Here is a 144,179-nt window from a genome sequence, read left to right as displayed (position 1 = left end):
ATCAAGATATTTAAAAGTCCTGAAGCTGCACCAACTTAATAGAGATACAGAAACACCGTGGCCCCTTTCTTTGAGATAACTCTGCACTAGTGCGAGCCGCAAATGCCACTTCCAGCTTAGCTGTGCAGAAGAAGAACAACAAGAAGAAGAAATATCTGGAAATATGTCCGTTAGGCCCCTTCCCTTGAGATAAATCTGCAAATATCTCGGAAACGAAGCGAGCTATGGCAAAATGTTAAGAGACCTTTTTTGTAGAGAATTATGTTTCCTACTTTTTATGTTCTATGATATTTTTTGATCAGACGCGTAGTTCTCGAGATATATCAAGATATTTAAAAGTTCCGAAGCCGCACCAACATAATAGAGATACAGAAACACCGTGGCCCCTTTCTTTGAGATATCTCTGCACTATTGCGAGCAGCAAATGCCACTTCCAGGTTAGCTGCGCAGAAGAAGAACAACAAGAAGAAGAAATATCTCGAAATATGTCCGTCAGGCCCGTTCCCTTGAGATAAATCTGCAAATATCTCGGAAACGAAGCGAGGTATGGCAAAATGTTAAGAGACCTTTTTTGTAGAGAATTATGTTTCCTACTTTTTATGTTCTATGATATTTTTTGATCAGACGCGTAGTTCTCGAGATATATCAAGATATTTAAAAGTTCCGAAGCCGCACCAACATAAAAGAGATACAGAAACACCGTGGCCCCTTTCTTTGAGATAACTCTGCACTAGTGCGAGCCGCAAATGCCACTTCCAGCTTAGCTGTGCAGAAGAAGAACAACAAGAAGAAGAAATATCTCGAAATATGTCCGTCAGGCCCCTTCCCTTGAGATAAATATGCAAATATCTCGGAAACGAAGCGAGCTATGGCAAAATGTTAAGAGACCTTTTTTGTAGAGAATTAAGTTTCCTACTTTTTATGTTCTATGATATTTTTTGATCAGATGCGTTGTTCTCGAGATATATCAAGATATTTAAAAGTTCCGAAGCCGCACCAACATAATAGAGATACAGAAACACCGTGGCCCCTTTCTTTGAGATAACTCTGCACTATTGCGAGCTGCAAATGCCACTCCCAGCTTAGCTGTGCAGAAGAAGAACAACAAGAAGAAGAAATATCTCGAAATATGTCCGTCAGGCCCCTTCCCTTGAGATATATCTGCAAATATCTCGGAAACGAAGCGAGCTATGGCAAAATGTTAACAGACCTTATTTGTAGAGAATTAAGTTTCCTACTTTTTATGTTCTATGATGTTTTTTGATCAGATGCGTAGTTCTCGAGATATATCAAGATATTTAAAAGTTCCGAAGCCGCACCAACATAATAGAGATACAGAAACACCGTGGCCCCTTTCTTTGAGATAACTCTGCACAATTGCGAGCTGCAAATGCCACTTCCAGCTTAGCTGTGCAGAAGAAGAACAACAAGAAGAAGAAATATCTCGAAATATGTCCGTCAGGCCCCTTCCCTTGAGATAAATCTGCAAATATCTCGGAAACGAAGCGAGCTATGGCAAAATGTTAAGAGACCTTTTCTGTAGAGAATTAAGTTTTCTACTTTTTATGTTCCATGATATTTTTTGATCAGATGCGTAGTTCTCGAGATATATCAAGATATTTAAAAGTCCTGAAGCTGCACCAACTTAATAGAGATACAGAAACACCGTGGCCCCTTTCTTTGAGATAACTCTGCACTAGTGCGAGCCGCAAATGCCACTTCCAGCTTAGCTGTGCAGAAGAAGAACAACAAGAAGAAGAAATATCTGGAAATATGTCCGTTAGGCCCCTTCCCTTGAGATAAATCTGCAAATATCTCGGAAACGAAGCGAGCTATGGCAAAATGTTAAGAGACCTTTTTTGTAGAGAATTATGTTTCCTACTTTTTATGTTCTATGATATTTTTTGATCAGACGCGTAGTTCTCGAGATATATCAAGATATTTAAAAGTTCCGAAGCCGCACCAACATAATAGAGATACAGAAACACCGTGGCCCCTTTCTTTGAGATATCTCTGCACTATTGCGAGCAGCAAATGCCACTTCCAGGTTAGCTGCGCAGAAGAAGAACAACAAGAAGAAGAAATATCTCGAAATATGTCCGTCAGGCCCGTTCCCTTGAGATAAATCTGCAAATATCTCGGAAACGAAGCGAGCTATGGCAAAATGTTAAGAGACCTTTTTTGTAGAGAATTATGTTTCCTACTTTTTATGTTCTATGATATTTTTTGATCAGACGCGTAGTTCTCGAGATATATCAAGATATTTAAAAGTTCCGAAGCCGCACCAACATAATAGAGATACAGAAACACCGTGGCCCCTTTCTTTGAGATATCTCTGCACTATTGCGAGCTGCAAATGCCACTTCCAGCTTAGCTGCGCAGAAGAAGAACAACAAGAAGAAGAAATATCTCGAAATATGTCCGTCAGGCCCCTTCCCTTGAGATAAATCTGCAAATATCTCGGAAACGAAGCGAGCTATGGCAAAATGTTAAGAGACCTTTTTTGTAGAGAATTATGTTTCCTACTTTTTATGTTCTATGATATTTTTTGATCCGACGCGTAGTTCTCGAGATATATCAAGATATTTAAAAGTTCCGAAGCCGCACCAACATAATAGAGATACAGAAACACCGTGGCCCCTTTCTTTGAGATAACTCTGCACTATTGCGAGCTGCCAATGCCACTTCCAGCTTAGCTGTGCAGAAGAAGGACAACAAGAAGAAGAAATATCTCGAAATATGTCCGTCAGGCCCCTTCCCTTGAGATAAATCTGCAAATATCTCGGAAACGAAGAGAGCTATGGCAAAATGTTAAGCGACCTTTTTTGTAGAGAATTAAGTTTCCTACTTTTTATGTTCTATGATATTTTTTGATCAGAGGCGTAGTTCTCGAGATATATCAAGATATTTAAAAGTTCCGAAGCCGCACCAACATAATAGAGATACAGAAACACCGTGGCCCCTTTCTTTGAGATAACTCTGCACTATTGCGAGCTGTAAATGCCACTTCCAGCTTAGCTGTGCAGAAGAAGAACAACAAGAAGAAGAAATATCTCGAAATATGTCCGTCAGGCCCCTTCCCTTGAGATATATCTGCAAATATCTCGGAAACGAAGCGAGCTATGGCAAAATGTTAAGAGACCTTTTTTGTAGAGAATTATGTTTCCTACAATTTATGTTCTATGATATTTTTTGATCAGAAGCGTAGTTTTCGAGATATATCGAGATATTTAAAAGTTCCGAAGCCGCACCAACATAATAGAGATACAGAAACACCGTGGCCCCTTTCTTTGAGATAACTCTGCACAATTGCGAGCTGCAAATGCCACTTCCAGCTTAGCTGTGCAGAAGAAGAACAACAAGAAGAAGAAATATCTCGAAATATGTCCGTCAGGCCCCTTCCCTTGAGATAAATCTGCAAATATCTCGGAAACGAAGCGAGCTATGGCAAAATGTTAAGAGACCTTTTCTGTAGAGAATTAAGTTTTCTACTTTTTATGTTCCATGATATTTTTTGATCAGATGCGTAGTTCTCGAGATATATCAAGATATTTAAAAGTCCTGAAGCTGCACCAACTTAATAGAGATACAGAAACACCGTGGCCCCTTTCTTTGAGATAACTCTGCACTAGTGCGAGCCGCAAATGCCACTTCCAGCTTAGCTGTGCAGAAGAAGAACAACAAGAAGAAGAAATATCTGGAAATATGTCCGTTAGGCCCCTTCCCTTGAGATAAATCTGCAAATATCTCGGAAACGAAGCGAGCTATGGCAAAATGTTAAGAGACCTTTTTTGTAGAGAATTATGTTTCCTACTTTTTATGTTCTATGATATTTTTTGATCCGACGCGTAGTTCTCGAGATATATCAAGATATTTAAAAGTTCCGAAGCCGCACCAACATAATAGAGATACAGAAACACCGTGGCCCCTTTCTTTGAGATATCTCTGCACTATTGCGAGCAGCAAATGCCACTTCCAGGTTAGCTGCGCAGAAGAAGAACAACAAGAAGAAGAAATATCTCGAAATATGTCCGTCAGGCCCGTTCCCTTGAGATAAATCTGCAAATATCTCGGAAACGAAGCGAGCTATGGCAAAATGTTAAGAGACCTTTTTTGTAGAGAATTATGTTTCCTACTTTTTATGTTCTATGATATTTTTTGATCAGACGCGTAGTTCTCGAGATATATCAAGATATTTAAAAGTTCCGAAGCCGCACCAACATAATAGAGATACAGAAACACCGTGGCCCCTTTCTTTGAGATATCTCTGCACTATTGCGAGCTGCAAATGCCACTTCCAGCTTAGCTGCGCAGAAGAAGAACAACAAGAAGAAGAAATATCTCGAAATATGTCCGTCAGGCCCCTTCCCTTGAGATAAATCTGCAAATATCTCGGAAACGAAGCGAGCTATGGCAAAATGTTAAGAGACCTTTTTTGTAGAGAATTATGTTTCCTACTTTTTATGTTCTATGATATTTTTTGATCCGACGCGTAGTTCTCGAGATATATCAAGATATTTAAAAGTTCCGAAGCCGCACCAACATAATAGAGATACAGAAACACCGTGGCCCCTTTCTTTGAGATAACTCTGCACTATTGCGAGCTGCCAATGCCACTTCCAGCTTAGCTGTGCAGAAGAAGGACAACAAGAAGAAGAAATATCTCGAAATATGTCCGTCAGGCCCCTTCCCTTGAGATAAATCTGCAAATATCTCGGAAACGAAGAGAGCTATGGCAAAATGTTAAGCGACCTTTTTTGTAGAGAATTAAGTTTCCTACTTTTTATGTTCTATGATATTTTTTGATCAGAGGCGTAGTTCTCGAGATATATCAAGATATTTAAAAGTTCCGAAGCCGCACCAACATAATAGAGATACAGAAACACCGTGGCCCCTTTCTTTGAGATAACTCTGCACTATTGCGAGCTGTAAATGCCACTTCCAGCTTAGCTGTGCAGAAGAAGAACAACAAGAAGAAGAAATATCTCGAAATATGTCCGTCAGGCCCCTTCCCTTGAGATAAATCTGCAAATATCTCGGAAACGAAGCGAGCTATGGCAAAATGTTAAGAGACCTTTTCTGTAGAGAATTAAGTTTTCTACTTTTTATGTTCCATGATATTTTTTGATCAGATGCGTAGTTCTCGAGATATATCAAGATATTTAAAAGTCCTGAAGCTGCACCAACTTAATAGAGATACAGAAACACCGTGGCCCCTTTCTTTGAGATAACTCTGCACTAGTGCGAGCCGCAAATGCCACTTCCAGCTTAGCTGTGCAGAAGAAGAACAACAAGAAGAAGAAATATCTGGAAATATGTCCGTTAGGCCCCTTCCCTTGAGATAAATCTGCAAATATCTCGGAAACGAAGCGAGCTACGGCAAAATGTTCAGAGACCTTTTTTGTAGAAAATTAGGTTTCCTACTTTTTATGTTCTATGATATTTTTTGATCAGATGCGTAGTTCTCGAGATATATCAAGATATTTAAAAGTTCCGAAGCCGCACCAACATAATAGAGATACAGAAACACCGTGGCCCCTTTCTTTGAGATAACTCTGCACTAGTGCGAGCCGCAAATGCCACTTCCAGCTTAGCTGTGCAGAAGAAGAACAACAAGAAGAAGAAATATCTGGAAATATGTCCGTTAGGCCCCTTCCCTTGAGATAAATCTGCAAATATCTCGGAAACGAAGCGAGCTATGGCAAAATGTTAAGAGACCTTTTTTGTAGAGAATTAAGTTTCCTACTTTTTATGTTCTATGATATTTTTTGATCAGATGCGTAGTTCTCGAGATATATCCAGATATTTAAAAGTTCCGAAGCGGCACCAACATAATAGAGATACAGAAACACCGTGGCCCCTTTCTTTGAGGTAACTCTGCACTATTGCGAGCTGCAAATGCCACTTCCAGCTTAGCTGTGCAGAAGAAGAACAACAAGAAGAAGAAATATCTCGAAATATGTCCGTCAGGCCCCTTCCCTTGAGATAAATCTGCAAATATCTCGGAAACCAAGCGAGCTATGGCAAAATGTTAAGAGACCTTATTTGTAGAGAATTAAGTTTCCTACTTTTTATGTTCTACGATATTTTTTGATCAGATGCGTAGTTCTCGAGATATATCAAGATATTTAAAAGTTCCGAAGCCGCACCAACATAATAGAGATACAGAAACACCGTGGCCCCTTTCTTTCAGATAACTCTGCACTATTGCGAACTGCAAATGCCACTTCCAGCTTAGCTGTGCAGAAGAAGAACAACAAGAAGAAGAAATATCTCGAAATATGTCCGTCAGGCCCCTTCCCTTGAGATAAATCTGCAAATATCTCGGAAACGAAGCGAGCTATGGCAAAATGTTAAGAGACCTTTTTTGTACAGAATTATCTTTCCTACAATTTACGTTCTCTGATATTTTTTGATCAGAAGCGTAGTTTTCGAGATATATCGAGATATTTAAAAGTTCCGAAGCCGCACCAACATAATAGAGATACAGAAACACCGTGGCCCCTTTCTTTGAGATAACTCTGCACTATTGCGACCTGCAAATGCCACTTCCAGCTTAGCTGTGCAGAAGAAGAACAACAAGAAGAAGAAATATCTCGAAATATGTCCGTCAGGCCCCTTCCCTTGAGATAAATCTGCAAATATCTCGGAAACGAAGAGAGCTATGGCAAAATGTTAAGCGACCTTTTTTGTAGAGAATTAAGTTTCCTACTTTTTATGTTCTATGATATTTTTTGATCAGATGCGTAGTTCTCGAGATATATCAAGATATTTAAAAGTTCCGAAGCCGCACCAACATAATAGAGATACAGAAACACCGTGGCCCCTTTCTTTGAGATAACTCTGCACTATTGCGAACTGCAAATGCCACTTCCAGCTTAGCTGGGCAGAAGAAGAACAACAAGAAGAAGAAATATCTCGAAATATGTCCGTCAGGCCCCTTCCCTTGAGATAAATCTGCAAATATCTCGGAAACGAAGCGAGCTATGGCAAAATGTTAAGAGACCTTTTTTGTACAGAATTATCTTTCCTACAATTTACGTTCTCTGATATTTTTTGATCAGAAGCGTAGTTTTCGAGATATATCGAGATATTTAAAAGTTCCGAAGCCGCACCAACATAATAGAGATACAGAAACACCGTGGCCCCTTTCTTTGAGATAACTCTGCACTATTGCGACCTGCAAATGCCACTTCCAGCTTAGCTGTGCAGAAGAAGAACAACAAGAAGAAGAAATATCTCGAAATATGTCCGTCAGGCCCCTTCCCTTGAGATAAATCTGCAAATATCTCGGAAACGAAGAGAGCTATGGCAAAATGTTAAGCGACCTTTTTTGTAGAGAATTAAGTTTCCTACTTTTTATGTTCTATGATATTTTTTGATCAGATGCGTAGTTCTCGAGATATATCAAGATATTTAAAAGTTCCGAAGCCGCACCAACATAATAGAGATACAGAAACACCGTGGCCCCTTTCTTTGAGATAACTCTGCACTATTGCGAGCTGGAAATGCCACTTCCAGTTTAGCTGTGCACAAGAAGAACAACAAGAAGAAGAAATATCTCGAAATATGTCCATCAGGACCCTTCCCTTGAGATAAATCTGCAAATATCTCGGAAACGAAGCGAGCTATGGCAAAATGTTAAGAGACCTTTTTTGTAGAGAATTATGTTTCCTACAATTTATGTTCTATGATATTTTTTGATCAGATGCGTAGTTCTCGAGATATATCAAGATATTTAAAAGCTCCGAAGCTGCACCAACATAATAGAGGTACAGAAACACCGTGGCCCCTTTCTTTGAGATAACTCTGCACTAGTGCGAGCCGCAAATGCCACTTCCAGCTTAGCTGTGCAGAAGAAGAACAACAAGAAGAAGAAATATCTCGAAATATGTCCGTCAGGCCCCTTCCCTTGAGATAAATCTGCAAATATCTCGGAAACGAAGCGAGCTACGGCAAAATGTTCAGAGACCTTTTTTGTAGAAAATTAGGTTTCCTACTTTTTATGTTCTATGATATTTTTTGATCAGATGCGTAGTTCTCGAGATATATCAAGATATTTAAAAGTTCCGAAGCCGCACCAACATAATAGAGATACAGAAACACCGTGGCCCCTTTCTTTGAGATAACTCTGCACTATTGCGAGCTGCAAATGCCACTTCCAGCTTAGCTGTGCAGAAGAAGGACAACAAGAAGAAGAAATATCTCGAAATATGTCCGTCAGGCCCCTTCCCTTGAGATAAATCTGCAAATATCTCGGAAACGAAGAGAGCTATGGCAAAATGTTAAGCGACCTTTTTTGTAGAGAATTAAGTTTCCTACTTTTTATGTTCTATGATATTTTTTGATCAGATGCGTAGTTCTCGAGATATATCAAGATATTTAAAAGTTCCGAAGCCGCACCAACATAATAGAGATACAGAAACACCGTGGCCCCTTTCTTTGAGATAACTCTGCACTATTGCGAGCTGGAAATGCCACTTCCAGTTTAGCTGTGCACAAGAAGAACAACAAGAAGAAGAAATATCTCGAAATATGTCCGTCAGGCCCCTTCCCTTGAGATAAATCTGCAAATATCTCGGAAACGAAGCGAGCTATGCCAAAATGTTAACAGACCTTATTTGTAGAGAATTAAGTTTCCTACTTTTTATGTTCTATGATATTTTTTGATCAGATGCGTAGTTCTCGAGATATATCAAGATATTTAAAAGTTCCGAAGCCGCACCAACATAATGGAGATACAGAAACACCGTGGCCCCTTTCTTTGAGATAACTCTGCACTATTGCGAACTGCAAATGCCACTTCCAGCTTAGCTGGGCAGAAGAAGAACAACAAGAAGAAGAAATATCTCGAAATATGTCCGTCAGGCCCCTTCCCTTGAGATAAATCTGCAAATATCTCGGAAACGAAGCGAGCTATGGCAAAATGTTAAGAGACCTTTTTTGTAGAGAATTATGTTTCCTACAATTTATGTTCTATGATATTTTTTGATCAGAAGCGTAGTTTTCGAGATATATCGAGATATTTAAAAGTTCCGAAGCCGCACCAACATAATAGAGATACAGAAACAGCGTGGCCCCTTTCTTTGGGATAACTCTGCACTATTGCGAGCTGGAAATGCCACTTCCAGTTTAGCTGTGCAGAAGAAGAACAACAAGAAGAAGAAATATCTCGAAATATGTCCGTCAGGCCCCTTCCCTTGAGATAAATCTGCAAATATCTCGGAAACGAAGCGAGCTACGGCAAAATGTTCAGAGACCTTTTTTGTAGAAAATTAGGTTTCCTACTTTTTATGTTCTATGATATTTTTTGATCAGATGCGTAGTTCTCGAGATATATCAAGATATTTAAAAGTTCCGAAGCCGCACCAACATAATAGAGATACAGAAACACCGTGGCCCCTTTCTTTGAGATAACTCTGCACTATTGCGAGCTGCAAATGCCACTTCCAGCTTAGCTGTGCAGAAGAAGGACAACAAGAAGAAGAAATATCTCGAAATATGTCCGTCAGGCCCCTTCCCTTGAGATAAATCTGCAAATATCTCGGAAACGAAGAGAGCTATGGCAAAATGTTAAGCGACCTTTTTTGTAGAGAATTAAGTTTCCTACTTTTTATGTTCTATGATATTTTTTGATCAGATGCGTAGTTCTCGAGATATATCAAGATATTTAAAAGTTCCGAAGCCGCACCAACATAATAGAGATACAGAAACACCGTGGCCCCTTTCTTTGAGATAACTCTGCACTATTGCGAGCTGGAAATGCCACTTCCAGTTTAGCTGTGCACAAGAAGAACAACAAGAAGAAGAAATATCTCGAAATATGTCCGTCAGGCCCCTTCCCTTGAGATAAATCTGCAAATATCTCGGAAACGAAGCGAGCTATGCCAAAATGTTAACAGACCTTATTTGTAGAGAATTAAGTTTCCTACTTTTTATGTTCTATGATATTTTTTGATCAGATGCGTAGTTCTCGAGATATATCAAGATATTTAAAAGTTCCGAAGCCGCACCAACATAATGGAGATACAGAAACACCGTGGCCCCTTTCTTTGAGATAACTCTGCACTATTGCGAACTGCAAATGCCACTTCCAGCTTAGCTGGGCAGAAGAAGAACAACAAGAAGAAGAAATATCTCGAAATATGTCCGTCAGGCCCCTTCCCTTGAGATAAATCTGCAAATATCTCGGAAACGAAGCGAGCTATGGCAAAATGTTAAGAGACCTTTTTTGTAGAGAATTATGTTTCCTACAATTTATGTTCTATGATATTTTTTGATCAGAAGCGTAGTTTTCGAGATATATCGAGATATTTAAAAGTTCCGAAGCCGCACCAACATAATAGAGATACAGAAACAGCGTGGCCCCTTTCTTTGGGATAACTCTGCACTATTGCGAGCTGGAAATGCCACTTCCAGTTTAGCTGTGCAGAAGAAGAACAACAAGAAGAAGAAATATCTCGAAATATGTCCATCAGGACCCTTCCCTTGAGATAAATCTGCAAATATCTCGGAAACGAAGCGAGCTATGGCAAAATGTTAAGAGACCTTTTTTGTAGAGAATTATGTTTCCTACAATTTATGTTCTATGATATTTTTTGATCAGAAGCGTAGTTTTCGAGATATATCGAGATATTTAAAAGTTCCGAAGCCGCACCAACATAATAGAGATACAGAAACAGCGTGGCCCCTTTCTTTGGGATAACTCTGCACTATTGCGAGCTGGAAATGCCACTTCCAGGTTAGCTGTGCAGAAGAAGAACAACAAGAAGAAGAAATATCTCGAAATATGTCCGTCAGGACCCCTCCCTTGAGATAAATCTGCAAATATCTCGGAAACGAAGCGAGCTATTGCAAAACGTTAAGAGACCTTTTTTGTAGAGAATTAGGTTTCCTACTTTTTATGTTCTATGATATTTTTTGATCAGATGCGTAGTTCTCGAGATATATCAAGATATTTAAAAGTTCCGAAGCCGCACCAACATAATAGAGATACAGAAACACCGTGGCCCCTTTCTTTGCGATAACTCTGCACTATTGCGAACTGCAAATGCCACTTCCAGCTTAGCTGTGCAGGAGAAGAACAACAAGAAGAAGAAATATCTCGAAATATGTCCGTCAGGCCCCTTCCCTTGAGATAAATCTGCAAATATCTCGGAAACGAAGCGAGCTATGCCAAAATGTTAACAGACCTTATTTGTAGAGAATTAAGTTTCCTACTTTTTATGTTCTATGATATTTTTTGATCAGATGCGTAGTTCTCGAGATATATCAAGATATTTAAAAGTTCCGAAGCCGCACCAACATAATAGAGATACAGAAACACCGTGGCCCCTTTCTTTGAGATAACTCTGCACTATTGCGAACTGCAAATGCCACTTCCAGCTTAGCTGGGCAGAAGAAGAACAACAAGAAGAAGAAATATCTCGAAATATGTCCGTCAGGCCCCTTCCCTTGAGATAAATCTGCAAATATCTCGGAAACGAAGCGAGCTATGGCAAAATGTTAAGAGACCTTTTTTGTACAGAATTATCTTTCCTACAATTTACGTTCTCTGATATTTTTTGATCAGAAGCGTAGTTTTCGAGATATATCGAGATATTTAAAAGTTCCGAAGCCGCACCAACATAATAGAGATACAGAAACACCGTGGCCCCTTTCTTTGAGATAACTCTGCACTATTGCGACCTGCAAATGCCACTTCCAGCTTAGCTGTGCAGAAGAAGAACAACAAGAAGAAGAAATATCTCGAAATATGTCCGTCAGGCCCCTTCCCTTGAGATAAATCTGCAAATATCTCGGAAACGAAGAGAGCTATGGCAAAATGTTAAGCGACCTTTTTTGTAGAGAATTAAGTTTCCTACTTTTTATGTTCTATGATATTTTTTGATCAGATGCGTAGTTCTCGAGATATATCAAGATATTTAAAAGTTCCGAAGCCGCACCAACATAATAGAGATACAGAAACACCGTGGCCCCTTTCTTTGAGATAACTCTGCACTATTGCGAGCTGGAAATGCCACTTCCAGTTTAGCTGTGCACAAGAAGAACAACAAGAAGAAGAAATATCTCGAAATATGTCCATCAGGACCCTTCCCTTGAGATAAATCTGCAAATATCTCGGAAACGAAGCGAGCTATGGCAAAATGTTAAGAGACCTTTTTTGTAGAGAATTATGTTTCCTACAATTTATGTTCTATGATATTTTTTGATCAGATGCGTAGTTCTCGAGATATATCAAGATATTTAAAAGCTCCGAAGCTGCACCAACATAATAGAGGTACAGAAACACCGTGGCCCCTTTCTTTGAGATAACTCTGCACTAGTGCGAGCCGCAAATGCCACTTCCAGCTTAGCTGTGCAGAAGAAGAACAACAAGAAGAAGAAATATCTCGAAATATGTCCGTCAGGCCCCTTCCCTTGAGATAAATCTGCAAATATCTCGGAAACGAAGCGAGCTACGGCAAAATGTTCAGAGACCTTTTTTGTAGAAAATTAGGTTTCCTACTTTTTATGTTCTATGATATTTTTTGATCAGATGCGTAGTTCTCGAGATATATCAAGATATTTAAAAGTTCCGAAGCCGCACCAACATAATAGAGATACAGAAACACCGTGGGCCCTTTCTTTGAGATAACTCTGCACTAGTGCGAGCCGCAAATGCCACTTCCAGCTTAGCTGTGCAGAAGAAGAACAACAAGAAGAAGAAATATCTGGAAATATGTCCGTTAGGCCCCTTCCCTTGAGATAAATCTGCAAATATCTCGGAAACGAAGCGAGCTATGGCAAAATGTTAAGAGACCTTTTTTGTAGAGAATTATGTTTCCTACTTTTTATGTTCTATGATATTTTTTGATCAGACGCGTAGTTCTCGAGATATATCAAGATATTTAAAAGTTCCGAAGCCGCACCAACATAATAGAGATACAGAAACACCGTGGCCCCTTTCTGTGAGATAACTCTGCACTATTGCGAGCTGGAAATGCCACTTCCAGTTTAGCTGTGCACAAGAAGAACAACAAGAAGAAGAAATATCTCGAAATATGTCCATCAGGACCCTTCCCTTGAGATAAATCTGCAAATATCTCGGAAACGAAGCGAGCTATGGCAAAATGTTAAGAGACCTTTTTTGTAGAGAATTATGTTTCCTACAATTTATGTTCTATGATATTTTTTGATCAGAAGCGTAGTTTTCGAGATATATCGAGATATTTAAAAGTTCCGAAGCCGCACCAACATAATAGAGATACAGAAACAGCGTGGCCCCTTTCTTTGGGATAACTCTGCACTATTGCGAGCTGGAAATGCCACTTCCAGTTTAGCTGTGCAAAAGAAGAACAACAAGAAGAAGAAATATCTCGAAATATGTCCATCAGGACCCTTCCCTTGAGATAAATCTGCAAATATCTCGGAAACGAAGCGAGCTATGGCAAAATGTTAAGAGACCTTTTTTGTAGAGAATTATGTTTCCTACAATTTATGTTCTATGATATTTTTTGATCAGAAGCGTAGTTTTCGAGATATATCGAGATATTTAAAAGTTCCGAAGCCGCACCAACATAATAGAGATACAGAAACAGCGTGGCCCCTTTCTTTGGGATAACTCTGCACTATTACGAGCCGCAAATGCCACTTCCAGTTTAGCTGTGCAGAAGAAGAACAACAAGAAGAAGAAATATCTCGAAATATGTCCGTCAGGACCCCTCCCTTGAGATAAATCTGCAAATATCTCGGAAACGAAGCGAGCTATTGCAAAACGTTAAGAGACCTTTTTTGTAGAGAATTAGGTTTCCTACTTTTTATGTTCTATGATATTTTTTGATCAGATGCGTAGTTCTCGAGATATATCAAGATATTTAAAAGTTCCGAAGCCGCACCAACATAATAGAGATACAGAAACACCGTGGCCCCTTTCTTTGCGATAACTCTGCACTATTGCGAACTGCAAATGCCACTTCCAGCTTAGCTGTGCAGGAGAAGAACAACAAGAAGAAGAAATATCTCGAAATATGTCCGTCAGGCCCCTTCCCTTGAGATAAATCTGCAAATATCTCGGAAACGAAGCGAGCTATGCCAAAATGTTAACAGACCTTATTTGTAGAGAATTAAGTTTCCTACTTTTTATGTTCTATGATATTTTTTGATCAGATGCGTAGTTCTCGAGATATATCGAGATATTTAAAAGTTCCGAAGCCGCACCAACATAATAGAGATACAGAAACACCGTGGCCCCTTTCTTTGAGATAACTCTGCACAATTGCGAGCTGCAAATGCCACTTCCAGCTTAGCTGTGCAGAAGAAGAACAACAAGAAGAAGAAATATCTCGAAATATGTCCGTCAGGCCCCTTCCCTTGAGATAAATCGGCAAGTATCTCGGAAACGAAGCGAGCTATGGCAAAATGTTAAGAGACCTTTTCTGTAGAGAATTAAGTTTTCTACTTTTTATGTTCCATGATATTTTTTGATCAGATGCGTAGTTCTCGAGATATATCAAGATATTTAAAAGTTCCGAAGCCGCACCAACATAATAGAGATACAGAAACACCGTGGCCCCTTTCTTTGAGATAACTCTGCACTATTGCGAGCTGCAAATGCCACTTCCAGTTTAGCTGTGCACAAGAAGAACAACAAGAAGAAGAAATATCTCGAAATATGTCCATCAGGACCCTTCCCTTGAGATAAATCTGCAAATATCTCGGAAACGAAGCGAGCTATGGCAAAATGTTAAGAGACCTTTTTTGTAGAGAATTATGTTTCCTACAATTTATGTTCTATGATATTTTTTGATCAGAAGCGTAGTTTTCGAGATATATCGAGATATTTAAAAGTTCCGAAGCCGCACCAACATAATAGAGATACAGAAACACCGTGGCCCCTTTCTTTGAGATAACTCTGCACTATTGCGACCTGCAAATGCCACTTCCAGCTTAGCTGTGCAGAAGAAGGACAACAAGAAGAAGAAATATCTCGAAATATGTCCGTCAGGCCCCTTCCCTTGAGATAAATCTGCAAATATCTCGGAAACGAAGAGAGCTATGGCAAAATGTTAAGCGACCTTTTTTGTAGAGAATTAAGTTTCCTACTTTTTATGTTCTATGATATTTTTTGATCAGATGCGTAGTTCTCGAGATATATCAAGATATTTAAAAGTTCCGAAGCCGCACCAACATAATAGAGATACAGAAACACCGTGGCCCCTTTCTTTGCGATAACTCTGCACTATTGCGAACTGCAAATGCCACTTCCAGCTTAGCTGTGCAGGAGAAGAACAACAAGAAGAAGAAATATCTCGAAATATGTCCGTCAGGCCCCTTCCCTTGAGATAAATCTGCAAATATCTCGGAAACGAAGCGAGCTATGCCAAAATGTTAACAGACCTTATTTGTAGAGAATTAAGTTTCCTACTTTTTATGTTCTATGATATTTTTTGATCAGATGCGTAGTTCTCGAGATATATCGAGATATTTAAAAGTTCCGAAGCCGCACCAACATAATAGAGATACAGAAACACCGTGGCCCCTTTCTTTGAGATAACTCTGCACAATTGCGAGCTGCAAATGCCACTTCCAGCTTAGCTGTGCAGAAGAAGAACAACAAGAAGAAGAAATATCTCGAAATATGTCCGTCAGGCCCCTTCCCTTGAGATAAATCGGCAAGTATCTCGGAAACGAAGCGAGCTATGGCAAAATGTTAAGAGACCTTTTCTGTAGAGAATTAAGTTTTCTACTTTTTATGTTCCATGATATTTTTTGATCAGATGCGTAGTTCTCGAGATATATCAAGATATTTAAAAGTTCCGAAGCCGCACCAACATAATAGAGATACAGAAACACCGTGGCCCCTTTCTTTGAGATAACTCTGCACTATTGCGAGCTGCAAATGCCACTTCCAGCTTAGCTGTGCAGAAGAAGAACAACAAGAAGAAGAAATATCTCGAAATATGTCCGTCAGGCCCCTTCCCTTGAGATAAATCTGCAAATATCTCGGAAACGAAGCGAGCTATGGCAAAATGTTAGGAGACCTTTTCTGTAGAGAATTAAGTTTTCTACTTTTTATGTTCCATGATATTTTTTGATCAGATGCGTAGTTCTCGAGATATATCAAGATATTTAAAAGTCCTGAAGCTGCACCAACTTAATAGAGATACAGAAACACCGTGGCCCCTTTCTTTGAGATAACTCTGCACTAGTGCGAGCCGCAAATGCCACTTCCAGCATAGCTGTGCAGAAGAAGAACAACAAGAAGAAGAAATATCTGGAAATATGTCCGTTAGGCCCCTTCCCTTGAGATAAATCTGCAAATATCTCGGAAACGAAGCGAGCTATGGCAAAATGTTAAGAGACCTTTTTTGTAGAGAATTATGTTTCCTACTTTTTATGTTCTATGATATTTTTTGATCAGACGCGTAGTTCTCGAGATATATCAAGATATTTAAAAGTTCCGAAGCCGCACCAACATAATAGAGATACAGAAACACCGTGGCCCCTTTCTTTGAGATATCTCTGCACTATTGCGAGCTGCAAATGCCACTTCCAGCTTAGCTGCGCAGAAGAAGAACAACAAGAAGAAGAAATATCTCGAAATATGTCCGTCAGGCCCCTTCCCTTGAGATAAATCTGCAAATATCTCGGAAACGAAGCGAGCTATGGCAAAATGTTAAGAGACCTTTTTTGTAGAGAATTATGTTTCCTACTTTTTATGTTCTATGATATTTTTTGATCCGACGCGTGGTTCTCGAGATATATCAAGATATTTAAAAGTTCCGAAGCCGCACCAACATAATAGAGATACAGAAACACCGTGGCCCCTTTCTTTGAGATAACTCTGCACTATTGCGAGCTGCAAATGCCACTTACAGCTTAGCTGTGCAGAAGAAGGACAACAAGAAGAAGAAATATCTCGAAATATGTCCGTCAGGCCCCTTCCCTTGAGATAAATCTGCAAATATCTCGGAAACGAAGAGAGCTATGGCAAAATGTTAAGCGACCTTTGTTGTAGAGAATTAAGTTTCCTACTTTTTATGTTCTATGATATTTTTTGATCAGATGCGTAGTTCTCGAGATATATCAAGATATTTAAAAGTTCCGAAGCCGCACCAACATAATAGAGATGCAGAAACACCGTGGCCCCTTTCTTTGAGATAACTCTGCACTATTGCGAGCTGGAAATGCCACTTCCAGTTTAGCTGTGCACAAGAAGAACAACAAGAAGAAGAAATATCTCGAAATATGTCCGTTAGGCCCCTTCCCTTGAGATAAATCTGCAAATATCTCGGAAACGAAGCGAGCTATGGCAAAATGTTAAGAGACGTTTTTTGTAGAGAATTATGTTTCCTACAATTTATGTTCTATGATATTTTTTGATCAGAAGCGTAGTTTTCGAGATATATCGAGATATTTAAAAGTTCCGAAGCCGCACCAACATAATAGAGATACAGAAACACCGTGGCCCCTTTCTTTGAGATAACTCTGCACTAGTGCGAGCCGCAAATGCCACTTCCAGCTTAGCTGTGCAGAAGAAGAACAACAAGAAGAAGAAATATCTCGAAATATGTCCGTCAGGCCCCTTCCCTTGAGATAAATCTGCACATATCTCGGAAACGAAGCGAGCTATGGCAAAATGTTAAGAGACGTTTTTTGTAGAGAATTATGTTTCCTACAATCTATGTTCTATGATATTTTTTGATCAGAAGCGTAGTTTTCGAGATATATCGAGATATTTAAAAGTTCCGAAGCCGCACCAACATAATAGAGATACAGAAACACCGTGGCCCCTTTCTTTGAGATAACTCTGCACTAGTGCGAGCCGCAAATGCCACTTCCAGCTTAGCTGTGCAGAAGAAGAACAACAAGAAGAAGAAATATCTCGAAATATGTCCGTCAGGCCCCTTCCCTTGAAATATATCTGCAAATATCTCGGAAACGAAGCGAGCTATGGCAAAATGTTGAGAAACCGTTTTTGTAGAGAATTAAGTTTCCTACCTTTTATGTTCTATGATATTTTTTGATCGGACGCGTAGTTCTCGAGATATATCAAGATATTTAAAAGTTCCGAAGCCGCACCAACATAATAGAGATACAGAAACACCGTGGCCCCTTTCGTTGAGATAACTCTGCACTAGTGCGAGCCGCAAATGCCACTTCCAGCTTAACTGTGCAGAAGAAGAACAACAAGAAGAAGAAATATCTCGAAATATGTCCGTCAGGCCCCTTCCCTTGAGATAAATCTGCAAATATCTCGGAAACGAAGCGAGCTATGGCAAAATGTTAAGAGACCTTTTTTGTAGAGAATTAAGTTTCCTACTTTTTATGTTCTATGATATTTTTTGATCAGATGCGTAGTTCTCGAGATATATCAAGATATTTAAAAGTTCCGAAGCCGCACCAACATAATAGAGATACAGAAACACCGTGGCCCCTTTCTTTGAGATAACTCTGCACTATTGCGAGCTGCAAATGCCACTTCCAGCATAGCTGTGCAGAGGAAGAACAACAAGAAGAAGAAATATCTCGAAATATGTCCGTCAGGCCAGTTCCTTTGAGTTGAATCTGCAAATATCTCGGAAACGAAGCGAGCTATGGCAAAATGTTAAGAAACCGTTTTTGTAGAGAATTAAGTTTCCTACTTTTTATGTTCTATGATATTTTTTGATCGGACGCGTAGTTCTCGAGATATATCAAGATATTTAAAAGTTCCGAAGCCGCACCAACATAATAGAGATACAGAAACACCGTGGCCCCTTTCGTTGAGATAACTCTGCACTAGTGCGAGCCGCAAATGCCACTTCCAGCTTAACTGTGCAGAAGAAGAACAACAAGAAGAAGAAATATCTCGAAATATGTCCGTCAGGCCCCTTCCCTTGAGATAAATCTGCAAATATCTCGGAAACGAAGCGAGCTATGGCAAAATGTTAAGAGACGTTTTTTGTAGAGAATTATGTTTTCTACAATTTATGTTCTATGATATTTTTTGATCAGAAGCGTAGTTTTCGCGATATATCGAGATATTTAAAAGTTCCGAAGCCGCACCAACATAATAGAGATACAGAAACACCGTGGCCCCTTTCTTTGAGATAACTCTGCACTAGTGCGAGCCGCAGATGCCACTTCCAGCTTAGCTCTGCAGAAGAAGAACAACAAGAAGAAGAAATATCTCGAAATATGTCCGACAGGCCCCTTCCCTTGAGATAAATCTGCAAATATCTCGGAAACGAAGCGAGCTATGGCGAAATGTTAAGAGACCTTTTTTGTAGAGAATTAAGTTTCCTACTTTTTATCTTCTATGATATTTTGTGATCAGATGCGTAGTTCTCGAGATATATCAAGATATTTAAAAGTTCCGAAGCCGCACCAACATAATAGAGATACAGAAACACCGTGGCCCCTCTCTTTGAGATAACTCTGCACTATTGCGAGCTGCAAATGCCACTTCCAGCTTAGCTGTGCAGAAGAAGAACAACAAGAAGAAGAAATATCTCGAAATATGTCCATCAGGACCCTTCCCTTGAGATAAATCTGCAAATATCTCGGAAACGAAGCGAGCTATGGCAAAATGTTAAGAGACCTTTTTTGTACACAATTATGTTTCCTACAATTTATGTTCTATGATATTTTTTGATCAGAAGCGTAGTTTTCGAGATATATCGAGATATTTAAAAGTTCCGAAGCCGCACCAACATAATAGAGATACAGAAACACCGTGGCCCCTTTCTTTGGGATAACTCTGCACTATTGCGAGCTGCAAATGCCACTTCCAGCTTAGCTGTGCAGAAGAAGAACAACAAGAAGAAGAAACATCTCGAAATATGTCCGTCAGGCCCCTTCCCTTGAGATAAATCTGCAAATATCTCGGAAACGAAGCGAGCTATGGCAAAATCTTTAGAGACCTTTCTTGTAGAGAATTAAGTTTCCTACTTTTTATGTAGTATGATATTTTTTGATCAGATGCGTACTTCTCGAGATATATCAAGATATTTAAAAGTTCCGAAGCCGCACCAACATAATAGAGATACAGAAACACCGTGGCCCCTTTCTTTGAGATAACTCTGCACTATTGCGCGCTGCAAATGCCACTTCCAGCTTAGCTGTGCAGAAGAAGAACAACAAGAAGAAGAAATATCTCGAAATATGTCCGTCAGGCCCCTTCCCTTGAGATATATCTGCAAATATCTCGGAAACGAAGCGAGCTATGGCAAAATGTTAAGAGACCTTTTTTGTAGAGAATTAAGTTTCCCACTTTTTATGTTCTATGATATTTTTCGATCAGAGGCGTAGTTCTCGAGATATATCAAGATATTTAAAAGTTCCGAAGCCGCACCAACATAATAGAGATACAGAAACACCGTGGCCCCTTTCTTTGCGATAACTCTGCACTATTGCGAGCTGGAAATGCCACTTCCAGTTTAGCTGTGCAGAAGAAGAACAACAAGAAGAAGAAATATCTCGGAATATGTTCGTTAGGCCCCTTCCCTTGAGATAAATCTGCAAATATCTCGGAAACGAAGCGAGCTATGGCAAAATGTTAAGAGACCTTTTTTGTAGAGAATTATGTTTCCTACAATTTAGGTTCTATGATATTTTTTGATCAGAAGCGTAGTTTTCGAGATATATCGAGATATTTAAAAGTTCCGAAGCCGCACCAACATAATAGAGATACAGAAACACCGTGGCCCCTTTCTTTGAGATAACTCTGCACCATTGCGAGCTGCAAATGCCACTTCCAGCTTAGCTGTGCAGAGCAAGAACAAGAAGAAGAAGAAATATCTCGAAATATGTCCGTCAGGCCAGTTCCTTTGAGCTGAATCTGCAAATATCTCGGAAACGAAGCGAGCTATGGCAAAATGTTAAGAGACGTTTTTTGTAGAGAATTATGTTTCCTACAATTTATGTTCTATGATATTTTTTGATCAGAAGCGTAGTTTTCGAGATATATCGAGATATTTAAAAGTTCCGAAGACGCACCAACATAATAGAGATACAGAAACACCGTGGCCCCTTTCTTTGAGATAACTGTGCACTAGTGCGAGGGGCAAATGCCACTTCCAGCTTAGCTGTGCAGAAGAAGAACAACAAGAAGAAGAAATATCTCGAAATATGTCCGTCAGGCCCCTTCCCTTGAGATAAATCTGCAAATATCTCGGAAACGAAGCGAGCTATGGCAAAATGTTAAGAGACCTTTTTTGTAGAGAATTAAGTTTCCTACTTTTTATGTTCTATGATATTTTTTGATCAGATGCGTAGTTCTCGAGATATATCAAGATATTTAAAAGTTCCGAAGCCGCACCAACATAATAGAGATACAGAAACACCGTGGCCCCTTTCTTTGAGATAACTCTGCACTATGGCGAGCTGCAAATGCCACTTCCAGCTTAGCTGTGCAGAAGAAGAACAACAAGAAGCAGAAATATCTCGAAATATGTCCGTCAGGCCAGTTCCTTTGAGCTGAATCTGCAAATATCTCGGAAACGAAGCGAGCTATGGCAAAATGTTAAGAGACGTTTTTTGTAGAGAATTATGTTTCCTACAATTTATGTTCTATGATATTTTTTGATCAGAAGCGTAGTTTTCGAGATATATCGAGATATTTAAAAGTTCCGAAGCCGCACCAACATGATAGAGATACAGAAACACCGTGGCCCCTTTCTTTGAGATAACTCTGCACTAGTGCGAGCCGCAAATGCCACTTCCAGCTTAGCTGTGCAGAAGAAGAACAACAAGAAGAAGAAATATCTCGAAATATGTCCGTCAGGCCCCTTCCCTTGAGATAAATCTGCAAATATCTCGGAAACGAAGCGAGCTATGGCAAAATGTTAAGAGACGTTTTTTGTAGAGAATTATGTTTCCTACAATTTATGTTCTATGATATTTTTTGATCAGAAGCGTAGTTTTCGAGATATATCGAGATATTTAAAAGTTCCGAAGACGCACCAACATAATAGAGATACAGAAACACCGTGGCCCCTTTCTTTGAGATAACTGTGCACTATTGCGAGCCGCAAATGCCACTTCCAGCTTAGCTGTGCAGAAGAAGAACAACAAGAAGAAGAAATATCTCGAAATATGCCCGTCAGGCCCCTTCCCTTGAAATATATCTGCAAATATCTCGGATACGAAGCGAGCTATGGCAAAATGTTAAGAGACCGTTCTTGTAGAGAAGTAAGTTTCCTACTTTTTATGTTCTATGATATTTTTTGATCAGACGCGTAGTTCTCGAGATATATCAAGATATTTAAAAGTTCCGAAGCCGCACCAACATAATAGAGATACAGAAACACCGTGGCCCCTTTCTTTGAGATAACTGTGCACTATTGCGAGCCGCAAATGCCACTTCCAGCTTAGCTGTGCAGAAGAAGAACAACAAGAAGAAGAAATATCTCGAAATATGCCCGTCAGGCCCCTTCCCTTGAAATATATCTGCAAATATCTCGGATACGAAGCGAGCTATGGCAAAATGTTAAGAGACCGTTTTTGTAGAGAATTAAGTTTCCTACTTTTTATGTTCTATGATATTTTTTGATCAGACGCGTAGTTCTCGAGATATATCAAGATATTTAAAAGTTCCGAAGCCGCACCAACATAATAGAGATACAGAAACACCGTGGCCCCTTTCGTTGAGATAACTCTGCACTAGTGCGAGCCGCAAATGCCACTTCCAGCTTAGCTGTGCAGAAGAAGAACAACAAGAAGAAGAAATATCTCGAAATATGTCCGTCAGGCCCCTTCCCTTGAGATAAATCTGCAAATATCTCGGAAACGAAGAGAGCTATGGCAAAATGTTAAGAGACCTTTTTTGTAGAGAATTAAGTTTCCTACTTTTTATGTTCTATGATATTTTTTGATCAGATGCGTAGTTCTCGAGATATATCAAGATATTTAAAAGTTCCGAAGCCGCACCAACATAATAGAGATACAGAAACACCGTGGCCCCTTTCTTTGAGATAACTCTGCACTATTGCGAGCTGCAAATGCCACTTCCAGCTTAGCTGTGCAGAGGAAGAACAACAAGAAGAAGAAATATCTCGAAATATGTCCGTCAGGCCAGTTCCTTTGAGCTGAATCTGCAAATATCTCGGAAACGAAGCGAGCTATGGCAAAATGTTAAGAGACGTTTTTTGTAGAGAATTAAGTTTCCTACTTTTTATGTTCGATGATATTTTTTGATCAGATGCGTAGTTCTCGAGATATATCAAGATATTTAAAAGTTCCGAAGCTGCACCAACATAATAGAGGTACAGAAGCACCGTGGCCTCTTTCTTTGAGATAACTCTGCACTATTGCGAGCTGCAAATGCCACTTCGAGCTTAGCTGTGCAGAAGAAGAACAACAAGAAGAAGAAATATCTCGAAATATGTCCGTCAGACCCCTTCCCTTGAGATGAATCTGCAAATATCTCGAAAACGAAGCGAGCTATGGCAAAATGTTAAGAGACCTTTTTTGTAGAGAATAATGTTTCCTACAATTTACGTTCTATGATATTTTTTGATCAGAAGCGTAGTTTTCGAGATATATCGAGATATTTAAAAGTTCCGAAGACGCACCAACATAATAGAGATACAGAAACACCGTGGCCCCTTTCTTTGAGATAACTGTGCGCTAGTGCGAGCCGCAAATGCCACTTCCAGCTTAGCTGTGCAGAAGAAGAACAACAAGAAGAAGAAATATCTCGAAATATGTCCGTCAGGCCCCTTCCCTTGAGATATATCTGCAAATATCTCGGAAACGAAGTGAGCTATGGCAAAATGTTAAGAGACCGTTTTTGTAGAGAATTAAGTTTCCTACTTTTTATGTTCTATGACATTTTTTGATCAGACGCGTAGTTCTCGAGATATATCAAGATATTTAAAAGTTCCGAAGCCGCACCAACATAATAGAGATACAGAAACACCGTGGCCCCTTTCTTTGAGATAACTCTGCACTATTGCGAGCTGCAAATGCCACTTCCAGCTTAGCTGTGCAGAAGAACAACAAGAAGAAGAAATATCTCGAAATATGTCCGTCAGGCCAGTTCCTTTGAGCTGAATCTGCAAATATCTCGGAAACGAAGCGAGCTATGGCAAAATGTTAAGAGACGTTTTTTGTAGAGAATTATGTTTCCTACAATTTATGTTCTATGATATTTTTTGATCAGAAGCGTAGTTTTCGAGATATATCGAGATATTTAAAAGTTCCGAAGACGCACCAACATAATAGAGATACAGAAACACCGTGGCCCCTTTCTTTGAGATAACTGTGCACTAGTGCGAGGGGCAAATGCCACTTCCAGCTTAGCTGTGCAGAAGAAGAACAACAAGAAGAAGAAATATCTCGAAATATGTCCGTCAGGCCCCTTCCCTTGAGATAAATCTGCAAATATCTCGGAAACGAAGCGAGCTATGGCAAAATGTTAAGAGACCTTTTTTGTAGAGAATTAAGTTTCCTACTTTTTATGTTCTATGATATTTTTTGATCAGATGCGTAGTTCTCGAGATATATCAAGATATTTAAAAGTTCCGAAGCCGCACCAACATAATAGAGATACAGAAACACCGTGGCCCCTTTCTTTGAGATAACTCTGCACTATGGCGAGCTGCAAATGCCACTTCCAGCTTAGCTGTGCAGAAGAAGAACAACAAGAAGCAGAAATATCTCGAAATATGTCCGTCAGGCCAGTTCCTTTGAGCTGAATCTGCAAATATCTCGGAAACGAAGCGAGCTATGGCAAAATGTTAAGAGACGTTTTTTGTAGAGAATTATGTTTCCTACAATTTATGTTCTATGATATTTTTTGATCAGAAGCGTAGTTTTCGAGATATATCGAGATATTTAAAAGTTCCGAAGCCGCACCAACATGATAGAGATACAGAAACACCGTGGCCCCTTTCTTTGAGATAACTCTGCACTAGTGCGAGCCGCAAATGCCACTTCCAGCTTAGCTGTGCAGAAGAAGAACAACAAGAAGAAGAAATATCTCGAAATATGTCCGTCAGGCCCCTTCCCTTGAGATAAATCTGCAAATATCTCGGAAACGAAGCGAGCTATGGCAAAATGTTAAGAGACGTTTTTTGTAGAGAATTATGTTTCCTACAATTTATGTTCTATGATATTTTTTGATCAGAAGCGTAGTTTTCGAGATATATCGAGATATTTAAAAGTTCCGAAGACGCACCAACATAATAGAGATACAGAAACACCGTGGCCCCTTTCTTTGAGATAACTGTGCACTATTGCGAGCCGCAAATGCCACTTCCAGCTTAGCTGTGCAGAAGAAGAACAACAAGAAGAAGAAATATCTCGAAATATGCCCGTCAGGCCCCTTCCCTTGAAATATATCTGCAAATATCTCGGATACGAAGCGAGCTATGGCAAAATGTTAAGAGACCGTTTTTGTAGAGAATTAAGTTTCCTACTTTTTATGTTCTATGATATTTTTTGATCAGACGCGTAGTTCTCGAGATATATCAAGATATTTAAAAGTTCCGAAGCCGCACCAACATAATAGAGATACAGAAACACCGTGGCCCCTTTCTTTGAGATAACTGTGCACTATTGCGAGCCGCAAATGCCACTTCCAGCTTAGCTGTGCAGAAGAAGAACAACAAGAAGAAGAAATATCTCGAAATATGCCCGTCAGGCCCCTTCCCTTGAAATATATCTGCAAATATCTCGGATACGAAGCGAGCTATGGCAAAATGTTAAGAGACCGTTTTTGTAGAGAATTAAGTTTCCTACTTTTTATGTTCTATGATATTTTTTGATCAGACGCGTAGTTCTCGAGATATATCAAGATATTTAAAAGTTCCGAAGCCGCACCAACATAATAGAGATACAGAAACACCGTGGCCCCTTTCGTTGAGATAACTCTGCACTAGTGCGAGCCGCAAATGCCACTTCCAGCTTAGCTGTGCAGAAGAAGAACAACAAGAAGAAGAAATATCTCGAAATATGTCCGTCAGGCCCCTTCCCTTGAGATAAATCTGCAAATATCTCGGAAACGAAGAGAGCTATGGCAAAATGTTAAGAGACCTTTTTTGTAGAGAATTAAGTTTCCTACTTTTTATGTTCTATGATATTTTTTGATCAGATGCGTAGTTCTCGAGATATATCAAGATATTTAAAAGTTCCGAAGCCGCACCAACATAATAGAGATACAGAAACACCGTGGCCCCTTTCTTTGAGATAACTCTGCACTATTGCGAGCTGCAAATGCCACTTCCAGCTTAGCTGTGCAGAGGAAGAACAACAAGAAGAAGAAATATCTCGAAATATGTCCGTCAGGCCAGTTCCTTTGAGCTGAATCTGCAAATATCTCGGAAACGAAGCGAGCTATGGCAAAATGTTAAGAGACGTTTTTTGTAGAGAATTAAGTTTCCTACTTTTTATGTTCGATGATATTTTTTGATCAGATGCGTAGTTCTCGAGATATATCAAGATATTTAAAAGTTCCGAAGCTGCACCAACATAATAGAGGTACAGAAGCACCGTGGCCTCTTTCTTTGAGATAACTCTGCACTATTGCGAGCTGCAAATGCCACTTCGAGCTTAGCTGTGCAGAAGAAGAACAACAAGAAGAAGAAATATCTCGAAATATGTCCGTCAGACCCCTTCCCTTGAGATGAATCTGCAAATATCTCGAAAACGAAGCGAGCTATGGCAAAATGTTAAGAGACCGTTTTTGTAGAGAATTAAGTTTCCTACTTTTTATGTTCTATGACATTTTTTGATCAGACGCGTAGTTCTCGAGATATATCAAGATATTTAAAAGTTCCGAAGCCGCACCAACATAATAGAGATACAGAAACACCGTGGCCCCTTTCTTTGAGATAACTCTGCACTATTGCGAGCTGCAAATGCCACTTCCAGCTTAGCTGTGCAGAAGAACAACAAGAAGAAGAAATATCTCGAAATATGTCCGTCAGGCCAGTTCCTTTGAGCTGAATCTGCAAATATCTCGGAAACGAAGCGAGCTATGGCAAAATGTTAAGAGACGTTTTTTGTAGAGAATTATGTTTCCTACAATTTATGTTGTATGATATTTTTTGATCAGAAGCGTAGTTTTCGAGATATATCGAGATATTTAAAAGTTCCGAAGACGCACCAACATAATAGAGATACAGAAACACCGTGGCCCCTTTCTTTGAGATAACTGTGCACTAGTGCGAGCCGCAAATGCCACTTCCAGCTTAGCTGTGCAGAAGAAGAACAACAAGAAGAAGAAATATCTCGAAATATGCCCGTCAGGCCCCTTCCCTTGAAATATATCTGCAAATATCTCGGAAACGAAGCGAGCTATGGCAAAATGTTAAGAGACCGTTTTTGTAGAGAATTAAGTTTCCTACTTTTTATGTTCTATGATATTTTTTGATCAGACGCGTAGTTCTCGAGATATATCAAGATATTTAAAAGTTCCGAAGCCGCACCAACATAATAGAGATACAGAAACACCGTGGCCCCTTTCGTTGAGATAACTCTGCACTAGTGCGAGCCGCAAATGCCACTTCCAGCTTAGCTGTGCAGAAGAAGAACAACAAGAAGAAGAAATATCTCGAAATATGTCCGTCAGGCCCCTTCCCTTGAGATAAATCTGCAAATATCTCGGAAACGAAGAGAGCTATGGCAAAATGTTAAGAGACCTTTTTTGTAGAGAATTAAGTTTCCTACTTTTCATGTTCTATGATATTTTTTGATCAGATGCGTAGTTCTCGAGATATATCAAGATATTTGAAAGTTCCGAAGCCGCACCAACATAATAGAGATACAGAAACACCGTGGCCCCTTTCTTTGAGATAACTCTGCACTGTTGCGAGCTGTAAATGCCACTTCCAGCTTAGCTGAGCAGAAGAAGAACAACAAGAAGAAGAAATATCTCGAAATATGTCCGTCAGGCCCCTTCCCTTGAGATAAATCTGCAAATATCTCGGAAACGAAGCGAGCTATGGCAAAATGTTAAGAGACCTTTTTTGTAAAGAATTATGTTTCCTACAATTTATGTTCTATGATATTTTTTGATCAGAGGCGTAGTTTTCGAGATATATCGAGATATTTAAAAGTTCCGAAGCCGCACCAACATAATAGAGATACAGAAACACCGTGGCCCCTTTCTTTGGGATAACTCTGCACTATTGCGAGCTGCAAATGCCACTTCCAGCTTAGCTGTGCACAAGAAGAACAACAAGAAGAAGAAATATCTCGAAATATGTCCGTCAGGCCACTTCCCTTGAGATAAATCTGCAAATATCTCGGAAACGAAGCGAGCTATGGCAAAATGTTAAGAGACCTTTTTTGTAGAGAATTAAGTTTCCTACTTTTTATGTTCGATGATATTTTTTGATCAGATGCGTAGTTCTCGAGATATATCAAGATATTTAAAAGTTCCGAAGCTGCACCAACATAATAGAGGTACAAAAACACCGTGGCCTCTTTCTTTGAGATAACTCTGCACTATTGCGAGCTGCAAATGCCACTTCGAGCTTAGCTGTGCAGAAGAAGAACAACAAGAAGAAGAAATATCTCGAAATATGTCCGTCAGACCCCTTCCCCTGAGATGCATCTGCAAATATCTCGGAAACGAAGCGAGCTATGGCAAAATGTTAAGAGACCTTTTTTGTAGAGAATAATGTTTCCTACAATTTACGTTCTATGATATTTTTTGATCAGAAGCGTAGTTCTCGAGATATATCAAGATATTTAAAAGTTCCGAAGCCGCACCAACATAATAGAGATACAGAAACACCGTGGCCCCTTTCTTTGAGATAACTCTGCACTAGTGCGAGCCGCAAATGCCACTTCCAGCTTAGCTGTGCAGAAGAAGAACAACAAGAAGAAGAAATATCTCGAAATATGTCCGTCAGGCCCCTTCCCTTGAGATAAATATGCAAATATCTCGGAAACGAAGCGAGCTGTGGCAAAATGTTAAGAGACCGTTGTTGTAGAGAATTAAGTTTCCTACTTCTTATGTTCTATGATATTTTTTGATCAGACGCGTAGTTCTCGAGATATATCAAGATATTTAAAAGTTCCGAAGCCGCACCAACATAATAGAGATACAGAAACACCGTGGCCCCTTTCTTTGAGATAACTCTGCACTATTGCGAGCTGCAAATGCCACTTCCAGCTTAGCTGTGCAGAAGAAGAACAACAAGAAGAAGAAATATCTCGAAATATGTCCGTCAGACCCCTTCCCCTGAGATAAATCTGCAAATATCTCGGAAACGAAGAGAGCTATGGCGAAATGTTAAGAGACGTTTTTTGTAGAGAATTATGTTTCCTACAATTTATGTTCTATGATATTTTTTGATCAGAAGCGTAGTTTTCGAGATATATCGAGATATTTAAAAGTTCCGAAGACGCACCAACATAATAGAGATACAGAAACACCGTGGCCCCTTTCTTTGAGATAACTGTGCACTAGTGCGAGCCGCAAATGCCACTTCCAGCTTAGCTGTGCAGAAGAAGAACAACAAGAAGAAGAAATATCTCGAAATATGTCCGTCAGACCCCTTCCCTTGAGATGAATCTGCAAATATCTCGGAAACGAAGCGAGCTATGGCAAAATGTTAAGAGACCTTTTTTGTAGAGAATTAAGTTTCCTACTTTTTATGTTCTATGATATTTTTTGATCAGAAGCGTAGTTTTCGAGATATATCGAGATATTTAAAAGTTCCGAAGCCGCACCAACATAATAGAGATACGGAAACACCGTGGCCCCTTTCTTTGAGATAACTCTGCACTAGTGCGAGCCGCAAATGCCACTTCCAGCTTAGCTGTGCAGAAGAAGAACAACAAGAAGAAGAAATATCTAGAAATATGTCCGTCAGGCCCCTTCCCTTGAGATAAATATGCAAATATCTCGGAAACGAAGCGAGCTATGGCAAAATGTTAAGAGACCTTTTTTGTAGAGAATTAAGTTTCCTACCTTTTATGTTGTATGATATCTTTGATCAGATGCGTAGTTCTCGAGATATATCAAGATATTTAAAAGTTCCGAAGCCGCACCAACATAATAGAGATACAGAAACACCGTGGCCCCTTTCTTTGAGATAACTCTGCACTATTGCGAGCTGCAAATGCCACTACCAGCTTAGCTGTGCAGAAGAACAACAAGAAGAAGAAATATCTCGAAATATGTCCGTCAGGCCAGTTCCTTTGAGCTGAATCTGCAAATATCTCGGAAACGAAGCGAGCTATGGCAAAATGTTAAGAGACGTTTTTTGTAGAGAATTATGTTTCCTACAATTTATGTTCTATGATATTTTTTGATCAGAAGCGTAGTTTTCGAGATATATCGAGATATTTAAAAGTTCCGAAGACGCACCAACATAATAGAGATACAGAAACACCGTGGCCCCTTTCTTTGAGATAACTGTGCACTAGTGCGAGCCGCAAATGCCACTTCCAGCTTAGCTGTGCAGAAGAAGAACAACAAGAAGAAGAAATATCTCGAAATATGCCCGTCAGGCCCCTTCCCTTGAAATATATCTGCAAATATCTCGGAAACGAAGCGAGCTATGGCAAAATGTTAAGAGACCTTTTTTGTAGAGAATTAAGTTTCCTACTTTTTATGTTCGATGATATTTTTTGATCAGATGCGTAGTTCTCGAGATATATCAAGATATTTAAAAGTTCCGAAGCTGCACCAACATAATAGAGGTACAGAAACACCGTGGCCTCTTTCTTTGAGATAACTCTGCACTATTGCGAGCTGCAAATGCCACTTCGAGCTTAGCTGTGCAGAAGAAGAACAACAAGAAGAAGAAATATCTCGAAATATGTCCGTCAGACCCCTTCCCTTGAGATGAATCTGCAAATATCTCGGAAACGAAGCGAGCTATGGCAAAATGTTAAGAGACCTTTTTTGTAGAGAATTAAGTTTCCCACTTTTTATGTTCTATGATATTTTTTGATCAGAAGCGTAGTTTTCGAGATATATCGAGATATTTAAAAGTTCCGAAGCCGCACCAACATAATAGAGATACGGAAACACCGTGGCCCCTTTCTTTGAGATAACTCTGCACTAGTGCGAGCCGCAAATGCCACTTCCAGCTTAGCTGTGCAGAAGAAGAACAACAAGAAGAAGAAATATCTCGAAATATGTCCGTCAGGCCCCTTCCCTTGAGATAAATATGCAAATATCTCGGAAACGAAGCGAGCTATGGCAAAATGTTAAGAGACCTTTTTTGTAGAGAATTAGGTTTCCTACCTTTTATGTTGTATGATATCTTTGATCAGATGCGTAGTTCTCGAGATATATCAAGATATTTAAAAGTTCCGAAGCCGCACCAACATAATAGAGATACAGAAACACCGTGGCCCCTTTCTTTGAGATAACTCTGCACTATTGCGCGCTGCAAATGCCACTTCCAGCTTAGCTGTGCAGAACAAGAACAACAAAAAGAAGAAATATCTCGAAATATGTCCGTCAGGCCCCTTCCCTTGAGATAAATCTGCAAATATCTCGGAAACGAAGCGAGCTATGGCAAAATGTTAAGAGACCTTTTTTGTAGAGAATTAAGTTTCCTACTTTTTATGTTCTATGATATTTTTTGATCAGACGCGTAGTTCTCGAGATATATCAAGATATTTAAAAGTTCGGATGCCGCACCAACATAATAGAGATACAGAAACACCGTGGCCCCTTTCTTTGAGATAACTCTGCACTATTGCGAGCTGCAAATGCCACTTCCAGCTTAGCTGTGCAGAAGAAGAACAACAAGAAGAAGAAATATCTCGAAATATGTCCGTCAGGCCCCTTCCCTTGAGATAAATCTGCAAATATCTCGGAAACGAAGAGAGCTATGGCAAAATGTTAAGAGACCTTTTTTGTAGAGAATTAAGTTTCCTACTTTTTATGTTCTATGATATTTTTTGATCAGATGCGTAGTTCTCGAGATATATCAAGATATTTAAAAGTTCCGAAGCCGCACCAACATAATAGAGATACAGAAACACCGTGGCCCCTTTCTTTGAGATAACTGTGCACTAGTGCGAGCCGCAAATGCCACTTCCAGCTTAGCTGTGCAGAAGAAGAACAACAAGAAGAAGAAATATCTCGAAATATGCCCGTCAGGCCCCTTCCCTTGAAATATATCTGCAAATATCTCGGAAACGAAGCGAGCTATGGCAAAATGTTAAGAGACCGTTTTTGTAGAGAATTAAGTTTCCTACTTTTTATGTTCTATGATATTTTTTGATCAGACGCGTAGTTCTCGAGATATATCAAGATATTTAAAAGTTCCGAAGCCGCACCAACATAATAGAGATACAGAAACACCGTGGCCCCTTTCGTTGAGATAACTCTGCACTAGTGCGAGCCGCAAATGCCACTTCCAGCTTAGCTGTGCAGAAGAAGAACAACAAGAAGAAGAAATATCTCGAAATATGTCCGTCAGGCCCCTTCCCTTGAGATAAATCTGCAAATATCTCGGAAACGAAGAGAGCTATGGCAAAATGTTAAGAGACCTTTTTTGTAGAGAATTAAGTTTCCTACTTTTCATGTTCTATGATATTTTTTGATCAGATGCGTAGTTCTCGAGATATATCAAGATATTTGAAAGTTCCGAAGCCGCACCAACATAATAGAGATACAGAAACACCGTGGCCCCTTTCTTTGAGATAACTCTGCACTGTTGCGAGCTGTAAATGCCACTTCCAGCTTAGCTGAGCAGAAGAAGAACAACAAGAAGAAGAAATATCTCGAAATATGTCCGTCAGGCCCCTTCCCTTGAGATAAATCTGCAAATATCTCGGAAACGAAGCGAGCTATGGCAAAATGTTAAGAGACCTTTTTTGTAAAGAATTATGTTTCCTACAATTTATGTTCTATGATATTTTTTGATCAGAGGCGTAGTTTTCGAGATATATCGAGATATTTAAAAGTTCCGAAGCCGCACCAACATAATAGAGATACAGAAACACCGTGGCCCCTTTCTTTGGGATAACTCTGCACTATTGCGAGCTGCAAATGCCACTTCCAGCTTAGCTGTGCACAAGAAGAACAACAAGAAGAAGAAATATCTCGAAATATGTCCGTCAGGCCACTTCCCTTGAGATAAATCTGCAAATATCTCGGAAACGAAGCGAGCTATGGCAAAATGTTAAGAGACCTTTTTTGTAGAGAATTAAGTTTCCTACTTTTTATGTTCGATGATATTTTTTGATCAGATGCGTAGTTCTCGAGATATATCAAGATATTTAAAAGTTCCGAAGCTGCACCAACATAATAGAGGTACAAAAACACCGTGGCCTCTTTCTTTGAGATAACTCTGCACTATTGCGAGCTGCAAATGCCACTTCGAGCTTAGCTGTGCAGAAGAAGAACAACAAGAAGAAGAAATATCTCGAAATATGTCCGTCAGACCCCTTCCCCTGAGATGCATCTGCAAATATCTCGGAAACGAAGCGAGCTATGGCAAAATGTTAAGAGACCTTTTTTGTAGAGAATAATGTTTCCTACAATTTACGTTCTATGATATTTTTTGATCAGAAGCGTAGTTCTCGAGATATATCAAGATATTTAAAAGTTCCGAAGCCGCACCAACATAATAGAGATACAGAAACACCGTGGCCCCTTTCTTTGAGATAACTCTGCACTAGTGCGAGCCGCAAATGCCACTTCCAGCTTAGCTGTGCAGAAGAAGAACAACAAGAAGAAGAAATATCTCGAAATATGTCCGTCAGGCCCCTTCCCTTGAGATAAATATGCAAATATCTCGGAAACGAAGCGAGCTGTGGCAAAATGTTAAGAGACCGTTGTTGTAGAGAATTAAGTTTCCTACTTCTTATGTTCTATGATATTTTTTGATCAGACGCGTAGTTCTCGAGATATATCAAGATATTTAAAAGTTCCGAAGCCGCACCAACATAATAGAGATACAGAAACACCGTGGCCCCTTTCTTTGAGATAACTCTGCACTATTGCGAGCTGCAAATGCCACTTCCAGCTTAGCTGTGCAGAAGAAGAACAACAAGAAGAAGAAATATCTCGAAATATGTCCGTCAGACCCCTTCCCCTGAGATAAATCTGCAAATATCTCGGAAACGAAGAGAGCTATGGCGAAATGTTAAGAGACGTTTTTTGTAGAGAATTATGTTTCCTACAATTTATGTTCTATGATATTTTTTGATCAGAAGCGTAGTTTTCGAGATATATCGAGATATTTAAAAGTTCCGAAGACGCACCAACATAATAGAGATACAGAAACACCGTGGCCCCTTTCTTTGAGATAACTGTGCACTAGTGCGAGCCGCAAATGCCACTTCCAGCTTAGCTGTGCAGAAGAAGAACAACAAGAAGAAGAAATATCTCGAAATATGTCCGTCAGACCCCTTCCCTTGAGATGAATCTGCAAATATCTCGGAAACGAAGCGAGCTATGGCAAAATGTTAAGAGACCTTTTTTGTAGAGAATTAAGTTTCCTACTTTTTATGTTCTATGATATTTTTTGATCAGAAGCGTAGTTTTCGAGATATATCGAGATATTTAAAAGTTCCGAAGCCGCACCAACATAATAGAGATACGGAAACACCGTGGCCCCTTTCTTTGAGATAACTCTGCACTAGTGCGAGCCGCAAATGCCACTTCCAGCTTAGCTGTGCAGAAGAAGAACAACAAGAAGAAGAAATATCTAGAAATATGTCCGTCAGGCCCCTTCCCTTGAGATAAATATGCAAATATCTCGGAAACGAAGCGAGCTATGGCAAAATGTTAAGAGACCTTTTTTGTAGAGAATTAAGTTTCCTACCTTTTATGTTGTATGATATCTTTGATCAGATGCGTAGTTCTCGAGATATATCAAGATATTTAAAAGTTCCGAAGCCGCACCAACATAATAGAGATACAGAAACACCGTGGCCCCTTTCTTTGAGATAACTCTGCACTATTGCGAGCTGCAAATGCCACTACCAGCTTAGCTGTGCAGAAGAACAACAAGAAGAAGAAATATCTCGAAATATGTCCGTCAGGCCAGTTCCTTTGAGCTGAATCTGCAAATATCTCGGAAACGAAGCGAGCTATGGCAAAATGTTAAGAGACGTTTTTTGTAGAGAATTATGTTTCCTACAATTTATGTTCTATGATATTTTTTGATCAGAAGCGTAGTTTTCGAGATATATCGAGATATTTAAAAGTTCCGAAGACGCACCAACATAATAGAGATACAGAAACACCGTGGCCCCTTTCTTTGAGATAACTGTGCACTAGTGCGAGCCGCAAATGCCACTTCCAGCTTAGCTGTGCAGAAGAAGAACAACAAGAAGAAGAAATATCTCGAAATATGCCCGTCAGGCCCCTTCCCTTGAAATATATCTGCAAATATCTCGGAAACGAAGCGAGCTATGGCAAAATGTTAAGAGACCTTTTTTGTAGAGAATTAAGTTTCCTACTTTTTATGTTCGATGATATTTTTTGATCAGATGCGTAGTTCTCGAGATATATCAAGATATTTAAAAGTTCCGAAGCTGCACCAACATAATAGAGGTACAGAAACACCGTGGCCTCTTTCTTTGAGATAACTCTGCACTATTGCGAGCTGCAAATGCCACTTCGAGCTTAGCTGTGCAGAAGAAGAACAACAAGAAGAAGAAATATCTCGAAATATGTCCGTCAGACCCCTTCCCTTGAGATGAATCTGCAAATATCTCGGAAACGAAGCGAGCTATGGCAAAATGTTAAGAGACCTTTTTTGTAGAGAATTAAGTTTCCCACTTTTTATGTTCTATGATATTTTTTGATCAGAAGCGTAGTTTTCGAGATATATCGAGATATTTAAAAGTTCCGAAGCCGCACCAACATAATAGAGATACGGAAACACCGTGGCCCCTTTCTTTGAGATAACTCTGCACTAGTGCGAGCCGCAAATGCCACTTCCAGCTTAGCTGTGCAGAAGAAGAACAACAAGAAGAAGAAATATCTCGAAATATGTCCGTCAGGCCCCTTCCCTTGAGATAAATATGCAAATATCTCGGAAACGAAGCGAGCTATGGCAAAATGTTAAGAGACCTTTTTTGTAGAGAATTAGGTTTCCTACCTTTTATGTTGTATGATATCTTTGATCAGATGCGTAGTTCTCGAGATATATCAAGATATTTAAAAGTTCCGAAGCCGCACCAACATAATAGAGATACAGAAACACCGTGGCCCCTTTCTTTGAGATAACTCTGCACTATTGCGCGCTGCAAATGCCACTTCCAGCTTAGCTGTGCAGAACAAGAACAACAAAAAGAAGAAATATCTCGAAATATGTCCGTCAGGCCCCTTCCCTTGAGATAAATCTGCAAATATCTCGGAAACGAAGCGAGCTATGGCAAAATGTTAAGAGACCTTTTTTGTAGAGAATTAAGTTTCCTACTTTTTATGTTCTATGATATTTTTTGATCAGACGCGTAGTTCTCGAGATATATCAAGATATTTAAAAGTTCGGATGCCGCACCAACATAATAGAGATACAGAAACACCGTGGCCCCTTTCTTTGAGATAACTCTGCACTATTGCGAGCTGCAAATGCCACTTCCAGCTTAGCTGTGCAGAAGAAGAACAACAAGAAGAAGAAATATCTCGAAATATGTCCGTCAGGCCCCTTCCCTTGAGATAAATCTGCAAATATCTCGGAAACGAAGAGAGCTATGGCAAAATGTTAAGAGACCTTTTTTGTAGAGAATTAAGTTTCCTACTTTTTATGTTCTATGATATTTTTTGATCAGATGCGTAGTTCTCGAGATATATCAAGATATTTAAAAGTTCCGAAGCCGCACCAACATAATAGAGATACAGAAACACCGTGGCCCCTTTCTTTGAGATAACTCTGCACTAGTGCGAGCCGCAAATGCCACTTCCAGCTTAGCTGTGCAGAAGAAGAACAACAAGAAGAAGAAATATCTCGAAATATGTCCGTCAGGCCCCTTCCCTTGAGATAAATCTGCAAATATCTCGGAAACGAAGCGAGCTATGGCAAAATGTTAAGAGACCTTTTTTGTAGAGAATTATGTTTCCTACAATTTATGTTCTACGATATTTTTTGATCAGAAGCGTAGTTTTCGAGATATATCGAGATATTTAAAAGTTCCGAAGCCGCACCAACATAATAGAGATACAGAAACACCGTGGCCCCTTTCTTTGAGATAACTCTGCACTAGTGCGAGCTGCAAATGCCACTTCCAGCTTAGCTGTGCAGAAGAAGAACAACAAGAAGAAGAAATATCTCGAAATATGTCCGTCAGGCCCCTTCCCTTGAGATAAATCTGCAAATATCTCGGAAACGAAGCGAGCTATGGCAAAATGTTAAGAGACCTTTTTTGTAGATAATTAAGTTTCCTACTTTTTATGTTCTATGATATTTTTTGATCAGATGCGTAGTTCTCAAGATATATCAAGATATTTAAAAGTTCCGAAGCCGCACCAACATAATAGAGATACAGAAACACCGTGGCCCCTTTCTTTGAGATAACTCTGCACTATTGCGAGCTGCAAATGCCACTTCCAGCTTAGCTGTGCAGAGGAAGAACAACAAGAAGAAGAAATATCTCGAAATATGTCCGTCAGGCCAGTTCCTTTGAGCTGAATCTGGAAATATCTCGGAAACGAAGCGAGCTATGGCAAAATGTTTAGAGACCTTTCTTGTAGAGAATTAAGTTTCCTACTTTTTATGTAGTATGATATTTTTTGATCAGATGCGTAGTTCTCGAGATATATCAAGATACTTAAAAGTTCCGAAGCCGCACCAACATAATAGAGATACAGAAACACCGTGTCCCATCTCTTTGAGATAACTCTGCACTATTGCGAGCTGCAAATGCCACTTCCAGCTTAGCTGTGCAGAAGAAGAACAACAAGAAGAAGAAATATCTCGAAATATGTCCGTCAGGCCCCTTCCCTTGAGATAAATCTGCAAATATCTCGGAAACGAAGCGAGCTATGGCAAAATGTTGAGAGACCTTTTTTGTAGAGAATTATGTTTCCTACAATTTATGTTCTATGATATTTTTTGATCAGAAGCGAAGTTTTCGAGACATATCGAGATATTTAAAAGTTCCGAAGCCGCACCAACATAATAGAGATACAGAAACACCGTGGCCCGTTTCTTTGGGATAACTCTGCACTATTGCGAGCTGCAAATGCCACTTCCAGCTTAGCTGTGCAGAAGAAGAACAACAAGAAGAAGAAATATCTCGAAATATGTCCGTCAGGCCCCTTCCCTTGAGATAAATATGCAAATATCTCGGAAACGAAGCGAGCTATGGCAAAATGTTAAGAGACCTTTTTTGTAGAGAATTAAGTTTCCTACTTTTTATCTTCTATGATATTTTTTGATGAGATGCGTAGTTCTCGAGATATATCAAGATATTTAAAAGTTCCGAAGCCGCACCAACATAATAGAGATACAGAAACACCGTGGCCCCTTTCTTTGAGATAACTCTGCAATATTGCGAGCTGCAAATGCCACTTCCAGCTTAGCTGTGCAGAGGAAGAACAACAAGAAGAAGAAACATCTCGAAATATGTCCGTCAGGCCAGTTCCTTTGAGCTGAATCTGCAAATATCTCGGAAACGAAGCGAGCTATGGCAAAATGTTAAGAGACGTTTTTTGTAGAGAATTATGTTTCCTACAATTTATGTTCTATGATATTTTTTGATCAGAAGCGTAGTTTTCGAGATATATCGAGATATTTAAAAGTTCCGAAGACGCACCAACATAATAGAGATACAGAAACACCGTGGCCCCTTTCTTTGAGATAACTGTGCACCAGTGCGAGCCGCAAATGCCACTTCCAGCTTAGCTGTGCAGAAGAAGAACAACAAGAAGAAGAAATATCTCGAAATATGTCCGTCAGGCCACTTCCCTTGAGATAAATCTGCAAATATCTCGGAAACGAAGCGAGCTATGGCAAAATGTTAAGAGACCTTTTTTGTAGAGAATTAAGTTTCCTACTTTTTATGTTCGATGATATTTTTTGATCAGATGCGTAGTTCTCGAGATATATCAAGATATTTAAAAGTTCCGAAGCTGCACCAACATAATAGAGGTACAGAAACACCGTGGCCTCTTTCTTTGAGATAACTCTGCACTATTGCGAGCTGCAAATGCCACTTCGAGCTTAGCTGTGCAGAAGAAGAACAACAAGAAGAAGAAATATCTCGAAATATGTCCGTCAGGCCCCTTCCCTTGAGATAAATATGCAAATATCTCGGAAACGAAGCGAGCTATGGCAAAATGTTAAGAGACCTTTTTTGTAGAGAATTAAGTTTTCTACTTTTTATGTTCTATGATATTTTTTGATGAGATGCGTAGTTCTCGAGATATATCAAGATATTTAAAAGTTCCGAAGCCGCACCAACATAATAGAGATACAGAAACACCGTGGCCCCTTTCTTTGAGATAACTCTGCACTATTGCGAGCTGCAAATGCCACTTCCAGCTTAGCTGTGCAGAGGAAGAACAACAAGAAGAAGAAATATCTCGAAATATGTCCGTCAGGCCAGTTCCTTTGAGCTGAATCTGCAAATATCTCGGAAACGAAGCGAGCTATGGCAAAATGTTAAAAGACGTTTTTTGTAGAGAATTATGTTTCCTACAATTTATGTTCTATGATATTTTTTGATCAGAAGCGTAGTTTTCGAGATATATCGAGATATTTAAAAGTTCCGAAGACGCACCAACATAATAGAGATACAGAAACACCGTGGCCCCTTTCTTTGAGATAACTGTGCACCAGTGCGAGCCGCAAATGCCACTTCCAGCTTAGCTGTGCAGAAGAAGAACAACAAGAAGAAGAAATATCTCGAAATATGTCCGTCAGGCCCCTTCCCTTGAGATATATCTGCAAGTATCTCGGAAACGAAGCGAGCTATGGCAAAATGTTAAGAGACCGTTTTTGTAGAGAATTATGTTTCCTACTTTTTATGTTCTATGATATTTTTTGATCAGACGCGTAGTTCTCGAGATATATCAAGATATTTAAAAGTTCCGAAGCCGCACCAACATAATAGAGATACAGAAACACCGTGGCCCCTTTCTTTGAGATAACTCTGCACTATTGCGAGCTGCAAATGCCACTTCCAGCTTAGCTGTGCAGAAGAAGAACAACAAGATGAAGAAATATCTCGAAATATGTCCGTCAGGCCCCTTCCCTTGAGATAAATCTGCAAATATCTCGGAAACGAAGAGAGCTATGGCAAAATGTTGAGAGACCTTTTTTGTAGAGAATTAAGTTTCCTACTTTTCATGTTCTATGGTATTTTTTGATCAGATGCGTAGTTCTCGAGATATATCAAGATATTTAAAAGTTCCGAAGCCGCACCAACATAATAGAGATACAGAAACACCGTGGCCCCTTTCTTTGAGATAACTCTGCACTATTGCGAGCTGTAAATGCCACTTCCAGCTTAGCTGTGCAGAAGAAGAACAACAAGAAGAAGAAATATCTCGAAATATGTCCGTCAGGCCCCTTCCCTTGAGATATATCTGCAAATATCTCGGAAACGAAGCGAGCTATGGCAAAATGTTAAGAGACCTTTTTTGTAGAGAATTATGTTTCCTACAATTTATGTTCTATGATATTTTTTGATCAGAAGCGTAGTTTTCGAGATATATCGAGATATTTGAAAGTTCCGAAGCCGCACCAACATAATAGAGATACAGAAACACCGTGGCCCCTTTCTTTGAGATAACTCTGCACTAGTGCGAGCTGCAAATGCCACTTCCAGCTTAGCTGTGCAGAAGAAGAACAACAAGAAGAAGAAATATCTCGAAATATGTCCGTCAGGCCCCTTCCCTTGAGATAAATCGGCAAATATCTCGGAAACGAAGCGAGCTATGGCAAAATGTTAAGAGACCTTTTTTGTAGAGAATTATGTTTCCTACAATTTATGTTCTATGATATTTTTTGATCAGACGCGTAGTTTTCGAGATATATCGAGATATTTAAAAGTTCCGAAGCCGCACCAGCATAATAGAGATACAGAAACACCGTGGCCCATGTCGGTGAGATAACTCTGCACTAGTGCGAGCTGCAAATGCCACTTCAAGCTTAGCTGTGCAGAAGAAGAACAACAAGAAGAAGAAATATCTCGAAATATGTCCGTCAGGCCCCTTCCCTTGAGATAAATCTGCAAATATCTCGGAAACGAAGCGAGCTATGGCAAAATGTTGAGAGACCTTTTTTGTAGAGAATTAAGTTTCCTACTTTTTATGTTCTATGATATTTTTTGATCAGATGCGTAGTTCTCGAGATATATCAAGATATTTAAAAGTTCCGAAGCCGCACCAACATAATAGAGATACAGAAACACCGTGGCCCCTTTCTTTGAGATAACTCTGCACTATTGCGAGCTGCAAATGCCACTTCCAGCTTAGCTGTGCAGAAGAAGAACAACAAGAAGAAGAAATATCTCGAAATATGTCCGTCAGGCCCCTTCCCTTGAGATAAATATGCAAATATCTCGGAAACGAAGCGAGCTATGGCAAAATGTTAAGAGACCTTTTTTGTAGAGAATTAAGTTTCCTACTTTTTATCTTCTATGATATTTTTTGATGAGATGCGTAGTTCTCGAGATATATCAAGATATTTAAAAGTTCCGAAGCCGCACCAACATAATAGAGATACAGAAACACCGTGGCCCCTTTCTTTGAGATAACTCTGCAATATTGCGAGCTGCAAATGCCACTTCCAGCTTAGCTGTGCAGAGGAAGAACAACAAGAAGAAGAAACATCTCGAAATATGTCCGTCAGGCCAGTTCCTTTGAGCTGAATCTGCAAATATCTCGGAAACGAAGCGAGCTATGGCAAAATGTTAAGAGACGTTTTTTGTAGAGAATTATGTTTCCTACAATTTATGTTCTATGATATTTTTTGATCAGAAGCGTAGTTTTCGAGATATATCGAGATATTTAAAAGTTCCGAAGACGCACCAACATAATAGAGATACAGAAACACCGTGGCCCCTTTCTTTGAGATAACTGTGCACCAGTGCGAGCCGCAAATGCCACTTCCAGCTTAGCTGTGCAGAAGAAGAACAACAAGAAGAAGAAATATCTCGAAATATGTCCGTCAGGCCACTTCCCTTGAGATAAATCTGCAAATATCTCGGAAACGAAGCGAGCTATGGCAAAATGTTAAGAGACCTTTTTTGTAGAGAATTAAGTTTCCTACTTTTTATGTTCGATGATATTTTTTGATCAGATGCGTAGTTCTCGAGATATATCAAGATATTTAAAAGTTCCGAAGCTGCACCAACATAATAGAGGTACAGAAACACCGTGGCCTCTTTCTTTGAGATAACTCTGCACTATTGCGAGCTGCAAATGCCACTTCGAGCTTAGCTGTGCAGAAGAAGAACAACAAGAAGAAGAAATATCTCGAAATATGTCCGTCAGGCCCCTTCCCTTGAGATAAATATGCAAATATCTCGGAAACGAAGCGAGCTATGGCAAAATGTTAAGAGACCTTTTTTGTAGAAAATTAAGTTTCCTACTTTTTATGTTCTATGATATTTTTTGATGAGATGCGTAGTTCTCGAGATATATCAAGATATTTAAAAGTTCCGAAGCCGCACCAACATAATAGAGATACAGAAACACCGTGGCCCCTTTCTTTGAGATAACTCTGCACTATTGCGTGCTGCAAATGCCACTTCCAGCTTAGCTGTGCAGAGGAAGAACAACAAGAAGAAGAAATATCTCGAAATATGTCCGTCAGGCCACTTCCCTTGAGATAAATCTGCAAATATCTCGGAAACGAAGCGAGCTATGGCAAAATGTTAAGAGACCTTTTTTGTAGAGAATTAAGTTTCCTACTTTTTATGTTCGATGATATTTTTTGATCAGATGCGTAGTTCTCGAGATATATCAAGATATTTAAAAGTTCCGAAGCTGCACCAACATAATAGAGGTACAGAAACACCGTGGCCTCTTTCTTTGAGATAACTCTGCACTATTGCGAGCTGCAAATGCCACTTCGAGCTTAGCTGTGCAGAAGAAGAACAACAAGAAGAAGAAATATCTCGAAATATGTCCGTCAGACCCCTTCCCTTGAGATGAATCTGCAAATATCTCGGAAACGAAGCGAGCTATGGCAAAATGTTAAGAGATCTTTTTTGTAGAGAATAATGTTTCCTACAATTTACGTTCTATCATATTTTTTGATCAGATGCGTAGTTCTCGAGATATATCAAGATATTTAAAAGTTCCGAAGCCGCACCAACATAATAGAGATACAGAAACACCGTGGCCCCTTTCTTTGAGATAACTCTGCACTATTGCGAGCTGCAAATGCCACTTCCAGCTTAGCTGTGCAGAGGAAGAACAACAAGAAGAAGAAATATCTCGAAATATGTCCGTCAGGCCAGTTCCTTTGAGCTGAATCTGGAAATATCTCGGAAACGAAGCGAGCTATGGCAAAATGTTTAGAGACCTTTCTTGTAGAGAATTAAGTTTCCTACTTTTTATGTAGTATGATATTTTTCGGTCAGATGCGTAGTTCTCGAGATATATCAAGATACTTAAAAGTTCCGAGGCCGCACCAACATAATAGAGATACAGAAACACCGTGGCCCCTTTCTTTGGGATAACTCTGCACTATTGCGAGCTGCAAATGCCACTTCCAGCTTAGCTGTGCAGAAGAAGAACAACAAGAAGAAGAAATATCTCGAAATATGTCCGTCAGGCCCCTTCCCTTGAGATAAATATGCAAATATCTCGGAAACGAAGCGAGCTATGGCAAAATGTTAAGAGACCTTTTTTGTAGAGAATTAAGTTTCCTACTTTTTATCTTCTATGATATTTTTTGATGAGATGCGTAGTTCTCGAGATATATCAAGATATTTAAAAGTTCCGAAGCTGCACCAACATAATAGAGGTACAGAAACACCGTGGCCTCTTTCTTTGAGATAACTCTGCACTATTGCGAGCTGCAAATGCCACTTCGAGCTTAGCTGTGCAGAAGAAGAACAACAAGAAGAAGAAATATCTCGAAATATGTCCGTCAGGCCCCTTCCCTTGAGATAAATATGCAAATATCTCGGAAACGAAGCGAGCTATGGCAAAATGTTAAGAGACCTTTTTTGTAGAGAATTAAGTTTCCTACTTTTTATGTTCTATGATATTTTTTGATGAGATGCGTAGTTCTCGAGATATATCAAGATATTTAAAAGTTCCGAAGCCGCACCAACATAATAGAGATACAGAAACACCGTGGCCCCTTTCTTTGAGATAACTCTGCACTATTGCGTGCTGCAAATGCCACTTCCAGCTTAGCTGTGCAGAGGAAGAACAACAAGAAGAAGAAATATCTCGAAATATGTCCGTCAGGCCAGTTCCTTTGAGCTGAATCTGCAAATATCTCGGAAACGAAGCGAGCTATGGCAAAATGTTAAGAGACGTTTTTTGTAGAGAATTATGTTTCCTACAATTTATGTTCTATGATATTTTTTGATCAGAAGCGTAGTTTTCGAGATATATCGAGATATTTAAAAGTTCCGAAGACGCACCAACATAATAGAGATACAGAAACACCGTGGCCCCTTTCTTTGAGATAACTGTGCACCAGTGCGAGCCGCAAATGCCACTTCCAGCTTAGCTGTGCAGAAGAAGAACAACAAGAAGAAGAAATATCTCGAAATATGTCCGTCAGGCCCCTTCCCTTGAGATATATCTGCAAATATCTCGGAAACGAAGCGAGCTATGGCAAAATGTTAAGAGACCGTTTTTGTAGAGAATTATGTTTCCTACTTTTTATGTTCTATGATATTTTTTGATCAGACGCGTAGTTCTCGAGATATATCAAGATATTTAAAAGTTCCGAAGCCGCACCAACATAATAGAGATACAGAAACACCGTGGCCCCTTTCTTTGAGATAACTCTGCACTATTGCGCGCTGCAAATGCCACTTCCAGCTTAGCTGTGCAGAAGAAGAACAACAAGAAGAAGAAATATCTCGAAATATGTCCGTCAGGCCACTTCCCTTGAGATAAATCTGCAAATATCTCGGAAACGAAGCGAGCTATGGCAAAATGTTAAGAGACCTTTTTTGTAGAGAATTAAGTTTCCTACTTTTTATGTTCTATGATATTTTTTGATGAGATGCGTAGTTCTCGAGATATATCAAGATATTTAAAAGTTCCGAAGCCGCACCAACATAATAGAGATACAGAAACACCGTGGCCCCTTTCTTTGAGATAACTCTGCACTATTGCGAGCTGCAAATGCCACTTCCAGCTTAGCTGTGCAGAAGAAGAACAACAAGAAGAAGAAATATCTCGAAATATGTCCGTCAGGCCACTTCCCTTGAGATAAATCTGCAAATATCTCGGAAACGAAGCGAGCTATGGCAAAATGTTAAGAGACCTTTTTTGTAGAGAATTAAGTTTCCTACTTTTTATGTTCGATGATATTTTTTGATCAGATGCGTAGTTCTCGAGATATATCAAGATATTTAAAAGTTCCGAAGCTGCACCAACATAATAGAGGTACAGAAACACCGTGGCCTCTTTCTTTGAGATAACTCTGCACTATTGCGAGCTGCAAATGCCACTTCGAGCTTAGCTGTGCAGAAGAAGAACAACAAGAAGAAGAAATATCTCGAAATATGTCCGTCAGGCCCCTTCCCTTGAGATAAATATGCAAATATCTCGGAAACGAAGCGAGCTATGGCAAAATGTTAAGAGACCTTTTTTGTAGAGAATTAAGTTTTCTACTTTTTATGTTCTATGATATTTTTTGATGAGATGCGTAGTTCTCGAGATATATCAAGATATTTAAAAGTTCCGAAGCCGCACCAACATAATAGAGATACAGAAACACCGTGGCCCCTTTCTTTGAGATAACTCTGCACTATTGCGAGCTGCAAATGCCACTTCCAGCTTAGCTGTGCAGAGGAAGAACAACAAGAAGAAGAAATATCTCGAAATATGTCCGTCAGGCCAGTTCCTTTGAGCTGAATCTGCAAATATCTCGGAAACGAAGCGAGCTATGGCAAAATGTTAAGAGACGTTTTTTGTAGAGAATTATGTTTCCTACAATTTATGTTCTATGATATTTTTTGATCAGAAGCGTAGTTTTCGAGATATATCGAGATATTTAAAAGTTCCGAAGACGCACCAACATAATAGAGATACAGAAACACCGTGGCCCCTTTCTTTGAGATAACTGTGCACCAGTGCGAGCCGCAAATGCCACTTCCAGCTTAGCTGTGCAGAAGAAGAACAACAAGAAGAAGAAATATCTCGAAATATGTCCGTCAGGCCCCTTCCCTTGAGATATATCTGCAAGTATCTCGGAAACGAAGCGAGCTATGGCAAAATGTTAAGAGACCGTTTTTGTAGAGAATTATGTTTCCTACTTTTTATGTTCTATGATATTTTTTGATCAGACGCGTAGTTCTCGAGATATATCAAGATATTTAAAAGTTCCGAAGCCGCACCAACATAATAGAGATACAGAAACACCGTGGCCCCTTTCTTTGAGATAACTCTGCACTATTGCGAGCTGCAAATGCCACTTCCAGCTTAGCTGTGCAGAAGAAGAACAACAAGATGAAGAAATATCTCGAAATATGTCCGTCAGGCCCCTTCCCTTGAGATAAATCTGCAAATATCTCGGAAACGAAGAGAGCTATGGCAAAATGTTGAGAGACCTTTTTTGTAGAGAATTAAGTTTCCTACTTTTCATGTTCTATGGTATTTTTTGATCAGATGCGTAGTTCTCGAGATATATCAAGATATTTAAAAGTTCCGAAGCCGCACCAACATAATAGAGATACAGAAACACCGTGGCCCCTTTCTTTGAGATAACTCTGCACTATTGCGAGCTGTAAATGCCACTTCCAGCTTAGCTGTGCAGAAGAAGAACAACAAGAAGAAGAAATATCTCGAAATATGTCCGTCAGGCCCCTTCCCTTGAGATATATCTGCAAATATCTCGGAAACGAAGCGAGCTATGGCAAAATGTTAAGAGACCTTTTTTGTAGAGAATTATGTTTCCTACAATTTATGTTCTATGATATTTTTTGATCAGAAGCGTAGTTTTCGAGATATATCGAGATATTTGAAAGTTCCGAAGCCGCACCAACATAATAGAGATACAGAAACACCGTGGCCCCTTTCTTTGAGATAACTCTGCACTAGTGCGAGCTGCAAATGCCACTTCCAGCTTAGCTGTGCAGAAGAAGAACAACAAGAAGAAGAAATATCTCGAAATATGTCCGTCAGGCCCCTTCCCTTGAGATAAATCGGCAAATATCTCGGAAACGAAGCGAGCTATGGCAAAATGTTAAGAGACCTTTTTTGTAGAGAATTATGTTTCCTACAATTTATGTTCTATGATATTTTTTGATCAGAAGCGTAGTTTTCGAGATATATCGAGATATTTAAAAGTTCCGAAGCCGCACCAACATAATAGAGATACAGAAACACCGTGGCCCATGTCGGTGAGATAACTCTGCACTAGTGCGAGCTGCAAATGCCACTTCAAGCTTAGCTGTGCAGAAGAAGAACAACAAGAAGAAGAAATATCTCGAAATATGTCCGTCAGGCCCCTTCCCTTGAGATAAATATGCAAATATCTCGGAAACGAAGCGAGCTATGGCAAAATGTTAAGCGACCTTTTTTGTAGAGAATTAAGTGTCCTACTTTTTATGTTCTATGATATTTTTTGATCAGATGCGTAGTTCTCGAGATATATCAAGATATTTAAAAGTTCCGAAGCCCCACCAACATAATAGAGATACAGAAACACCGTGGCCCCTTTCTTTGAGATAACTCTGCACTATTGCGAGCTGCAAATGCCACTTCCAGCTTAGCTGTGCAGAGGAAGAACAACAAGAAGAAGAAATATCTCGAAATATGTCCGTGAGGCCCCTTCCCTTGAGATAAATCTGCAAATATCGCGGAAACGAAGCGAGCTATGGCAAAATGTTAAGAGACCTTTTTTGTAGAGAATTAAGTTTCCTACTTTTTATGTTCTATGATATTTTTTGATCAGATGCGTAGTTCTCGAGATATATTAAGATATTTAAAAGTTCCGAAGCCGCACCAACATAATAGAGATACAGAAACACCGTGGCCCCTTTCTTTGAGATAACTCTGCACTATTGCGAGCTGTAAATGCCACTTCCAGCTTAGCTGTGCAGAAGAAGAACAACAAGAAGAAGAAATATCTCGAAATATGTCCGTCAGGCCCCTTCCCTTGAGATAAATCTGCAAATATCTCGGAAACGAAGCGAGCTATGGCAAAATGTTAAGAGACCTTTTTTATACAGAATTATGTTTCCTACTTTTTATGTTTTATGATATTTTTTGATCAGACGCGTAGTTCTCGAGATATATCAAGATATTTAAAAGTTCCGAAGCCGCACCAACATAATAGAGATACAGAAACACCGTGGCTCCTTTCTTTGAGATAACTCTGCACTATTGCGAGCTGGAAATGCCACTTCCAGTTTAGCTGTGCAGAAGAAAACAACAAGAAGAAGAAATATCTCGAAATATGTCCGTCAGGCCCCTGCCCTTGAGATATATCTGCAAATATCTCGGAAACGAAGCGAGCTATGGCAAAATGTTGAGAGACCTTTTTTGTAGAGAATTATGTTTCCTACAATTTATGTTCTATGATATTTTTTGATCAGAAGCGTAGTTTTCGAGATATATCGAGATATTTAAAAGTTCCGAAGCCGCACCAACATAATAGAGATACAGAAACACCGTGGCCCCTTTCTTTGAGATAACTCTGCACTAGTGCGAGCCGCAAATGCCACTTCCAGCTTAGCTGTGCAGAAGAAGAACAACAAGAAGAAGAAATATCTCGAAATATGTCCGCCAGGCCCCTTCCCTTGAGATAAATATGCAAATATCTCGGAAACGAAGCGAGCTATGGCAAAATGTTAAGCGACCTTTTTTGTAGAGAATTAAGTGTCCTACTTTTTATGTTCTATGATATTTTTTGATCAGATGCGTAGTTCTCGAGATATATCAAGATATTTAAAAGTTCCGAAGCCCCACCAACATAATAGAGATACAGAAACACCGTGGCCCCTTTCTTTGAGATAACTCTGCACTATTGCGAGCTGCAAATGCCACTTCCAGCTTAGCTGTGCAGAGGAAGAACAACAAGAAGAAGAAATATCTCGAAATATGTCCGTCGGGCCAGTTCCTTTGAGCTGAATCTGCAAATATCTCGGAAACGAAGCGAGCTATGGCAAAATGTTAAGAGACGTTTTTTGTAGAGAATTATGTTTCCTAGAATTTATGTTCTATGATATTTTTTGATCAGAAGCGTAGTTTTCGAGATATATCGAGATATTTAAAAGTTCCGAAGCCGCACCAACATAATAGAGATACAGAAACACCGTGGCCCCTTTCTTTGAGATAACTCTGCACTAGTGCGAGCCGCAAATGCCACTTCCAGCTTAGCTGTGCAGAAGAAGAACAACAAGAAGAAGAAATATCTCGAAATATGTCCGTCAGGCCCCTTCCCTTGCGATAAATCTGCAAATATCTCGGAAACGAAGCGAGCTATGGCAAAATGTTAAGAGACCTTTTTTGTAGAGAATTAAGTTTCCTACTTTTTATCTTCTATGATATTTTCTGATCAGATGCGTAGTTCTCGAGATATATCAAGATATTTAAAAGTTCCGAAGCCGCACCAACATAATAGAGATACAGAAACACCGTGGCCCCTCTCTTTGAGATAACTCTGCACTATTGCGAGCTGCAAATGCCACTTCCAGCTTAGCTGTACAGAAGAGGAACAACAAGAAGAAGAAATATCTCGGAATATGTCCGTCAGGCCCCTTCCCTTGAGATAAATCTGCAAATATCTCGGAAACGATGCCAGCTATGGGAAAATGTTAAGAGACCTTTTTTGTAGAGAATTAAGTTCCCTACTTTTTATCTTCTATGATATTTTTTGATTAGATGCGTAGTTCTCGAGATATATCAAGATATTTAAAAGTTCCGAAGCCGCACCAACATAATAGAGATACAGAAACACCGTGGCCCCTTTCTTTGAGATAACTCTGCACTAGTGCGAGCCGCAAATGCCACTTACAGCTTAGCTGTGCAGAAGAAGAACAACAAGAAGAAGAAATATCTCGAAATATGTCCGTCAGGCCCCTTCCCTTGAGATAAATCTGCAAATATCTCGGAAACGAAGCGAGCTATGGCAAAATGTTAAGAGACCTTTTTTGTAGAGAATTATGTTTCCTACAATTTATGTTCTATGACATTTTTTGATCAGAAGCGTAGTTTTCGAGATATATCGAGATATTTAAAAGTTCCGAAGCCGCACCAACATAATAGGGATACAGAAACACCGTGGCCCCTTTCTTTGAGATAACTCTGCACTAGTGCGAGCCGCAAATGCCACTTCCAGCTTAGCTGTGCAGAAGAAGAACAACAAGAAGAAGAAATATCTCGAAATATGTCCGACAGGCCCCTTCCCTTGAGATAAATCTGCAAATATCTCGGAAACGAAGCGAGCTATGGCAAAATGTTAGGAGACCTTTTTTGTACCGAATTATGTTTCCTACTTTTTATGTTCTATGATATTTTTTGATCAGACGCGTAGTTCTCGAGATATATCAAGATATTTAAAAGTTCCGAAGCCGCACCAACATAATAGAGATACAGAAACACCGTGGCCCCTTTCTTTGAGATATCTCTGCACTATTGCGAGCTGCAAATGCCAATTCCAGCTTAGCTGTGCAGAAGAAGAACAACAAGAAGAAGAAATATCTCGAAATATGTCCGTGAGGCCCCTTCCCTTGAGATAAATCTGCAAATATCTCGGAAACGAAGCGAGCTATGGCAAAATGTTAAGAGACCTTTTTTGTAGAGAATTAAGTTTCCTACTTTTTATGTTCTATGATATTTTTTGATCAGATGCGTAGTTCTCGAGATATATTAAGATATTTAAAAGTTCCGAAGCCGCACCAACATAATAGAGATACAGAAACACCGTGGCCCCTTTCTTTGAGATAACTCTGCACTAGCGCGAGCCGCAAATGCCACTTACAGCTTAGCTGTGCAGAAGAAGAACAACGAGAAGAAGAAATATCTCGAAATATGTCCGTCAGGCCCCTTCCCTTGAGATAAATCTGCAAATATCTCGGAAACGAAGCGAGCTATGGCAAAATGTTAGGAGACCTTTTTTGTACAGAATTATGTTTCCTACTTTTTATGTTCTATGATATTTTTTGATCAGATGCGTAGTTCTCGAGATATATCAAGATATTTAAAAGTTCCGAAGCCGCACCAACATAATAGAGATACAGAAACACCGTGGCCCCTTTCTTTGAGATAACTCTGCACTAGCGCGAGCCGCAAATGCCACTTACAGCTTAGCTGTGCAGAAGAAGAACAACGAGAAGAAGAAATATCTCGAAATATGTCCGTCAGGCCCCTTCCCTTGAGATAAATCTGCAAATATCTCGGAAACGAAGCGAGCTATGGCAAAATGTTAAGAGACCTTTTTTGTAGAGAATTAAGTTTCCTACTTTTTATGTTCTATGATATTTTTTGATCAGATGCGTAGTTCTCGAGATATATCAAGATATTTAAAGGTTCCGAAGCCGCACCAACATAATAGAGATACAGAAACACCGTGGCCCCTTTCTTTGAGATAACTCTGCACTATTGCGAGCTGTAAATGCCACTTCCAGCTTAGCTGTGCAGAAGAAGAACAACAAGAAGAAGAAATATCTCGAAATATGTCCGTCAGGCCCCTTCCCTTGAGATAAATCTGCAAATATCTCGGAAACGAAGCGAGCTATGGCAAAATGTTAAGAGACCTTTTTTGTACAGAATTATGTTTCCTACTTTTTATCTTTTATGATATTTTTTGATCAGAAGCGTAGTTTTCGAGATATATCGAGATATTTAAAGGTTCCGAAGCCGCACCAACATAATAGAGATACAGAAACACCGTGGCCCCTTTCTTTGAGATAACTCTGCACTAGTGCGAGCCGCAAATGCCACTTCCAGCTTAGCTGTGCAGAAGAAGAACAACAAGAAGAAGAAATATCTCGAAATATGTCCGTCAGGCCCCTTCCCTTGAGATAAATCTGCAAATATCTCGGAAACGAAGCGAGCTATGGCAAAATGTTAAGAGACCTTTTTTGTACAGAATTATGTTTCCTACTTTTTATGTTTTATGATATTTTTTGATCAGACGCGTAGTTCTCGAGATATATCAAGATATTTAAAAGTTCCGAAGCCGCATCAACATAATAGAGATACAGAAACACCGTGGCTCCTTTCTTTGAGATAACTCTGCACTATTGCGAGCTGGAAATGCCACTTCCAGTTTAGCTGTGCAGAAGAAGAACAACAAGAAGAAGAAATATCTCGAAATATGTCCGTGAGGCCCCTTCCCTTGAGATAAATCTGGAAATATCTCGGAAACGAAGAGAGCTATGGCAAAATGTTAAGAGACCTTTTTTGTAGAGAATTAAGTTTCCTACTTTTTACGTTCTATGGCATTTTTTGATCAGAAGCGTAGTTTTCGAGATATATCGAGATATTTAAAAGTTCCGAAGCCGCACCAACATAATAGAGATACAGAAACACCGTGGCTCCTTTCTTTGAGATAACTCTGCACTAGTGCGAGCCGCAAATGCCACTTCCAGCTTAGCTGTGCAGAAGAAGAACAACAAGAAGAAGAAATATCTCGAAATATGTCCGTCAGGCCCGTTCCTTTGAACTGAATCTGCAAATATCTGGGAAACGAAGCGAGCTATGGCAAAATGTTGAGAGACCTTTTTTGTAGAGAATTATGTTTCCTACAATTTATGTTCTATGATATTTTTTGATCAGAAGCGTAGTTTTCGAGATATATCGAGATATTTAAAAGTTCCGAAGCCGCACCAACATAATAGAGATACAGAAACACCGTGGCCCCTTTCTTTGAGATAACTCTGCACTAGTGCGAGCCGCAAATGCCACTTCCAGCTTAGCTGTGCAGAAGAAGAACAACAAGAAGAAGAAATATCTCGAAATATGTCCGTCAGGCCCCTTCCCTTGAGATAAATCTGCAAATATCTCGGAAACGAAGAGAGCTATGGCAAAATGTTAAGAGACCTTTTTTGTAGAGAATTAAGTTTCCTACTTTTTATGTTCTATGATATTTTTTGATGAGATGCGTAGTTCTCGAGATATATCAAGATATTTAAAAGTTCCGAAGCCGCACCAACATAATAGAGATACAGAAACACCGTGGCCCCTTTCTTTGAGATAACTCTGCACTATTGCGAGCTGTAAATGCCACTTCCAGCTTAGCTGTGCAGAAGAAGAACAACAAAAAGAAGAAATATCTCGAAATATGTCCGTCAGGCCCCTGCCCTTGAGATATATCTGCAAATATCTCGGAAACGAAGCGAGCTATGGCAAAATGTTGAGAGACCTTTTTTGTAGAGAATTATGTTTCCTACAATTTATGTTCTATGATATTTTTTGATCAGAAGCGTAGTTTTCGAGATATATCGAGATATTTAAAGGTTCCGAAGCCGCACCAACATAATAGAGATACAGAAACACCGTGGCCCCTTTCTTTGAGATAACTCTGCACTAGTGCGAGCCGCAAATGCCACTTCCAGCTTAGCTGTGCAGAAGAAGAACAACAAGAAGAAGAAATATCTCGAAATATGTCCGTCAGGCCCCTTCCCTTGAGATAAATCTGCAAATATCTCGGAAACCAAGCGAGCTATGGCAAAATGTTGAGAGACCTTTTTTGTAGAGAATTAGGTTTCCTACTTTTTATGTTCTATGATATTTTTTGATCAGATGCGTAGTTCTCGAGATATATCAAGATATTTAAAAGTTCCGAAGCCGCACCAACATAATAGAGATACAGAAACACCGTGGCCCCTTTCTTTGAGCTAACTCTGCACTAGTGCGAGCCGCAAATGCCACTTCCAGCTTAGCTGTGCACAAGAAGAACAACAAGAAGAAGAAATATCTCGAAATATGTCCGTCAGGCCCCTTCCCTTGAGATATATCTGCAAATATCTCGGAAACGAAGCGAGCTATGGCAAAATGTTAAGAGACCCTTTTTGTCGAGAATTAAGTTTCCTACTTTTTATGTTCTATGATATTTTTCGATCAGAGGCGTAGTTCTCGAGATATATCAAGATATTTAAAAGTTCCGAAGCCGCACCAACATAATAGAGATACAGAAACACCGTGGCCCCTCTCTTTGAGATAACTCTGCACTATTGCGAGCTGCAAATGCCACTTCCAGCTTAGCTGTGCAGAAGAAGAACAACAAGAATAAGAAATATTTCGAAATATGTCCGTCAGGCCCCTTCCCTTGAGATAAATCTGCAAATATCTCGGAAACGAAGCGGGCTACGGCAAAATGTTAAGAGACCTTTTTTGTAGAAAATTAGGTTTCCTACTTTTTATGTTCTATGATATTTTTTGATCAGATGCGTAGTTCTCGAGATATATCAAGATATTTAAAAGATCCGAAGCCGCACCAACATAATAGAGATACAGAAACACCGTGGCCCCTTTCTTTGATATAACTCTGCACTAGTGCGAGCCGCAAATGCCGCTTCCAGCTTAGCTGTGCAGAAGAAGAACAACAAGAAGAAGAAATATCTCGAAATATGTCCGTCAGGCCCCTTCCCTCGAGATAAATCTGCAAATATCTCGGAAACGAAGCGAGCTATGGCAAAATGTTAAGAGACCTTTTTTGTAGAGAATTAAGTTTCCTACTTTTTATGTTCTATGATATTTTTTGATCGGATGCGTAGTTCTCGAGATATATCAAGATATTTAAAAGTTCCGAAGCCGCACCAACATAATAGAGATACAGAAACACCGTGGCCCCTTTCTTTGAGATAACTCTGCACTATTGCGAGCTGCAAATGCCACTTCCAGCTTAGCTGTGCAGAAGAAGAACAACAAGAAGAAGAAATATCTCGAAATATGTCCGTCAGACCCCTTCCCTCGAGATAAATCTGCAAATATCTCGGAAACGAAGAGAGCTATGGCAAAATGTTAAGAGACCTTTTTTGTAGAGAATTAAGTTTCCTACTTTTCATGTTCTATGATATTTTTTGATCAGATGCGTAGTTCTCGAGATATATCAAGATATTTAAAAGTTCCGAAGCCGCACCAACATAATAGAGATACAGAAACACCGTGGCCCCTCTCTTTGAGATAACTCTGCACGATTGCGAGCTGGAAATGCCACTTCCAGTTTAGCTGTGCAGAAGAAGAACAACAAGAAGAAGAAATATCTCGAAATATGTCCGTCAGGCCCCTTCCCTTGAGATAAATCTGCAAATATCTCGGAAACGAAAGGAGCTATGGCAAAATGTTAAGAGACCTTTTTTGTAGAGAATTAAGTTTCCTACTTTTTATGTTCTATGATATTTTTCGATCAGAGGCGTAGTTCTCGAGATATATCAAGATATTTAAAAGTTCCGAAGCCGCACCAACATAATAGAGATACAGAAACACCGTGGCCCCTCTCTTTGAGATAACTCTGCACTATTGCGAGCTGCAAATGCCACTTCCAGCTTAGCTGTGCAGAAGAAGAACAACAAGAATAAGAAATATTTCGAAATACGTCCGTCAGGCCCCTTCCCTTGAGATAAATCTGCAAATATCTCGGAAACGAAGCGGGCTACGGCAAAATGTTAAGAGACCTTTTTTGTAGAAAATTAGGTTTCCTACTTTTTATGTTCTATGATATTTTTTGATCAGATGCGTAGTTCTCGAGATATATCAAGATATTTAAAAGATCCGAAGCCGCACCAACATAATAGAGATACAGAAACACCGTGGCCCCTTTCTTTGATATAACTCTGCACTAGTGCGAGCCGCAAATGCCGCTTCCAGCTTAGCTGTGCAGAAGAAGAACAACAAGAAGAAGAAATATCTCGAAATATGTCCGTCAGGCCCCTTCCCTCGAGATAAATCTGCAAATATCTCGGAAACGAAGCGAGCTATGGCAAAATGTTAAGAGACCTTTTTTGTAGAGAATTAAGTTTCCTACTTTTTATGTTCTATGATATTTTTTGATCGGATGCGTAGTTCTCGAGATATATCAAGATATTTAAAAGTTCCGAAGCCGCACCAACATAATAGAGATACAGAAACACCGTGGCCCCTTTCTTTGAGATAACTCTGCACTATTGCGAGCTGCAAATGCCACTTCCAGCTTAGCTGTGCAGAAGAAGAACAACAAGAAGAAGAAATATCTCGAAATATGTCCGTCAGACCCCTTCCCTCGAGATAAATCTGCAAATATCTCGGAAACGAAGAGAGCTATGGCAAAATATTAAGAGACCTTTTTTGTAGAGAATTAAGTTTCCTACTTTTCATGTTCTATGATATTTTTTGATCAGATGCGTAGTTCTCGAGATATATCAAGATATTTAAAAGTTCCGAAGCCGCACCAACATAATAGAGATACAGAAACACCATGGCCCCTTTCTTTGAGATAACTCTGCACTATTGCGCGCTGCGAATGCCACTTCCAGCTTAGCTGTGCAGAAGAAGAACAACAAGAAGAAGAAATATCTCGAAATATGTCCGTCAGGCCCCTTCCCTTGAGATAAATCTGCAAATATCTCGGAAACGAAGCGAGCTATGGCAAAATGTTAAGAGACCTTTTTTGTAGAGAATTAAGTTTCCTGCTTTTTATGTTCTATGATATTTTTTGATCAGATGCGTAGTTCTCGAGATATATCAAGATATTTAAAAGTTCCGAAGCCGCACCAACATAATAGAGATACAGAAACACCGTGGCCCCTTTCTTTGAGATAACTCTGCACTATTGCGAGCTGCAAATGCCACTTCCAGCTTAGCTGTCCAGAAGAGGAACAACAAGAAGAAGAAATATCTCGGAATATGTCCGTCAGGCCCCTTCCCTTGAGATAAATCTGCAAATATCTCGGAAACGAAGCGAGCTATGGCAAAATGTTAAGAGACCCTTTTTGTAGAGAATTAAGTTTCCCACTTTTTATGTTGTATGATATTTTTTGATCAGACGCGTAGTTCTCGAGATATATCAAGATATTTAAAAGTTCCGAAGCCGCACCAACATAATAGAGATACAGAAACACCGTGGCCCCTTTCTTTGAGATAACTCTGCACTATTGCGAGCTGCAAATGCCACTTCCAGCTTAGCTGTGCAGAAGAAGAACAACAAGAAGAAGAAATATCTCGAAATATGTCCGTCAGGCCCGTTCCTTTGAACTGAATCTGCAAATATCTGGGAAACGAAGCGAGCTATGGCAAAATGTTGAGAGACCTTTTTTGTAGAGAATTATGTTTCCTACAATTTATGTTCTATGATATTTTTTGATCAGAAGCGTAGTTTTCGAGATATATCGAGATATTTAAAAGTTCCGAAGCCGCACCAACATAATAGAGATACAGAAACACCGTGGCCCCTTTCTTTGAGATAACTCTGCACTAGTGCGAGCCGCAAATGCCACTTCCAGCTTAGCTGTGCAGAAGAAGAACAACAAGAAGAAGAAATATCTCGAAATATGTCCGTCAGGCCCCTTCCCTTGAGATAAATCTGCAAATATCTCGGAAACGAAGAGAGCTATGGCAAAATGTTAAGAGACCTTTTTTGTAGAGAATTAAGTTTCCTACTTTTTATGTTCTATGATATTTTTTGATCAGATGCGTAGTTCTCGAGATATATCAAGATATTTAAAAGTTCCGAAGCCGCAACAACATAATAGAGATACAGAAACACCGTGGCCCCTTTCTTTGAGATAACTCTGCACTATTGCGAGCTGTAAATGCCACTTCCAGCTTAGCTGTGCAGAAGAAGAACAACAAAAAGAAGAAATATCTCGAAATATGTCCGTCAGGCCCCTGCCCTTGAGATATATCTGCAAATATCTCGGAAACGAAGCGAGCTATGGCAAAATGTTGAGAGACCTTTTTTGTAGAGAATTATGTTTCCTACAATTTATGTTCTATGATATTTTTTGATCAGAAGCGTAGTTTTCGAGATATATCGAGATATTTAAAGGTTCCGAAGCCGCACCAACATAATAGAGATACAGAAACACCGTGGCCCCTTTCTTTGAGATAACTCTGCACTAGTGCGAGCCGCAAATGCCACTTCCAGCTTAGCTGTGCAGAAGAAGAACAACAAGAAGAAGAAATATCTCGAAATATGTCCGTCAGGCCCCTTCCCTTGAGATAAATCTGCAAATATCTCGGAAACCAAGCGAGCTATGGCAAAATGTTGAGAGACCTTTTTTGTAGAGAATTAGGTTTCCTACTTTTTATGTTCTATGATATTTTTTGATCAGATGCGTAGTTCTCGAGATATATCAAGATATTTAAAAGTTCCGAAGCCGCACCAACATAATAGAGATACAGAAACACCGTGGCCCCTTTCTTTGAGCTAACTCTGCACTAGTGCGAGCCGCAAATGCCACTTCCAGCTTAGCTGTGCAGAAGAAGAACAACAAGAAGAAGAAATATCTCGAAATATGTCCGTCAGGCCCCTTCCCTTGAGATAAATCTGCAAATATCTCGGAAACGAAGCGAGCTATGGCAAAATGTTAAGAGACCTTTTTTGTAGAGAATTAAGTTTCCTACTTTTTATGTTCTATGATATTTTTTGATCAGATGCGCAGTTCTCGAGATATATCAAGATATTAAAAAGTTCCGAAGCCGCACCAACATAATAGAGATACAGAAACACCGTGGCCCCTTTCTTTGAGATAACTCTGCACTATTGCGAGCTGCAAACGCCACTTCCAGCTTAGCTGTGCAGAAGAAGAACAACAAGAAGAAGAAATATCTCGAAATATGTCCGTCAGGCCCCTTCCCTTGAGATAAATCTGGAAATATCTAGGAAACGAAGAGAGCTATGGCAAAATGTTAAGAGACCTTTTTTGTAGAGAATTAAGTTTCCTACTTTTTACGTTCTATGACATTTTTTGATCAGATGCGTAGTTCTCGAGATATATCAAGATACTTAAAAGTTCCGAAGCCGCACCAACATAATAGAGATACAGAAACACCGTGGTCCCTTTCTTTGAGATAACTCTGCACTATTGCGAGCTGTAAATGCCACTTCCAGCTTAGCTGTGCAGAAGAAGAACAACAAGAAGAAGAAATATCTCGAAATATGTCCGTCAGGCCCCTTCCCTTGAGATATATCTGCAAATATCTCGGAAACGAAGCGAGCTATGGCAAAATGTTAAGAGACCCTTTTTGTCGAGAATTAAGTTTCCTACTTTTTATGTTCTATGATATTTTTCGATCAGAGGCGTAGTTCTCGAGATATATCAAGATATTTAAAAGTTCCGAAGCCGCACCAACATAATAGAGATACAGAAACACCGTGGCCCCTCTCTTTGAGATAACTCTGCACTATTGCGAGCTGCAAATGCCACTTCCAGCTTAGCTGTGCAGAAGAAGAACAACAAGAATAAGAAATATTTCGAAATATGTCCGTCAGGCCCCTTCCCTTGAGATAAATCTGCAAATATCTCGGAAACGAAGCGGGCTACGGCAAAATGTTAAGAGACCTTTTTTGTAGAAAATTAGGTTTCCTACTTTTTATGTTCTATGATATTTTTTGATCAGATGCGTAGTTCTCGAGATATATCAAGATATTTAAAAGATCCGAAGCCGCACCAACATAATAGAGATACAGAAACACCGTGGCCCCTTTCTTTGATATAACTCTGCACTAGTGCGAGCCGCAAATGCCGCTTCCAGCTTAGCTGTGCAGAAGAAGAACAACAAGAAGAAGAAATATCTCGAAATATGTCCGTCAGGCCCCTTCCCTCGAGATAAATCTGCAAATATCTCGGAAACGAAGCGAGCTATGGCAAAATGTTAAGAGACCTTTTTTGTAGAGAATTAAGTTTCCTACTTTTTATGTTCTATGATATTTTTTGATCGGATGCGTAGTTCTCGAGATATATCAAGATATTTAAAAGTTCCGAAGCCGCACCAACATAATAGAGATACAGAAACACCGTGGCCCCTTTCTTTGAGATAACTCTGCACTATTGCGAGCTGCAAATGCCACTTCCAGCTTAGCTGTGCAGAAGAAGAACAACAAGAAGAAGAAATATCTCGAAATATGTCCGTCAGACCCCTTCCCTCGAGATAAATCTGCAAATATCTCGGAAACGAAGAGAGCTATGGCAAAATGTTAAGAGACCTTTTTTGTAGAGAATTAAGTTTCCTACTTTTCATGTTCTATGATATTTTTTGATCAGATGCGTAGTTCTCGAGATATATCAAGATATTTAAAAGTTCCGAAGCCGCACCAACATAATAGAGATACAGAAACACCGTGGCCCCTCTCTTTGAGATAACTCTGCACGATTGCGAGCTGGAAATGCCACTTCCAGTTTAGCTGTGCAGAAGAAGAACAACAAGAAGAAGAAATATCTCGAAATATGTCCGTCAGGCCCCTTCCCTTGAGATAAATCTGCAAATATCTCGGAAACGAAAGGAGCTATGGCAAAATGTTAAGAGACCTTTTTTGTAGAGAATTAAGTTTCCTACTTTTTATGTTCTATGATATTTTTCGATCAGAGGCGTAGTTCTCGAGATATATCAAGATATTTAAAAGTTCCGAAGCCGCACCAACATAATAGAGATACAGAAACACCGTGGCCCCTCTCTTTGAGATAACTCTGCACTATTGCGAGCTGCAAATGCCACTTCCAGCTTAGCTGTGCAGAAGAAGAACAACAAGAATAAGAAATATTTCGAAATACGTCCGTCAGGCCCCTTCCCTTGAGATAAATCTGCAAATATCTCGGAAACGAAGCGGGCTACGGCAAAATGTTAAGAGACCTTTTTTGTAGAAAATTAGGTTTCCTACTTTTTATGTTCTATGATATTTTTTGATCAGATGCGTAGTTCTCGAGATATATCAAGATATTTAAAAGATCCGAAGCCGCACCAACATAATAGAGATACAGAAACACCGTGGCCCCTTTCTTTGATATAACTCTGCACTAGTGCGAGCCGCAAATGCCGCTTCCAGCTTAGCTGTGCAGAAGAAGAACAACAAGAAGAAGAAATATCTCGAAATATGTCCGTCAGGCCCCTTCCCTCGAGATAAATCTGCAAATATCTCGGAAACGAAGCGAGCTATGGCAAAATGTTAAGAGACCTTTTTTGTAGAGAATTAAGTTTCCTACTTTTTATGTTCTATGATATTTTTTGATCGGATGCGTAGTTCTCGAGATATATCAAGATATTTAAAAGTTCCGAAGCCGCACCAACATAATAGAGATACAGAAACACCGTGGCCCCTCTCTTTGAGATAACTCTGCACTATTGCGAGCTGCAAATGCCACTTCCAGCTTAGCTGTGCAGAAGAAGAACAACAAGAATAAGAAATATTTCGAAATATGTCCGTCAGGCCCCTTCCCTTGAGATAAATCTGCAAATATCTCGGAAACGAAGCGGGCTACGGCAAAATGTTAAGAGACCTTTTTTGTAGAAAATTAGGTTTCCTACTTTTTATGTTCTATGATATTTTTTGATCAGATGCGTAGTTCTCGAGATATATCAAGATATTTAAAAGATCCGAAGCCGCACCAACATAATAGAGATACAGAAACACCGTGGCCCCTTTCTTTGATATAACTCTGCACTATTGCGCGCTGCGAATGCCACTTCCAGCTTAGCTGTGCAGAAGAAGAACAACAAGAAGAAGAAATATCTCGAAATATGTCCGTCAGGCCCCTTCCCTTGAGATAAATCTGCAAATATCTCGGAAACGAAGCGAGCTATGGCAAAATGTTAAGAGACCTTTTTTGTAGAGAATTAAGTTTCCTGCTTTTTATGTTCTATGATATTTTTTGATCAGATGCGTAGTTTTCGAGATATATCGAGATATTTAAAAGTTCCGAAGCCGCACCAACATAATAGAGATACGGAAACACCGTGGCCCCTCTCTTTGAGATAACTCTGCACTATTGCGAGCTGCAAATGCCACTTCCAGCTTAGCTGTGCAGAAGAAGAACAACAAGAATAAGAAATATTTCGAAATATGTCCGTCAGGCCCCTTCCCTTGAGATAAATCTGCAAATATCTCGGAAACGAAGCGGGCTACGGCAAAATGTTAAGAGACCTTTTTTGTAGAAAATTAGGTTTCCTACTTTTTATGTTCTATGATATTTTTTGATCAGATGCGTAGTTCTCGAGATATATCAAGATATTTAAAAGATCCGAAGCCGCACCAACATAATAGAGATACAGAAACACCGTGGCCCCTTTCTTTGATATAACTCTGCACTATTGCGCGCTGCGAATGCCACTTCCAGCTTAGCTGTGCAGAAGAAGAACAACAAGAAGAAGAAATATCTCGAAATATGTCCGTCAGGCCCCTTCCCTTGAGATAAATCTGCAAATATCTCGGAAACGAAGCGAGCTATGGCAAAATGTTAAGAGACCTTTTTTGTAGAGAATTAAGTTTCCTGCTTTTTATGTTCTATGATATTTTTTGATCAGATGCGTAGTTTTCGAGATATATCGAGATATTTAAAAGTTCCGAAGCCGCACCAACATAATAGAGATACGGAAACACCGTGGCCCCTTTCTTTGGGATAACTCTGCACTATTGCGAGCTGGAAATGCCACTTCCAGTTTAGCTGTGCAGAAGAAGAACAACAAGAAGAAGAAATATCTCGAAATATGTCCGTCAGGACCCTTCCCTTGAGATAAATCTGCAAATATCTCGGAAACGAAGCGAGCTATTGCAAAACGTTAAGAGACCTTTTTTGTAGAGAATTAAGTTTCCTACTTTTTATGTTCTATGATATTTTTTGATCAGATGCGTAGTTCTCGAGATATATCAAGATATTTAAAAGTTCCGAAGCCGCACCAACAGAATAGAGATACAGAAACACCGTGGCCCCTTTCTTTGAGATAACTCTGCACTATTGCGCGCTGCAAATGCCACTTCCAGCTTAGCTGTGCAGAAGAAGAACAACAAGAAGAAGAAATATCTCGAAATATGTCCGTCAGGCCCCTTTCCTTGAGATAAATCTGCAAATATCTCGGAAACGAAGCGAGCTATGGCAAAATGTTAAGAGACCTTTTTTGTAGAGAATTAAGTTTCCTACTTTTTATGTTGTATGATATTTTTTGATCAGATGCGTAGTTCTCGAGATATATCAAGATATTTAAAAGTTCCGAAGCCGCACCAACATAATAGAGATTCAGAAACACCGTGGCCCCTTTCTTTGAGATAACTCTGCACTATTGCGAGCTGCAAATGCCACTTCCAGCTTAGCTGTGCAGAAGAAGAACAACAAGAATAAGAAATATTTCGAAATATGTCCCTCAGGCCCCTTCCCTTGAGATAAATCTGCAAATATCTCGGAAACCAAGCGAGCTATGGCAAAATGTTAAGAGACCTTATTTGTAGAGAATTAAGTTTCCTACTTTTTATGTTCTACGATATTTTTTGATCAGATGCGTAGTTCTCGAGATATATCAAGATAGTTAAAAGTTCCGAAGCCGCACCAACATAATAGAGATACAGAAACACCGTGGCCCCTTTCTTTGAGATAACTCTGCACTATTGCGAGCTGCAAATGCCACTTCCAGCTTAGCTGTGCAGAAGAAGAACAACAAGAAGAAGAAATATCTCGAAATATGTCCGTCAGGCCCCTTCCCTTGAGATAAATCTGCAAATATCTCGGAAACGAAGCGAGCTACGGCAAAATGTTGAGAGACCTTTTTTGTAGAGAATTAAGTTTCCTACTTTTTATGTTCTATGATATTTTTCGATCAGAGGCGTAGTTCTCGAGATATATCAAGATATTTAAAAGTTCCGAAGCCGCACCAACATAATAGAGATACAGAAACACCGTGGCCCCTCTCTTTGAGATAACTCTGCACGATTGCTAGCTGGAAATGCCACTTCCAGTTTAGCTGTGCAGAAGAAGAACAACAAGAAGAAGAAATATCTCGAAATATGTCCGTCAGGACCCTTCCCTTGAGATAAATCTGCAAATATCTCGGAAACGAAGCGAGCTATGGCAAAATGTTAAGAGACCTTTTTTGTAGAGAATTATGTTTCCTACAATTTAGGTTCTCTGATATTTTTTGATCAGAAGCGTAGTTTTCGAGATATATCGAGATATTTAAAAGTTCCGAAGCCGCACCAACATAATAGAGATACGGAAACACCGTGGCCCCTTTCTTTGGGATAACTCTGCACTATTGCGAGCTGGAAATGCCACTTCCAGTTTAGCTGTGCAGAAGAAGAACAACAAGAAGAAGAAATATCTCGAAATATGTCCGTCAGGACCCTTCCCTTGAGATAAATCTGCAAATATCTCGGAAACGAAGCGAGCTATTGCAAAACGTTAAGAGACCTTTTTTGTAGAGAATTAAGTTTCCTACTTTTTATGTTCTATGATATTTTTTGATCAGATGCGTAGTTCTCGAGATATATCAAGATATTTAAAAGTTCCGAAGCCGCACCAACAGAATAGAGATACAGAAACACCGTGGCCCCTTTCTTTGAGATAACTCTGCACTATTGCGCGCTGCAAATGCCACTTCCAGCTTAGCTGTGCAGAAGAAGAACAACTAGAAGAAGAAATATCTCGAAATATGTCCGTCAGGCCCCTTCCCTTGAGATACATCTGCAAATATCTCGGAAACGAAGCGAGCTATGGCAAAATGTTAAGAGACCTTTTTTGTAGAGAATTAAGTTTCCTACTTTTTATGTTCTATGATATTTTTTGATCAGATGCGTAGTTCTCGAGATATAGCAAGATATTTAAAAGTTCCGAAGCCGCACCAACATAATAGAGATACAGAAACACCGTGGCCCCTTTCTTTGAGATAACTCTGCACTACTGCGAGCTGCAAATGCCACTTCCAGCTTAGCTGTGCAGAAGAAGAACAACAAGAAGAAGAAATATCTCGAAATATGTCCGTCAGGACCCTTCCCTTGAGATAAATCTGCAAATATCTCGGAAACGAAGCGAGCTATTGCAAAACGTTAAGAGACCTTTTTTGTAGAGAATTAAGTTTCCTACTTTTTATGTTCTATGATATTTTTTGATCAGATGCGTAGTTCTCGAGATATATCAAGATATTTAAAAGTTCCGAAGCCGCACCAACAGAATAGAGATACAGAAACACCGTGGCCCCTTTCTTTGAGATAACTCTGCACTATTGCGCGCTGCAAATGCCACTTCCAGCTTAGCTGTGCAGAAGAAGAACAACAAGAAGAAGAAATATCTCGAAATATGTCCGTCAGGCCCCTTTCCTTGAGATAAATCTGCAAATATCTCGGAAACGAAGCGAGCTATGGCAAAATGTTAAGAGACCTTTTTTGTAGAGAATTAAGTTTCCTACTTTTTATGTTGTATGATATTTTTTGATCAGATGCGTAGTTCTCGAGATATATCAAGATATTTAAAAGTTCCGAAGCCGCACCAACATAATAGAGATTCAGAAACACCGTGGCCCCTTTCTTTGAGATAACTCTGCACTATTGCGAGCTGCAAATGCCACTTCCAGCTTAGCTGTGCAGAAGAAGAACAACAAGAATAAGAAATATTTCGAAATATGTCCCTCAGGCCCCTTCCCTTGAGATAAATCTGCAAATATCTCGGAAACCAAGCGAGCTATGGCAAAATGTTAAGAGACCTTATTTGTAGAGAATTAAGTTTCCTACTTTTTATGTTCTACGATATTTTTTGATCAGATGCGTAGTTCTCGAGATATATCAAGATAGTTAAAAGTTCCGAAGCCGCACCAACATAATAGAGATACAGAAACACCGTGGCCCCTTTCTTTGAGATAACTCTGCACTATTGCGAGCTGCAAATGCCACTTCCAGCTTAGCTGTGCAGAAGAAGAACAACAAGAAGAAGAAATATCTCGAAATATGTCCGTCAGGCCCCTTCCCTTGAGATAAATCTGCAAATATCTCGGAAACGAAGCGAGCTACGGCAAAATGTTGAGAGACCTTTTTTGTAGAGAATTAAGTTTCCTACTTTTTATGTTCTATGATATTTTTCGATCAGAGGCGTAGTTCTCGAGATATATCAAGATATTTAAAAGTTCCGAAGCCGCACCAACATAATAGAGATACAGAAACACCGTGGCCCCTCTCTTTGAGATAACTCTGCACGATTGCTAGCTGGAAATGCCACTTCCAGTTTAGCTGTGTAGAAGAAGAACAACAAGAAGAAGAAATATCTCGAAATATGTCCGTCAGGACCCTTCCCTTGAGATAAATCTGCAAATATCTCGGAAACGAAGCGAGCTATGGCAAAATGTTAAGAGACCTTTTTTGTAGAGAATTATGTTTCCTACAATTTAGGTTCTCTGATATTTTTTGATCAGAAGCGTAGTTTTCGAGATATATCGAGATATTTAAAAGTTCCGAAGCCGCACCAACATAATAGAGATACGGAAACACCGTGGCCCCTTTCTTTGGGATAACTCTGCACTATTGCGAGCTGGAAATGCCACTGCCAGTTTAGCTGTGCAGAAGAAGAACAACAAGAAGAAGAAATATCTCGAAATATGTCCGTCAGGACCCTTCCCTTGAGATAAATCTGCAAATATCTCGGAAACGAAGCGAGCTATTGCAAAACGTTAAGAGACCTTTTTTGTAGAGAATTAAGTTTCCTACTTTTTATGTTCTATGATATTTTTTGATCAGATGCGTAGTTCTCGAGATATATCAAGATATTTAAAAGTTCCGAAGCCGCACCAACAGAATAGAGATACAGAAACACCGTGGCCCCTTTCTTTGAGATAACTCTGCACTATTGCGCGCTGCAAATGCCACTTCCAGCTTAGCTGTGCAGAAGAAGAACAACTAGAAGAAGAAATATCTCGAAATATGTCCGTCAGGCCCCTTCCCTTGAGATACATCTGCAAATATCTCGGAAACGAAGCGAGCTATGGCAAAATGTTAAGAGACCTTTTTTGTAGAGAATTAAGTTTCCTACTTTTTATGTTCTATGATATTTTTTGATCAGATGCGTAGTTCTCGAGATATAGCAAGATATTTAAAAGTTCCGAAGCCGCACCAACATAATAGAGATACAGAAACACCGTGGCCCCTTTCTTTGAGATAACTCTGCACTACTGCGAGCTGCAAATGCCACTTCCAGCTTAGCTGTGCAGAAGAAGAACAACAAGAAGAAGAAATATCTCGAAATATGTCCGTCAGGCCCCTTCCCTTGAGATAAATCTGCAAATATCTCGGAAACGAAGCGAGCTATGGCAAAATGTTAAGAGACCTTTTTTGTAGAGAATTAAGTTTCCTACTTTTTATGTTCTATGATATTTTTTGATCAGATGCGTAGTTCTCGAGATATATCAAGATATTTAAAAGTTCCGAAGCCGCACCAACATAATAGAGATACAGAAACACCGTGGCCCCTTTCTTTGAGCTAACTCTGCACTAGTGCGAGCCGCAAATGCTACTTCCAGCTTAGCTGTGCAGAAGAAGAACAACAAGAAGAAGAAATATCTCGAAATATGTCCGTCAGGCCCCTTCCCTTGAGATAAATCTGCAAATATCTCGGAAACGAAGCGAGCTATGGCAAAATGTTAAGAGACCTTTTTTGTAGAGAATTAAGTTTCCTACTTTTTATGTTCTATGATATTTTTTGATCAGATGCGCAGTTCTCGAGATATATCAAGATATTTAAAAGTTCCGAAGCCGCACCAACATAATAGAGATACAGAACCACCGTGGCCCCTTTCTTTGAGATAACTCTGCACTATTGCGAGCTGCAAACGCCACTTCCAGCTTAGCTGTGCAGAAGAAGAACAACAAGAAGAAGAAATATCTCGAAATATGTCCGTCAGGCCCCTTCCCTTGAGATAAATCTGCAAATATCTTGGAAACGAAGCGAGCTATGGCAAAATGTTTAGAGACCTTTCTTGTAGAGAAATAAGTTTCCTACTTTTTATGTAGTATGATATTTTTTGATCAGATGCGTAGTTCTCGAGATATATCAAGATATTTAAAAGTTCCGAAGCCGCACCAACATAATAGAGATACAGAAACACCGTGGCCCCTTTCTTTGAGATAACTCTGCACGATTGCGAGCTGGAAATGCCACTTCCAGTTTAGCTGTGCAGAAGAAGAACAACAAGAAGAAGAAATATCTCGAAATATGTCCATCAGGACCCTTCCCTTGAGATAAATCTGCAAATATCTCGGAAACGAAGCGAGCTATGGCAAAATGTTAAGGGACCTTTTTTGTAGAGAATAATGTTTCCTACAATTTACGTTCTATGATATTTTTTGATCAGAAGCGTAGTTTTCGAGATATATCGAGATATTTAAAAGTTCCGAAGCCGCACCAACATAATAGAGATACAGAAACACCGTGGCCCCTTTCTTTGAGATAACTCTGCACTATTGCGAGCTGCAAATGCCACTTCCAGCTTAGCTGTGCAGAAGAAGAACAAGAAGAAGAAGAAATATCTCGAAATATGTCCGTCAGGCCCCTTCCCTTGAGATAAATCTGCAAATATCTCGGAAACGAAGCGAGCTATGGCAAAATGTTTAGAGACCTTTCTTGTAGAGAAATAAGTTTCCTACTTTTTATGTAGTATGATATTTTTTGATCAGATGCGTAGTTCTCGAGATATATCAAGATATTTAAAAGTTCCGAAGCCGCACCAACATAATAGAGATACAGAAACACCGTGGCCCCTTTCTTTGAGATAACTCTGCACTATTGCGCACTGCAAATGCCACTTCCAGCTTAGCTGTGCAGAGGAAGAACAACAAGAAGAAGAAATATCTCGAAATATGTCCGTCATGCCAGTTCCTTTGAGCAGAATCTGCAAATATCTCGGAAACGAAGCGAGCTATGGCAAAATGTTAAGAGACCTTTTTTGTAGAGAATTAAGTTTCCTACTTTTTATGCTCTATGATATTTTTTGTTCAGATGCGTAGTTCTCGAGATATATCAAGATATTTAAAAGTTCCGAAGCCGCACCAACATAATAGAGATACAGAAACACCGTGGCCCCTTTCTTTGAGATAACTCTGCACTATTCCGAGCTGTAAATGCCACTTCCAGCTTAGCTGTGCAGAAGAAGAACAACAAGAAGAAGAAATATCTCGAAATATGTCCGTCAGGCCCCTTCCCTTGAGATATATCTGCAAATATCTCGGAAACGAAGCGAGCTATGGCAAAATGTTAAGAGACCTTTTTTGTAGAGAATTATGTTTCCTACAATTTATGTTCTATGATATTTTTTGATCAGAAGCGTAGTTCTCGAGATATATCGAGATATTTAAAAGTTCCGAAGCCGCACCAACATAATAGGGATACAGAAACACCGTGGCCCCTTTCTTTGAGATAACTCTGCACTAGTGCGAGCCGCAAATGCCACTTCCAGCTTAGCTGTGCAGAAGAAGAACAACAAGAAGAAGAAATATCTCGAAATATGTCCGTCAGGCCCCTTCCCTTGAGATAAATCTGCAAATATCTCGGAAACGAAGCGAGCTATGGCAGAATGTTAAGAGACGTTTTTTGTAGAGAATTATGTTTCCTACAATTTATGTTCTATGATATTTTTTGATCAGAAGCGTAGCTCTCGAGATATATCGAGATATTTAAAAGTTCCGAAGCCGCACCAACATAATAGGGATACAGAAACACCGTGGCCCCTTTCTTTGAGATAACTCTGCACTAGTGCGAGCCGCAAATGCCACTTCCAGCTTAGCTGTGCAGAAGAAGAACAACAAGAAGAAGAAATATCTCGAAATATGTCCGTCAGGCCCCTTCCCTTGAGATAAATCTGCAAATATCTCGGAAACGAAGCGAGCTATGGCAGAATGTTAAGAGACGTTTTTTGTAGAGAATTAAGTTTCCTACTTTTTATGTTGTATGATATTTTTTGATCAGATGCGTAGTTCTCGAGATATATCAAGATATTTAAAAGTTCCGAAGCCGCACCAAGATAATAGAGATACAGAAACACCGTGGCCCCTTTCTTTGAGATAACTCTGCACTATTGCGAGCTGCAAATGCCACTTCCAGCTTAGCTGTGCAGAAGAAGACCAACAAGAAGAAGAAATATCTCGAAATATGTCCGTCAGGCCCCTTCCCTTGAGATAAATCTGCAAATATCTCGGAAACGAAGCGAGCTATGGCAAAATGTTAAGAGACCTTTTTTGTAGAGAATTCAGTTTCCTACTTTTTAGGTTCTATGATATTTTTCGATCAGAGGCGTAGTTCTCGAGATATATCGAGATATTTAAAAGTTCCGAAGCCGCACCAACATAATAGAGATACAGAAACACCGTGGCCCCTTTCTTTGAGATAACTCTGCACTAGTGCGAGCCGCAAATGCCACTTCCAGCTTAGCTGTGCAGAAGAAGAACAAGAAGAAGAAGAAATATCTCGAAATATGTCCGTCAGGCCCCTTCCCTTGAGATAAATCTGCAAATATCTCGGAAACGAAGCGAGCTATGGCAGAATCTTTAGAGACGTTTTTTGTAGAGAATTATGTTTTCTACAATTTATGTTCTATGATATTTTTTGATCAGAAGCGTAGTTCTCGAGATATATCGAGATATTTAAAAGTTCCGAAGCCGCACCAACATAATAGGGATACAGAAACACCGTGGCCCCTTTCTTTGAGATAACTCTGCACTAGTGCGAGCCGCAAATGCCACTTCCAGCTTAGCTGTGCAGAAGAAGAACAACAAGAAGAAGAAATATCTCGAAATATGTCCGTCAGGCCCCTTCCCTTGAGATATATCTGCAAATATCTCGGAAAGGAAGCGAGCTATGGCAAAATGTTAAGAGACCTTTTTTGTCGAGAATTATGTTTCCTACAATTTATGTTCTATGATATTTTTTGATCAGAAGCGTAGTTTTCGAGATATATCGAGATATTTAAAAGTTCCGAAGCCGCACCAACATAATAGAGATACAGAAACACCGTGGCCCCTTTCTTTGAGATAACTGTGCACTATTGCGAGCTGGAAATGCCACTTCCAGTTTAGCTGTGCAGAAGAAGAACAACAAGAAGAAGAAATATCTCGAAATATGTCCGTTAGGCCCCTTCCCTTGAGATAAATCTGCAAATATCTCGGAAACGAAGCGAGCTATGGCAAAATGTTAAGAGACCTTTTTTGTAGAGAATTAAGTTTCCTACTTTTTATGTTGTATGATATTTTTTGATCAGATGCGTAGTTCTCGAGATATATCAAGATATTTAAAAGTTCCGAAGCCGCACCAAGATAATAGAGATACAGAAACACCGTGGCCCCTTTCTTTGAGATAACTCTGCACTATTGCGAGCTGCAAATACCACTTCCAGCTTAGCTGTGCAGAAGAAGACCAACAAGAAGAAGAAATATCTCGAAATATGTCCGTCAGGCCCCTTCCCTTGAGATAAATCTGCAAATATCTCGGAAACGAAGCGAGCTATGGCAAAATGTTAAGAGACCTTTTTTGTAGAGAATTCAGTTTCCTACTTTTTAGGTTCTATGATATTTTTCGATCAGAGGCGTAGTTCTCGAGATATATCGAGATATTTAAAAGTTCCGAAGCCGCACCAACATAATAGAGATACAGAAACACCGTGGCCCCTTTCTTTGAGATAACTCTGCACTAGTGCGAGCCGCAAATGCCACTTCCAGCTTAGCTGTGCAGAAGAAGAACAAGAAGAAGAAGAAATATCTCGAAATATGTCCGTCAGGCCCCTTCCCTTGAGATAAATATGCAAATATCTCGGAAACGAAGCGAGCTATGGGAAAATGTTAAGAGACGTTTTTTGTAGAGAATTAAGTTTCCTACTTTTTATGTTCTATGATATTTTTTGATCAGATGCGTAGTTCTCGAGATATATCAAGATATTTAAAAGTTCCGAAGCCGCACCAACATAATAGAGATACAGAAACACCGTGGCCCCTTTCTTTGAGATAACTCTGCACTATTGCGAGCTGCAAATGCCACTTCCAGCTTAGCTGTGCAGAAGAAGAACAACAAGAAGAAGAAATATCTCGAAATATGTCCGTCAGGCCCCTTCCCTTGAGATAAATCTGCAAATATCTCGGAAACGAAGCGAGCTATGGCAAAATGTTTAGAGACCTTTCTTGTAGAGAATTAAGTTTCCTACTTTTTATGTAGTATGATATTTTTTGATCAGATGCGTAGTTCTCGAGATATATCAAGATATTTAAAAGTTCCGAAGCCGCACCAACATAATAGAGATACAGAAACACCGTGGCCCCTTTCTTTGAGATAACTCTGCACTATTGCGAGCTGCAAATGCCACTTCCAGCTTAGCTGTGCAGAAGAAGAACAACAAGAAGAAGAAATATCTCGAAATATGTCCGTCAGGCCCCTTCCCTTGAGATAAATCTGCAAATATCTCGGAAACGAAGCGAGCTATGGCAAAATGATAAGAGACCTTTTTTGTAGAGAATTATGTTTCCTACAATTTATGTTCTATGATATTTTTTGATCAGAAGCGTAGTTCTCGAGATATATCGAGATATTTAAAAGTTCCGAAGCCGCACCAACATAATAGGGATACAGAAACACCGTGGCCCCTTTCTTTGAGATAACTCTGCACTAGTGCGAGCCGCAAATGCCACTTCCAGCTTAGCTGTGCAGAAGAAGAACAACAAGAAGAAGAAATATCTCGAAATATGTCCGTCAGGCCCCTTCCCTTGAGATAAATCTGCAAATATCTCGGAAACGAAGCGAGCTATGGCAGAATGTTAAGAGACGTTTTTTGTAGAGAATTATGTTTCCTACAATTTATGTTCTATGATATTTTTTGATCAGAAGCGTAGTTCTCGAGATATATCGAGATATTTAAAAGTTCCGAAGCCGCACCAACATAATAGGGATACAGAAACACCGTGGCCCCTTTCTTTGAGATAACTCTGCACTAGTGCGAGCCGCAAATGCCACTTCCAGCTTAGCTGTGCAGAAGAAGAACAACAAGAAGAAGAAATATCTCGAAATATGTCCGTCAGGCCCCTTCCCTTGAGATATATCTGCAAATATCTCGGAAAGGAAGCGAGCTATGGCAAAATGTTAAGAGACCTTTTTTGTCGAGAATTATGTTTCCTACTTTTTATGTTCTATGATATTTTTTGATCAGATGCGTAGTTCTCGAGATATATCAAGATATTTAAAAGTTCCGAAGCCGCACCAACATAATAGAGATACAGAAACACCGTGGCCCCTTTCTTTGAGATAACTCTGCACTATTGCGAGCTGTAAATGCCACTTCCAGCTTAGCTGTGCAGAAGAAGAACAACAAGAAGAAGAAATATCTCGAAATATGTCCGTCAGGCCCCTTCCCTTGAGATATATCTGCAAATATCTCGGAAACGAAGCGAGCTATGGCAAAATGTTAAGAGACCTTTTTTGTAGAGAATTATGTTTCCTACAATTTATGTTCTATGATATTTTTTGATCAGAAGCGTAGTTTTCGAGATATATCGAGATATTTAAAAGTTCCGAAGCCGCACCAACATAATAGAGATACAGAAACACCGTGGCCCCTTTCGTTGAGATAACTCTGCACTAGTGCGAGCCGCAAATGCCACTTCCAGCTTAGCTGTGCAGAAGAAGAACAACAAGAAGAAGAAATATCTCGAAATATGTCCGTCAGGCCCCTTCCCTTGAGATAAATCTGCAAATATCTCGGAAACGAAGCGAGCTATGGCAAAATGTTAAGAGACCTTTTTTGTAGAGAATTAAGTTTCCTACTTTTTATGTTCTATGATATTTTTTGATCAGATGCGTAGTTCTCGAGATATATCAAGATATTTAAAAGTTCCGAAGCCGCACCAACATAATAGAGATACAGAAACACCGTGGCCCCTTTCTTTGAGATAACTCTGCACTATTGCGAGCTGCAAATGCCACTTCCAGCTTAGCTGTGCAGAGGAAGAACAACAAGAAGAAGAAATATCTCGAAATATGTCCGTCAGGCCAGTTCCTTTGAGCTCAATCTGCAAATATCTCGGAAACGAAGCGAGCTATGGCAGAATGTTAAGAGACGTTTTTTGTAGAGAATTATGTTTCCTACAATTTATGTTCTATGATATTTTTTGATCAGAAGCGTAGTTCTCGAGATATATCGAGATATTTAAAAGTTCCGAAGCCGCACCAACATAATAGGGATACAGAAACACCGTGGCCCCTTTCTTTGAGATAACTCTGCACTAGTGCGAGCCGCAAATGCCACTTCCAGCTTAGCTGTGCAGAAGAAGAACAACAAGAAGAAGAAATATCTCGAAATATGTCCGTCAGGCCCCTTCCCTTGAGATATATCTGCAAATATCTCGGAAAGGAAGCGAGCTATGGCAAAATGTTAAGAGACCTTTTTTGTCGAGAATTATGTTTCCTACTTTTTATGTTCTATGATATTTTTTGATCAGAGGCGTAGTTCTCGAGATATATCAAGATATTTAAAAGTTCCGAAGCCGCACCAACATAATAGAGATACAGAAACACCGTGGCCCCTTTCTTTGAGATAACTCTGCACTATTGCGAGCTGTAAATGCCACTTCCAGCTTAGCTGTGCAGAAGAAGAACAACAAGAAGAAGAAATATCTCGAAATATGTCCGTCAGGCCCCTTCCCTTGAGATATATCTGCAAATATCTCGGAAACGAAGCGAGCTATGGCAAAATGTTAAGAGACCTTTTTTGTAGAGAATTATGTTTCCTACAATTTATGTTCTATGATATTTTTTGATCAGAAGCGTAGTTTTCGAGATATATCGAGATATTTAAAAGTTCCGAAGCCGCACCAACATAATAGAGATACAGAAACACCGTGGCCCCTTTCGTTGAGATAACTCTGCACTAGTGCGAGCCGCAAATGCCACTTCCAGCTTAGCTGTGCAGAAGAAGAACAACAAGAAGAAGAAATATCTCGAAATATGTCCGTCAGGCCCCTTCCCTTGAGATAAATCTGCAAATATCTCGGAAACGAAGCGAGCTATGGCAAAATGTTAAGAGACCTTTTTTGTAGAGAATTAAGTTTCCTACTTTTTATGTTCTATGATATTTTTTGATCAGATGCGTAGTTCTCGAGATATATCAAGATATTTAAAAGTTCCGAAGCCGCACCAACATAATAGAGATACAGAAACACCGTGGCCCCTTTCTTTGAGATAACTCTGCACTATTGCGAGCTGTAAATGCCACTTCCAGCTTAGCTGTGCAGAAGAAGAATAACAAGAAGAAGAAATATCTCGAAATATGTCCGTCAGGCCCCTTCCCTTGAGATATATCTGCAAATATCTCGGAAACGAAGCGAGCTATGGCAAAATGTTAAGAGACCTTTTTTGTAGAGAATTATGTTTCCTACAATTTAGGTTCTATGATATTTTTTGATCAGAAGCGTAGTTTTCGAGATATATCGAGATATTTAAAAGTTCCGAAGCCGCACCAACATAATAGGGATACGGAAACACCGTGGCCCCTTTCTTTGAGATAACTCTGCACTAGTGCGAGCCGCAAATGCCACTTCCAGCTTAGCTGTGCAGAAGGAGAACAACAAGAAGAAGAAATATCTCGAAATATGTCCGTCAGGCCCCTTCCCTTGAGATAAATCTGCACATATCTCGGAAACGAAGCGAGCTATGGCAAAATGTTAAGAGACCTTTTTTGTAGAGAATTCAGTTTCCTACTTTTTATGTTCTATGATATTTTTTGATCAGATGCGTAGTTCTCGAGATATATCAAGATATTTAAAAGTTGCGAACCCGCACCAACATAATAGAGATACAGAAACACCGTGGCCCCTTTCTTTGAGATAACCCTGCACTATTGCGAGCTGGAAATGCCACTTCCAGCTTAGCTGTGCAGAGGAAGAACAACAAGAAGAAGAAATATCTCGAAATATGTCCGTCAGGCCAGTTCCTTTGAGCTGAATCTGCAAATATCTCGGAAACGAAGCGAGCTATGGCAAAATGTTAAGAGACGTTGTTTATAGAGAATTATGTTTCCTACAATTTATGTTCTATGATATTTTTTGATCAGAAGCGTAGTTTTCGAGATATATCGAGATATTTAAAAGTTCCGAAGCCGCACCAACATAATAGGGATACAGAAACACCGTGGCCCCTTTCTTTGAGATAACTCTGCACTAGTGCGAGCCGCAAATGCCACTTCCAGCTTAGCTGTGCAGAAGAAGAACAACAAGAAGAAGAAATATCTCGAAATATGTCCGTCAGGCCCCTTCCCTTGAGATATATCTGCAAATATCTCGGAAACGAAGCGAGCTATGGCAAAATGTTAAGAGACCTTTTTTGTAGAGAATTATATTTCCTACAATTTATGTTCCATGATATTTTTTGATCAGAAGCGTAGTTTTCGAGATATATCGAGATATTTAAAAGTTCCGAAGCCGCACCAACATAATAGAGATACAGAAACACCGTGGCCCCTTTCTTTGAGATAACTCTGCACTAGTGCGAGCCGCAAATGCCACTTCCAGCTTAGCTGTGCAGAAGAAGAACAACAAGAAGAAGAAATATCTCGAAATATGTCCGTCAGGCCCCTTCCCTTGAGATAAATCTGCAAATATCTCGGAAACGAAGCGAGCTATGGCAAAATGTTAAGAGACCTTTTTTGTAGAGAATTAAGTTTCCTACTTTTTATGTTCTATGATATTTTTTGATCAGATGCGTAGTTCTCGAGATATATCAAGATATTTAAAAGTTCCGAAGCCGCACCAACATAATAGAGATACAGAAACACCGTGGCCCCTTTCTTTGAGATAACTCTGCACTATTGCGAGCTGCAAATGCCACTTCCAGCTTAGCTGTGCAGAGGAAGAACAACAAGAAGAAGAAATATCTCGAAATATGTCCGTCAGGCCAGTTCCTTTGAGCTGAATCTGCAAATATCTCGGAAACGAAGCGAGCTATGGCAAAATGTTAAGAGACGTTTTTCGTAGAGAATTATGTTTCCTACAATTTATGTTCTACGATATTTTTTGATCCGAAGCGTAGTTTTCGAGATATATCGAGATATTTAAAAGTTCCGAAGCCGCACCAACATAATAGGGATACAGAAACACCGTGGCCCCTTTCTTTGATATAACTCTGCACTAGTGCGAGCCGCAAATGCCACTTCCAGCTCAGCTGTGCAGAAGAAGAACAACAAGAAGAAGAAATATCTCGAAATATGTCCGTCAGGCCCCTTCCCTTGAGATAAATCTGCAAATATCTCGGAAACGAAGCGAGCTATGGCAAAATGTTAAGAGACCTTTTTTGTAGAGAATTAAGTTTCCTACTTTTTACGTTCTATGATATTTTTTGATCAGATGCGTAGTTCTCGAGATATATCAAGATATTTAAAAGTTCCGAAGCCGCACCAACATAATAGAGATACAGAAACACCGTGGCCCCTCTCTTTGAGATAACTCTGCACTATTGCGAGCTGCAAATGCCACTTCCAGCTCAGCTGTGCAGAAGAAGAACAACAAGAAGAAGAAATATCTCGAAATATGTCCGTCAGGCCCCTTCCCTTGAGATAAATCTGCAAATATCTCGGAAACGAAGCGAGCTATGGCAAAATGTTAAGAGACCTTTTTTGTAGAGAATTCAGTTTCCTACTTTTTATGTTCTATGATATTTTTTGATCAGATGCGTAGTTCTCGAGATATATCAAGATATTTAAAAGTTCCGAAGCCGCACCAAGATAATAGAGATACAGAAACACCGTGGCCCCTTTCTTTGAGATAACTCTGCACTATTGCGAGCTGCAAATGCCACTTCCAGCTTAGCTGTGCAGAAGAAGACCAACAAGAAGAAGAAATATCTCGAAATATGTCCGTCAGGCCCCTTCCCTTGAGATAAATCTGCAAATATCTCGGAAACGAAGCGAGCTATGGCAAAATGTTAAGAGACCTTTTTTGTAGAGAATTAAGTTTCCTACTTTTTATGTTCTATGATATTTTTTGATCAGATGCGTAGTTCTCGAGATATATCAAGATATTTAAAAGTTCCGAAGCCGCACCAAGATAATAGAGATACAGAAACACCGTGGCCCCTTTCTTTGAGATAACTCTGCACTATTGCGAGCTGCAAATGCCACTTCCAGCTTAGCTGTGCAGAAGAAGACCAACAAGAAGAAGAAATATCTCGAAATATGTCCGTCAGGCCCCTTCCCTTGAGATAAATCTGCAAATATCTCGGAAACGAAGCGAGCTATGGCAAAATGTTAAGAGACCTTTTTTGTAGAGAATTCAGTTTCCCACTTTTTATGTTCTATGATATTTTTCGATCAGAGGCGTAGTTCTCGAGATATATCGAGATATTTAAAAGTTCCGAAGCCGCACCAACATAATAGAGATACAGAAACACCGTGGCCCCTTTCTTTGAGATAACTCTGCACTAGTGCGAGCCGCAAATGCCACTTCCAGCTTAGCTGTGCAGAAGAAGAACAAGAAGAAGAAGAAATATCTCGAAATATGTCCGTCAGGCCCCTTCCCTTGAGATAAATATGCAAATATCTCGGAAACGAAGCGAGCTATGGGAAAATGTTAAGAGACCTTTTTTGTAGAGAATTAAGTTTCCTACTTTTTATGTTCTATGATATTTTTTGATCAGATGCGTAGTTCTCGAGATATATCAAGATATTTAAAAGTTCCGAAGCCGCACCAACATAATAGAGATACAGAAACACCGTGGCCCCTTTCTTTGAGATAACTCTGCACTATTGCGAGCTGCAAATGCCACTTCCAGCTTAGCTGTGCAGAAGAAGAACAACAAGAAGAAGAAATATCTCAAAATATGTCCGTCAGGCCCCTTCCCTTGAGATAAATCTGCAAATATCTCGGAAACGAAGCGAGCTATGGCAAAATGTTTAGAGACCTTTCTTGTAGAGAATTAAGTTTCCTACTTTTTATGTAGTATGATATTTTTTGATCAGATGCGTAGTTCTCGAGATATATCAAGATATTTAAAAGTTCCGAAGCCGCACCAACATAATAGAGATACAGAAACACCGTGGCCCCTTTCTTTGAGATAACTCTGCACTATTGCGAGCTGCAAATGCCACTTCCAGCTTAGCTGTGCAGAGGAAGAACAACAAGAAGAAGAAATATCTCGAAATATGTCCGTCAGGCCAGTTCCTTTGAGCTGAATCTGCAAATATCTCGGAAACGAAGCGAGCTATGGCAAAATGTTAAGAGACGTTTTTTGTAGAGAATTATGTTTCCTACAATTTATGTTCTATGATATTTTTTGATCCGAAGCGTAGTTTTCGAGATATATCGAGATATTTAAAAGTTCCGAAGCCGCACCAACATAATAGGGATACAGAAACACCGTGGCCCCTTTCTTTGATATAACTCTGCACTAGTGCGAGCCGCAGATGCCACTTCCAGCTCAGCTGTGCAGAAGAAGAACAACAAGAAGAAGAAATATCTCGAAATATGTCCGTCAGGCCCCTTCCCTTGAGATACATCTGCAAATATCTCGGAAACGAAGCGAGCTATGGCAAAATGTTAAGAGACCTTTTTTGTAGAGAATTAAGTTTCCTACTTTTTACGTTCTATGATATTTTTTGATCAGATGCGTAGTTCTCGAGATATATCAAGATATTTAAAAGTTCCGAAGCCGCACCAACATAATAGAGATACAGAAACACCGTGGCCCCTCTCTTTGAGATAACTCTGCACTATTGCGAGCTGCAAATGCCACTTCCAGCTCAGCTGTGCAGAAGAAGAACAACAAGAAGAAGAAATATCTCGAAATATGTCCGTCAGGCCCCTTCCCTTGAGATAAATCTGCAAATATCTCGGAAACGAAGCGAGCTATGGCAAAATGTTAAGAGACCTTTTTTGTAGAGAATTCAGTTTCCTACTTTTTATGTTCTATGATATTTTTTGATCAGATGCGTAGTTCTCGAGATATATCAAGATATTTAAAAGTTCCGAAGCCGCACCAAGATAATAGAGATACAGAAACACCGTGGCCCCTTTCTTTGAGATAACTCTGCACTATTGCGAGCTGCAAATGCCACTTCCAGCTTAGCTGTGCAGAAGAAGACCAACAAGAAGAAGAAATATCTCGAAATATGTCCGTCAGGCCCCTTCCCTTGAGATAAATCTGCAAATATCTCGGAAACGAAGCGAGCTATGGCAAAATGTTAAGAGACCTGTTTTGTAGAGAATTAAGTTTCCTACTTTTTATGTTCTATGATATTTTTTGATCAGATGCGTAGTTCTCGAGATATATCAAGATATTTAAAAGTTCCGAAGCCGCACCAAGATAATAGAGATACAGAAACACCGTGGCCCCTTTCTTTGAGATAACTCTGCACTATTGCGAGCTGCAAATGCCACTTCCAGCTTAGCTGTGCAGAAGAAGACCAACAAGAAGAAGAAATATCTCGAAATATGTCCGTCAGGCCCCTTCCCTTGAGATAAATCTGCAAATATCTCGGAAACGAAGCGAGCTATGGCAAAATGTTAAGAGACCTTTTTTGTAGAGAATTCAGTTTCCCACTTTTTATGTTCTATGATATTTTTCGATCAGAGGCGTAGTTCTCGAGATATATCGAGATATTTAAAAGTTCCGAAGCCGCACCAACATAATAGAGATACAGAAACACCGTGGCCCCTTTCTTTGAGATAACTCTGCACTAGTGCGAGCCGCAAATGCCACTTCCAGCTTAGCTGTGCAGAAGAAGAACAAGAAGAAGAAGAAATATCTCGAAATATGTCCGTCAGGCCCCTTCCCTTGAGATAAATATGCAAATATCTCGGAAACGAAGCGAGCTATGGGAAAATGTTAAGAGACCTTTTTTGTAGAGAATTAAGTTTCCTACTTTTTATGTTCTATGATATTTTTTGATCAGATGCGTAGTTCTCGAGATATATCAAGATATTTAAAAGTTCCGAAGCCGCACCAACATAATAGAGATACAGAAACACCGTGGCCCCTTTCTTTGAGATAACTCTGCACTATTGCGAGCTGCAAATGCCACTTCCAGCTTAGCTGTGCAGAAGAAGAACAACAAGAAGAAGAAATATCTCAAAATATGTCCGTCAGGCCCCTTCCCTTGAGATAAATCTGCAAATATCTCGGAAACGAAGCGAGCTATGGCAAAATGTTTAGAGACCTTTCTTGTAGAGAATTAAGTTTCCTACTTTTTATGTAGTATGATATTTTTTGATCAGATGCGTAGTTCTCGAGATATATCGAGATATTTAAAAGTTCCGAAGCCGCACCAAGATAATAGAGATACAGAAACACCGTGGCCCCTTTCTTTGAGATAACTCTGCACTATTGCGAGCTGCAAATGCCACTTCCAGCTTAGCTGTGCAGAGGAAGAACAACAAGAAGAAGAAATATCTCGAAATATGTCCGTCAGGCCAGTTCCTTTGAGTTGAATCTGCAAATATCTCGGAAACGAAGCGAGCTATGGCAAAATGTTAAGAGACGTTTTTTGTAGAGAATTATGTTTCCTACAATTCATGTTCTATGATATTTTTTGATCAGAAGCGTAGTTCTCGAGATATATCGAGATATTTAAAAGTTCCGAAGCCGCACCAACATAATAGGGATACAGAAACACCGTGGCCCCTTTCTTTGAGATAACTCTGCACTAGTGCGAGCCGCAAATGCCACTTCCAGCTTAGCTGTGCAGAAGAAGAACAACAAGAAGAAGAAATATCTCGAAATATGTCCGTCAGGCCCCTTCCCTTGAGATAAATCTGCAAATATCTCGGAAACGAAGAGAGCTATGGCAAAATGTTAAGAGACCTTTTTTGTAGAGAATTAAGTTTCCTACTTTTCATGTTCTATGATATTTTTTGATCAGATGCGTAGTTCTCGAGATATATCAAGATATTCAAAAGTTCCGAAGCCGCACCAACATAATAGAGATACAGAAACACCGTGGCCCCTTTCTTTGAGATAACTGTGCACTAGTGCGAGCCGCAAATGCCACTTCCAGCTTAGCTGTGCAGAAGAAGAACAACATGAAGAAGAAATATCTCGAAATATTTCCGTCAGGCCCCTTCCCTTGAGATAAATCTGCAAATGTCTCGGAAACGAAGCGAGCTATGGCAAAATGTTAAGAGACCTTTTTTGTAGAGAATTAAGTTTCCTACTTTTTATGTTCTATGATATTTTTCGATCAGAGGCGTAGTTCTCGAGATATATCAAGATATTTAAAAGTTCCGAAGCCGCACCAACATAATAGAGATACAGAAACACCGTGGCCCCTTTCTTTGAGATAACTCTGCACGATTGCGAGCTGGAAATGCCACTTCCAGTTTAGCTGTGCAGAAGAAGAACAACAAGAAGAAGAAATATCTCGAAATATGTCCATCAGGACCCTTCCCTTGAGATAAATCTGCAAATATCTCGGAAACGAAGCGAGCTATGGCAAAATGTTAAGGGACCTTTTTTGTAGAGAATAATGTTTCCTACAATTTACGTTCTATGATATTTTTTTATCAGAAGCGTAGTTTTCGAGATATATCGAGATATTTAAAAGTTCCGAAGCCGCACCAACATAATAGAGATACAGAAACACCGTGGCCCCTTTCTTTGAGATAACTCTGCACTATTGCGAGCTGCAAATGCCACTTCCAGCTTAGCTGTGCAGAAGAAGAACAACAAGAAGAAGAAATATCTCGAAATATGTCCGTCAGGCCCCTTCCCTTGAGATAAATCTGCAAATATCTTGGAAACGAAGCGAGCTATGGCAAAATGTTTAGAGACCTTTCCTGTAGAGAAATAAGTTTCCTACTTTTTATGTAGTATGATATTTTTTGATCAGATGCGTAGTTCTCGAGATATATCAAGATATTTAAAAGTTCCGAAGCCGCACCAACATAATAGAGATACAGAAACACCGTGGCCCCTTTCTTTGAGATAACTCTGCACGATTGCGAGCTGGAAATGCCACTTCCAGTTTAGCTGTGCAGAAGAAGAACAACAAGAAGAAGAAATATCTCGAAATATGTCCATCAGGACCCTTCCCTTGAGATAAATCTGCAAATATCTCGGAAACGAAGCGAGCTATGGCAAAATGTTAAGAGACGTTTTTTATAGAGAATTATGTTTCCTACAATTTATGTTCTATGATATTTTTTGATCAGAAGCGTAGTTTTCGAGATATATCGAGATATTTAAAAGTTCCGAAGCCGCACCAACATAATAGGGATACAGAAACACCGTGGCCCCTTTCTTTGAGATAACTCTGCACTATTGCGAGCTGCAAATGCCACTTCCAGCTTAGCTGTGCAGAAGAAGAACAACAAGAAGAAGAAATATCTCGAAATATGTCCGTCAGGCCCCTTCCCTTGAGATAAATCTGCAAATATCTCGGAAACGAAGCGAGCTATGGCAAAATGTTAAGAGACCTTTTTTGTAGAGAATTATGTTTCCTACAATTTACGTTCTCTGATATTTTTTGATCAGAAGCGTAGTTTTCGAGATATATCGAGATATTTAAAAGTTCCGAAGCCGCACCAACATAATAGAGATACAGAAACACCGTGGCCCCTTTCTTTGAGATAACTCTGCACTATTGCGACCTGCAAATGCCACTTCCAGCTTAGCTGTGCAGAAGAGGAACAACAAGAAGAAGAAATATCTCGGAATATGTCCGTCAGGCCCCTTCCCTTGAGCTAAATCCGCAAATATCTCGGAAACGATGCCAGCTATGGGAAAATGTTAAGAGACCTTTTTTGTAGAGAATTAAGTTTCCTACAATTTATGTTCTATGATATTTTTTGATCAGATGCGTAGTTTTCGAGATATATCGAGATATTTAAAAGATCCGAAGCCGCACCAACATAATAGAGATACAGAAACACCGTGGCCCCTTTCTTTGATATAACTCTGCACTAGTGCGAGCCGCAAATGCCGCTTCCAGCTTAGCTGTGCAGAAGAGGAACAACAAGAAGAAGAAATATCTCGAAATATGTCCGTCAGGCCCCTTCCCTCGAGATAAATCTGCAAATATCTCGGAAACGAAGCGAGCTATGGCAAAATGTTAAGAGACCTTTTTTGTAGAGAATTAAGTTTCCTACTTTTTATGTTCTATGATATTTTTTGATCGGATGCGTAGTTCTCGAGATATATCAAGATATTTAAAAGTTCCGAAGCCGCACCAACATAATAGAGATACAGAAACACCGTGGCCCCTTTCTTTGAGATAACTCTGCACTATTGCGAGCTGCAAATGCCACTTCCAGCTTAGCTGTGCAGAAGAAGAACAACAAAAAGAAGAAATATCTCGAAATATGTCCGTCAGGCCCCTTCCCTTGAGATAAATCTGCAAATATCTCGGAAACGAAGCGAGCTACCGCAAAATGTTAAGAGACCTTTTTTGTAGAAAATTAGGATTCCTACTTTTTATGTTCTATGATATTTTTTGAACAGATGCGTAGTTCTCGAGATATATCAAGATATTTAAAAGTTCCGAAGCCGCACCAACATAATAGAGATACAGAAACACCGTGGCCCCTTTCTTTGAGATAACTCTGCACTATTGCGAGCTGCAAGTGCCACTTCCAGCTTAGCTGTGCAGAAGAAGAACAACAAGAAGAAGAAATATCTCGAAATATGTCCGTCAGGCCCCTTCCCTTGAGATAAATCTGCAAATATCTCGGAAACGAAGCGAGCTATGGCAAAATGTTAAGAGACCTTATTTGTAGAGAATTAAGTTTCCTACTTTTTATGTTCTATGGTATTTTTTGATCAGATGCGTAGTTCTCGAGATGTATCAAGATATTTAAAAGTTCCGAAGCCGCACCAACATAATAGAGATACAGAAACACCGTGGCCCCTTTCTTTGAGATAACTCTGCACTATTGCGAGCTGCAAATGCCACTTCCAGCTTAGCTGTGAAGAAGAAGAACAACAAGAAGAAGAAATATCTCGAAATATGTCCGTCAGGCCAGTTCCTTTGAGCTGAATCTGCAAATATCTCGGAAACGAAGCGAGCTATGGCAAAATGTTAAGAGACGTTTTTTATAGAGAATTATGTTTCCTACAATTTATGTTCTATGATATTTTTTGATCAGAAGCGTAGTTTTCGAGATATATCGAGATATTTAAAAGTTCCGAAGCCGCACCAACATAATAGGGATACAGAAACACCGTGGCCCCTTTCTTTGAGATAACTCTGCACTATTGCGAGCTGCAAATGCCACTTCCAGCTTAGCTGTGCAGAAGAAGAACAACAAGAAGAAGAAATATCTCGAAATATGTCCGTCAGGCCCCTTCCCTTGAGATAAATCTGCAAATATCTCGGAAACGAAGCGAGCTATGGCAAAATGTTAAGAGACCCTTTTTGTAGAGAATTAAGTTTCCCACTTTTTATGTTCTATGATATTTTTTGATCAGACGCGTAGTTCTCGAGATATATCAAGATATTTAAAAGTTCCGAAGCCGCACCAACATAATAGAGATACAGAAACACCGTGGCCCCTTTCTTTGAGATAACTCTGCACTATTGCGAGCTGCAAATGCCACTTCCAGCTTAGCTGTGCAGAAGAAGAACAACAAAAAGAAGAAATATCTCGAAATATGTCCGTCAGGCCCCTTCCCTTGAGATAAATCTGCAAATATCTCGGAAACGAAGCGAGCTACCGCAAAATGTTAAGAGACCTTTTTTGTAGAAAATTAGGATTCCTACTTTTTATGTTCTATGATATTTTTTGAACAGATGCGTAGTTCTCGAGATATATCAAGATATTTAAAAGTTCCGAAGCCGCACCAACATAATAGAGATACAGAAACACCGTGGCCCCTTTCTTTGAGATAACTCTGCACTATTGCGAGCTGCAAATGCCACTTCCAGCTTAGCTGTGCAGAAGAAGAACAACAAGAAGAAGAAATATCTCGAAATATGTCCGTCAGGCCCCTTCCCTTGAGATAAATCTGCAAATATCTCGGAAACGAAGCGAGCTATGGCAAAATGTTAAGAGACCTTATTTGTAGAGAATTAAGTTTCCTACTTTTTATGTTCTATGGTATTTTTTGATCAGTTGCGTAGTTCTCGAGATGTATCAAGATATTTAAAAGTTCCGAAGCCGCACCAACATAATAGAGATACAGAAACACCGTGGCCCCTTTCTTTGAGATAACTCTGCACTATTGCGAGCTGCAAATGCCACTTCCAGCTTAGCTGTGAAGAAGAAGAACAACAAGAAGAAGAAATATCTCGAAATATGTCCGTCAGGCCAGTTCCTTTGAGCTGAATCTGCAAATATCTCGGAAACGAAGCGAGCTATGGCAAAATGTTAAGAGACGTTTTTTATAGAGAATTATGTTTCCTACAATTTATGTTCTATGATATTTTTTGATCAGAAGCGTAGTTTTCGAGATATATCGAGATATTTAAAAGTTCCGAAGCCGCACCAACATAATAGGGATACAGAAACACCGTGGCCCCTTTCTTTGAGATAACTCTGCACTATTGCGAGCTGCAAATGCCACTTCCAGCTTAGCTGTGCAGAAGAAGAACAACAAGAAGAAGAAATATCTCGAAATATGTCCGTCAGGTCCCTTCCCTTGAGATAAATCTGCAAATATCTCGGAAACGAAGCGAGCTATGGCAAAATGTTGAGAGACCTTTTTTGTAGAGAATTATGTTTCCTACAATTTACGTTCTCTGATATTTTTTGATCAGAAGCGTAGTTTTCGAGATATATCGAGATATTTAAAAGTTCCGAAGCCGCACCAACATAATAGAGATACAGAAACACCGTGGCCCCTTTCTTTGAGATAACTCTGCACTATTGCGAGCTGCAAATGCCACTTCCAGCTTAGCTGTGCAGAAGAGGAACAACAAGAAGAAGAAATATCTCGGAATATGTCCGTCAGGCCCCTTCCCTTGAGCTAAATCCGCAAATATCTCGGAAACGATGCCAGCTATGGGAAAATGTTCAGAGACCTTTTTTGTAGAGAATTAAGTTTCCTACTTTTTATGTTCTATGATATTTTTTGATCAGATGCGTAGTTCTCGAGATATATCAAGATATTTAAAAGTTCCGAAGCCGCACTAACATAATAGAGATACAGAAACAACGTGGCCCCTTTCTTTGAGATAACTCTGCACTATTGCGCGCTGCAAATGCCACTTCCAGCTTAGCTGTGCAGAAGAAGAACAACAAGAAGAAGAAATATCTCGAAATATGTCCGTCAGGCCCCTTCCCTTGAGATAAATCTGCAAATATCTCGGAAACGAAGCGAGCTATGGCAAAATGTTAAGAGACCTTTTTTGTAGAGAATTAAGTTTCCTACTTTTTATGTTCTATGATATTTTTTGATCAGATGCGTAGTTCTCGAGATATATCAAGATATTTAAAAGCTCCGAAGCTGCACCAACATAATAGAGGTACAGAAACACCGTGGCCCCTTTCTTTGAGATAACTCTGCACTATTGCGAGCTGCAAATGCCACTTCCAGCTTAGCTGTGCAGAAGAAGAACAACAAGAATAAGAAATATTTCGAAATATGTCCGTCAGGCCCCTTCCCTTGAGATAAATCTGCAAATATCTCGGAAACGAAGCGAGCTACGGCAAAATGTTGAGAGACCTTTTTTGTAGAAAATTAGGTTTCCTACTTTTTATGTTCTATGATATTTTTCGATCAGAGGCGTAGTTCTCGAGATATATCAAGATATTTAAAAGTTCCGAAGCCGCACCAACATAATAGAGATACAGAAACACCGTGGCCCCTTTCTTTGAGATAACTCTGCACGATTGCGAGCTGGAAATGCCACTTCCAGTTTAGCTGTGCAGAAGAAGAACAACAAGAAGAAGAAATATCTCGAAATATGTCCATCAGGACCCTTCCCTTGAGATAAATCTGCAAATATCTCGGAAACGAAGCGAGCTATGGCAAAATGTTAGGAGACCTTTTTTGTAGAGAATTATGTTTCCTACAATTTATGTTCTATGATATTTTTTGATCAGAAGCGTAGTTTTCGAGATATATCGAGATATTTAAAAGTTCCGAAGCCGCACCAACATAATAGAGATACGGAAACACCGTGGCCCCTTTCTTTGGGATAACTCTGCACTATTGCGAGCTGCAAATGCCACTTCCAGCTTAGCTGTGCAGAAGAAGAACAACAAGAATAAGAAATATTTCGAAATATGTCCGTCAGGCCCCTTCCCTTGAGATAAATCTGCAAATATCTCGGAAACGAAGCGAGCTACGGCAAAATGTTAAGCGACCTTTTTTGTAGAAAATTAGGTTTCCTACTTTTTATGTTCTATGATATTTTTTGATCAGATGCGTAGTTCTCGAGATATATCAAGATATTTAAAAGTTCCGAAGCCGCACCAACATAATACAGATACAGAAACACCGTGGCCCCTTTCTTTGAGATAACTCTGCACTATTGCGAGCTGCAAATGCCACTTCCAGCTTAGCTGTGCAGAAGAAGAACAACAAGAAGAAGAAATATCTGGAAATATGTCCGTCAGGCCCCTTCCCTTGAGATAAATCTGCAAATATCTCGGAAACCAAGCGAGCTATGGCAAAATGATAAGAGACCTTATTTGTAGAGAATTAAGTTTCCTACCTTTTATGTTCTACGATATTTTTTGATCAGATGCGTAGTTCTCGGGATATATCAAGATATTTAAAAGTTCCGAAGCCGCACCAACATAATAGAGATACAGAAACTCCGTGGCCCCTTTCTTTGAGATAACTCTGCACTATTGCGCGCTGCAAATGCCACTTCCAGCTTAGCTGTGCAGAAGAAGAACAACAAGAAGAAGAAATATCTCGAAATATGTCCGTCAGGCCCCTTCCCTTGAGATAAATCTGCAAATATCTCGGAAACGAAGCGAGCTATGGCAAAATGTTAAGAGACCTTTTTTGTAGAGAATTAAGTTTCCTACTTTTTATGTTCTATGATATTTTTTGATCAGATGCGTAGTTCTCGAGATATAGCAAGATATTTAAAAGTTCCGAAGCCGCACCAACATAATAGAGATACAGAAACACCGTGGCCCCTTTCTTTGAGATAACTCTGCACTATTGCGAGCTGCAAATGCCACTTCCAGCTTAGCTGTGCAGAAGAAGAACAACAAGAAGAAGAAATATCTCGAAATATGTCCGTCAGGCCCCTTCCCTTGAGATAAATCTGCAAATATCTCGGAAACGAAGCGAGCTATGGCAAAATGTTAAGAGACCTTTATTGTAGAGAATTATGTTTCCTACAATTTACGTTCTCTGATATTTTTTGATCAGAAGCGTAGTTTTCGAGATATATCAAGATATTTAAAAGTTCCGAAGCCGCACCAACATAATAGAGATACAGAAACACCGTGGCCCCTTTCTTTGAGATAACTCTGCACCATTGCGCGCTGCAAATGCCACTTCCAGCTTAGCTGTGCAGAAGAAGAACAACAAGAAGAAGAAATATCTCGAAATATGTCCGTCAGGCCCCTTCCCTTGAGATAAATCTGCAAATATCTCGGAAACGAAGCGAGCTATGGCAAAATGTTAAGAGACCTTTTTTGTAGAGAATTAAGTTTCCTACTTTTTATGTTCTATGATATTTTTTGATCAGATGCGTCGTTCTCGAGATATATCAAGATATTTAAAAGCTCCGAAGCTGCACCAACATAATAGAGGTACAGAAACACCGTGGCCCCTTTCTTTGAGATAACTCTGCACTATTGCGAGCTGCAAATGCCACTTCCAGCTTAGCTGTGCAGAAGAAGAACAACAAGAATAAGAAATATTTCGAAATATGTCCGTCAGGCCCCTTCCCTTGAGATAAATCTGCAAATATGTCGGAAACAAAGCGAGCTACGGCAAAATGTTAAGAGACCTTTTTTGTAGAAAATTAGGTTTCCTACTTTTTATGTTCTATGATATTTTTTGATCAGATGCGTCGTTCTCGAGATATATCAAGATACTTAAAAGCTCCGAAGCTGCACCAACATAATAGAGGTACAGAAACACCGTGGCCCCTTTCTTTGAGATAACTCTGCACTATTGCGAGCTGCAAATGCCACTTCCAGCTTAGCTGTGCAGAAGAAGAACAACAAGAAGAAGAAATATCTCGAAATATGTCCGTCAGGCCCCTTCCCTTGAGATAAATCTGCAAATATCTCGGAAACGAAGCGAGCTATGGCAAAATGTTAAGAGACCTTTATTGTAGAGAATTATGTTTCCTACAATTTACGTTCTCTGATATTTTTTGATCAGAAGCGTAGTTTTCGAGATATATCAAGATATTTAAAAGTTCCGAAGCCGCACCAACATAATAGAGATACAGAAACACCGTGGCCCCTTTCTTTGAGATAACTCTGCACCATTGCGCGCTGCAAATGCCACTTCCTGCTTAGCTGTGCAGAAGAAGAACAACAAGAAGAAGAAATATCTCGAAATATGTCCGTCAGGCCCCTTCCCTTGAGATAAATCTGCAAATATCTCGGAAACGAAGCGAGCTATGGCAAAATGTTAAGAGACCTTTTTTGTAGAGAATTAAGTTTCCTACTTTTTATGTTCTATGATATTTTTTGATCAGATGCGTCGTTCTCGAGATATATCAAGATATTTAAAAGCTCCGAAGCTGCACCAACATAATAGAGGTACAGAAACACCGTGGCCCCTTTCTTTGAGATAACTCTGCACTATTGCGAGCTGCAAATGCCACTTCCAGCTTAGCTGTGCAGAAGAAGAACAACAAGAATAAGAAATATTTCGAAATATGTCCGTCAGGCCCCTTCCCTTGAGATAAATCTGCAAATATCTCGGAAACAAAGCGAGCTACGGCAAAATGTTAAGAGACCTTTTTTGTAGAAAATTAGGTTTCCTACTTTTTATGTTCTATGATATTTTTTGATCAGATGCGTCGTTCTCGAGATATATCAAGATATTTAAAAGCTCCGAAGCTGCACCAACATAATAGAGGTACAGAAACACCGTGGCCCCTTTCTTTGAGATAACTCTGCACTATTGCGAGCTGCAAATGCCACTTCCAGCTTAGCTGTGCAGAAGAAGAACAACAAGAATAAGAAATATTTCGAAATATGTCCGTCAGGCCCCTTCCCTTGAGATAAATCTGCAAATATCTCGGAAACGAAGCGAGCTACGGCAAAATGTTAAGAGACCTTTTTTGTAGAAAATTAGGTTTCCTACTTTTTATGTTCTATGATATTTTTTGATCAGATGCGTAGTTCTCGAGATATATCAAGATATTTAAAAGTTCCGAAGCCGCACCAACATAATAGAGATACAGAAACACCGTGGCCCCTTTCTTTGCGATAACTCTGCACTATTGCGAGCTGCAAATGCCACTTCCAGCTTAGCTGTGCAGAAGAGGAACAACAAGAAGAAGAAATATCTCGGAATATGTCGTCAGGCCCCTTCCCTTGAGCTAAATCTGCAAATATCTCGGAAACGATGCCAGCTATGGGAAAATGTTAAGAGACCTTTTTTGTAGAGAATTAAGTTTCCTACTTTTTATGTTCTATGATATTTTTTGATCAGATGCGTAGTTTTCGAGATATATCGAGATATTTAAAAGTTCCGAAGCCGCACCAACATAATAGAGATACAGAAACATCGTGGCCCCTTTCTTTGGGATAACTCTGCACTATTGCGAGCTGCAAATGCCACTTCCAGCTTAGCTGTGCAGAAGAAGAACAACAAGAATAAGAAATATTTCGAAATATGTCCGTCAGGCCCCTTCCCTTGAGATAAATCTGCAAATATCTCGGGAACGAAGCGAGCTACGGCAAAATGTTAAGCGACCTTTTTTGTAGAAAATTAGGTTTCCTACTTTTTATGTTCTATGATATTTTTTGATCAGATGCGTAGTTCTCGAGATATATCAAGATATTTAAAAGTTCCGAAGCCGCACCAACATAATACAGATACAGAAACACCGTGGCCCCTTTCTTTGAGATAACTCTGCACTATTGCGAGCTGCAAATGCCACTTCCAGCTTAGCTGTGCAGAAGAAGAACAACAAGAAGAAGAAATATCTGGAAATATGTCCGTCAGGCCCCTTCCCTTGAGATAAATCTGCAAATATCTCGGAAACGAAGCGAGCTATGGCAAAATGTTAAGAGACCTTTTTTGTAGAGAATTAAGTTTCCTACTTTTTATGTTCTATGATATTTTTTGATCAGATGCGTAGTTCTCGAGATATAGCAAGATATTTAAAAGTTCCGAAGCCGCACCAACATAATAGAGATACAGAAACACCGTGGCCCCTTTCTTTGAGATAACTCTGCACTACTGCGAGCTGCAAATGCCACTTCCAGCTTAGCTGTGCAGAAGAAGAACAACAAGAAGAAGAAATATCTCGAAATATGTCCGTCAGGCCCCTTCCCTTGAGATAAATCTGCAAATATCTCGGAAACGAAGCGAGCTATGGCAAAATGTTAACAGACCTTTTTTGTAGAGAATTAAGTTTCCTACTTTTTATGTTCTATGATATTTTTTGATCAGATGCGTAGTTCTCGAGATATATCCAGATATTTAAAAGTTCCGAAGCGGCACCAACATAATAGAGATACAGAAACACCGTGGCCCCTTTCTTTGAGGTAACTCTGCACTATTGCGAGCTGCAAATGCCACTTCCAGCTTAGCTGTGCAGAAGAAGAACAACAAGAAGAAGAAATATCTGGAAATATGTCCGTCAGGCCCCTTCCCTTGAGATAAATCTGCAAATATCTCGGAAACGAAGCGAGCTACGGCAAAATGTTAAGAGACCTTTTTTGTAGAAAATTAGGATTCCTACTTTTTATGTTCTATGATATTTCTTGACCAGATGCGTAGTTCTCGAGATATATCAAGATATTTAAAAGTTCCGAAGCCGCACTAACATAATAGAGATACAGAAACACCGTGGCCCCTTTCTTTGAGATAACTCTGCACCATTGCGCGCTGCAAATGCCACTTCCAGCTTAGCTGTGCAGAAGAAGAACAACAAGAAGAAGAAATATCTCGAAATATGTCCGTCAGGCCCCTTCCCTTGAGATAAATCTGCAAATATCTCGGAAACGAAGCGAGCTATGGCAAAATGTTAAGAGACCTTTATTGTAGAGAATTATGTTTCCTACAATTTACGTTCTCTGATATTTTTTGATCAGAAGCGTAGTTTTCGAGATATATCAAGATATTTAAAAGTTCCGAAGCCGCACCAACATAATAGAGATACAGAAACACCGTGGCCCCTTTCTTTGAGATAACTCTGCACTATTGCGCGCTGCAAATGCCACTTCCAGCTTAGCTGTGCAGAAGAAGAACAACAAGAAGAAGAAATATCTCGAAATATGTCCGTCAGGCCCCTTCCCTTGAGATAAATCTGCAAATATCTCGGAAACGAAGCGAGCTATGGCAAAATGTTAAGAGACCTTTTTTGTAGAGAATTAAGTTTCCTACTTTTTATGTTCTATGATATTTTTTGATCAGATGCGTCGTTCTCGAGATATATCAAGATATTTAAAAGCTCCGAAGCTGCACCAACATAATAGAGGTACAGAAACACCGTGGCCCCTTTCTTTGAGATAACTCTGCACTATTGCGCGCTGCAAATGCCACTTCCAGCTTAGCTGTGCAGAAGAAGAACAACAAGAAGAAGAAATATCTCGAAATATGTCCGTCAGGCCCCTTCCCTTGAGATAAATCTGCAAATATCTCGGAAACGAAGCGAGCTATGGCAAAATGTTAAGAGACCTTTTTTGTAGAGAATTAAGTTTCCTACTTTTTATGTTCTATGATATTTTTTTATCAGATGCGTCGTTCTCGAGATATATAAAGATATTTAAAAGCTCCGAAGCTGCACCAACATAATAGAGGTACAGAAACACCGTGGCCCCTTTCTTTGAGATAACTCTGCACTATTGCGAGCTGCAAATGCCACTTCCAGCTTAGCTGTGCAGAAGAAGCACAACAAGAATAAGAAATATTTCGAAATATGTCCGTCAGGCCCCTTCCCTTGAGATAAATCTGCAAATATCTCGGAAACGAAGCGAGCTACGGCAAAATGTTAAGAGACCTATTTTGTAGAAAATTAGGTTTCCTACTTTTTATGTTCTATAATATTTTTTGATCAGATGCGTAGTTCTCGAGATATATCAAGATATTTAAAAGTTCCGAAGCCCCACCAACATAATAGAGATACAGAAACACCGTGGCGCCTTTCTTTGCGATAACTCTGCACTATTGCGAGCTGCAAATGCCACTTCCAGCTTAGCTGTGCAGAAGAGGAACAACAAGAAGAAGAAATATCTCGGAATATGTCGTCAGGCCCCTTCCCTTGAGCTAAATCTGCAAATATCTCGGAAACGATGCCAGCTATGGGAAAATGTTAAGAGACCTTTTTTGTACAGAATTAAGTTTCCTACTTTTTATGTTCTATGATATTTTTTGATCAGATGCGTAGTTCTCGAGATATATCAAGATATTTAAAAGCTCCGAAGCTGCACCAACATAATAGAGGTACAGAAACACCGTGGCCCCTTTCTTTGAGATAACTCTGCACTATTGCGAGCTGCAAATGCCACTTCCAGCTTAGCTGTGCAGAAGAAGAACAACAAGAATAAGAAATATTTCGAAATATGTCCGTCAGGCCCCTTCCCTTGAGATAAATCTGCAAATATCTCGGGAACGAAGCGAGCTACGGCAAAATGTTAAGCGACCTTTTTTGTAGAAAATTAGGTTTCCTACTTTTTATGTTCTATGATATTTTTTGATCAGATGCGTAGTTCTCGAGATATATCAAGATATTTAAAAGTTCCGAAGCCGCACCAACATAATACAGATACAGAAACACCGTGGCCCCTTTCTTTGAGATAACTCTGCACTATTGCGAGCTGCAAATGCCACTTCCAGCTTAGCTGTGCAGAAGAAGAACAACAAGAAGAAGAAATATCTGGAAATATGTCCGTCAGGCCCCTTCCCTTGAGATAAATCTGCAAATATCTCGGAAACGAAGCGAGCTATGGCAAAATGTTAAGAGACCTTTTTTGTAGAGAATTAAGTTTCCTACTTTTTATGTTCTATGATATTTTTTGATCAGATGCGTAGTTCTCGAGATATAGCAAGATATTTAAAAGTTCCGAAGCCGCACCAACATAATAGAGATACAGAAACACCGTGGCCCCTTTCTTTGAGATAACTCTGCACTACTGCGAGCTGCAAATGCCACTTCCAGCTTAGCTGTGCAGAAGAAGAACAACAAGAAGAAGAAATATCTCGAAATATGTCCGTCAGGCCCCTTCCCTTGAGATAAATCTGCAAATATCTCGGAAACGAAGCGAGCTATGGCAAAATGTTAACAGACCTTTTTTGTAGAAAATTAAGTTTCCTACTTTTTATGTTCTATGATATTTTTTGATCAGATGCGTAGTTCTCGAGATATATCCAGATATTTAAAAGTTCCGAAGCGGCACCAACATAATAGAGATACAGAAACACCGTGGCCCCTTTCTTTGAGGTAACTCTGCACTATTGCGAGCTGCAAATGCCACTTCCAGCTTAGCTGTGCAGAAGAAGAACAACAAGAAGAAGAAATATCTCGAAATATGTCCGTCAGGCCCCTTCCCTTGAGATAAATCTGCAAATATCTCGGAAACGAAGCGAGCTACGGCAAAATGTTAAGAGACCTTTTTTGTAGAAAATTAGGATTCCTACTTTTTATGTTCTATGATATTTCTTGACCAGATGCGTAGTTCTCGAGATATATCAAGATATTTAAAAGTTCCGAAGCCGCACTAACATAATAGAGATACAGAAACACCGTGGCCCCTTTCTTTGAGATAACTCTGCACCATTGCGCGCTGCAAATGCCACTTCCAGCTTAGCTGTGCAGAAGAAGAACAACAAGAAGAAGAAATATCTCGAAATATGTCCGTCAGGCCCCTTCCCTTGAGATAAATCTGCAAATATCTCGGAAACGAAGCGAGCTATGGCAAAATGTTAAGAGACCTTTATTGTAGAGAATTATGTTTCCTACAATTTACGTTCTCTGATATTTTTTGATCAGAAGCGTAGTTTTCGAGATATATCCAGATATTTAAAAGTTCCGAAGCGGCACCAACATAATAGAGATACAGAAACACCGTGGCCCCTTTCTTTGAGGTAACTCTGCACTATTGCGAGCTGCAAATGCCACTTCCAGCTTAGCTGTGCAGAAGAAGAACAACAAGAAGAAGAAATATCTCGAAATATGTCCGTCAGGCCCCTTCCCTTGAGATAAATCTGCAAATATCTCGGAAACGAAGCGAGCTACGGCAAAATGTTAAGAGACCTTTTTTGTAGAAAATTAGGATTCCTACTTTTTATGTTCTATGATATTTCTTGACCAGATGCGTAGTTCTCGAGATATATCAAGATATTTAAAAGTTCCGAAGCCGCACTAACATAATAGAGATACAGAAACACCGTGGCCCCTTTCTTTGAGATAACTCTGCACCATTGCGCGCTGCAAATGCCACTTCCAGCTTAGCTGTGCAGAAGAAGAACAACAAGAAGAAGAAATATCTCGAAATATGTCCGTCAGGCCCCTTCCCTTGAGATAAATCTGCAAATATCTCGGAAACGAAGCGAGCTATGGCAAAATGTTAAGAGACCTTTATTGTAGAGAATTATGTTTCCTACAATTTACGTTCTCTGATATTTTTTGATCAGAAGCGTAGTTTTCGAGATATATCAAGATATTTAAAAGTTCCGAAGCCGCACCAACATAATAGAGATACAGAAACACCGTGGCCCCTTTCTTTGAGATAACTCTGCACTATTGCGCGCTGCAAATGCCACTTCCAGCTTAGCTGTGCAGAAGAAGAACAACAAGAAGAAGAAATATCTCGAAATATGTCCGTCAGGCCCCTTCCCTTGAGATAAATCTGCAAATATCTCGGAAACGAAGCGAGCTATGGCAAAATGTTAAGAGACCTTTTTTGTAGAGAATTAAGTTTCCTACTTTTTATGTTCTATGATATTTTTTGATCAGATGCGTCGTTCTCGAGATATATCAAGATATTTAAAAGCTCCGAAGCTGCACCAACATAATAGAGGTACAGAAACACCGTGGCCCCTTTCTTTGAGATAACTCTGCACTATTGCGCGCTGCAAATGCCACTTCCAGCTTAGCTGTGCAGAAGAAGAACAACAAGAAGAAGAAATATCTCGAAATATGTCCGTCAGGCCCCTTCCCTTGAGATAAATCTGCAAATATCTCGGAAACGAAGCGAGCTATGGCAAAATGTTAAGAGACCTTTTTTGTAGAGAATTAAGTTTCCTACTTTTTATGTTCTATGATATTTTTTTATCAGATGCGTCGTTCTCGAGATATATAAAGATATTTAAAAGCTCCGAAGCTGCACCAACATAATAGAGGTACAGAAACACCGTGGCCCCTTTCTTTGAGATAACTCTGCACTATTGCGAGCTGCAAATGCCACTTCCAGCTTAGCTGTGCAGAAGAAGCACAACAAGAATAAGAAATATTTCGAAATATGTCCGTCAGGCCCCTTCCCTTGAGATAAATCTGCAAATATCTCGGAAACGAAGCGAGCTACGGCAAAATGTTAAGAGACCTATTTTGTAGAAAATTAGGTTTCCTACTTTTTATGTTCTATAATATTTTTTGATCAGATGCGTAGTTCTCGAGATATATCAAGATATTTAAAAGTTCCGAAGCCCCACCAACATAATAGAGATACAGAAACACCGTGGCCCCTTTCTTTGCGATAACTCTGCACTATTGCGAGCTGCAAATGCCACTTCCAGCTTAGCTGTGCAGAAGAGGAACAACAAGAAGAAGAAATATCTCGGAATATGTCGTCAGGCCCCTTCCCTTGAGCTAAATCTGCAAATATCTCGGAAACGATGCCAGCTATGGGAAAATGTTAAGAGACCTTTTTTGTAGAGAATTAAGTTTCCTACTTTTTATGTTCTATGATATTTTTTGATCAGAGGCGTAGTTTTCGAGATATATCGAGATATTTAAAAGTTCCGAAGCCGCACCAACATAATAGAGATACAGAAACATCGTGGCCCCTTTCTTTGGGATAACTCTGCACTATTGCGAGTTGGAAATGCCACTTCCAGTTTAGCTGTGCAGAAGAAGAACAACAAGAAGAAGAAATATCTCGAAATATGTCCGTCAGGACCCTTCCCTTGAGATAAATCTGCAAATATCTCGGAAACGAAGCGAGCTATTGCAAAACGTTAAGAGACCTTTTTTGTAGAGAATTAAGTTTCCTACTTTTTATGTTCTATGATATTTTTTGATCAGATGCGTAGTTCTCGAGATATATCAAGATATTTAAAAGCTCCGAAGCTGCACCAACATAATAGAGGTACAGAAACACCGTGGCCCCTTTCTTTGAGATAACTCTGAACTATTGCGAGCTGCAAATGCCACTTCCAGCTTAGCTGTGCAGAAGAAGAACAACAAGAATAAGAAATATTTCGAAATATGTCCGTCAGGCCCCTTCCCTTGAGATAAATCTGCAAATATCTCGGAAACGAAGCGAGCTACGGCAAAATGTTAAGCGACCTTTTTTGTAGAAAATTAGGTTTCCTACTTTTTATGTTCTATGATGTTTTTTGATCAGATGCGTAGTTCTCGAGATATATCAAGATATTTAAAAGTTCCGAAGCCGCACCACCATAATAGAGATACAGAAACACCGTGGCCCCTTTCTTTGAGATAACTCTGCACTATTGCGCGCTGCAAATGCCACTTCCAGCTTAGCTGTGCAGAAGAAGAACAACAAGAAGAAGAAATATCTCGAAATATGTCCGTCAGGCCCCTTCCCTTGAGATAAATCTGCAAATATCTCGGAAACGAAGCGAGCTATGGCAAAATGTTAAGAGACCTTTTTTGTAGAGAATTAAGTTTCCTACTTTTTATGTTCTATCATATTTTTTGATCAGATGCGTAGTTCTCGAGATATAGCAAGATATTTAAAAGTTCCGAAGCCGCACCAACATAATAGAGATACAGAAACACCGTGGCCCCTTTCTTTGAGATAACTCTGCACTACTGCGAGCTGCAAATGCCACTTCCAGCTTAGCTGTGCAGAAGAAGAACAACAAGAAGAAGAAATATCTCGAAATATGTCCGTCAGGCCCCTTCCCTTGAGATAAATCTGCAAATATCTCGGAAACGAAGCGAGCTATGGCAAAATGTTAACAGACCTTTTTTGTAGAGAATTAAGTTTCCTACTTTTTATGTTCTATGATATTTTTTGATCAGATGCGTAGTTCTCGAGATATATCCAGATATTTAAAAGTTCCGAAGCCGCACCAACATAATAGAGATACAGAAACACCGTGGCCCCTTTCTTTGAGATAACTCTGCACTATTGCGCGCTGCAAATGCCACTTCCAGCTTAGCTGTGCAGAAGAAGAACAACAAGAAGAAGAAATATCTCGAAATATGTCCGTCAGGCCCCTTCCCTTGAGATAAATCTGCAAATATCTCGGAAACCAAGCGAGCTATGGCAAAATGTTAAGAGACCTTATTTGTAGAGAATTAAGTTTCCTACTTTTTATGTTCTACGATATTTTTTGATCAGATGCGTAGTTCTCGAGATATATCAAGATATTTAAAAGTTCCGAAGCCGCACCAACATAATAGAGATACAGAAACACCGTGGCCCCTTTCTTTGAGATAACTCTGCACTATTGCGAGCTGCAAATGCCACTTCCAGCTTAGCTGTGCAGAAGAAGAACAACAAGAAGAAGAAATATCTCGAAATATGTCCGTCAGGCCCCTTCCCTTGAGATAAATCTGCAAATATCTCGGAAACGAAGCGAGCTATGGCAAAATCTTAAGAGACCTTTTTTGTAGAGAATTACGTTTCCTACAATTTACGTTCTCTGATATTTTTTGATCAGAAGCGTAGTTTTCGAGATATATCGAGATATTTAAAAGTTCCGAAGCCGCACCAACATAATAGAGATACAGAAACACCGTGGCCCCTTTCTTTGAGATAACTCTGCACTATTGCGAGCTGCAAATGCCACTTTCAGCTTAGCTGTGCAGAAGAAGAACAACAAGAAGAAGAAATATCTGGAAATATGTCCGTCAGGCCCCTTCCCTTGAGATAAATCTGCAAATATCTCGGAAACGAAGCGAGCTACGGCAAAATGTTAAGAGACCTTTTTTGTAGAAAATTAGGATTCCTACTTTTTATGTTCTATGATATTTTTTGAACAGATGCGTAGTTCTCGAGATATATCAAGATATTTAAAAGTACCGAAGCCGCACCAACATAATAGAGATACAGAAACACCGTGGCCCCTTTCTTTGAGATAACTCTGCACTATTGCGCGCTGCAAATGGCACTTCCAGCTTAGCTGTGCAGAAGAAGAACAACAAGAAGAAGAAATATCTCGAAATATGTCCGTCAGGCCCCTTCCCTTGAGATAAATCTGCAAATATCTCGGAAACGAAGCGAGCTATGGCAAAATGTTAAGAGACCTTTTTTGTAGAGAATTAAGTTTCCTACTTTTTATGTTCTATGATATTTTTTGATCAGATGCGTAGTTCTCGAGATATATCAAGATATTTAAAAGTTCCGAAGCGGCACCAACATAATAGAGATACAGAAACACCGTGGCCCCTTTCTTTGAGGTAACTCTGCACTATTGCGAGCTGCAAATGCCACTTCCAGCTTAGCTGTGCAGGAGAAGAACAACAAGAAGAAGAAATATCTCGAAATATGTCCCTCAGGCCCCTTCCCTTGAGATAAATCTGCAAATATCTCGGAAACCAAGCGAGCTATGGCAAAATGTTAAGAGACCTTATTTGTAGAGAATTAAGTTTCCTACTTTTTATGTTTTACGATATTTTTTGATCAGATGCGTAGTTCTCGAGATATATCAAGATATTTAAAAGTTCCGAAGCCTCACCAACATAATAGAGATACAGAAACACCGTGGCCCCTTTCTTTGAGATAACTCTGCACTATTGCGACCTGCAAATGCCACTTCCAGCTTAGCTGTGCAGAAGACGAACAACAAGAAGAAGAAATATCTCGAAATATGTCCGTCAGGCCCCTTCCCTTGAGATAAATCTGCAAATATCTCGGAAACGAAGCGAGCTATGGCAAAATGTTAAGAGACCTTTTTTGTAGAGAATTATGTTTCCTACAATTTATGTTCTATGATATTTTTTGATCAGAAGCGTAGTTTTCGAGATATATCGAGATATTTAAAAGTTCCGAAGCCGCACCAACATAATAGAGATACAGAAACATCGTGGCCCCTTTCTTTGGGATAACTCTGCACTATTGCGAGCTGGAAATGCCACTTCCAGTTTAGCTGTGCAGAAGAAGAACAACAAGAAGAAGAAATATCTCGAAATATGTCCGTCAGGACCCTTCCCTTGAGATAAATCTGCAAATATCTCGGAAACGAAGCGAGCTATTGCAAAACGTTAAGAGACCTTTTTTGTAGAGAATTAAGTTTCCTACTTTTTATGTTCTACGATATTTTTTGATCAGATGCGTAGTTCTCGAGATATATCAAGATATTTAAAAGTTCCGAAGCCGCACCAACATAATAGAGGTACAGAAACACCGTGGCCCCTTTCTTTGAGATAACTCTGCACTATTGCGAGCTGCAAATGCCACTTCCAGCTTAGCTGTGCAGAAGAAGAACAACAAGAAGAAGAAATATCTGGAAATATGTCCGTCAGGCCCCTTCCCTTGAGATAAATCTGCAAATATCTCGGAAACGAAGCGAGCTACGGCAAAATGTTAAGAGACCTTTTTTGTAGAAAATTAGGATTCCTACTTTTTATGTTCTATGATATTTTTTGAACAGATGCGTAGTTCTCGAGATATATCAAGATATTTAAAAGTTCCGAAGCCGCACCAACATAATAGAGATACAGAAACACCGTGGCCCCTTTCTTTGAGATAACTCTGCACTATTGCGCGCTGCAAATGGCACTTCCGGCTTAGCTGTGCAGAAGAAGAACAACAAGAAGAAGAAATATCTCGAAATATGTCCGTCAGGCCCCTTCCCTTGAGATAAATCTGCAAATATCTCGGAAACGAAGCGAGCTATGGCAAAATGTTAAGAGACCTTTTTTGTAGAGAATTAAGTTTCCTACTTTTTATGTTCTATGATATTTTTTGATCAGAAGCGTAGTTTTCGAGATATATCGAGATATTTAAAAGTTCCGAAGCCGCACCAACATAATAGAGATACAGAAACACCGTGGCCCCTTTCTTTGAGATAACTCTGCACTATTGCGAGCTGCAAATGCCACTTCCAGCTTAGCTGTGCAGAAGAAGAACAACAAGAAGAAGAAATATCTGGAAATATGTCCGTCAGGCCCCTTCCCTTGAGATAAATCTGCAAATATCTCGGAAACGAAGCGAGCTACGGCAAAATGTTAAGAGACCTTTTTTGTAGAAAATTAGGATTCCTACTTTTTATGTTCTATGATATTTTTTGAACAGATGCGTAGTTCTCGAGATATATCAAGATATTTAAAAGTTCCGAAGCCGCACCAACATAATAGAGATACAGAAACACCGTGGCCCCTTTCTTTGAGATAACTCTGCACTATTGCGCGCTGCAAATGGCACTTCCAGCTTAGCTGTGCAGAAGAAGAACAACAAGAAGAAGAAATATCTCGAAATATGTCCGTCAGGCCCCTTCCCTTGAGATAAATCTGCAAATATCTCGGAAACGAAGCGAGCTATGGCAAAATGTTAAGAGACCTTTTTTGTAGAGAATTAAGTTTCCTACTTTTTATGTTCTATGATATTTTTTGATCAGATGCGTAGTTCTCGAGATATATCAAGATATTTAAAAGTTCCGAAGCGGCACCAACATAATAGAGATACAGAAACACCGTGGCCCCTTTCTTTGAGGTAACTCTGCACTATTGCGAGCTGCAAATGCCACTTCCAGCTTAGCTGTGCAGAAGAAGAACAACAAGAAGAAGAAATATCTCGAAATATGTCCCTCAGGCCCCTTCCCTTGAGATAAATCTGCAAATATCTCGGAAACCAAGCGAGCTATGGCAAAATGTTAAGAGACCTTATTTGTAGAGAATTAAGTTTCCTACTTTTTATGTTCTACGATATTTTTTGATCAGATGCGTAGTTCTCGAGATATATCAAGATATTTAAAAGTTCCGAAGCCGCACCAACATAATAGAGATACAGAAACACCGTGGCCCCTTTCTTTGAGATAACTCTGCACTATTGCGAGCTGCAAATGCCACTTCCAGCTTAGCTGTGCAGAAGAAGAACAACAAGAAGAAGAAATATCTCGAAATATGTCCGTCAGGCCCCTTCCCTTGAGATAAATCTGCAAATATCTCGGAAACGAAGCGAGCTATGGCAAAATCTTAAGAGACCTTTTTTGTAGAGAATTATGTTTCCTACAATTTACGTTCTCTGATATTTTTTGATCAGAAGCGTAGTTTTCGAGATATATCGAGATATTTAAAAGTTCCGAAGCCGCACCAACATAATAGAGATACAGAAACACCGTGGCCCCTTTCTTTGAGATAACTCTGCACTATTGCGACCTGCAAATGCCACTTCCAGCTTAGCTGTGCAGAAGAAGAACAACAAGAAGAAGAAATATCTCGAAATATGTCCCTCAGGCCCCTTCCCTTGAGATAAATCTGCAAATATCTCGGAAACCAAGCGAGCTATGGCAAAATGTTAAGAGACCTTATTTGTAGAGAATTAAGTTTCCTACTTTTTATGTTCTACGATATTTTTTGATCAGATGCGTAGTTCTCGAGATATATCAAGATATTTAAAAGTTCCGAAGCCGCACCAACATAATAGAGATACAGAAACACCGTGGCCCCTTTCTTTGAGATAACTCTGCACTATTGCGCGCTGCAAATGGCACTTCCAGCTTAGCTGTGCAGAAGAAGAACAACAAGAAGAAGAAATATCTCGAAATATGTCCGTCAGGCCCCTTCCCTTGAGATAAATCTGCAAATATCTCGGAAACGAAGCGAGCTATGGCAAAATGTTAAGAGACCTTTTTTGTAGAGAATTAAGTTTCCTACTTTTTATGTTCTATGATATTTTTTGATCAGATGCGTAGTTCTCGAGATATATCAAGATATTTAAAAGTTCCGAAGCGGCACCAACATAATAGAGATACAGAAACACCGTGGCCCCTTTCTTTGAGGTAACTCTGCACTATTGCGAGCTGCAAATGCCACTTCCAGCTTAGCTGTGCAGAAGAAGAACAACAAGAAGAAGAAATATCTCGAAATATGTCCCTCAGGCCCCTTCCCTTGAGATAAATCTGCAAATATCTCGGAAACCAAGCGAGCTATGGCAAAATGTTAAGAGACCTTATTTGTAGAGAATTAAGTTTCCTACTTTTTATGTTCTACGATATTTTTTGATCAGATGCGTAGTTCTCGAGATATATCAAGATATTTAAAAGTTCCGAAGCCGCACCAACATAATAGAGATACAGAAACACCGTGGCCCCTTTCTTTGAGATAACTCTGCACTATTGCGAGCTGCAAATGCCACTTCCAGCTTAGCTGTGCAGAAGAAGAACAACAAGAAGAAGAAATATCTCGAAATATGTCCGTCAGGCCCCTTCCCTTGAGATAAATCTGCAAATATCTCGGAAACGAAGCGAGCTATGGCAAAATCTTAAGAGACCTTTTTTGTAGAGAATTATGTTTCCTACAATTTACGTTCTCTGATATTTTTTGATCAGAAGCGTAGTTTTCGAGATATATCGAGATATTTAAAAGTTCCGAAGCCGCACCAACATAATAGAGATACAGAAACACCGTGGCCCCTTTCTTTGAGATAACTCTGCACTATTGCGACCTGCAAATGCCACTTCCAGCTTAGCTGTGCAGAAGAAGAACAACAAGAAGAAGAAATATCTCGAAATATGTCCCTCAGGCCCCTTCCCTTGAGATAAATCTGCAAATATCTCGGAAACCAAGCGAGCTATGGCAAAATGTTAAGAGACCTTATTTGTAGAGAATTAAGTTTCCTACTTTTTATGTTCTACGATATTTTTTGATCAGATGCGTAGTTCTCGAGATATATCAAGATATTTAAAAGTTCCGAAGCCGCACCAACATAATAGAGATACAGAAACACCGTGGCCCCTCCCTTTGAGATAACTCTGCACAATTGCGAGCTGCAAATGCCACTTCCAGCTTAGCTGTGCAGAAGAAGAACAACAAGAAGAAGAAATATCTCGAAATATGTCCGTCAGGCCCCTTCCCTTGAGATAAATCTGCAAATATCTCGGAAACGAAGCGAGCTATGGCAAAATGTTAAGAGACCTTTTTTGTAGAGAATTATGTTTCCTACAATTTATGTTCTATGATATTTTTTGATCAGAAGCGTAGTTTTCGAGATATATCGAGATATTTAAAAGTTCCGAAGCCGCACCAACATAATAGAGATACAGAAACATCGTGGCCCCTTTCTTTGGGATAACTCTGCACAATTGCGAGCTGGAAATGCCACTTCCAGTTTAGCTGTGCAGAAGAAGAACAACAAGAAGAAGAAATATCTCGAAATATGTCCGTCAGGACCCTTCCCTTGAGATAAATCTGCAAATATCTCGGAAACGAAGCGAGCTATTGCAAAACGTTAAGAGACCTTTTTTGTAGAGAATTAAGTTTCCTACTTTTTATGTTCTATGATATTTTTTGATCAGATGCGTAGTTCTCGAGATATATCAAGATATTTAAAAGTTCCGAAGCCGCACCAACATAATAGAGATACAGAAACACCGTGGCCCCTTTCTTTGAGGTAACTCTGCACTATTGCGAGCTGCAAATGCCACTTCCAGCTTAGCTGTGCAGAAGAAGAACAACAAGAAGAAGAAATATCTCGAAATATGTCCGTCAGGCCCCTTCCCTTGAGATAAATCTGCAAATATCTCGGAAACGAAGCGAGCTATGGCAAAATCTTAAGAGACCTTTTTTGTAGAGAATTATGTTTCCTACAATTTACGTTCTCTGATATTTTTTGATCAGAAGCGTAGTTTTCGAGATATATCGAGATATTTAAAAGTTCCGAAGCCGCACCAACATAATAGAGATACAGAAACACCGTGGCCCCTTTCTTTGAGATAACTCTGCACTATTGCGCGCTGCAAATGGCACTTCCGGCTTAGCTGTGCAGAAGAAGAACAACAAGAAGAAGAAATATCTCGAAATATGTCCGTCAGGCCCCTTCCCTTGAGATAAATCTGCAAATATCTCGGAAACGAAGCGAGCTATGGCAAAATGTTAAGAGACCTTTTTTGTAGAGAATTAAGTTTCCTACATTTTATGTTCTATGATATTTTTTGATCAGATGCGTAGTTCTCGAGATATATCAAGATATTTAAAAGTTCCGAAGCCGCACCAACATAATAGAGATACAGACACACCGTGGCCCCTTTCTTTGAGATAACTCTGCACTACTGCGAGCTGGAAATGCCACTTCCAGCTTAGCTGTGCAGAAGAAGAACAACAAGAAGAAGAAATATCTCGAAATATGTCCGTCAGGCCCCTTCCCTTGAGATAAATCTGCAAATATCTCGGAAACGAAGCGAGCTATGGCAAAATCTTAAGAGACCTTTTTTGTAGAGAATTACGTTTCCTACAATTTACGTTCTCTGATATTTTTTGATCAGAAGCGTAGTTTTCGAGATATATCGAGATATTTAAAAGTTCCGAAGCCGCACCAACATAATAGAGATACAGAAACACCGTGGCCCCTTTCTTTGAGATAACTCTGCACTATTGCGAGCTGCAAATGCCACTTCCAGCTTAGCTGTGCAGAAGAAGAACAACAAGAAGAAGAAATATCTGGAAATATGTCCGTCAGGCCCCTTCCCTTGAGATAAATCTGCAAATATCTCGGAAACGAAGCGAGCTACGGCAAAATGTTAAGAGACCTTTTTTGTAGAAAATTAGGATTCCTACTTTTTATGTTCTATGATATTTTTTGAACAGATGCGTAGTTCTCGAGATATATCAAGATATTTAAAAGTTCCGAAGCCGCACCAACATAATAGAGATACAGAAACACCGTGGCCCCTTTCTTTGAGATAACTCTGCACTATTGCGAGCTGCAAATGCCACTTCCAGCTTAGCTGTGCAGAAGAAGAACAACAAGAAGAAGAAATATCTCGAAATATGTCCGTCAGGCCCCTTCCCTTGAGATAAATCTGCAAATATCTCGGAAACCAAGCGAGCTATGGCAAAATGTTAAGAGACCTTATTTGTAGAGAATTAAGTTTCCTACTTTTTATGTTCTATGATATTTTTTGAACAGATGCGTAGTTCTCGAGATATATCAAGATATTTAAAAGTTCCGAAGCCGCACCAACATAATAGAGATACAGAAACACCGTGGCCCCTTTCTTTGAGATAACTCTGCACTATTGCGAGCTGCAAATGCCACTTCCAGCTTAGCTGTGCAGAAGAAGAACAACAAGAAGAAGAAATATCTCGAAATATGTCGGTCAGGCCCCTTCCCTTGAGATAAATCTGCAAATATCTCGGAAACGAAGCGAGCTATGGCAAAATCTTAAGAGACCTTTTTTGTAGAGAATTATGTTTCCTACAATTTACGTTCTCTGATATTTTTTGATCAGAAGCGTAGTTTTCGAGATATATCGAGATATTTAAAAGTTCCGAAGCCGCACCAACATAATAGAGATACAGAAACACCGTGGCCCCTTTCTTTGAGATAACTCTGCACTATTGCGAGCTGCAAATGCCACTTCCAGCTTAGCTGTGCAGAAGAAGAACAACAAGAAGAAGAAATATCTCGAAATATGTCCGTCAGGCCCCTTCCCTTGAGATAAATCTGCAAATATCTCGGAAACGAAGCGAGCTATGGCAAAATCTTAAGAGACCTTTTTTGTAGAGAATTATGTTTCCTACAATTTACGTTCTCTGATATTTTTTGATCAGAAGCGTAGTTTTCGAGATATATCGAGATATTTAAAAGTTCCGAAGCCGCACCAACATAATAGAGATACAGAAACACCGTGGCCCCTTTCTTTGAGATAACTCTGCACTATTGCGAGCTGCAAATGCCACTTCCAGCTTAGCTGTGCAGAAGAAGAACAACAAGAAGAAGAAATATCTGGAAATATGTCCGTCAGGCCCCTTCCCTTGAGATAAATCTGCAAATATCTCGGAAACGAAGCGAGCTACGGCAAAATGTTAAGAGACCTTTTTTGTAGAAAATTAGGATTCCTACTTTTTATGTTCTATGATATTTTTTGAACAGATGCGTAGTTCTCGAGATATATCAAGATATTTAAAAGTTCCGAAGCCGCACCAACATAATAGAGATACAGAAACACCGTGGCCCCTTTCTTTGAGATAACTCTGCACTACTGCGAGCTGCAAATGCCACTTCCAGCTTAGCTGTGCAGAAGAAGAACAACAAGAAGAAGAAATATCTCGAAATATGTCCGTCAGGCCCCTTCCCTTGGGATAAATCTGCAAATATCTCGGAAACGAAGCGAGCTATGGCAAAATGTTAAGAGACCTTTTTTGTAGAGAATTAAGTTTCCTACTTTTTATGTTGTATGATATTTTTTGATCAGATGCGTAGTTCTCGAGATATATCCAGATATTTAAAAGTTCCGAAGCGGCACCAACATAATAGAGATACAGAAACACCGTGGCCCCTTTCTTTGAGGTAACTCTGCACTATTGCGAGCTGCAAATGCCACTTCCAGCTTAGCTGTGCAGAAGAAGAACAACAAGAAGAAGAAATATCTCGAAATATGTCCGTCAGGCCCCTTCCCTTGAGATAAATCTGCAAATATCTCGGAAACGAAGCGAGCTATGGCAAAATCTTAAGAGACCTTTTTTGTAGAGAATTATGTTTCCTACAATTTACGTTCTCTGATATTTTTTGATCAGATGCGTAGTTTTCGAGATATATCGAGATATTTAAAAGTTCCGAAGCCGCACCAACATAATAGAGATACAGAAACACCGTGGCCCCTTTCTTTGAGATAACTCTGCACTATTGCGAGCTGCAAATGCCACTTCCAGCTTAGCTGTGCAGAAGAAGAACAACAAGAAGAAGAAATATCTCGAAATATGTCCGTCAGGCCCCTTCCCTTGAGATAAATCTGCAAATATCTCGGAAACGAAGCGAGCTATGGCAAAATCTTAAGAGACCTTTTTTGTAGAGAATTATGTTTCCTACAATTTACGTTCTCTGATATTTTTTGATCAGAAGCGTAGTTTTCGAGATATATCGAGATATTTAAAAGTGCCGAAGCCGCACCAACATAATAGAGATACAGAAACACCGTGGCCCCTTTCTTTGGGATAACTCTGCACTATTGCGAGCTGGAAATGCCACTTCCAGCTTAGCTGTGCAGAAGAAGAACAACAAGAAGAAGAAATATCTCGAAATATGTCCGTCAGGCCCCTTCCCTTGAGATAAATCTGCAAATACCTCGGAAACCAAGCGAGCTATGGCAAAATCTTAAGAGACCTTTTTTGTAGAGAATTAAGTTTCCTACTTTTTATGTTCTATGATATTTTTCGATCAGAGGCGTAGTTCTCGAGATATATCAAGATATTTAAAAGTTCCGAAGCCGCACCAACATAATAGAGATACAGAAACACCGTGGCCCCTTTCTTTGAGATAACTCTGCACGATTGCGAGCTGGAAATGCCACTTCCAGTTTAGCTGTGCAGAAGAAGAACAACAAGAAGAAGAAATATCTCGAAATATGTCCATCAGGACCCTTCCCTTGAGATAAATCTGCAAATATCTCGGAAACCAAGCGAGCTATGGCAAAATGTTAAGAGACCTTATTTGTAGAGAATTAAGTTTCCTACTTTTTATGTTCTACGATATTTTTTGATCAGATGCGTAGTTCTCGAGATATATCAAGATATTTAAAAGTTCCGAAGCCGCACCAACATAATAGAGATACAGAAACACCGTGGCCCCTTTCTTTGAGATAACTCTGCACTATTGCGCGCTGCAAATGGCACTTCCAGCTTAGCTGTGCAGAAGAAGAACAACAAGAAGAAGAAATATCTCGAAATATGTCCGTCAGGCCCCTTCCCTTGGGATAAATCTGCAAATATCTCGGAAACGAAGCGAGCTATGGCAAAATGTTAAGAGACCTTTTTTGTAGAGAATTAAGTTTCCTACCTTTTATGTTGTATGATATTTTTTGATCAGAAGCGTAGTTTTCGAGATATATCGAGATATTTAAAAGTTCCGAAGCCGCACCAACATAATAGAGATACAGAAACACCGTGGCCCCTTTCTTTGCGATAACTCTGCACTATTGCGAGCTGCAAATGCCACTTCCAGGTTAGCTGTGCAGAAGAAGAACAACAAGAAGAAGAAATATCTCGAAATATGTCCGTCAGGCCCCTTCCCTTGAGATAAATCTGCAAATATCTCGGAAACGAAGCGAGCTATGCCAAAATGTTAAGAGACCTTATTTGTAGACAATTAAGTTTCCTACTTTTTATGTTCTATGATATTTTTTGATCAGATGCGTAGTTCTCGAGATATATCAAGATATTTAAAAGTTCCGAAGCCGCACCAACATAATAGAGATACAGAAACACCGTGGCCCCTTTCTTTGAGATAACTCTGCACTATTGCGAGCTGCAAATGCCACTTCCAGCTTAGCTGTGCAGAAGAAGAACAACAAGAAGAAGAAATATCTCGAAATATGTCCGTCAGGCCCCTTCCCTTGAGATAAATCTGCAAATATCTCGGAAACGAAGCGAGCTATGGCAAAATCTTAAGAGACCTTTTTTGTAGAGAATTATGTTTCCTACAATTTACGTTCTCTGATATTTTTTGATCAGAAGCGTAGTTTTCGAGATATATCGAGATATTTAAAAGTTCCGAAGCCGCACCAACATAATAGAGATACAGAAACACCGTGGCCCCTTTCTTTGAGATAACTCTGCACTATTGCGAGCTGCAAATGCCACTTCCAGCTTAGCTGTGCAGAAGAAGAACAACAAGAAGAAGAAATATCTGGAAATATGTCCGTCAGGCCCCTTCCCTTGAGATAAATCTGCAAATATCTCGGAAACGAAGCGAGCTACGGCAAAATGTTAAGAGACCTTTTTTGTAGAAAATTAGGATTCCTACTTTTTATGTTCTATGATATTTTTTGAACAGATGCGTAGTTCTCGAGATATATCAAGATATTTAAAAGTTCCGAAGCCGCACCAACATAATAGAGATACAGAAACACCGTGGCCCCTTTCTTTGAGATAACTCTGCACTACTGCGAGCTGCAAATGCCACTTCCAGCTTAGCTGTGCAGAAGAAGAACAACAAGAAGAAGAAATATCTCGAAATATGTCCGTCAGGCCCCTTCCCTTGGGATAAATCTGCAAATATCTCGGAAACGAAGCGAGCTATGGCAAAATGTTAAGAGACCTTTTTTGTAGAGAATTAAGTTTCCTACCTTTTATGTTGTATGATATTTTTTGATCAGAAGCGTAGTTTTCGAGATATATCGAGATATTTAAAAGTTCCGAAGCCGCACCAACATAATAGAGATACAGAAACACCGTGGCCCCTTTCTTTGCGATAACTCTGCACTATTGCAAGCTGCAAATGCCACTTCCAGGTTAGCTGTGCAGAAGAAGAACAACAAGAAGAAGAAATATCTCGAAATATGTCCGTCAGGCCCCTTCCCTTGAGATAAATCTGCAAATATCTCGGAAACGAAGCGAGCTATGCCAAAATGTTAAGAGACCTTATTTGTAGACAATTAAGTTTCCTACTTTTTATGTTCTATGATATTTTTTGATCAGATGCGTAGTTCTCGAGATATATCAAGATATTTAAAAGTTCCGAAGCCGCACCAACATAATAGAGATACAGAAACACCGTGGCCCCTTTCTTTGAGATAACTCTGCACTATTGCGAGCTGCAAATGCCACTTCCAGCTTAGCTGTGCAGAAGAAGAACAACAAGAAGAAGAAATATCTCGAAATATGTCCGTCAGGCCCCTTCCCTTGAGATAAATCTGCAAATATCTCGGAAACCAAGCGAGCTATGGCAAAATGTTAAGAGACCTTATTTGTAGAGAATTAAGTTTCCTACTTTTTATGTTCTATGATATTTTTTGAACAGATGCGTAGTTCTCGAGATATATCAAGATATTTAAAAGTTCCGAAGCCGCACCAACATAATAGAGATACAGAAACACCGTGGCCCCTTTCTTTGAGATAACTCTGCACTATTGCGAGCTGCAAATGCCACTTCCAGCTTAGCTGTGCAGAAGAAGAACAACAAGAAGAAGAAATATCTCGAAATATGTCCGTCAGGCCCCTTCCCTTGAGATAAATCTGCAAATATCTCGGAAACGAAGCGAGCTATGGCAAAATCTTAAGAGACCTTTTTTGTAGAGAATTATGTTTCCTACAATTTACGCTCTCTGATATTTTTTGATCAGAAGCGTAGTTTTCGAGATATATCGAGATATTTAAAAGTTCCGAAGCCGCACCAACATAATAGAGATACAGAAACACCGTGGCCCCTTTCGTTGAGATAACTCTGCACTATTGCGAGCTGCAAATGCCACTTCCAGCTTAGCTGTGCAGAAGAAGAACAACAAGAAGAAGAAATATCTGGAAATATGTCCGTCAGGCCCCTTCCCTTGAGATAAATCTGCAAATATCTCGGAAAGGAAGCGAGCTACGGCAAAATGTTAAGAGACCTTTTTTGTAGAAAATTAGGATTCCTACTTTTTATGTTCTATGATATTTTTTGAACAGATGCGTAGTTCTCGAGATATATCAAGATATTTAAAAGTTCCGAAGCCGCACCAACATAATAGAGATACAGAAACACCGTGGCCCCTTTCTTTGAGGTAACTCTGCACTATTGCGAGCTGCAAATGCCACTTCCAGCTTAGCTGTGCAGAAGAAGAACAACAAGAAGAAGAAATATCTCGAAATATGTCCGTCAGGCCCCTTCCCTTGAGATAAATCTGCAAATATCTCGGAAACGAAGCGAGCTATGGCAAAATCTTAAGAGACCTTTTTTGTAGAGAATTATGTTTCCTACAATTTACGTTCTCTGATATTTTTTGATCAGAAGCGTAGTTTTCGAGATATATCGAGATATTTAAAAGTTCCGAAGCCGCACCAACATAATAGAGATACAGAAACACCGTGGCCCCTTTCTTTGAGATAACTCTGCACTATTGCGAGCTGCAAATGCCACTTCCAGCTTAGCTGTGCAGAAGAAGAACAACAAGAAGAAGAAATATCTCGAAATATGTCCCTCAGGCCCCTTCCCTTGAGATAAATCTGCAAATATCTCGGAAACCAAGCGAGCTATGGCAAAATGCTAAGAGACCTTATTTGTAGAGAATTAAGTTTCCTACTTTTTATGTTCTATGATATTTTTTGAACAGATGCGTAGTTCTCGAGATATATCAAGATATTTAAAACTTCCGAAGCCGCACCAACATAATAGAGATACAGAAACACCGTGGCCCCTTTCTTTGAGATAACTCTGCACTATTGCGAGCTGCAAATGCCACTTCCAGCTTAGCTGTGCAGAAGAAGAACAACAAGAAGAAGAAATATCTCGAAATATGTCCGTCAGGCACCTTCCCTTGAGATAAATCTGCAAATATCTCGGAAACGAAGCGAGCTATGGCAAAATCTTAAGAGACCTTTTTTGTAGAGAATTATGTTTCCTACAATTTACGTTCTCTGATATTTTTTGATCAGAAGCGTAGTTTTCGAGATATATCGAGATATTTAAAAGTTCCGAAGCCGCACCAACATAATAGAGATACAGAAACATCGTGGCCCCTTTCTTTGGGATAACTCTGCACTATTGCGAGCTGGAAATGCCACTTCCAGTTTAGCTGTGCAGAAGAAGAACAACAAGAAGAAGAAATATCTCGAAATATGTCCGTCAGGACCCTTCCCTTGAGATAAATCTGCAAATATCTCGGAAACGAAGCGAGCTATTGCAAAACGTTAAGAGACCTTTTTTGTAGAGAATTAAGTTTCCTACTTTTTATGTTCTATGATATTTTTTGATCAGATGCGTAGTTCTCGAGATATATCAAGATATTTAAAAGTTCCGAAGCCGCACCAACATAATAGAGATACAGAAACACCGTGGCCCCTTTCGTTGAGATAACTCTGCACTATTGCGAGCTGCAAATGCCACTTCCAGCTTAGCTGTGCAGAAGAAGAACAACAAGAAGAAGAAATATCTGGAAATATGTCCGTCAGGCCCCTTCCCTTGAGATAAATCTGCAAATATCTCGGAAACGAAGCGAGCTACGGCAAAATGTTAAGAGACCTTATTTGTAGAGAATTAAGTTTCCTACTTTTTATGTTCTATGATATTTTTTGAACAGATGCGTAGTTCTCGAGATATATCAAGATATTTAAAAGTTCCGAAGCCGCACCAACATAATAGAGATACAGAAACACCGTGGCCCCTTTCTTTGAGGTAACTCTGCACTATTGCGAGCTGCAAATGCCACTTCCAGCTTAGCTGTGCAGAAGAAGAACAACAAGAAGAAGAAATATCTCGAAATATGTCCCTCAGGCCCCTTCCCTTGAGATAAATCTGCAAATATCTCGGAAACCAAGCGAGCTATGGCAAAATGTTAAGAGACCTTATTTGTAGAGAATTAAGTTTCCTACTTTTTATGTTCTATGATATTTTTTGAACAGATGCGTAGTTCTCGAGATATATCAAGATATTTAAAAGTTCCGAAGCCGCACCAACATAATAGAGATACAGAAACACCGTGGCCCCTTTCTTTGAGATAACTCTGCACTATTGCGAGCTGCAAATGCCACTTCCAGCTTAGCTGTGCAGAAGAAGAACAACAAGAAGAAGAAATATCTCGAAATATGTCCGTCAGGCCCCTTCCCTTGAGATAAATCTGCAAATATCTCGGAAACGAAGCGAGCTATGGCAAAATCTTAAGAGACCTTTTTTGTAGAGAATTATGTTTCCTACAATTTACGTTCTCTGATATTTTTTGATCAGAAGCGTAGTTTTCGAGATATATCGAGATATTTAAAAGTTCCGAAGCCGCACCAACATAATAGAGATACAGAAACACCGTGGCCCCTTTCTTTGAGATAACTCTGCACTACTGCGAGCTGCAAATGCCACTTCCAGCTTAGCTGTGCAGAAGAAGAACAACAAGAAGAAGAAATATCTCGAAATATGTCCGTCAGGCCCCTTCCCTTGGGATAAATCTGCAAATATCTCGGAAACGAAGCGAGCTATGGCAAAATGTTAAGAGACCTTTTTTGTAGAGCATTAAGTTTCCTACTTTTTATGTTGTATGATATTTTTTGATCAGATGCGTAGTTCTCGAGATATATCCAGATATTTAAAAGTTCCGAAGCGGCACCAACATAATAGAGATACAGAAACACCGTGGCCCCTTTCTTTGAGGTAACTCTGCACTATTGCGAGCTGCAAATGCCACTTCCAGCTTAGCTGTGCAGAAGAAGAACAACAAGAAGAAGAAATATCTCGAAATATGTCCCTCAGGCCCCTTCCCTTGAGATAAATCTGCAAATATCTCGGAAACCAAGCGAGCTATGGCAAAATGTTAAGAGACCTTATTTGTAGAGAATTAAGTTTCCTACTTTTTATGTTCTACGATATTTTTTGATCAGATGCGTAGTTCTCGAGATATATCAAGATATTTAAAAGTTCCGAAGCCGCACCAACATAATAGAGATACAGAAACACCGTGGCCCCTTTCTTTGAGATAACTCTGCACTATTGCGAGCTGCAAATGCCACTTCCAGCTTAGCTGTGCAGAAGAAGAACAACAAGAAGAAGAAATATCTCGAAATATGTCCGTCAGGCCCCTTCCCTTGAGATAAATCTGCAAATATCTCGGAAACGAAGCGAGCTATGGCAAAATCTTAAGAGACCTTTTTTGTAGAGAATTATGTTTCCTACAATTTACGTTCTCTGATATTTTTTGATCAGAAGCGTAGTTTTCGAGATATATCGAGATATTTAAAAGTTCCGAAGCCGCACCAACATAATAGAGATACAGAAACACCGTGGCCCCTTTCTTTGAGATAACTCTGCACTATTGCGACCTGCAAATGCCACTTCCAGCTTAGCTGTGCAGAAGAAGAACAACAAGAAGAAGAAATATCTCGAAATATGTCCCTCAGGCCCCTTCCCTTGAGATAAATCTGCAAATATCTCGGAAACCAAGCGAGCTATGGCAAAATGTTAAGAGACCTTATTTGTAGAGAATTAAGTTTCCTACTTTTTATGTTCTACGATATTTTTTGATCAGATGCGTAGTTCTCGAGATATATCAGGATATTTCAAAGTTCCGAAGCCGCACCAACATAATAGAGATACAGAAACACCGTGGCCCCTCCCTTTGAGATAACTCTGCACAATTGCGAGCTGCAAATGCCACTTCCAGCTTAGCTGTGCAGAAGAAGAACAACAAGAAGAAGAAATATCTCGAAATATGTCCGTCAGGCCCCTTCCCTTGAGATAAATCTGCAAATATCTCGGAAACGAAGCGAGCTATGGCAAAATCTTAAGAGACCTTTTTTGTAGAGAATTATGTTTCCTACAATTTACGTTCTCTGATATTTTTTGATCAGAAGCGTAGTTTTCGAGATATATCGAGATATTTAAAAGTTCCGAAGCCGCACCAACATAATAGAGATACAGAAACACCGTGGCCCCTTTCTTTGAGATAACTCTGCACTATTGCGAGCTGCAAATGCCACTTGCAGCTTAGCTGTGCAGAAGAAGAACAACAAGAAGAAGAAATATCTGGAAATATGTCCGTCAGGCCCCTTCCCTTGAGATAAATCTGCAAATATCTCGGAAACGAAGCGAGCTACGGCAAAATGTTAAGACACCTTTTTTGTAGAAAATTAGGATTCCTACTTTTTATGTTCTATGATATTTTTTGAACAGATGCGTAGTTCTCGAGATATATCAAGATATTTAAAAGTTCCGAAGCCGCACCAACATAATAGAGATACAGAAACACCGTGGCCCCTTTCTTTGAGATAACTCTGCACTACTGCGAGCTGCAAATGCCACTTCTAGCTTAGCTGTGCAGAAGAAGAACAACAAGAAGAAGAAATATCTCGAAATATGTCCGTCAGGCCCCTTCCCTTGGGATAAATCTGCAAATATCTCGGAAACGAAGCGAGCTATAGCAAAATGTTAAGAGACCTTTTTTGTAGAGAATTAAGTTTCCTACTTTTTATGTTGTATGATATTTTTTGATGAGATGCGTAGTTCTCGAGATATATCCAGATATTTAAAAGTTCCGAAGCGGCACCAACATAATAGAGATACAGAAACACCGTGGCCCCTTTCTTTGAGATAACTCTGCACTATTGCGAGCTGCAAATGCCACTTCCAGCTTAGCTGTGCAGAAGAAGAACAACAAGAAGAAGAAATATCTCGAAATATGTCCGTCAGGCCCCTTCCCTTGAGATAAATCTGCAAATATCTCGGAAACGAAGCGAGCTATGGCAAAATCTTAAGAGACCTTTTTTGTAGAGAATTATGTTTCCTACAATTTACGTTCTCTGATATTTTTTGATCAGAAGCGTAGTTTTCGAGATATATCGAGATATTTAAAAGTTCCGAAGCCGCACCAACATAATAGAGATACAGAAACACCGTGGCCCCTTTCTTTGAGATAACTCTGCACTATTGCGAGCTGCAAATGCCACTTCCAGCTTAGCTGTGCAGAAGAAGAACAACAAGAAGAAGAAATATCTGGAAATATGTCCGTCAGGCCCCTTCCCTTGAGATAAATCTGCAAATATCTCGGAAACGAAGCGAGCTACGGCAAAATGTTAAGAGACCTTTTTTGTAGAAAATTAGGATTCCTACTTTTTATGTTCTATGATATTTTTTGAACAGATGCGTAGTTCTCGAGATATATCAAGATATTTAAAAGTTCCGAAGCCGCACCAACATAATAGAGATACAGAAACACCGTGGCCCCTTTCTTTGAGATAACTCTGCACTACTGCGAGCTGCAAATGCCACTTCCAGCTTAGCTGTGCAGAAGAAGAACAACAAGAAGAAGAAATATCTCGAAATATGTCCGTCAGGCCCCTTCCCTTGGGATAAATCTGCAAATATCTCGGAAACGAAGCGAGCTATGGCAAAATGTTAAGAGACCTTTTTTGTAGAGAATTAAGTTTCCTACCTTTTATGTTGTATGATATTTTTTGATCAGAAGCGTAGTTTTCGAGATATATCGAGATATTTAAAAGTTCCGAAGCCGCACCAACATAATAGAGATACAGAAACACCGTGGCCCCTTTCTTTGAGATAACTCTGCACTATTGCGACCTGCAAATGCCACTTCCAGCTTAGCTGTGCAGAAGAAGAACAACAAGAAGAAGAAATATCTCGAAATATGTCCCTCAGGCCCCTTCCCTTGAGATAAATCTGCAAATATCTCGGAAACGAAGCGAGCTATGGCAAAATCTTAAGAGACCTTTTTTGTAGAGAATTATGTTTCCTACAATTTACGTTCTCCGATATTTTTTGATCAGAAGCGTAGTTTTCGAGATATATCGAGATATTTAAAAGTTCCGAAGCCGCACCAACATAATAGAGATACAGAAACACCGTGGCCCCTTTCTTTGAGATAACTCTGCACTATTGCGACCTGCAAATGCCACTTCCAGCTTAGCTGTGCAGAAGAAGAACAACAAGAAGAAGAAATATCTCGAAATATGTCCGTCAGGCCCCTTCCCTTGGGATAAATCTGCAAATATCTCGGAAACGAAGCGAGCTATGGCAAAATGTTAAGAGACCTTTTTTGTAGAGAATTAAGTTTCCTACTTTTTATGTTGTATGATATTTTTTGATCAGATGCGTACTTCTCGAGATATATCCAGATATTTAAAAGTTCCGAAGCGGCACCAACATAATAGAGATACAGAAACACCGTGGCCCCTTTCTTTGAGGTAACTCTGCACTATTGCGAGCTGCAAATGCCACTTCCAGCTTAGCTGTGCAGAAGAAGAACAACAAGAAGAAGAAATATCTCGAAATATGTCCCTCAGGCCCCTTCCCTTGAGATAAATCTGCAAATATCTCGGAAACCAAGCGAGCTATGGCAAAATGTTAAGAGACCTTATTTGTGGAGAATTAGGTTTCCTACTTTTTATGTTCTATGATATTTTTTGAACAGATGCGTAGTTCTCGAGATATATCAAGATATTTAAAAGTTCCGAAGCCGCACCAACATAATAGAGATACAGAAACACCGTGGCCCCTTTCTTTGAGATAACTCTGCACTATTGCGAGCTGCAAATGCCACTTCCAGCTTAGCTGTGCAGAAGAAGAACAACAAGAAGAAGAAATATCTCGAAATATGTCCGTCAGGCCCCTTCCCTTGAGATAAATCTGCAAATATCTCGGAAACAAAGCGAGCTATGGCAAAATCTTAAGAGACCTTTTTTGTAGAGAATTATGTTTCCTACAATTTACGTTCTCTGATATTTTTTGATCAGAAGCGTAGTTTTCGAGATATATCGAGATATTTAAAAGTTCCGAAGCCGCACCAACATAATAGAGATACAGAAACACCGTGGCCCCTTTCTTTGAGATAACTCTGCACTATTGCGAGCTGCAAATGCCACTTCCAGCTTAGCTGTGCAGAAGAAGAACAACAAGAAGAAGAAATATCTGGAAATATGTCCGTCAGGCCCCTTCCCTTGAGATAAATCTGCAAATATCTCGAAAACGAAGCGAGCTACGGCAAAATGTTAAGAGACCTTTTTTGTAGAAAATTAGGATTCCTACTTTTTATGTTCTATGATATTTTTTGAACAGATGCGTAGTTCTCGAGATATATCAAGATATTTAAAAGTTCCGAAGCCGCACCAACATAATAGAGATACAGAAACACCGTGGCCCCTTTCTTTGAGATAACTCTGCACTACTGCGAGCTGCAAATGCCACTTCCAGCTTAGCTGTGCAGAAGAAGGACAACAAGAAGAAGAAATATCTCGAAATATGTCCGTCAGGCCCCTTCCCTTGGGATAAATCTGCAAATATCTCGGAAACGAAGCGAGCTATGGCAAAATGTTAAGAGACCTTTTTTGTAGAGAATTAAGTTTCCTACCTTTTATGTTGTATGATATTTTTTGATCAGAAGCGTAGTTTTCGAGATATATCGAGATATTTAAAAGTTCCGAAGCCGCGCCAACATAATAGAGATACAGAAACACCGTGGCCCCTTTCTTTGAGATAACTGTGCACTATTGCGACCTGCAAATGCCACTTCCAGCTTAGCTGTGCAGAAGAAGAACAACAAGAAGAAGAAATATCTCGAAATATGTCCCTCAGGCCCCTTCCCTTGAGATAAATCTGCAAATATCTCGGAAACGAAGCGAGCTATGGCAAAATCTTAAGAGACCTTTTTTGTAGAGAATTATGTTTCCTACAATTTACATTCTCCGATATTTTTTGATCAGAAGCGTAGTTTTCGAGATATATCGAGATATTTAAAAGTTCCGAAGCCGCACCAACATAATAGAGATACAGAAACACCGTGGCCCCTTTCTTTGAGATAACTCTGCACTATTGCGACCTGCAAATGCCACTTCCAGCTTAGCTGTGCAGAAGAAGAACAACAAGAAGAAGAAATATCTCGAAATATGTCCCTCAGGCCCCTTCCCTGGAGATAAATCTGCAAATATCTCGGAAACCAAGCGAGCTATGGCAAAATGTTAAGAGACCTTATTTGTAGAGAATTAAGTTTCCTACTTTTTATGTTCTACGATATTTTTTGATCAGATGCGTAGTTCTCGAGATATATCAAGATATTTAAAAGTTCCGAAGCCGCACCAACATAATAGAGATACAGAAACACCGTGGCCCCTTTCTTTGAGATAACTCTGCACTATTGCGAGCTGCAAATGCCACTTCCAGCTTAGCTGTGCAGAAGAAGAACAACAAGAAGAAGAAGTATCTCGAAATATGTCCATCAGGACCCTTCCCTTGAGATAAATCTGCAAATATCTCGGAAACGAAGCGAGCTATGGCAAAATGTTAAGAGACCTTTTTCGTAGAGAATTATGTTTCCTACAATTTATGTTCTATGATATTTTTTGATCAGAAGCGTAGTTTTCGAGATATATCGAGATATTTAAAAGTGCCGAAGCCGCACCAACATAATAGAGATACAGAAACACCGTGGCCCCTTTCTTTGGGATAACTCTGCACTATTGCGAGCTGGAAATGCCACTTCCAGCTTAGCTGTGCAGAAGAAGAACAACAAGAAGAAGAAATATCTCGAAATATGTCCGTCAGGCCCCTTCCCTTGAGATAAATCTGCAAATACCTCGGAAACGAAGCGAGCTATGGCAAAATGTTAAGAGACCTTTTTTGTAGAGAATTATGTTCCCTACAATTTATGTTCTATGATATTTTTTGATCAGATGCGTAGTTCTCGAGATATATCAAGATATTTAAAAGTTCCGAAGCCGCACCAACATAATAGAGATACAGAAACACCGTGGCCCCTTTCTTTGCGATAACTCTGCACTATTGCGAGCTGCAAATGCCACTTCCAGCTTAGCTGTGCAGAAGAAGAACAACAAGAAGAAGAAATATCTCGAAATATGTCCGTCAGGCCCCTTCCCTTGAGATAAATCTGCAAATATCTCGGAAACGAAGCGAGCTATGCCAAAATGTTAAGAGACCTTATTTGTAGACAATTAAGTTTCCTACTTTTTATGTTCTATGATATTTTTTGATCAGATGCGTAGTTCTCGAGATATATCAAGATATTTAAAAGTTCCGAAGCCGCACCAACATAATAGAGATACAGAAACACCGTGGCCCCTTTCTTTGAGATAACTCTGCACTATTGCGAGCTGCAAATGCCACTTCCAGCTTAGCTGTGCAGAAGAAGAACAACAAGAAGAAGAAATATCTCGAAATATGTCCGTCAGGCCCCTTCCCTTGAGATAAATCTGCAAATATCTCGGAAACGAAGCGAGCTATGGCAAAATCTTAAGAGACCTTTTTTGTAGAGAATTATGTTTCCTACAATTTACGTTCTCTGATATTTTTTGATCAGAAGCGTAGTTTTCGAGATATATCGAGATATTTAAAAGTTCCGAAGCCGCACCAACATAATAGAGATACAGAAACACCGTGGCCCCTTTCTTTGAGATAACTCTGCACTATTGCGAGCTGCAAATGCCACTTCCAGCTTAGCTGTGCAGAAGAAGAACAACAAGAAGAAGAAATATCTGGAAATATGTCCGTCAGGCCCCTTCCCTTGAGATAAATCTGCAAATATCTCGGAAACGAAGCGAGCTACGGCAAAATGTTAAGAGACCTTTTTTGTAGAAAATTGGGATTCCTACTTTTTATGTTCTATGATATTTTTTGAACAGATGCGTAGTTCTCGAGATATATCAAGATATTTAAAAGTTCCGAAGCCGCACCAACATAATAGAGATACAGAAACACCGTGGCCCCTTTCTTTGAGATAACTCTGCACTACTGCGAGCTGCAAATGCCACTTCCAGCTTAGCTGTGCAGAAGAAGAACAACAAGAAGAAGAAATATCTCGAAATATGTCCGTCAGGCCCCTTCCCTTGGGATAAATCTGCAAATCTCTCGGAAACGAAGCGAGCTATGGCAAAATGTTAAGAGACCTTTTTTGTAGAGAATTAAGTTTCCTACCTTTTATGTTGTATGATATTTTTTGATCAGAAGCGTAGTTTTCGAGATATATCGAGATATTTAAAAGTTCCGAAGCCGCACCAACATAATAGAGATACAGAAACACCGTGGCCCCTTTCTTTGAGATAACTCTGCACTATTGCGACCTGCAAATGCCACTTCCAGCTTAGCTGTGCAGAAGAAGAACAACAAGAGGAAGAAATATCTCGAAATATGTCCCTCAGGCCCCTTCCCTTGAGATAAATCTGCAAATATCTCGGAAACCAAGCGAGCTATGGCAAAATGTTAAGAGACCTTATTTGTAGAGAATTAAGTTTCCTACTTTTTATGTTCTACGATATTTTTTGATCCGATGCGTAGTTCTCGAGATATATCAAGATATTTAAAAGTTCCGAAGCCGCACCAACATAATAGAGATACAGAAACACCGTGGCCCCTTTCTTTGAGATAACTCTGCACTATTGCGAGCTGCAAATGCCACTTCCAGCTTAGCTGTGCAGAAGAAGAACAACAAGAAGAAGAAATATCTCGAAATATGTCCATCAGGACCCTTCCCTTGAGATAAATCTGCAAATATCTCGGAAACGAAGCGAGCTATGGCAAAATGTTAAGAGACCTTTTTCGTAGAGAATTATGTTTCCTACAATTTATGTTCTATGATATTTTTTGATCAGAAGCGTAGTTTTCGAGATATATCGAGATATTTAAAAGTGCCGAAGCCGCACCAACATAATAGAGATACAGAAACACCGTGGCCCCTTTCTTTGGGATAACTCTGTACTATTGCGAGCTGGAAATGCCACTTCCAGCTTAGCTGTGCAGAAGAAGAACAACAAGAAGAAGAAATATCTCGAAATATGTCCCTCAGGCCCCTTCCCTTGAGATAAATCTGCAAATATCTCGGAAACCAAGCGAGCTATGGCAAAATGTTAAGAGACCTTATTTGTGGAGAATTAGGTTTCCTACTTCTTATGTTCTATGATATTTTTTGAACAGATGCGTAGTTCTCGAGATATATCAAGATATTTAAAAGTTCCGAAGCCGCACCAACATAATAGAGATACAGAAACACCGTGGCCCCTTTCTTTGAGATAACTCTGCACTATTGCGAGCTGCAAATGCCACTTCCAGCTTAGCTGTGCAGAAGAAGAACAACAAGAAGAAGAAATATCTCGAAATATGTCCGTCAGGCCCCTTCCCTTGAGATAAATCTGCAAATATCTCGGAAACGAAGCGAGCTATGGCAAAATCTTAAGAGACCTTTTTTGTAGAGAATTATGTTTCCTACAATTTACGTTCTCTGATATTTTTTGATCAGAAGCGTAGTTTTCGAGATATATCGAGATATTTAAAAGTTCCGAAGCCGCACCAACATAATAGAGATACAGAAACACCGTGGCCCCTTTCTTTGAGATAACTCTGCACTATTGCGACCTGCAAATGCCACTTCCAGCTTAGCTGTGCAGAAGAAGAACAACAAGAAGAAGAAATATCTCGAAATATGTCCGTCAGGCCCCTTCCCTATAGATAAATCTGCAAATATCTCGGAAACGAAGCGAGCTATGGCAAAATCTTAAGAGACCTTTTTTGTAGAGAATTATGTTTCCTACAATTTACGTTGCATGATATTTTTTGATCAGAAGCGTAGTTTTCGAGATATATCGAGATATTTAAAAGTTCCGAAGCCGCACCAACATAATAGAGATACAGAAACACCGTGGCCCCTTTCTTTGAGATAACTCTGCACTATTGCGAGCTGCAAATGCCACTTCCAGCTTAGCTGTGCAGAAGAAGAACAACAAGAAGAAGAAATATCTGGAAATATGTCCGTCAGGCCCCTTCCCTTGAGATAAATCTGCAAATATCTCGGAAACGAAGCGAGCTACGACAAAATGTTAAGAGACCTTTTTTGTAGAAAATTAGGATTCCTACTTTTTATGTTCTTTGATATTTTTTGAACAGATGCGTAGTTCTCGAGATATATCAAGATATTTAAAAGTTCCGAAGCCGCACCAACATAATAGAGATACAGAAACACCGTGGCCCCTTTCTTTGAGATAACTCTGCACTACTGCGAGCTGCAAATGCCACTTCCAGCTTAGCTGTGCAGAAGAAGAACAACAAGAAGAAGAAATATCTCGAAATATGTCCGTCAGGCCCCTTCCCTTGGGATAAATCTGCAAATATCTCGGAAACGAAGCGAGCTATGGCAAAATGTTAAGAGACCTTTTTTGTAGAGAATTAAGTTTCCTACCTTTTATGTTGTATGATATTTTTTGATCAGAAGCGTAGTTTTCGAGATATATCGAGATATTTAAAAGTTCCGAAGCCGCACCAACATAATAGAGATACAGAAACACCGTGGCCCCTTTCTTTGAGATAACTCTGCACTATTGCGACCTGCAAATGCCACTTCCAGCTTAGCTGTGCAGAAGAAGAACAACAAGAAGAAGAAATATCTCGAAATATGTCCCTCAGGCCCCTTCCCTTGAGATAAATCTGCAAATATCTCGGAAACGAAGCGAGCTATGGCAAAATCTTAAGAGACCTTTTTTGTAGAGAATTATGTTTCCTACAATTTACGTTCTCCGATATTTTTTGATCAGAAGCGTAGTTTTCGAGATATATCGAGATATTTAAAAGTTCCGAAGCCGCACCAACATAATAGAGATACAGAAACACCGTGGCCCCTTTCTTTGAGATAACTCTGCACTATTGCGACCTGCAAATGCCACTTCCAGCTTAGCTGTGCAGAAGAAGAACAACAAGAAGAAGAAATATCTCGAAATATGTCCCTCAGGCCCCTTCCCTTGAGATAAATCTGCAAATATCTCGGAAACCAAGCGAGCTATGGCAAAATGTTAAGAGACCTTATTTGTAGAGAATTAAGTTTCCTACTTTTTATGTTCTACGACATTTTTTGATCAGATGCGTAGTTCTCGAGATATATCAAGATATTTAAAAGTTCCGAAGCCGCACCAACATAATAGAGATACAGAAACACCGTGGCCCCTTTCTTTGAGATAACTCTGCACTATTGCGAGCTGCAAATGCCACTTCCAGCTTAGCTGTGCAGAAGAAGAACAACAAGAAGAAGAAATATCTCGAAATATGTCCATCAGGACCCTTCCCTTGAGATAAATCTGCAAATATCTCGGAAACGAAGCGAGCTATGGCAAAATGTTAAGAGACCTTTTTCGTAGAGAATTATGTTTCCTACAATTTATGTTCTATGATATTTTTTGATCAGAAGCGTAGTTTTCGAGATATATCGAGATATTTAAAAGTGCCGAAGCCGCACCAACATAATAGAGATACAGAAACACCGTGGCCCCTTTCTTTGCGATAACTCTGCACTATTGCGAGCTGCAAATGCCACTTCCAGCTTAGCTGTGCAGAAGAAGAACAACAAGAAGAAGAAATATCTCGAAATATGTCCGTCAGGCCCCTTCCCTTGAGATAAATCTGCAAATATCTCGGAAACGAAGCGAGCTATGGCAAAATCTTAAGAGACCTTTTTTGTAGAGAATTATGTTTCCTACAATTTACGTTCTCTGATATTTTTTGATCAGAAGCGTAGTTTTCGAGATATATCGAGATATTTAAAAGTTCCGAAGCCGCACCAACATAATAGAGATACAGAAACACGGTGGCCCCTTTCTTTGAGATAACTCTGCACTATTGCGAGCTGCAAATGCCACTTCCAGCTTAGCTGTGCAGAAGAAGAACAACAAGAAGAAGAAATATCTCGAAATATGTCCGTCAGGCCCCTTCCCTTGAGATAAATCTGCAAATATCTCGGAAACGAAGCGAGCTATGGCAAAATCTTAAGAGACCTTTTTTGTAGAGAATTATGTTTCCTACAATTTACGTTCCATGATATTTTTTGATCAGAAGCGTAGTTTTCGAGATATATCGAGATATTTAAAAGTTCCGAAGCCGCACCAACATAATAGAGATACAGAAACACCGTGGCCCCTTTCTTTGAGATAACTCTGCACTATTGCGAGCTGCAAATGCCACTTCCAGCTTAGCTGTGCAGAAGAAGAACAACAAGAAGAAGAAATATCTGGAAATATGTTCGTCAGGCCCCTTCCCTTGAGATAAATCTGCAAATATCTCGGAAACGAAGCGAGCTACGGCAAAATGTTAAGAGACATTTTTTGTAGAAAATTAGGATTCCTACTTTTTATGTTCTTTGATATTTTTTGAACAGATGCGTAGTTCTCGAGATATATCAAGATATTTAAAAGTTCCGAAGCCGCACCAACATAATAGAGATACAGAAACACCGTGGCCCCTTTCTTTGAGATAACTCTGCACTACTGCGAGCTGCAAATGCCACTTCCAGCTTAGCTGTGCAGAAGAAGAACAACAAGAAGAAGAAATATCTCGAAATATGTCCGTTAGGCCCCTTCCCTTGAGATAAATCTGCAAATATCTCGGAAACGAAGCGAGCTATGGCAAAATGTTAACAGACTTTTTTGTAGAGAATTAAGTTTCCTACTTTTTATGTTCTATGATATTTTTTGATCAGACGCGTAGTTCCCGAGATATATCAAGATATTTAAAAGTTCCGAAGCCGCACCAACATAATAGAGATACAGAAACACCGTGGCCCCTTTCTTTGAGATAACTCTGCACTATTGCGAGCTGCAAATGCCACTTCCAGCTTAGCTGTGCAGAAGAAGAACAACAAGAAGAAGAAATATCTCGAAATATGTCCGTCAGGCCCCTTCCCTTGAGATAAATCTGCAAATATCTCGGAAACGAAGAGAGCTATGGCAAAATCATAAGAGACCTTTTTTGTAAAGAATTAAGTTGCCTACTTTTTATGTTCTATGATATTTTTTGATCAGATGCGTAGTTCTCGAGATATATCAAGATATTTAAAAGTTCCGAAGCCGCACCAACATAATAGAGATACAGAAACACCGTGGCCCCTTTCTTTGAGATAACTCTGCACTATTGCGAGCTGCAAATGCCACTTCCAGCTTAGCTGTGCAGAAGAAGAACAACAAGAAGAAGAAATATCTCGAAATATGTCCGTCAGGCCCCTTCCCTTGAGATAAATCTGCAAATATCTCGGAAACGAAGAGAGCTATGGCAAAATGATAAGAGACCTTTTTTGTAGAGAATTAAGTTTCCTACTTTTTATGTTCTATGATATTTTTTGATCAGATGCGTAGTTCTCGAGATATATCAAGATATTTAAAAGTTCCGAAGCCGCACCAACATAATAGAGATACAGAAACACCGTGGCCCCTTTCTTTGAGATAACTCTGCACTATTGCGAGCTGCAAATGCCACTTCCAGCTTAGCTGTGCAGAGGAAGAACAACAAGAAGAAGAAATATCTCGAAATATGTCCGTCAGGCCAGTTCCTTTGAGCTGAATCTGCAAATATCTCGGAAACGAAGCGAGCTATGGCAAAATGTTAAGAGACGTTTTTGGTAGAGAATTATGTTTCCTACTTTTTATCTTCTATGATATTTTTTGATCAGACGCGTAGTTCTCGAGATATATCAAGATATTTAAAAGTTCCGAAGCCGCACCAACATAATAGAGATACAGAAACACCGTGGCCCCTCTCTTTGAGATAACTCTGCACTATTGCGAGCTGCAAATGCCACTTCCAGCTTAGCTGTGCAGAAGAGGAACAACAAGAAGAAGAAATATCTCGGAATATGTCCGTCAGGCCCCTTCCCTTGAGATAAATCTGCAAATATCTCGGAAACGATGCCAGGTATGGGAAAATGTTAAGAGACCTTTTTTGTAGAGAATTAAGTTCCCTACTTTTTATCTTCTATGATATTTTTTGATCAGATGCGTAGTTCTCGAGATATATCAAGATATTTAAATGTTCCGAAGCCGCACCAACATAATAGAGATACAGAAACACCGTGGCCCCTTTCTTTGAGATAACTCTGCACTATTGCGAGCTGTAAATGCCACTTCCAGCTTAGCTGTGCAGAAGAAGAACAACAAGAAGAAGAAATATCTCGAAATATGTCCGTCAGGCCCCTTACCATGAGATAAATCTGCAAATATCTCGGAAACGAAGCGAGCTATGGCAAAATGTTAAGAGACCTTTTTTGTAGAGAATTAAGTTTCCTACTTTTTATCTTCTATGATATTTTCTGATCAGATTCGTAGTTCTCGAGATATATCAAGATATTTAAAAGTTCCGAAGCCGCACCAACATAATAGAGATACAGAAACACCGTGGCCCCTCTCTTTGAGATAACTCTGCACAATTGCGAGCTGCAAATGCCACTTCCAGCTTAGCTGCGCAGAAGAAGAACAACAAGAAGAAGAAATATCTCGAAATATGTCCGTCAGGCCCCTTCCCTTGAGATAAATCGGCAAGTATCTCGGAAACGAAGCGAGCTATGGCAAAATGTTGAGAGACCTTTTTTGTAGAGAATTATGTTTCCTACTTTTTATGTTCTATGATATTTTTTGATCAGACGCGTAGTTCTCGAGATATATCAAGATATTTAAAAGTTCCGAAGCCGCACCAACATAATAGAGATACAGAAACACCGTGGCCCCTTTCTTTGAGATAACTCTGCCCTATTGCGAGCTGTAAATGCCACTTCCAGCTTAGCTGTGCAGAAGAAGAACAACAAGAAGAAGAAATATCTCGAAATATGTCCGTCAGGCCCCTTACCATGAGATAAATCTGCAAATATCTCGGAAACGAAGCGAGCTATGGCAAAATGTTAAGAGACCTTTTTTGTAGAGAATTAGGTTTCCTACTTTTTATCTTCTATGATATTTTCTGATCAGATTCGTAGTTCTCGAGATATATCAAGATATTTAAAAGTTCCGAAGCCGCACCAACATAATAGAGATACAGAAACACCGTGGCCCCTCTCTTTGAGATAACTCTGCACAATTGCGAGCTGCAAATGCCACTTCCAGCTTAGCTGCGCAGAAGAAGAACAACAAGAAGAAGAAATATCTCGAAATATGTCCGTCAGGCCCCTTCCCTTGAGATAAATCTGCAAATATCTCGGAAACGAAGCGAGGTATGGCAAAATGTTAAGAGACCTTTTCTGTAGAGAATTAAGTTTTCTACTTTTTATGTTCCAAGATATTTTTTGATCAGATGCGTAGTTCTCGAGATACATCAAGATATTTAAAAGTTCTGAAGCTGCACCAACATAATAGAGATACAGAAACACCGTGGCCCCTTTCTTTGAGATAACTCTGCACTAGTGCGAGCCGCAAATGCCACTTCCAGCTTAGCTGTGCAGAAGAAGAACAACAAGAAGAGGAAATATCTGGAAATATGTCCGTTAGGCCCCTTCCCTTGAGATAAATCTGCAAATATCTCGGAAACGAAGCGAGCTATGGCAAAATGTTGAGAGACCTTTTTTGTAGAGAATTAAGTTTCCTACTATTTATGTTCTATGATATTTTTGGATCAGATGCGTAGTTCTCGAGATATATCAAGATATTTAAAAGTTCCGAAGCCGCACCAACATAATAGAGATACAGAAACACCGTGGCCCCTTTCTTTGAGATAACTGTGCACTATTGCGAGCTGCAAATGCGACTTCCAGCTTAGCTGTGCAGAAGAAGAACAACAAGAAGAAGAAATATCTCGAAATATGTCCGTCAGGCCCCTTCCCTTGAGATAAATCTGCAAATATCTCGGAAACGAAGCGAGCTATGGCAAAATGTTAACAGACTTTTTTGTAGAGAATTAAGTTTGCTACTTTTTATGTTCTATGATATTTTTTGATCAGACGCGTAGTTCTCGAGATATATCAAGATATTTAAAAGTTCCGAAGCCGCACCAACATAATAGAGATACAGAAACACCGTGGCCCCTTTCTTTGAGATAACTCTGCACTAGTGCGAGCCGCAAATGCCACTTCCAGCTTAGCTGTGCAGAAGAAGAACAACAAGAAGAAGAAATATCTCGAAATATGTCCGTCAGGCCCCTTCCCTTGAGATAAATCTGCAAATATCTCGGAAACGAAGCGAGCTATGGCAAAATGTTAAGAGACCTTTTTTGTAGCGAATTAAGTTTCCTACTTTTTATGTTCTATGATATTTTTTGATCAGATGCGTAGTTCTCGAGATATATCAAGATATTTAAAAGTTCCGAAGCCGCACCAACATAATAGAGATACAGAAACACCGTGGCCCCTTTCTTTGAGATAACTCTGCACTAGTGCGAGCCGCAAATGCCACTTCCAGCTTAGCTGTGCAGAAGAAGAACAACAAGAAGAAGAAATATCTCGAAATATGTCCGTCAGGCCCCTTCCCTTGAGATAAATCTGCAAATATCTCGGAAACGAAGCGAGCTATGGCAAAATGTTAAGAGACCTTTTTTGTAGAGAATTATGTTTCCTACAATTTATGTTCTATGATATTTTTTGATCAGAAGCGTAGTTTTCGAGATATATCGAGATATTTAAAAGTTCCGAAGCCGCACCAACATAATAGAGATACAGAAACACCGTGGCCCCTTTCTTTCAGATAACTATGCACTATTGCGAGCTGCAAATGCCACTTCCAGCTTAGCTGTGCAGAAGAAGAACAACAAGAAGAAGAAATATCTCGAAATATGTCCGTCAGGCCCCTTCCCTTGAGATAAATCTGCAAATATCTCGGAAACGAAGCGAGCTATGGCAAAATGTTAACAGACTTTTTTGTAGAGAATTAAGTTTGCTACTTTTTATGTTCTATGATATTTTTTGATCAGACGCGTAGTTCTCGAGATATATCAAGATATTTAAAAGTTCCGAAGCCGCACCAACATAATAGAGATACAGAAACACCGTGGCCCCTTTCTTTGAGATATCTCTGCACTATTGCGAGCTGCAAATGCCACTTCCAGCTTAGCTGCGCAGAAGAAGAACAACAAGAAGAAGAAATATCTCGAAATATGTCCGTCAGGCCCCTTCCCTTGAGATAAATCTGCAAATATCTCGGAAACGAAGCGAGCTATGGCAAAATGTTAAGAAACCTTTTTGTAGAGAATTATGTTTCCTACTTTTTATGTTCTATGATATTTTTTGATCAGACGCGTAGTTCTCGAGATATATCAAGATATTTAAAAGTTCCGAAGCCGCAACAACATCATAGAGATACAGAAACACCGTGGCCCCTTTCTTTCAGATAACTATGCACTATTGCGAGCTGCAAATGCCACTTCCAGCTTAGCTGTGCAGAAGAAGAACAACAAGAAGAAGAAATATCTCGAAATATGTCCGTCAGGCCCCTTACCATGAGATAAATCTGCAAATATCTCGGAAACGAAGCGAGCTATGGCAAAATGTTAAGAGACCTTTTTTGTAGAGAATTAAGTTTCCTACTTTTTATCTTCTATGATATTTTCTGATCAGATTCGTAGTTCTCGAGATATATCAAGATATTTAAAAGTTCCGAAGCCGCACCAACATAATAGAGATACAGAAACACCGTGGCCCCTTTCTTTCAGATAGCTATGCACTATTGCGAGCTGCAAATGCCACTTCCAGCTTAGCTGTGCAGAAGAAGAACAACAAGAAGAAGAAATATCTCGAAATATGTCCGTCAGGCCAGTTCCTTTGAGCTGAATCTGCAAATATCTCGGAAACGAAGCGAGCTATGGCAAAATGTTAAGAGACGTTTTTTGTAGAGAATTATGTTTCCTACAATTTATGTTCTATGATATTTTTTGATCAGAAGCGTAGTTCTCGAGATATATCAAGATATTTAAAAGTTCCGAAGCCGCACCAACATAATAGGGATACAGAAACACCGTGGCCCCGTTCTTTGAGATAACTCTGCACTAGTGCGAGCCGCAAATGCCACTTCCAGCTTAGCTGTGCAGAAGAAGAACAACAAGAAGAAGAAATATCTCGAAATATGTCCGTCAGGCCCCTTCCCTTGAGATAAATATGCAAATATCTCGGAAACGAAGAGAGCTATGGCAAAATCATAAGAGACCTTTTTTGTAAAGAATTAAGTTGCCTACTTTTTATGTTCTATGATATTTTTTGATCAGATGCGTAGTTCTCGAGATATATCAAGATATTTAAAAGTTCCGAAGCCGCACCAACATAATAGAGATACAGAAACACCGTGGCCCCTTTCTTTGAGATAACTCTGCACTATTGCGAGCTGCAAATGCCACTTCCAGCTTAGCTGTGCAGAAGAAGAACAACAAGAAGAAGAAATATCTCGAAATATGTCCGTCAGGCCCCTTCCCTTGAGATAAATCTGCAAATATCTCGGAAACGAAGAGAGCTATGGCAAAATGATAAGAGACCTTTTTTGTAGAGAATTAAGTTTCCTACTTTTTATGTTCTATGATATTTTTTGATCAGATGCGTAGTTCTCGAGATATATCAAGATATTTAAAAGTTCCGAAGCCGCACCAACATAATAGAGATACAGAAACACCGTGGCCCCTTTCTTTGAGATAACTCTGCACTATTGCGAGCTGCAAATGCCACTTCCAGCTTAGCTGTGCAGAGGAAGAACAACAAGAAGAAGAAATATCTCGAAATATGTCCGTCAGGCCAGTTCCTTTGAGCTGAATCTGCAAATATCTCGGAAACGAAGCGAGCTATGGCAAAATGTTAAGAGACGTTTTTGGTAGAGAATTATGTTTCCTACTTTTTATCTTCTATGATATTTTTTGATCAGACGCGTAGTTCTCGAGATATATCAAGATATTTAAAAGTTCCGAAGCCGCACCAACATAATAGAGATACAGAAACACCGTGGCCCCTCTCTTTGAGATAACTCTGCACTATTGCGAGCTGCAAATGCCACTTCCAGCTTAGCTGTGCAGAAGAGGAACAACAAGAAGAAGAAATATCTCGGAATATGTCCGTCAGGCCCCTTCCCTTGAGATAAATCTGCAAATATCTCGGAAACGATGCCAGGTATGGGAAAATGTTAAGAGACCTTTTTTGTAGAGAATTAAGTTCCCTACTTTTTATCTTCTATGATATTTTTTGATCAGATGCGTAGTTCTCGAGATATATCAAGATATTTAAATGTTCCGAAGCCGCACCAACATAATAGAGATACAGAAACACCGTGGCCCCTTTCTTTGAGATAACTCTGCACTATTGCGAGCTGCAAATGCCACTTCCAGCTTAGCTGTGCAGAAGAGGAACAACAAGAAGAAGAAATATCTCGGAATATGTCCGTCAGGCCCCTTCCCTTGAGATAAATCTGCAAATATCTCGGAAACGAAGCGAGCTATGGCAAAATCTTAAGAGACCTTTTTTGTAGAGAATTATGTTTCCTACAATTTACGTTCCATGATATTTTTTGATCAGAAGCGTAGTTTTCGAGATATATCGAGATATTTAAAAGTTCCGAAGCCGCACCAACATAATAGAGATACAGAAACACCGTGGCCCCTTTCTTTGAGATAACTCTGCACTATTGCGAGCTGCAAATGCCACTTCCAGCTTAGCTGTGCAGAAGAAGAACAACAAGAAGAAGAAATATCTGGAAATATGTTCGTCAGGCCCCTTCCCTTGAGATAAATCTGCAAATATCTCGGAAACGAAGCGAGGTATGGCAAAATGTTAAGAGACCTTTTTTGTAGAGAATTAAGTTTCCTACTATTTATGTTCTATGATATTTTTGGATCAGATGCGTAGTTCTCGAGATATATCAAGATATTTAAAAGTTCCGAAGCCGCACCAACATAATAGAGATACAGAAACACCGTGGCCCCTTTCTTTGAGATAACTGTGCACTATTGCGAGCTGCAAATGCGACTTCCAGCTTAGCTGTGCAGAAGAAGAACAACAAGAAGAAGAAATATCTCGAAATATGTCCGTCAGGCCCCTTACCATGAGATAAATCTGCAAATATCTCGGAAACGAAGCGAGCTATGGCAAAATGTTAAGAGACCTTTTTTGTAGCGAATTAAGTTTCCTACTTTTTATGTTCTATGATATTTTTTGATCAGATGCGTAGTTCTCGAGATATATCAAGATATTTAAAAGTTCCGAAGCCGCACCAACATAATAGAGATACAGAAACACCGTGGCCCCTTTCTTTGAGATAACTCTGCACTAGTGCGAGCCGCAAATGCCACTTCCAGCTTAGCTGTGCAGAAGAAGAACAACAAGAAGAAGAAATATCTCGAAATATGTCCGTCAGGCCCCTTCCCTTGAGATAAATCTGCAAATATCTCGGAAACGAAGCGAGCTATGGCAAAATGTTAAGAGACCTTTTTTGTAGAGAATTATGTTTCCTACAATTTATGTTCTATGATATTTTTTGATCAGAAGCGTAGTTTTCGAGATATATCGAGATATTTAAAAGTTCCGAAGCCGCACCAACATAATAGAGATACAGAAACACCGTGGCCCCTTTCTTTCAGATAACTATGCACTATTGCGAGCTGCAAATGCCACTTCCAGCTTAGCTGTGCAGAAGAAGAACAACAAGAAGAAGAAATATCTCGAAATATGTCCGTCAGGCCCCTTCCCTTGAGATAAATCTGCAAATATCTCGGAAACGAAGCGAGCTATGGCAAAATGTTAACAGACTTTTTTGTAGAGAATTAAGTTTGCTACTTTTTATGTTCTATGATATTTTTTGATCAGACGCGTAGTTCTCGAGATATATCAAGATATTTAAAAGTTCCGAAGCCGCACCAACATAATAGAGATACAGAAACACCGTGGCCCCTTTCTTTGAGATATCTCTGCACTATTGCGAGCTGCAAATGCCACTTCCAGCTTAGCTGCGCAGAAGAAGAACAACAAGAAGAAGAAATATCTCGAAATATGTCCGTCAGGCCCCTTCCCTTGAGATAAATCTGCAAATATCTCGGAAACGAAGCGAGCTATGGCAAAATGTTAAGAAACCTTTTTGTAGAGAATTATGTTTCCTACTTTTTATGTTCTATGATATTTTTTGATCAGACGCGTAGTTCTCGAGATATATCAAGATATTTAAAAGTTCCGAAGCCGCAACAACATCATAGAGATACAGAAACACCGTGGCCCCTTTCTTTCAGATAACTATGCACTATTGCGAGCTGCAAATGCCACTTCCAGCTTAGCTGTGCAGAAGAAGAACAACAAGAAGAAGAAATATCTCGAAATATGTCCGTCAGGCCCCTTACCATGAGATAAATCTGCAAATATCTCGGAAACGAAGCGAGCTATGGCAAAATGTTAAGAGACCTTTTTTGTAGAGAATTAAGTTTCCTACTTTTTATCTTCTATGATATTTTCTGATCAGATTCGTAGTTCTCGAGATATATCAAGATATTTAAAAGTTCCGAAGCCGCACCAACATAATAGAGATACAGAAACACCGTGGCCCCTTTCTTTCAGATAGCTATGCACTATTGCGAGCTGCAAATGCCACTTCCAGCTTAGCTGTGCAGAAGAAGAACAACAAGAAGAAGAAATATCTCGAAATATGTCCGTCAGGCCAGTTCCTTTGAGCTGAATCTGCAAATATCTCGGAAACGAAGCGAGCTATGGCAAAATGTTAAGAGACGTTTTTTGTAGAGAATTATGTTTCCTACAATTTATGTTCTATGATATTTTTTGATCAGAAGCGTAGTTCTCGAGATATATCAAGATATTTAAAAGTTCCGAAGCCGCACCAACATAATAGGGATACAGAAACACCGTGGCCCCGTTCTTTGAGATAACTCTGCACTAGTGCGAGCCGCAAATGCCACTTCCAGCTTAGCTGTGCAGAAGAAGAACAACAAGAAGAAGAAATATCTCGAAATATGTCCGTCAGGCCCCTTCCCTTGAGATAAATATGCAAATATCTCGGAAACGAAGAGAGCTATGGCAAAATCATAAGAGACCTTTTTTGTAAAGAATTAAGTTGCCTACTTTTTATGTTCTATGATATTTTTTGATCAGATGCGTAGTTCTCGAGATATATCAAGATATTTAAAAGTTCCGAAGCCGCACCAACATAATAGAGATACAGAAACACCGTGGCCCCTTTCTTTGAGATAACTCTGCACGATTGCGAGCTGCAAATGCCACTTCCAGCTTAGCTGTGCAGAAGAAGAACAACAAGAAGAAGAAATATCTCGAAATATGTCCGTCAGGCCCCTTCCCTTGAGATAAATCTGCAAATATCTCGGAAACGAAGAGAGCTATGGCAAAATGATAAGAGACCTTTTTTGTAGAGAATTAAGTTTCCTACTTTTTATGTTCTATGATATTTTTTGATCAGATGCGTAGTTCTCGAGATATATCAAGATATTTAAAAGTTCCGAAGCCGCACCAACATAATAGAGATACAGAAACACCGTGGCCCCTTTCTTTGAGATAACTCTGCACTATTGCGAGCTGCAAATGCCACTTCCAGCTTAGCTGTGCAGAGGAAGAACAACAAGAAGAAGAAATATCTCGAAATATGTCCGTCAGGCCAGTTCCTTTGAGCTGAATCTGCAAATATCTCGGAAACGAAGCGAGTTATGGCAAAATGTTAAGAGACGTTTTTGGTAGAGAATTATGTTTCCTACTTTTTATCTTCTATGATATTTTTTGATCAGACGCGTAGTTCTCGAGATATATCAAGATATTTAAAAGTTCCGAAGCCGCACCAACATAATAGAGATACAGAAACACCGTGGCCCCTCTCTTTGAGATAACTCTGCACTATTGCGAGCTGCAAATGCCACTTCCAGCTTAGCTGTGCAGAAGAGGAACAACAAGAAGAAGAAATATCTCGGAATATGTCCGTCAGGCCCCTTCCCTTGAGATAAATCTGCAAATATCTCGGAAACGATGCCAGGTATGGGAAAATGTTAAGAGACCTTTTTTGTAGAGAATTAAGTTCCCTACTTTTTATCTTCTATGATATTTTTTGATCAGATGCGTAGTTCTCGAGATATATCAAGATATTTAAATGTTCCGAAGCCGCACCAACATAATAGAGATACAGAAACACCGTGGCCCCTTTCTTTGAGATAACTCTGCACTATTGCGAGCTGCAAATGCCACTTCCAGCTTAGCTGTGCAGAAGAGGAACAACAAGAAGAAGAAATATCTCGGAATATGTCCGTCAGGCCCCTTCCCTTGAGATAAATCTGCAAATATCTCGGAAACGAAGCGAGCTATGGCAAAATCTTAAGAGACCTTTTTTGTAGAGAATTATGTTTCCTACAATTTACGTTCCATGATATTTTTTGATCAGAAGCGTAGTTTTCGAGATATATCGAGATATTTAAAAGTTCCGAAGCCGCACCAACATAATAGAGATACAGAAACACCGTGGCCCCTTTCTTTGAGATAACTCTGCACTATTGCGAGCTGCAAATGCCACTTCCAGCTTAGCTGTGCAGAAGAAGAACAACAAGAAGAAGAAATATCTGGAAATATGTTCGTCAGGCCCCTTCCCTTGAGATAAATCTGCAAATATCTCGGAAACGAAGCGAGCTACGGCAAAATCTTAAGAGACCTTTTTTGTAGAGAATTAAGTTTCCTACTTTTTATGTTCTATGATATTTTTTGATCAGACGCGTAGTTCCCGAGATATATCAAGATATTTAAAAGTTCCGAAGCCGCACCAACATAATAGAGATACAGAAACACCGTGGCCCCTTTCTTTGAGATAACTCTGCACTATTGCGAGCTGCAAATGCCACTTCCAGCTTAGCTGTGCAGAAGAAGAACAACAAGAAGAAGAAATATCTCGAAATATGTCCGTCAGGCCCCTTCCCTTGAGATAAATCTGCAAATATCTCGGAAACGAAGAGAGCTATGGCAAAATCATAAGAGACCTTTTTTGTAAAGAATTAAGTTGCCTACTTTTTATGTTCTATGATATTTTTTGATCAGATGCGTAGTTCTCGAGATATATCAAGATATTTAAAAGTTCCGAAGCCGCACCAACATAATAGAGATACAGAAACACCGTGGCCCCTTTCTTTGAGATAACTCTGCACTATTGCGAGCTGCAAATGCCACTTCCAGCTTAGCTGTGCAGAAGAAGAACAACAAGAAGAAGAAATATCTGGAAATATGTCCGTCAGGCCCCTTCCCTTGAGATAAATCTGCAAATATCTCGGAAACGAAGAGAGCTATGGCAAAATGATAAGAGACCTTTTTTGTAGAGAATTAAGTTTCCTACTTTTTATGTTCTATGATATTTTTTGATCAGATGCGTAGTTCTCGAGATATATCAAGATAGTTAAAAGTTCCGAAGCCGCACCAACATAATAGAGATACAGAAACACCGTGGCCCCTTTCTTTGAGATAACTCTGCACTATTGCGAGCTGCAAATGCCACTTCCAGCTTAGCTGTGCAGAAGAGGAACAACAAGAAGAAGAAATATCTCGGAATATGTCCGTCAGGCCCCTTACCATGAGATAAATCTGCAAATATCTCGGAAACGAAGCGAGCTATGGCAAAATGTTAAGAGACCTTTTTTGTAGAGAATTAAGTTTCCTACTTTTTATCTTCTATGATATTTTCTGATCAGATTCGTAGTTCTCGAGATATATCAAGATATTTAAAAGTTCCGAAGCAGCACCAACATAATAGAGATACAGAAACACCGTGGCCCCTCTCTTTGAGATAACTCTGCACAATTGCGAGCTGCAAATGCCACTTCCAGCTTAGCTGCGCAGAAGAAGAACAACAAGAAGAAGAAATATCTCGAAATATGTCCGTCAGGCCCCTTCCCTTGAGATAAATCGGCAAGTATCTCGGAAACGAAGCGAGCTATGGCAAAATGTTGAGAGACCTTTTTTGTAGAGAATTATGTTTCCTACTTTTTATGTTCTATGATATTTTTTGATCAGACGCGTAGTTCTCGAGATATATCAAGATATTTAAAAGTTCCGAAGCCGCACCAACATAATAGAGATACAGAAACACCGTGGCCCCTTTCTTTGAGATAACTCTGCCCTATTGCGAGCTGTAAATGCCACTTCCAGCTTAGCTGTGCAGAAGAAGAACAACAAGAAGAAGAAATATCTCGAAATATGTCCGTCAGGCCCCTTACCATGAGATAAATCTGCAAATATCTCGGAAACGAAGCGAGCTATGGCAAAATGTTAAGAGACCTTTTTTGTAGAGAATTAAGTATCCTACTTTTTATCTTCTATGATATTTTCTGATCAGATTCGTAGTTCTCGAGATATATCAAGATATTTAAAAGTTCCGAAGCCGCACCAACATAATAGAGATACAGAAACACCGTGGCCCCTCTCTTTGAGATAACTCTGCACAATTGCGAGCTGCAAATGCCACTTCCAGCTTAGCTGCGCAGAAGAAGAACAACAAGAAGAAGAAATATCTCGAAATATGTCCGTCAGGCCCCTTCCCTTGAGATAAATCTGCAAATATCTCGGAAACGAAGCGAGCTATGGCAAAATGTTAAGAGACCTTTTCTGTAGAGAATTAAGTTTTCTACTTTTTATGTTCCAAGATATTTTTTGATCAGATGCGTAGTTCTCGAGATACATCAAGATATTTAAAAGTTCTGAAGCTGCACCAACATAATAGAGATACAGAAACACCGTGGCCCCTTTCTTTGAGATAACTCTGCACTAGTGCGAGCCGCAAATGCCACTTCCAGCTTAGCTGTGCAGAAGAAGAACAACAAGAAGAAGAAATATCTGGAAATATGTCCGTTAGGCCCCTTCCCTTGAGATAAATCTGCAAATATCTCGGAAACGAAGCGAGCTATGGCAAAATGTTGAGAGACCTTTTTTGTAGAGAATTAAGTTTCCTACTATTTATGTTCTATGATATTTTTGGATCAGATGCGTAGTTCTCGAGATATATCAAGATATTTAAAAGTTCCGAAGCCGCACCAACATAATAGAGATACAGAAACACCGTGGCCCCTTTCTTTGAGATAACTGTGCACTATTGCGAGCTGCAAATGCGACTTCCAGCTTAGCTGTGCAGAAGAAGAACAACAAGAAGAAGAAATATCTCGAAATATGTCCGTCAGGCCCCTTCCCTTGAGATAAATCTGCAAATATCTCGGAAACGAAGCGAGCTATGGCAAAATGTTAAGAGACCTTTTCTGTAGAGAATTAAGTTTTCTACTTTTTATGTTCCAAGATATTTTTTGATCAGATGCGTAGTTCTCGAGATACATCAAGATATTTAAAAGTTCTGAAGCTGCACCAACATAATAGAGATACAGAAACACCGTGGCCCCTTTCTTTGAGATAACTCTGCACTATTGCGAGCTGCAAATGCCACTTCCAGCTTAGCTGTGCAGAAGAGGAACAACAAGAAGAAGAAATATCTCGGAATATGTCCGTCAGGCCCCTTACCATGAGATAAATCTGCAAATATCTCGGAAACGAAGCGAGCTATGGCAAAATGTTAAGAGACCTTTTTTGTAGAGAATTAAGTTTCCTACTTTTTATCTTCTATGATATTTTCTGATCAGATTCGTAGTTCTCGAGATATATCAAGATATTTAAAAGTTCCGAAGCAGCACCAACATAATAGAGATACAGAAACACCGTGGCCCCTCTCTTTGAGATAACTCTGCACAATTGCGAGCTGCAAATGCCACTTCCAGCTTAGCTGCGCAGAAGAAGAACAACAAGAAGAAGAAATATCTCGAAATATGTCCGTCAGGCCCCTTCCCTTGAGATAAATCGGCAAGTATCTCGGAAACGAAGCGAGCTATGGCAAAATGTTGAGAGACCTTTTTTGTAGAGAATTATGTTTCCTACTTTTTATGTTCTATGATATTTTTTGATCAGACGCGTAGTTCTCGAGATATATCAAGATATTTAAAAGTTCCGAAGCCGCACCAACATAATAGAGATACAGAAACACCGTGGCCCCTTTCTTTGAGATAACTCTGCCCTATTGCGAGCTGTAAATGCCACTTCCAGCTTAGCTGTGCAGAAGAAGAACAACAAGAAGAAGAAATATCTCGAAATATGTCCGTCAGGCCCCTTACCATGAGATAAATCTGCAAATATCTCGGAAACGAAGCGAGCTATGGCAAAATGTTAAGAGACCTTTTTTGTAGAGAATTAAGTATCCTACTTTTTATCTTCTATGATATTTTCTGATCAGATTCGTAGTTCTCGAGATATATCAAGATATTTAAAAGTTCCGAAGCCGCACCAACATAATAGAGATACAGAAACACCGTGGCCCCTCTCTTTGAGATAACTCTGCACAATTGCGAGCTGCAAATGCCACTTCCAGCTTAGCTGCGCAGAAGAAGAACAACAAGAAGAAGAAATATCTCGAAATATGTCCGTCAGGCCCCTTCCCTTGAGATAAATCTGCAAATATCTCGGAAACGAAGCGAGCTATGGCAAAATGTTAAGAGACCTTTTCTGTAGAGAATTAAGTTTTCTACTTTTTATGTTCCAAGATATTTTTTGATCAGATGCGTAGTTCTCGAGATACATCAAGATATTTAAAAGTTCTGAAGCTGCACCAACATAATAGAGATACAGAAACACCGTGGCCCCTTTCTTTGAGATAACTCTGCACTAGTGCGAGCCGCAAATGCCACTTCCAGCTTAGCTGTGCAGAAGAAGAACAACAAGAAGAAGAAATATCTGGAAATATGTCCGTTAGGCCCCTTCCCTTGAGATAAATCTGCAAATATCTCGGAAACGAAGCGAGCTATGGCAAAATGTTGAGAGACCTTTTTTGTAGAGAATTAAGTTTCCTACTATTTATGTTCTATGATATTTTTGGATCAGATGCGTAGTTCTCGAGATATATCAAGATATTTAAAAGTTCCGAAGCCGCACCAACATAATAGAGATACAGAAACACCGTGGCCCCTTTCTTTGAGATAACTGTGCACTATTGCGAGCTGCAAATGCGACTTCCAGCTTAGCTGTGCAGAAGAAGAACAACAAGAAGAAGAAATATCTCGAAATATGTCCGTCAGGCCCCTTCCCTTGAGATAAATCTGCAAATATCTCGGAAACGAAGCGAGCTATGGCAAAATGTTAAGAGACCTTTTCTGTAGAGAATTAAGTTTTCTACTTTTTATGTTCCAAGATATTTTTTGATCAGATGCGTAGTTCTCGAGATACATCAAGATATTTAAAAGTTCTGAAGCTGCACCAACATAATAGAGATACAGAAACACCGTGGCCCCTTTCTTTGAGATAACTCTGCACTAGTGCGAGCCGCAAATGCCACTTCCAGCTTAGCTGTGCAGAAGAAGAACAACAAGAAGAAGAAATATCTGGAAATATGTCCGTTAGGCCCCTTCCCTTGAGATAAATCTGCAAATATCTCGGAAACGAAGCGAGCTATGGCAAAATGTTGAGAGACCTTTTTTGTAGAGAATTAAGTTTCCTACTATTTATGTTCTATGATATTTTTGGATCAGATGCGTAGTTCTCGAGATATATCAAGATATTTAAAAGTTCCGAAGCCGCACCAACATAATAGAGATACAGAAACACCGTGGCCCCTTTCTTTGAGATAACTGTGCACTATTGCGAGCTGCAAATGCGACTTCCAGCTTAGCTGTGCAGAAGAAGAACAACAAGAAGAAGAAATATCTCGAAATATGTCCGTCAGGCCCCTTCCCTTGAGATAAATCTGCAAATATCTCGGAAACGAAGCGAGCTATGGCAAAATGTTAACAGACTTTTTTGTAGAGAATTAAGTTTGCTACTTTTTATGTTCTATGATATTTTTTGATCAGACGCGTAGTTCTCGAGATATATCAAGATATTTAAAAGTTCCGAAGCCGCACCAACATAATAGAGATACAGAAACACCGTGGCCCCTTTCTTTGAGATAACTCTGCACTAGTGCGAGCCGCAAATGCCACTTCCAGCTTAGCTGTGCAGAAGAAGAACAACAAGAAGAAGAAATATCTCGAAATATGTCCGTCAGGCCCCTTCCCTTGAGATAAATCTGCAAATATCTCGGAAACGAAGCGAGCTATGGCAAAATGTTAAGAGACCTTTTTTGTAGCGAATTAAGTTTCCTACTTTTTATGTTCTATGATATTTTTTGATCAGATGCGTAGTTCTCGAGATATATCAAGATATTTAAAAGTTCCGAAGCCGCACCAACATAATAGAGATACAGAAACACCGTGGCCCCTTTCTTTGAGATAACTCTGCACTAGTGCGAGCCGCAAATGCCACTTCCAGCTTAGCTGTGCAGAAGAAGAACAACAAGAAGAAGAAATATCTCGAAATATGTCCGTCAGGCCCCTTACCATGAGATAAATCTGCAAATATCTCGGAAACGAAGCGAGCTATGGCAAAATGTTAACAGACTTTTTTGTAGAGAATTAAGTTTGCTACTTTTTATGTTCTATGATATTTTTTGATCAGACGCGTAGTTCTCGAGATATATCAAGATATTTAAAAGTTCCGAAGCCGCACCAACATAATAGAGATACAGAAACACCGTGGCCCCTTTCTTTGAGATAACTCTGCACTAGTGCGAGCCGCAAATGCCACTTCCAGCTTAGCTGTGCAGAAGAAGAACAACAAGAAGAAGAAATATCTCGAAATATGTCCGTCAGGCCCCTTCCCTTGAGATAAATCTGCAAATATCTCGGAAACGAAGCGAGCTATGGCAAAATGTTAAGAGACCTTTTTTGTAGAGAATTATGTTTCCTACA

This window comes from Osmia lignaria, unplaced genomic scaffold (genome assembly GCF_051020975.1).
Source record: "Osmia lignaria lignaria isolate PbOS001 unplaced genomic scaffold, iyOsmLign1 scaffold0011, whole genome shotgun sequence".
Taxonomy (NCBI): Eukaryota; Metazoa; Arthropoda; class Insecta; order Hymenoptera; family Megachilidae; genus Osmia; species Osmia lignaria.
This window is presented reverse-complemented; position numbering follows the sequence as displayed.